At 41.9% G+C, this 107962-nt stretch overlaps 4 protein-coding genes across 5 annotated transcripts; all 4 read right to left on the bottom strand.

Annotated features, from left to right (window-relative positions):
- Positions 1-2010: 2010 nt before the first annotated feature.
- On the bottom strand, positions 2011-8505 carry MALSU1 (mitochondrial assembly of ribosomal large subunit 1). Its single transcript, XM_063123737.1, has 4 exons — positions 8127-8505; positions 7098-7276; positions 5054-5135; positions 2011-2619 (listed from the first exon to the last, which is right to left on the bottom strand). Exons 1-4 carry the CDS (start codon positions 8407-8409, stop codon positions 2462-2464), a joined length of 702 nt encoding a protein of 233 aa, XP_062979807.1. The 5' UTR covers positions 8410-8505; the 3' UTR covers positions 2011-2461.
- A 3792-nt stretch (positions 8506-12297) lies between these two features.
- Positions 12298-34153, bottom strand: GPNMB (glycoprotein nmb). 2 transcript variants are annotated; one of them, XM_063123817.1, is made up of 11 exons: positions 33917-34153; positions 29402-29554; positions 27857-28000; positions 25800-25982; positions 23777-23935; positions 22062-22361; positions 20719-20856; positions 17194-17296; positions 15447-15655; positions 13706-13799; positions 12298-12697 (listed from the first exon to the last, which is right to left on the bottom strand). In XM_063123817.1, the coding sequence occupies exons 1-11, from the start codon at positions 33993-33995 to the stop codon at positions 12544-12546; spliced, it is 1716 nt and encodes a 571-aa protein (XP_062979887.1). In that variant the 5' UTR covers positions 33996-34153; the 3' UTR covers positions 12298-12543. The 2 variants fall into 2 exon arrangements, with proteins under 2 accessions (XP_062979887.1, XP_062979896.1); XM_063123826.1 differs by having other exon boundaries at positions 20719-20853.
- A 13991-nt stretch (positions 34154-48144) lies between these two features.
- Positions 48145-55728, bottom strand: NUP42 (nucleoporin 42). Its single transcript, XM_063119323.1, has 7 exons — positions 55541-55728; positions 52638-52839; positions 51448-51542; positions 50151-50227; positions 49867-49953; positions 49085-49169; positions 48145-48953 (listed from the first exon to the last, which is right to left on the bottom strand). The coding sequence occupies exons 1-7, from the start codon at positions 55662-55664 to the stop codon at positions 48394-48396; spliced, it is 1230 nt and encodes a 409-aa protein (XP_062975393.1). The 5' UTR covers positions 55665-55728; the 3' UTR covers positions 48145-48393.
- Positions 55729-59152: 3424 nt separating this feature from the next.
- Positions 59153-82076, bottom strand: KLHL7 (kelch like family member 7). Its single transcript, XM_063123724.1, has 11 exons — positions 81798-82076; positions 79148-79250; positions 77136-77229; positions 76594-76718; positions 75729-75904; positions 74321-74495; positions 71808-71950; positions 67869-68109; positions 66099-66300; positions 65598-65695; positions 59153-61355 (listed from the first exon to the last, which is right to left on the bottom strand). The coding sequence occupies exons 1-11, from the start codon at positions 81915-81917 to the stop codon at positions 61072-61074; spliced, it is 1761 nt and encodes a 586-aa protein (XP_062979794.1). The 5' UTR covers positions 81918-82076; the 3' UTR covers positions 59153-61071.
- Positions 82077-107962: the final 25886 nt, after the last annotated feature.

Genomic DNA, 107962 nt, shown 5'->3' with positions numbered 1-107962 from the left:
AGCAGATGAGTGCATTCAAAAACAATGCACATGGGCAACTTGGAATCCTCCAGACGTTTTGGTCTTCAACACTCCTATCATCCAATTGGTATGCTGGCTAGGGTGATGGGACATTGAAGGCCAAAACATCTGGATGGCTACAAGTTACCCATCCCTGTTATAGCAAGTAACATAGATAGTTTTCACTCAGTAAATTTGTTTCATACCTTGTGCTACTTCATATACCAGGTATTTTGTGGGGGGCAGGGGTCAACTGCTTGCTTAACTCTCTAATGCGTGTTTTATTAAGAATTTATCTGAACCATATAATGAAATATGTAGCCAAGTGGTGGACTGCCAACATCTCTATGGAACAGGACCCCACCCTGTGACCCAAGTTGAACTTATACTGAAACATAATCCCAAACTATGTGTTTAAGATGGCATTTTTGATGATGTAGGTAGGCTTAATCTTAAATGAATACTTACTTCCACTCCTAAATTGCTGCCTTGCAAATAATGCAAATTAAGCAGGAAAATGTAAACCAGCAACAAGACCTGCTTTATATAGAGGCGGCTTTCAAATGTGAAGGTTAAGACCTCTTTTTACTTGACTTAACATATACAACTATTTGACTTGTAATGCAGCGTACAAGAACAAATAAAATGAAAGTAAACCGCCCAGAGAGCTTCAGCTATTGGGCGGTATAGAAATGCAATAAATAAATAAGTCCCATTGGAATATGGTGCACCTGTGCTGAAACGAACTACATTTCCAGGCACTATAGTGCTGCCCTGTTCAGCAGGCTGCACCATAGCAGCCATCCAGATAGTTTTATGATTCCTGCTTTAACAGACATCTGTAATAGGCCCATCTTGCAGGGCACAATAACTGATTGCAGTGAAGTAGGGGAACAGAGAACAAAATGAGTAACTAATACTAAAATTAAGCAAAAAAATTGTTCCCCAAGGCAAATTCTATTGAAAACACAAGTGTGTTCCTTTAAGCCTAGTAACAGCCTGTTTTTTGGAGAAGTCAGTATAAAGGACAAAGTATCCAACTGCTACATGCCTGTGGTCATGAGTAATTGCACTACCACTTGGTTAGGCATAATATTGCTATTATTTCCTTATTTAAAAATACAGATACATTATAGGAAGACTAGTGTTTGCTGTGGAGAATTAATAGATGCAGTATTGTAGATATGGCTGTACAAACAGCACAGAATATCAGAACAGAATTTGGTATTGGACACAAATAAACAACAGTAGCAGAAGACTCCCCTTAAGAATTTTACAGTGGGATCCTTTATGTATCTACTCAGAAGTAAGCCCCATTGGATTCACTGGGCTTACTCTGTTGTGTATATAGCATCGCAGCCTTGTCTTGTTCAAGTGGTCTTACAGGAACCACTCTAGTCTTAATAGACTAGTGTCTTGTAAGCAAATAAACTTTCATGGCCTGTGTTGACAACTGTGGATCTTGTCCCAGTCATTTAGGTGGACGCGTCACACATCTGGTTGTTTTGATTTACATATTGGATGGGATGGTAATATGGGGCCTGGACAGATCATTACACGATGGGGCATAGATGTAGCCTGGAGAGCATTCACAAACTCAATGTGGCTGAGGAGGGTAGTGACTTCCACCCTCCTGCACTGCAGCAAAACTTTGAAAAGAGTTCCACTGAAGCCTTTTTCCAAGCCTAATTGCAAAGGTGTGTGACATGTGCAAACAAAAGAGATGGGTATTGTGAATAGTGTGCATGTAGAATAAAATACACTTTGCCTACTTTACAGCAGTAATGACAGCAAAGTTATTTTTCCACCACTGCATCCTCAGCCAAGTTGGCCAGCTGAGTTATTACAGTTATGAAATAGGTAGGAAGCTCATTATCCCACTGTGATGAGTTTGTAGAACACTTTGTAGATAAGCTGCTCATACTCACTGCAACTTGCTTGATATGCATTGAAGCGGATGTTTTCAGGGACAACTATAGCTATAGATCCAAGACTAATGAATGAAATTGATTCAGTGACCATAGTTTTATTTCTTCTGCTTTTAGCCATCCTATTGATCATACCTTTCAGACTGAGTTTCATCTGAAAAAATCATTAACGACATAGTAGCACAGCAAAAAACATTTGTGCCACCAAAAGCCACTGTCTGCAGGGGGAAAGACCCACATTTTGACGGAAACAACCATTGGGTTCCACCAACTGATCTCTGCATGATGCAAGTCCCCCTTTCTTCCCAGAATATGCGTTTTGCAATATGACAATTTTCCTTTTCTGTATGTCATATATTCCATAATAAGCTGTATTCTGTATACATCTATTCCATAAGGCTGCCACTGAGTTCTTGGCCATTCTTGGTGAAGGGTTATCTGATCTCCATTTCTCTTGCACCAAAGCCCAGCAGGACAGCACAGTTTATGCAAATTACATTTTTGGAGTTTTTTTGCCCTGTTTAGAGAACTAATTATTGTTGTTCAGAACTTAGTCCAAAAATGAAGTCATCTGGTAAGGATTCCGGGAGCATCTGTGCCAACTGATCATCGTAAGATCGGAGTGTCCACAACTTTTCCAATTCGTAGATTTCACGAGTCTCTGGCAACATGAAATGGACCACAATATTGCCTGTGAGTGAGAGAACAGCACAGTAAGCCAATCATGAATTTGGTATATACCCCATTGCCCCAAGTAAAACTTCTACTCACCCCCAGAGAGTTCAGCACCCAGAGAGCATTGGTTATTGGGTGTGTGGGTGTGTGTATACATATTAAAAATGAAAATAAGAAAGGCTCACTGGACATCTTGTACGGCTGAGTAAAGTGACTGGAGCAAGTCACCATGTGGCTCAGCCTCATCCACTCCCCCTTCCCATTCTTCCTCCTTTGCATACAAGAAGAGAGAAAAAAACCCTGCTTTTCACTAAACTGCAGTCCGCAGTTAAACATTAAAGGAACAGAAACATTTAAATTAGCTTAAACCACTGTTTCTGTGATCTGATACCTAACAAGAAACTGGTTTAGTCAAAGGGATGGATCCAGGAACTGCGCTCTGAGATGGGACCTTCTGATGGAGGAAGAGCTCTATTTGTGGAAGATCCAATTTTGGAGATTCCCGTTTGCCCCTTGTGCGTGTGTGTGTGTGCGCGCACACACGCACCAGCTCTCCTGACTAGCATTTTCAAGGGATTGCTGTGGAAAGGTGGGAGGTGGGAAAGACCTCTGCCAGTACAGTTGATCCAGCATCAGTTTGGATCCAACCCAATAGTGATAGCTTCCAGTCTCCTCAAATTCACCGATACATAAGTGACGCAATGCGCATGATACAGCACTCCAAACAAACAAATGACCACTAGCAGCACATCCAGTCTATAAAATTTTATAGATCTATAAAGAACTATAAACTGGATGAGCCACTCGTGGTCATTTGTTTTATTTAGTCTCCTCAAATTGCACAAGAGGAGAGGGAAGTGGGGGAAAACTACATCCTTTTCCCACATGCAAAGAGACACGTTTATTGATTTATTTAGGAGGAGTATGATCCCACTGCATATCTCCCACCCAGATGAGCTGTGCTTTCTACAGCACCAATCTGCGTGATTTAAGTGGGGAGGACGGCACACAGCGAACAGAAGAGATGGAACTACTGGGAAAGATGTATGGGACTGGCCAGAGTTTCACCTTCACAATGGTATTAATGGTGAAATCCTATGCCCTCTTAGCTGAGAGTAAGCCAAACTGAACTCAGTGGAACTTCTGAATAGACATGTAAATGTTGCACTGCAAGTTATTTACAAAGCCCAGCCAGCAGCTTCAATGGCAGACAAACTGCTGGAGCCAAAGAACGGACGAATTGATATTTGTGGGAGATTTGCACTTCCTGGTCTGTTATGTTTGGTTTTTTTCTGGGTTTTTTTAAAACTATTTCCCAAAATTGCAAGCATTGGTAAGAATATTATTTATGCCAGTTCTAGGGCTGGTGGAAACCCCATGTTATGGGCACATTTCGGAACTCAGATCCTGTGGATCATTGCGCCACCTCCTTTTTACCTCTTCCCCATGTCAGAGCTCCCAACGACAGGGAGGTAAGGGGTTGCAGGTGTTCCCGCAGGGACTGAAACCATTGGACTGCAGCCTTAACGTGATAGCTCTGGTGTTGAACGGCAGACAATGACTCCTCCATTTGCACATTCACGGCCTGTTGCAGGACCATTTGAAGGTTGTTTCCCCCTTAAACAAGTCATGCCACCCAAGTTCGAATGATACAAGCTGCACCCAGGTGGGTACTTGGAGAAATGGTGCCTGACATGCACCAGGGATTAAAATAAGCCACAATGGCTTGTTTGATGGTGCAAACTAGCCCAATGTATCCTTTGTGTTTTAAGTAGCCAGTTAACTCAAGGGGTAACAACTAGAATTATGAAACTGCAACTCTCTAGCCAGGCAAACCAAAAGCACACTTGAGATCACCATTTAAAATAGAAGTGATATAAGTGTCTGCTTGCATTACATCAGATCCTTATATTTAGCTAATTTGATCCATATTTATCTAATTACATAAGTCAAAGGCATACTGTATAAGAATTGAAGTACTTTGGATGGTGCATACCAAAGCTGGGCCAGCATAACATGTCAAAAAGTAGGATATTAATACCATGGGGTTGGATCCAGATTTACAATGGATCAACTGAACTGATAGAAGTGGAGTTCCCCACCCGCTCCTTCCCACCACAGTCCTTCCAGTCCCCTGAAAATGCTACAGAGTCAGGGATCCTGCTGAATGGGGGTGAGTTGTGGGGGAGGGGGCTCCCCAAAAACCAGGCAGAGGAAACTTCCTCAAGCAGAGCCTTTCTTATGGCAGAAGGCAGATACTGGATCCAACGCTTGATAAATAAATTATGCCTGTGCTCCAAGAACACATGACAGTGTATGCTTCGGTGTAAGTTTCCTATTCAAACCTGTTATCCTGACAGTTCGTTAAACCAGCTTCTGCAACTCAATCATACTCAGCCCTCCCTCTAATTCTGGTTTGTCTCTATATTAGCAGTGAAAAGATAGTTTACCAAAATCTATGCACAGCCAGTCGTCAGTGTCTTTTCCTTCTATCACAACATGAGAAGCAGACTCTGTCTTCAAATGCTTGTACTGGAAGAGAAATAAGTCGCGGTAAAGAGACACGCTCCTGAGTGTTAATATCCAAGTGCAAGAGACTAAAAATTACTAGAATCCTATTAAGTGTTCCAACGAGGTCAATTTAAAGGCCAACTTCTTCGTTGACTTGTGTAACCTATCTTGAAAGTATTTGAGACAGTACGTACTGTTCTAAAGTCATTTAGCTCCATCCACACTTAAGTTATTTCTGTTCCCTGGGACTAGACAAGTAGCACCACGTACCTTTGGTGCCCAGCCAATAAGAGTAAGATTTGCGGCAGAGACAGATTAGTAAACCCAGCAGACACATCTCTTTCCAAGCCCTACCTACAGAGGCCAGCAATTGAACCTGGAAGCTCAAGTCCTTCCCCCCTGGTAACAGCCTGTTCCGCATGATAAAAATGTAGGAGGAAATCAAGACGCCCTAGCTTTTCCGCACATCACATCCAGGAACCTGGTAGATGTTGTTAAACAATGGCTGTCGGACACATTGAGTTGGATCCGGATTTAGTCATACTCAGAGAAGAGTCATTAATTTCAATAGGTCTACTCCACATATGACTAAATCTGGATCCAATTCGTTATGCTTATAAAATACTCAAGTTTGTGACTCTCAAAAATAATTTAGAAAGTTTGCCAAAAGCAGATTTGTGAGTGTCCTAAGCATTCAGTGGCTACCTCCCTCACATATATGAAGCATGCTATACAACTGACCACCTACAATATTGGCACTAAGCCACACTGGCTGAGCTGGCACAATCACTGTTACTGGGTTTCCTCCAGTTCTGCCCACACTACTAATCATGAGACAGTATGTGGGAAGTCAATAAGTGGTGCCAATAATGGTAAGGATCTCTCAAAATTCCGAGAGGGGTCCCTACGATGTTGGGGGGAGAAAATGAATCCTCTTGCTGCTTCTTTTCCAAGTTTCTAGGCATCCTCCCACAACTTTCATGCCACTCATTCTAATCTTGTTAAGCCATGTTGTTCTCCAATCTTCCCCATACTTGACTATTTTGTAAGATACTTTTCTTTCTGAAATCCAACTCCCCACAATAAGCAAACTGCTTTATCGCTAACTAACTTCAAAAACTCCTTATTTGCTCCCATGATTTTTGTCACTTATTGATGTTGCTTTTCCCACCATTTCAGTTTTCCTGGTGTCTCACATTTACATTCAATGGTAAGCTGGCAGGGAAAATGTTGGCTTGTACCATGAACAATGCCTTGATAAATTGCTATCATTTACAGAAACTTTTCTGTCTCATCTCCTAGAAGCAAAAAAAATGAATAAATAAAATTCCTCCCTTCTGCAGATGAGTGAATACAGTCTAAAAAAGCATACTTGTCTGCAGTCCCAAGCAGTTGAAGCCAGAGAGCTTCAGCAATGGGGCGGTATATAAATGTAATAAATAATAATAATAATTTCATGTTTAATTTAATTGTAGTTCAAAAAACCTGTCAGTTTTGTGTTACACAAGCCTCATATATTACTGCCCACTCCTTATTTCCCTAATGAAGCTATCCTATGGCCCATAGACATTAAACTAATTCATGGATTCTCCCCACCAAGGTTGGAGACAGCGCTTTGACTTTGGAAGGGGGAGTTTGATATGCATCCCCTTGGAAAGGTTGGAAAACCCATCTCGGAGAGGAGGAAAGAGGGGAGGAGACCAGAATATGAGAAGCCAAAATATGAGTTATCCTGAGCCTCTGCCAGCCTCCTTCCCTCCCCATTTGAAGTACAATCACTAAATGGGTGAAAAAGCCCAGTTAGAGAAATCTACCGGGCAGGAGGACAAGGAGGTGAAGACCACCTCTACTGCTCCTCCTGCCTTGCAATGAATGTTCGGGGGCTTCTATAGCATTGCACCCTAATAGACATGATAAACCATCCATTGCTTTCTTAATGAAATACTTTCAAGTCTAAGAAAAATCTGGAAGTATGAGCCGTACCATTTTTATCAGATAGTGAGCCATGGCGTGGAGATGCCTTGGAGAAGATCCACTGACAATGATAAAATAATTGCTATACTTCATTTCCGGAGGCAACTGGATAACACAAATGTCTTTAGCGTTCTCTTGTCTCAGAAGTGATACCATCTGATCAATGCTGAATGTTGAAGGAACCAGTTCTGAAACAGGCAATATTCAAGTGATCAAAGTTGAACTATGTGGCAAAAGGTGAAAGACAATAACAGTTAAAGACAACCTAGGGATTGGATGGCGCAACTACTACTTTCTCCACATCAGAGAAGGAAAAGCTGGGAAGGTTGCTGCTCTTTTTTCTGCCTCAGGTACTGGGTCTTTATCATGGGAAAGCCACCTTCTCAGACTATTGGCTCCGTTTAGCTCAGAGCTTTGTACACTGATGGACAGTTTCGACTCTCGAGGGTTTGTTTACTGGCCCTACCTGGGAATGCTAGGGACAGCACCTTGATTTTGTTCTGACTTTATACTGTTAGTTTTACCCTACCCAGTGCCTGTTTACCCTACCCTGTGCCTGTTTGCATTCTCTTCCCCTCCTTATTGTTTTATGATTTTATTAGAATGTAAGCCTATGCGGCAGGGTATTGCTATTTACTGTTTTACTCTGTACAGCACCATGTACACTGATGGTGCTATATAAATAAATAATAATAAAGCACCTGGGAACTTCTGCAGTGGAGACTGGTGGCTCCGATGCCAGTGGGGCTGTGGCTTTGCTCTGGGTTTCAGTCAGAACACCGTAGGAGCTATCCAAGATAGTGAATCCTATTCCCCAAAGTGGGTTCAACACCTTGGATAGCTCCTTTAGAGTTCTGACGGGTTCTGACTGAAACCCAGAGCCCCACTGACATCGGAGCCACCAGCTTCCACTGACCTTCTGCATGCAAAGCAGAGCTACACGGCCCTTGCCGCAGAGCTGCACCGGTTGGGCCAGGCGACTGCTAAAAGCAGGTGGTGTCCACACACACACACCGACCTGGCTCCGGAGTTTCTTACCCGACGGAGGCTCCGGCCCAGCGCCATCCTCTTCGTGCCAGTCTTGCTGTTCCTCTCCGGCGGCGTCCTCTGCGTCCCGCAGCTCAGAACTCCCCACGCCGCTGGAGCTCCGCAACCCCGACGAGGCCGCCCACGAGGGGACGCGGAGCGGCGCCACCCCCGCTCGATTCACAGCCTCGAACAACCTCCGCGCTCCTCTGGCGCTGCCGACGGCTGCAGCAGCAGCAGCTTCCCGAGGCGTCAAGGCCAGCAGCGCTCGCAGGCAGCGGCTCCCTCGCCACATGGCGCCCGGCCCGGCCCGTCTTTCTGCAAGGAGAACCCGCGACGTTCTATGGAACTCGCAAACATGCGACGTTCCAAAGCGGACTCGCTCCAAGAAACGCCTTCTCTCCGCTGGTTGGCTGGTGTAAACACAGACGCCGAGGGTGGTTGGCTGAGTGCCTCACGTGGAAGGTAAGACGGAAGGCGCACGCGCAGTTTGGAAAGCGGCGCTAAAAGGGGCGGGGTGAGGGACGTTTTTCTTTCTCCGCTGGGTGGCGCGCTTCTTTCTGGAAACGCGCTTTGGTTTGGACTAAACACGTTTGACGCTTTGTAGCAGCTTACCTCATTCTTTTCAAATGGGCTACTCTGCGTAGGACTAGCATTGGATACTTCCGTGGACTTCGTCCATTATTACAGTATTTGGGTCTTTTTAGCTCTTCTTAAGCTCTTCTGTTCTGCAGATGTAAGCGGTCTTGTGCAGTGCTCCCATATACGTACATGTATAAACAATGATTGATTTCGTATTCAACGCAATATGTGATGTATAACATTGTGGCAAGCAAACTGATGAAGACCACTTTGAATCTGTCCTTGACGGAGATATGGAGAAAATTACTTTTACGAACTAATAATGAAACTTTGTACTTAAACTTTGCTGTTTTTGTGGATTTGTGAATGCAGGTTTGGTATCAACATACCAGCCGAATACAAAGCATTGTCAAATTCTCTTTCACCTCTCTCATTGTTATCATCTCAAATACATTGCATTTCTCGACTGGTTTTATCACCTTGTGCTCACATTTGAGTATGATGTATTCTCAACTCCTTATTTTTTTTACACAACAAAGGTGTTTTTTCTGTAAAAGCTACAAATTACCAATGGGCATTAAGGGTAATACTTTTACTAGGATCATAGACTATTTTCAAAAATAGTACCTAGTTGAATCCCTCAAAGGGATACAGACCACCCCATTTAAAGATCCATGTATATGGGGGAAAATATGCTGAGAGGTGAAGGAAAGGCGGAGGATTGCTGTACACCAGGAATTTTACCTCAGTATATATATGATCAGTGTCAGATAACAAGCTAAGTGAGGAAATGTTTGATATATAATACGCAGAAGGCAGATCACCACATATTGGCTTCTATGAACAATTTTATCCATAAGCGAACGCTAAAATGCAAGGTTTTTTTCCATGCATGATTTACAGGTTTTGCACTGCCCATTCTTCATCTTTTCAGTGATGCTCCCCCAAAATCATTTCAATACATTGTGGAACTTTTCCACTCAGTTTGCTTGGCAAACCTTTGCTTGGCAAACCTTTAACTCTGAAAGGTACCTATAGCCCTAAACAACTCTTATATATTTTCTACCATTGTTTTTAACATAGGGTGCAATCTTATGCATGTTTGGACAGAAAAATCCCTACAACGCCCAGCATTCCCCAGCCAGCCATATGGCAGGTAATGGCAGCAGCAGCAAACAGGCCTGGTGTTTGCACCTAGACCAGCAGGGTCATGCCAGGGTAGAGTGACCAACTGTCAGGATTTCCCCGGATTTGTCCTGGTTTTTGTTCTTTCCATGGTGTCAGGGAGGATTTTCTATAATTTTCAATAATGTCCTGGAATGACACACCTTCCCCTTTAAGGCTGCCATTAGCATGGCAGGAGGGAATGACATGCTTTCTTGAGGCACATCATTCCCCCACCCCGAGCTCCAATTGAGGTCTTAAAGGGGAAAGTGGGTCATTCGTGGACATTATAGAAAAGGCCCCAATTGGAGTGGATGGTGGTGGTGCAGAATGAAATCCTTTCCCCTCCTCCACTCCAATCGGGTTCTTTAAGGTGGCAGGGGAATAACGTACTTTCTGCAGGACTCAGAAAGCTGCTTCCCCACACACACACTAGGTGTCCTCTTTTTTGGTTTCCCAAATATGGTCACCCTATGCCAGGGCCTGTTGGGACTGATGCTGTTTGCACAGCATTCTTTCTTGCTATTTTTGAAAACATGTTATACTCAGGTGGCAGCCAGCCAGGAATGTACATACATACATATTATTTTTACTTTAAAAAAAAGTTTCCTACAACAAAATGGTGTTTATTCTCAGGTAAATGTGTTTAACATCAGGTCAGCACAAGTGATGTATTCCTATAGTTATGATGGTACTATGATTTACATGCATTTAAAATGCAAAACTGCACATGCTCAGGGTATTTCTTTTTATCAGGGCTGGCAAACCATTCCCCCCGTCTTTCTGACATACCAGGAATGTAGAAGCACTCGTAAAGCATGGAAGGACAAGGAGAAATGTTGTTTGTGTGCTTCACCACTGAAGTCACACACTTGGCCATCTGAAGAGCCCCCTGTTTCATAGGACCATTTTGGCCAGGGTCCCAAATTAACAAGCTGCCCCACTGCACCCAGCTCTGCTCCTTCCCTCCTGCAATTTCTAAATCCCTCCTCCCAGCAACCTATTCCCATGCCATTTGTCCCCAAAGTTGCCATTGAGGGGAGGGATTGGGGAATTTTTCAGCTTCCCTTTGCCCCCAAACAAAGGGAGGGATTTGGGCCCAAAGGTAAAATGTAAAGCTTCACGCTTCTAGTTCAGCATTTTGTCATGAAACCAGGAATGTGAGCAGGAAGGCAAGATTCTCCAGGAAACAAAGTAGTCCAGGATAATTCCATTCCAAGCTCACACTTTGTACACTTCTGAGCAGAGGAGTGGGGAACTTGTGTCGCCTGAAGACCCATGGGCATGTAGACTATACTGGGGTGGACAGAAAGTAGATCTAGATATACTGGTAGATCTCGGGGTGATTTGCAATAGATTGTCAAGGATTTCTGACCCTACCACTAAATTATACTTCTGAAATAAAGGTTGGGGTAACTAGAAGCTCATCCACACAAAGCAGGATATTCCTCTGTAAAAATGGTATGAAAGCGGTATATAAAATGCAGGATCTACATTACTGCTTTATAGTGGTACTGAAGTGCTCTGACAATTGTTGGGGCCCATGACACATCTACACCAACCAGGATATAACACTATGAAAGTAGTACATGGTATGTGTCAATGGGCCCAACAGTTCTCAGTGCACTTCAATACTGCTATAAAGCAGCAGTGTAGATCTTGCCTTTTATATACCACTTTCATAGTGGAATATCCTGCTCATTGTCGATGAGCCCTAGGAGTTGATTTTTGTCTGAAAGCGTTGTGAACTGTGCTCAGTTCTGATACTCAAAAGAAATTTCTGGATTCAGAATTCTTTAATTCTAAAGCTTATGTCTTTTGCATGAGGATCTCAGGGTTCTAGTAAAAAAGCAAAGATCCTGGAAGCCTGCCCAGCCCTGGGCTACAGGTATTGATGTGCTATTTGAACACATCTGATCCCCACAGTCCTGTACAAACACATCCCTTGGAAGTGAAGCCGTAGATACTTTGCTGTGCATTGCCTTCTGCTCCTCTTGGCCCAGAAAGGAGATTCCCTTCCTGTACTTCATGTGTAGTGAATTAAATAAACAGAGGAAGCAGAACAAGCAGTAATGTTGAATTGCAAGTTTTCCAACTAGCTGAGGGTATATTGTATACGTTTATCCATTTGAAGCTATTGGAGTAAGTGATATCCGAAGTGTCTGAATGCCAGACATTTTTACAGGTGCCTATCCTAATTTTCGAACTAGCCACACTGCAAGTGAGTGGCATGCACAAACCATACTTGAACTAGGGAACTTCCAAATTAACAGTAAAAGCCTTGGCACATTTTTTCACAGAAGTAATTCCCTCCAAGTTCAATGAGACCTAACTCATTTGTATTTCATCCTAAGCCTAAATACCTTGGACGAAAATTCTCCATCACCAAATGCACACTTGCTGATACACAGGAGTAATTGATCAAAGAAACTGCATATAATACCCAGTTTAAATGATTTATTGTTAGCTAATATACTATAGCATATCCATGAACATAAGCGAATAAAATGTTCCAATTTCTCCACAAGATGCCATTTTATACTTCCAAATGAACTGAACAGCAGCCGTTTCCTTGTGTGTACTGCAAGCTGACCATCTAACACCTCATTTTAACACTTAAAACTATTCTTCCATTGTTGTAAAGCCCCAAATTTATGTAAATGTAAGAGGTTATACTGAACAGTTAGACGATTCCTGGCTTGCTTTTCAACAGAGGATCTTTCTCATTGTTTGCTGGGAAGAGAACAGCCTTGACATTATTGAAGTAAACACTCAGTCCTTCGCTAGTTGCCTCTTGTCCTGTTTTCCTTTCAATAGGCTTGTATTCTTTATATCTCCTGGAAGGAATTTTCAGAATTAATGTATTGAAAGGTTTTTCCTGTGAGGGTGCATTGTTAGGCCAAGAACGTAACTGTGGTGAGAACAAACAAACCAATTCCTGGGCCACTTTATGCTCCTCTACATATATTAGTGCCCAGAAGGTCAATATTGGGGGGGGGGGAATCACATGGGAACTCTAAGGTTATTAGCAAAGAAAATAAATACAGCTCCAGGTAGAAACTGGTTATATTACACACACACACACACACACACACATACACAAGCGCCTATTTTATGGTTAGAAAGGCTTATTGAATGCATCTCATCAATACAACAAACTACTCTGAAATTCCTTTTCAAGGGCTAAACCATGAAGGGAGGAAAAAAAATAAAATTGCTATTTTTGCAGAAATCTCTTTCCAAGGCCATTTCTACACCTGCCCTTTTTTCCAGAGATCGTCCTGGGATTATCCCTGTGTGTGCAAATGACACACAGGGGATTCCAGGAGCAGGCAGGGATGATCCCTCTATTTTCCTGGGATAATCCTTAAGTGTAAAAAGGGCCCAAAATAACTGGGAATCTGTACTGCCAACTGGGAGGCCCATGTGTCCTATTTTACAGAGGAAAGCCCTCTCTTTGAAAGCCTGTCCAGGCCAAGGCTGGTTGAAGGATAAAGAATCAGCAGAAGGGAGAGCTGGGCCCTGAAGTTGCCCATCAAGAGCTAGACGGCAGACCGGGCAAGGCACACGGGTCACCCAGTCACCGTCTCCCCCACTATGGCGAGTTGTATTGCATTTCTATTTACATTATATTGTTCGTACTTATTTCCAAATTGGCATCTAGACATATAAATTAGCTTATGCCATTTCAAGTAAATCTGTGTCCTGTTTTTGGGTGATGCAGAAGTGATCACTCCACTGTCAACACTTGCATTTGTATTATGAGTATTTCAATTGTGAGAGTTCTGCAAATCATAAAAGCAACTGTCTGGCATTAGTTTTAATGACCAGAGCCAGCAACTTACTTGTAAAGGAAGAAAGTCAAGGCAACAGCAAAGACCACCACGAAACCACAGGCAATCAGAACACCTTCTGCTGTTCTTGAAAATGGCCCTGGATCTTGAATAACAAGTTAAAGAGAGTGGCATTATTAGGGCAGGCCCACACTGCTTATCTCAGCAATCAGATGCACTCTTACAGTGCACAGGGTCTTCACACTGTACATGTGCTTGATGCTTCCACTCACACTGAGCCCTTGTAGATCAATATAACTGATGGGGACAGCTGTGGGCACAGCCAACATACTTTCTTGGCATGGGATCATCTGGAGAAATTGAGCCCATCTTTTGAAGGATAATCCCTGAAATTACAGCTCTGCAGAGCATCCAATGGTTTCATTGCACTAGCAGGAATGACTGCTAGCAAAACGGGAAGCTAGCACTTGGCACAGCAATTGGAAACTAGCCCACACTAGCATTTCTGCAATGGAAGAAGTCAGCGGAGGTCACAGAAGGGAACTCCACTAATCTGTCCCGTTCTGGAAACACTCGTCTAGGCTAGTTTCCAGGGATGCTGTAGCAAGCACCAGCTTTCCAATGCACTAGTGGTCATCCCCGCACCCTGATGAGACTGCCCAACAGAGCATGAAGCTGATTTATGGGCAAGCACTTATTTTAGACATACAGAGGACAATTGTGAAAGTGGGCAGGAATAGACGGGTGTAGAGTACTGGGGAAAACAACAGCAGTTCATCCCCATTCATCACTGAACTTAGGGTTGCATGATTTATTTCATTTCATTTATATTGTGCCTTTCTATTCTTGGTGCAGCTGGAAGCCACCCAAAAAGCTCTTCCTCACAGCACTTAAACCTCATATGATGGGCCTGCTATCTAAAAGGCTCTTGTCCCATGCATCATCCCAAACGCAGGCAGCATTTCCACACCAATGTGCAGCACTGGTGTCACTGTTCTTATTTGGTCAAGAGGCGTTCAAATATTATGCCCTCTATTATGGGCCGGCGTCAAGGGTAGGCATGGTTGGGCACCTGCTGAGGACCCACACCCTAGCAGGGGCCCACTGACAAATGTGGCTCCTGGAGTTGCTTGTCCTCTTCACCATTACAACCTGCTTACTCACCTCCTCTCACTTCATCTGCGCACATGTGCACCAGTGAGAAACTAAAGAGGGGGGGATTCCCCTCCATATATGCAAATAGAGCTTCCCATTTGTGGACATGGAAAAAAATACCAGATTGTTCCATGCCCTATGTCCCTGGTCAGCAACTAGCTACAAAGAGCCACTTTGACAAAGGAATGGGTGACAGTGGGCCACAGCCCCATGCTCCATCCCCAAAGTAGACTGCTGCCAAGTCTATTGCAACAGGATCTGTTTGTCTTTTGTCTCCGGGGTTAGTAATAAGAGGGGCCAGATAAAGCCAAAAGGCCACTACTTGCTGACCATGAGCATAAAATGGAAACAGACCCCTAGAACTCCAGAATGTGGTGCTCTGAATGAAGAGGCTTCCCTGGCTGATGCACATCGTACCTCTGGCATGAATGGTATCCTGCTGCTTCCTTTCTTATATCACGCTTCATCAGTCTTGCCTATCACAGTAATACTGCTTGAACTTTTGGGAGACAGATTTTCTGGGATTCTTTCTAGCACACAGGGGCTGCTAGACTTACAAATCTAACACTTCCTTGTGAAATAATAACAATTGCAAATGCTGATTGCAAATTGTTGCAGCCGTTCAGTCGGGACTCACCTCCATTGATGGAGATCAGAGTGCTTGTGAGAGCCAGGCTGGTCGCATCGCCCAGTGTGATGTTGACACAATAAGTTCCAGATTCGTTGAAGGCTCTTCTTATCGTCAGCAGGCACTCATCATCAGTGATGTCGACAGGGTCGCATGCCTCACTCTGTAAGAGCTGGCACGTGGGGTCAGCAATCATTGTGCAGGCATCTGTAGGGAGACTAGGGTGGGAGAGGAGCAAAAGACAGAAAGGGATCGGATTTTTAAGCAGTTCCCATTTTGTACCAGCCAATTCATTTCTTTGCAACGTTTCTATTCTGTTTTTTCTATAACACAAAAAGATTTATGACCTTTAAAAATCATTTTAAAAGCGTAAAGATAACTTTAAAAACAACACACAGCAATGTACAAAGATTGGCAACCAAAAGGCTATTAAGACCAACAGTAAACCTTGTGGTAGAAGGGTAAAAACACAATTATTCGCCAAAGGCCCATCCAAAAAGAGCAGCTCTTGAAAGCCTTTCTCTTTATAAATCATAGAATCATAGAATAGTAGAGTTGGAAGGGGCCTATAAGGCCATCGAGTCCAACCCCCTGCTCAATCCTGGTACACTTTCCACCAGATAATGATTATACCAAAACCAGTGATGTTCAACCAGAGTGAAACTGTTGCAAAGTGCGGCAGGATCAGACCTCCTGTTCCTAAATTAATTTCTGTTACACTGAGACTTAATTGAGACATTTTCAAATATTCAAAAGAGAAGGAGGTGTGGAGAGAAGGAAGGAGGATCTCGAAAAGAAAGGGGGGAGCCAAATGTAAGGGAGGTGGCGGAGGCAGGGTGCTGAGGAAGTAGGAAGATGGTGGAGGGCCAAGAGAGCAGCACATGCGGAGTAGACGCGCACACCAAGCATTGGCTGAGTAGCCATCATGACACACAATAAACGTTGCATAGGTCCTAGATTTTTGAATGGAAGGTGCGCAGAACAGGGGAAAGGGCTGGATTTTATATATGCCCTCTGCTTTCTTGGTTTGCCTTTCATGGTGACCTGTTTTGCTCAGTAAAAGCTAAAGCATGTTCTGTTTGAAAAAGTGCCGCCTTCAACACATGCACATGTGTGTATTGTCGATGGGATGGAATGAAGAGCCATTTAAAATGAGCCAATTCTGTTTGCCTTATTGCACATTGTTGATGGCTTCCCCTGGAGCATTCATCAAATGGATGGGATTGGGAATGTGCTTATGAAATTTACTGGACACATGTGCATGATTCAGCCTTCTCCAACCTGGTGTCCTCTGGGTGTACTGGCCTACAACTCCCATCATTCCAAGCCAGCATGGCCAATGGTCAGGAGTGCTGGGAGTCATAATCTAAAACATTTGAAGGGCACCAGTTTGGGGAAAGCTGAGTTATACCAGTTGTATAGTTCATTCCTCTTGCCTGGTGTTAGTAGGCCAATGGAAACGTTCAACCTGTTTAGATTAAGCATACTAGCGATATTCAATTACACTGGTGTTCTTTGGTCTTCTATGTGGTGCCCCTTCAGTGAGCTGAGAAGAGTACTATAGTTACTGAACAACATAAGGCCCAATCCTATGTACATCTAGATAGAAAAAGGGCCTACAACTTTCGTTGGGTCAGCAAAAAGGCCTTTTTTCTGTCTAATCATGCATAGGATTGTACCCTTAAGCATCTATAGCACTCAAGTATTTGTAAGTTTCATGAGAAGCAAAATGGTCAAAACTTATGCTAAGACTTACCTTCCTTGACATGTGACTGTAAAATCAACTACGGAGTTCTCCGTCTCAGTAGCTGCCACCTGGACACTTGTCATTTGGATAATACTCACCCCCAGGATTCCCTCTAGCAAAAGAAATCAATTGACACACTGTCAGAATTTCAGAAACATGAACTTTGACGGCCAAAAGTGCCTCATTCGGAATCCCGGGGAACGCATTGTGGAGAATGATCTTAACTCGGTCCGAAAGCTGCTTGCAAGGGAACTCGCTTGCAGTTTCTCATGATGACCACGCATCCTGATTCTTCTCCCAGAAGAACATGCGAGCGTGTTACCTCTTATTATATCTGGGCTTAGTAAACTCCTATTACAACTATTAGACATTGGTTCTTGTTGTATTTTAAGTTGCGTTTGGTTTTGTGGTTTAACCTTTTATTTTGTATCTAAATTGATTATTTACTGTAATCCAGCAAGAGAATGTTAGGTTATAGGGCAGCATACAGATGTCAGAAAATAAATAAATAAATATTACTACTACTAAATAAGCACCTCCCTTCTATTGTAATTTAATAATAACTGAATGGAATTCATGGGCTTAAGATGTTTAAGGGTGCAATCGTATGCATATTTAGATGGGGTGGGGGCGGAATCTAAACTCCAATGCTGGGAAGTGTAGGACTTTTTTCTGTCTAAACACACATAAGGTTGTGCCTTAAGCCACTTAAGACTTTATGTGCTTATGAACCCACTTCTAATTAACTGGTTGATCTATATTCTATAGAATTTATATGTCAATATGTTTAGAATAGTAGCTTAAGCACTCTTAAATTAGATGTAAGTTCTCTGGAGGCCAATCTCATTTTCAGGAGAGCTTCCTGGCCTCTGCTCACTACCCCAACAAAGGAGCGGTTAGGTGCAGTTGTATCATTTGATGTGCCTGTACAAGGACAAAACATATGACAAGACAACAGCCCTGCAGAGGTGTTGGAACAGAAGCAGTGTATACAGGTGACACCCAGGCAAGGTAACTAGATGAACAGATATTTCCAAGCATAAATGTTTATTGGTGAGTCTGCCTAGTAAAATGTCTGACATAAATCATAGGGTTGGACCCAAAGGTTCTTTTCTGGGAATGCCAGGAATTCCACCATCCAAAATGGGGGTTCCACTGATGGAAGAGTCCGCCTGTTGAAAGAAACCTCCTTCTGTTCATTGGCTCCAACACCTAATATTTGCCTGGCTTGCAAAAAAAGGATGTGATGTTGTTAGGGAGCTGCCCCTTTATTGATACTACAAAGTCTATATTCTTCTGAAACTTCTCTTGCATGTTAAGAGCGTCATCAGACGAGTGTTTTATTCCACGCTCGCGACTGGTCACTTACGGATCTTTGCGGGTCATTTTGACAATGCAGTGATCTTGCCATGTATCTCCCTCTCTGTTTCTCTGTTTTCGCATCTTAAAATAAGCATCAGAAAAACCTACTTTTTAAAAGTAAGTCAGGATTTGTCGGGATTTCCTACCATGTGCAGGAAAGTTCCCCTCTAAAGAGCGCTGTTCCCATTGTTCTGTAGGGGCCGCGTAGTCCATGCAATTGAGCTCGAGGATCATCAGAGAGGGGGAAATCCCGTTTCCCTACCATCACATACCATTGCTCTGCTCCCCGCTTCAGTTCCGCATTGGGGACGAGCTCAAATCACAATTAATTCCTAGTATTCCAAAACACTATTCTTCTTCAGGACCAGCCCTACCATTAGGCAGAGTGAGGTAGCTGCCTCAGGCAGCTGATTTTGAGCAGGGCTGGAGCCAGACTATGCTGTACTGAAGCCGCCCCCTGGCCCCGCTCCTGGCTTGGAAGCCAGGACGCTGGGGTTGGGGGGCGGGGTGGTGGCTTCAGAATGGCACACCCGGGCGCGCTGTTCTGAAGCTGCCACCCCGCCCCCCAACCCCAGCGTCCTGGCTTCAAAGCCAGGAGTGGGCACTGGCTTCGAAGCCAGGATGCTGGGGTTGGGGGACGGGGCGGAGGCTTTGAAGCAGCGTGCCCGGAAGTGGCTTCCGGGTGTGCTGTTCTGAAGCTGCCGCCCCGCCCCCCAACCCCAGCGTCCTGGCTTCGAAGCCAGGAGCGGCTTCCGGCCGGGCACTGGCTTTGAAGCCAGGACGCTGGGGTTGGGGGGTGGCCGGGGCGGCGGCTTTGGAACAGCGCGCCCGGAAACCATTCTAGGAGATCAGCTTCCTGGTGTGCCGTTCGGCGCCCTCCTTTGCTTGGTGCTCTAGGCTGCCGCCTGAACTGCCTCTATGGCAGCGCTGGCCCTGATTTTGAGTATCATGAAAAGCAAATGGTTAGTTATTTAGGCTGCAATCCTTTAGCCCCTAGGCAGCATCCCACAGGATGCAGTAGATTGCCCTCTCCAAGGTCAGAATTCTGACCTTAAGAAGGGGGGGGGAATGGATGGAGGGCATGCCAGTTGGCAGGGAGGGAGAGGCTATGGATCCACTGGAGCCTCCATCCCTGGGGAACATTTAGTCCATGGCCAGAAGAAAAACATTTGAAGCCCTGCCTCCCTCTGAGTTCTGCCTTGTTGGCAAGAGTAGACAGGGACTTATCAGAGGTTCTGCTTAGAGAGCTTAGGATTGTTTCCTTAATGTATCGTTACTGTATTTCTATTCCTAGAGAGGTGCTTGTGGGATTTTCTGCCTTGGGTGCCATAACTTGGCCAGTTATGGTTAATATACTTGACAGTATAGGGCTGGAGGTGAAGAATTTGCTGTTCCACCTCAGGCAGCAAAATGTCTCGGGCCAGGTCTGTTCTGTTTTTAGGGTTTGATCACAAGGTAGCCTTCCTGCAGGCTCGTTGTGCCCTGTTTTTTCTTTAAATGTGAAATTTCACAGTATCTACCTCACTGCCAGAGTTTTCCTCCTACCCGTCCCTGGTATGTAATGCAAACTCCCATCTGCACATCTACCTTTCGCCCCTCTTCCCTACCAGCTCTTCCCCAACCCTGCACCAGCATTTCCCTACTACTACTTATGTCTCCCTGTATGAGTCAGTTCCCCTGTGGGTTCTTTTAAATGGGGAGAAGTTGTGCACGAGTGTTATGGTGGAAGTTTGGAAATGCACGTTTTCAAAAGAACTCCAGAAGGGTGCATGTACTACCCCATCAAAATAAAAAAATAAGGGGAAAGCAGTCATGTTTCTACTATGCCAACCAGAAATGAAAGGACACGAAGGGGAGCAAAATTGTACTCCACAGACATGCCCATTGAGAAACATCACAGTAAATGTCACAACCAATACTCCTGGAGAAATGCCACAAGGTCCCCAAAAGAGGGATCGCGCTAGTGGTTCTTTGCAGTACTACAGCACACGAGGAGAAATTTGATCAGATTTTCCCCGTTGTGAAAAAATACAGGCAAAGCAGGGTTGGGTGGGAATCACGCGGCGGCTGCAGGACCGTGACAACAACGTGTGGATAGCTTGTAACACTGCGGAAGCGACGCAAGGCGACAGCACATTAAAAGCATCATCTGATCAAGCCCTAGATATGTACCTGCAATGAAGAGTGATGACGAGTAAGGTCCATACCGAGTAATATGGCATCCATCAGCAGGAGCCTGTCCTGTTGGCAGCCCTGTGAAACTGTTAGTAGTGGGAGTTGTCATATTAGAAGGCAGTTGTGTGGTTACTGCTGAATCAACGGATGGAGGGAAAGAAAAGAGTTAAGATAGTTAACTTTATTTTATTTATTTATTTATTTATTACATTTATATTCCACCTTTTTTCCTCCAAGGAACCTGAGGCAGTATACATAATCCTCCTCCCCCTCTCCATTTTATCTTCACAACAACAACAACCCTGTGAGGTAGGCTGGGCTGAGAGTCTGTGACTGGCCCAAAGTCACCCAGTGAGCTTCCGTGGCTGAGTGGGGACTAGAAACCGGATCACCTGACTCCCAGTCCGACACTCTCGCCACTACACTACACTGGTTCTTCTGTTCAACATGCTCAAAAAGTTTTGCTGTAAAGGTAGTTACATTTAGAACAAAACATTTTGAGCATGGTGAACAGGATCTACCTGGAACACCTCTAGCTCTTGCAGCGGTTGCTCATCTCTCACGAATTCCAGTAGTATTTGCATAGAAAAAAAACACCTGGTGTATTATGCTGATTATGTGTTATAACTGATGTTTCATTTTGTACTATTAAGCAAAGGAAGCACAAATGGTTATATCTGCTTTCTGTGGTTCTGGAGAGGGATGGCAGAGAGGGTCTGCTCTACAGTTCACAGTTCATTGCCCAGATAGAATGTAATGTATATCTAAGGATCATCTATAACACAAAACTTCTATGACTAGACTTTTGTTCTTATATTGTTGTTCAGTCACCCTGTGGTTCCTGAAAGATGGAAAAGTTGAATAGAAATATTTTAACTAAGTAAAATAAAATCTATGACGATCATTTCAAAATTTGTTTCCATACATATTGATCTGGTTCACATGACATGATAGCCTATGTGGTTTAATTTACCCACAGGGGCTGTTGTGTCATACCAGGTGCCTGTGGGTGCCATTTTTGCATGGTGTTCTTGGGTGCCCAGGTTGTCATGATTTATCATGTCATGAGAACCCAGGCAGCAGGGGTTGTTTGAGAGTTAGACAACCCTCAAATAACCCTAAAACAAACCATAGTTTGTTAGTGCGGCCATGTTTACCCATCACAATGAGCCACAATTCAAAATTCCATACCATGTTTAGCGTTATGTGCAAACCAGGCTTTGAGCCTGCTAATCCATCTGTCAATTACTGCCATGGGCTATTGGGCTGTTAATTCGTTTCATGTTAACAAGCCACATGCTTAAATAAACCATTCATTGACTTGAGCTTCAGACTCTTACCTGGTCGTGGTGGTGGTGACGTCACTGGCCCACAAGGTACAGGTATAAAAGCTTCAACAGACAGATCAAAACTGAAATTTCCCAGGAGAGCATACGTGTGCATTGAAGTGGAACTGTTGGAAACGAATGAACCACTGCCATCTCCATAGTTCCAGTGGTAGGAAATAAAAGAGTGGTTCAGGTAGTTGGAGGGATCGTGAAGCTGGACATCAAACGTGATAGGGATATCTTTGATGAAGATATGGTCTGAGGCATTGCGATCATTTTTCTGGGATATGTTCACATAGAAGGGGATTTTATCTATATATAAAATAAAGCCAAAACAAAAGAATGACACTGTGACAGATAATGTCATACCCTTAGGACAAATACAAAACAAAACATGGATGTAACAAAATCATTGTCATATGGATCTTTCACATTTAGGACAAGCCTGGCAGAAACCCCCAGAATTCCCTCTCCTTGGTAGTAAAAATGAACGATATAAATTAAAGAACTGACAATTAGCTGCCTTTGAATGATACCGCAGTAGCTGCTTCATTCTATGTAATGGTAGGGCTAACCTTAATGGAACTTCACAACCTGTGCTTACTGGTGAAAACTTAATGCAGTATGGGAGCAGGGCTAGGGGGGGGGCATTTGCAGTGTAGCATTGCTATGCAGGGGGCTTTCTCATTTGCCTTCCAACTCTCCGTCACAAAGCTTTCATCCATGTCATCCCCACTCTACACACATACACCAGGATTGTTGATGTGTGTATGGAAATTGGTGAAAAATGTCCTAGGGGAGGAGTTGCTGAGAAGAACTTGTGGGTAAGGCGAGTTTAAGCATAACTACCAGGTGGAGTTTTCATCTCCAGGCTACTGTTTCCTGTAGGGCTGGATTAACAAGTGAAGAACTCTAGTCACCCCACCCCTGCATAAAAGCTGGTGCGTAGGCAAAAGAGGTTTGTCAGTACAACGTTGCTGATTCTGGATGCTCCTTTGCTTGGACCACCCTTGAACCCTGAACTATTGCATGGCTTGAATCCCATGCCTTGAGACCGTGTCTTGGATATATTGCTGGATTTTGTGCTCCATCAGATGAGCGTTTTATTGCACGCTCATTGCTGAGCACTCATGGATTTTCGCGGGTCTCTCTCATGACGTCTCATGCCTCCCACCCTTTCTAGCCTTTCTCGTGCCACAAAAAAAAACCCAGTAAGTCCGACTTATATTTAAAGATGGAAGTTTTTGTGAACCACCCAGAGAGCTTCAGCTATTGGGCAGTATAAAAAATGTAATAAATAAATAAGTTACCGCTATCTCTGGCTGTGTGCAGGAGAAGCAGCGGGATCAAAACGGTCCACTGAATGGGCCACATGCAAATTGTTTACTTCCTCTTTTGAAAGAGGAAGTAATGAGGGACAAACATGTGGGCAGAGAAGTGACAGTAAGCAAAAGCGATTTTCCTCCGTGTGATGACGCTCTTCAAGACCTGTTTCTGCTTGGATTATTTGGGTTTACTTGAACTTGGGCTCACAAAGGACTCTGATCCATGGACTCTGGTAAGATGGCTGTGTTTATGTCCTGCAGCATTAAAGGAATTCACTGTTTCTTTAACACTTGTTTGGCTACTACTTTTGTGAGGATCTGACAGATTGAGTGATTCTGCCAACTTCCCTAATGTAAACAGACCAAATTTGCTAAAATATTTATTTAGCCTAGGACACTCACCTGTTACAACATAAACCACACTTGCTGAAGTTACTGGTACATATGATCGATAACCCCTTCTGTAGACTGACACTTCCATAATTTGTTTGCCAAGCGTGATATTTATTGTGTTAATGGACACACTTGCTGAAGAACCTCCTGTCCTTTGATAATACTGGCCTGCGAAGAGAGAAAGAAATGAAAAAGATGGCACTGCTGTGGGATTCTCTTTTTTGAAAATGGATGCCCAATCTCAAGCAGCTTAACAACTCACCCATTACCAAAAGTACAAAATAAATAAATACCATGTCAAAAGCAATTATAAAATATATTACATATTTATCTAGTCCTTCTTATAAAAAGATCAGTGCTGTCATTTGACTTCCACAACAACTCTGTGGGGTACTTTAGGCTGAGAGATAGAAACCAGCCCAAGCAACTGGGTCACTTACCCAGTTAAGTTCACGGTGAACAAGAATTTGAACCCAGGTTCTATTTTTCCTGGTCAAAGTCCAATGCTCTATTCACTTGCATTTAGAAGAGCCCTTGGATGGTATATAATTCAGTTAAGCAATGACGAATTCTAACAGGTACCTCCTGATACCTTATAGTAAAACCCAGAACATTGGTTTACCAGTGGATAGTGGTAAACCAATGTTTACCACTATCCACACTATCTGTGTGGATAGTGTTATTATATGGTTTAGCCACTAGATGGGACTGCACTGACTTGCATCTGGGTGGAGTTGGGAGTTTCCTGTCTGTTCAGTTCTTCTCGGCGAGAGACAATAGAATCTTCCTCTAGCTTCCTGACTGGTTTGAGGCTTCTGTGACACCAGCAATGGTTGTGCAATAGAAAACTAAGGGAAGGGGCCATATCTCTGTGGTAGAGCACATGCTATGCATGCAGAAAGTCCCATGGTCAGTCTAGGTAAAAGGACTGCAAATAATAATAATAACTACAAGTAAATAATAATAAATAATAACTACAAGTTCAATCGCAGCTTTTAAAGCTCAGCTAAAAACTTTTCTTTTTCCTAAAGCTTTTAAAACTTGATTTTGTTCTGACTTTTATACTGTTAGTTTTACTCTACCCTGTGCCTGTTTGGTGCATTCTCTTCCCCTTCTTATTGTTTTATTATGATTTTATTAGAATGTAAGCCTATGCGGCAGGGTCTTGCTATTTTATTGTTTTACTCTGTACAGCAACATGTACATTGATGGCGCTAAATAAATAAATAAATAAATAATAATAATAATAATAATAATAATAATAGGTCTAGGAAAAACTGCTGCCTGAGAGCCAAACATTTAGGTGTGGAGCTAGCTCAGTGGCAGAGAACCTGCTTTGCATGCAGGAGGCCACAGGTTCAGTCCTAGCATCTCCAGGTGGGGCTCGGAAGGAATCCTGCCCCAAACCCTGAAGAGTGGAGAACAATCCTATGCTAGATGGACTAATGGTCTGACCTGGTATAAGGCAGCTCCCTCTACATCATCCCTGCCCAACTGGGTGCCCTCCAAATGGGTGCCCTCCTACAACTCCCACCACCCAAGCCAACATGACTTATGGGATCTGTAGTACAGTGCATCTGGAAGGAACCAAATCGGGGGAGATTGCACTGGCATAATGGTTAAAATAGGCATATTAGTAGACTAGAAATATTTCATAATAGAATGTACCACGTGAGCTTTGGTGTAAAGTTGTATGTTTAACTTTTTATGTGATAAATATATATCCTACTCCTCCAAAGTTGTTCAAAGTGGTTGTCATTTTGAGCTGTTCTTCTATAAGCATACTTTATTAAATTGGGAGTGCCATGCATTTGCGAGGGGAGGGTTATATGTTTGATGTCCAAACCCAAGAGAAGTCAATAAAATAGCTTCTGTATTCTCAGAGCAGTTCTCTTATATAATGGCTGCTAAGTTTATCTCATAGAATCCTTAGTAGTAGGCAGTATGGACTCCTGCAAAGCACTTTATGCTTCTTCTTTTTTAAGTTCTTAACAAATGAATTATAAAAGAACAATATGAAGCCGGAACCAACCGAGAGTGTGAAACACATAGATAAAGTTTCTTCTCCTCCAGTCATGACCACGGGGAAAAGGTCTCCCATCTGGGAACACATTGTGGCTGTTGTTATGTGTGCAATTTGGCCAGCCACAATCATCAATCCATGCAGTCCAGTTGTAAACATACTGGTCAGGAAGGTTTGAATAATCTGAAGAACCTAGAGAGAGAGAGAGAGGGAGGGAGGGAGGGAGGGAGGGAGGGACATATCAGGCCTTTCAAGATAAATCAAGTCCATTAAGACTTCAATTCTAAACATAGTTACTAGGAGTAAGTATTGGGGCTTATAGGACTGGCTAAGACTCTATGTTGCCAGAGGCAGAGCAGCAAATGGCTCAAACAAATGAACGGAGCCCAAGTCAAGACACTGAGGCCATAGCTAGACTGAAGGTTTATCCCTGGATCTTCCAGGGGTGAAACCTGTTCATCTAGGTGACACACAGGGGATCCAGTGCTCAGGCAGGGGCGAACTCTGGATGTTCGCAGGATAAACCTTAGGTCTAGCTGTGGCCATAGTACCTAAGGCAGGCTAGGTTTCTTTGGCACCTGAGGCAGAAAATCCCACAACCCCCCTCGCCTTCTGTGGCAATAAAGCATAGCAATAACTAAAAATGGGCTGCTGTTACATGACCCTCAAAACCAGCTGCTTGAGACAGCCACCTTGCTCTGCTCCCTGAGGATTTACTTCTGTATATTCACAGAATTACGCTGCACATATGTATGGGCCAAAACAGCTACTTGACATCGGATGTCACAAAACTCCCATGGAGCTTTGCAAAGTAAAAACTTCAAGATGACCAGAATTACAATTAAGCAAATCTTCTCATTGGTTACTAATGGAAATATCCCATGAGCCACTGCCAGCAAACACATCATCATAGGTATCCTATAAATCATGTAAGAAACTGTAAATGAAATACATGCCTCTACTACATCAGGAATATAAAGTCTGAAATAAATATATGGATATTATCCAAGTTCCAGTTTACAGGAAATCTACAGGGAAGACACCTCAATTACAGAAGCTCAATTGTAAATAATGCAATTTGCAGAGCACTGATGTGCTGTTTTGTGCCACTTACGTTATTTTTGAAGAGGCCTGGGAAGAGGAGGCCTCTTATGAATGGTAGCCTCAGTCATTTCAAATATCCCTGCTAACTTCAGTCACGGAAGAACAGTCCCTGATTGCACATCCCACTAAAACAATATGTCTAATAAATTTAAATCATCAGGTTGCTTTTTAGAAATTGCTGGAGTAATTTAAATCCATTTACTACTCACATTTCCCCACACTCCAGAATGCAAGGCAATGGTAATTTTATGGTAGCAAGACTTCAAGATAAAATCTGCCTATGAACCGGGCAATGTAACCTGACCAGCCCCGTTTCTTCTAAGAAGAAATAGACACAATTCCTATACAGGCTATTTGATGATATGTATGTATCACAGAATCACTCCTGTTTGTTGTGAGGTGTTGGTTAACCTGGTAAGGCACCATAGACAGGCGCGCTGTGGGACCACCCACCCTTGCCTGGAGCCTCCATTCTATGCAACAATGGCAGCTTGGGAAATTGTGCATTTCCCAAGTTGCATAAGTGGCAGCCGTGAAGGCCCCATTAACACAAGCTTAAAGGCATAAACGGGAATTTGGGAAATACACAATTTCCGGAGCTGCCCTTGTTGCGCACAATGGAGGCTCTGAAAAAGGATGGGTGGCTGCCAGGAAGTCGCCGAACCACAGTGCGCTTGAAGAGTGGGTTGGTGAACACACTGTGGCTCATCAAACTGGGTCCAAGGGGGTGGGCGTGGACTCCCGGATGCAGTTGGGGGCCCACGACATACCTAGGTGTAGCTATGAGGACTGTCACGATGAGCGCCTGCACTTCAAAATTTACTTCTACATCACTGTTCATGAGTGAGGCAGGGCGGTGGCACACTAAATGCCTCATCTGGAAGCACGTCAAGTCTCATGTTGGGTGAACATGGAGGTAGGAAGTGCACTTAGGCAAAAGTGCAGCCAGAGCTGTTACTTACCATTTATGCAGTTCCTATCATATACTATATTGCAGTCATTGTCTTCTCTCTGACATCTGGGAAACATCAGGCTCACACGAAAGGTCACATTGGCTCCTATCAGAGTTGGGCTGTCACTGGTCAAATTGGCCATTACTCTTCCCCCTGAAAAAGTTCAGATCATGTTTGTTTGTTTGCTCCAAGGAGCTCAAGATGTTGTACAAGGTCCCACACAAACACGCACACCTCATTTTATCCACACAATCACCCGATGCATTATACAGCAGGGGTGGGCACAAGGTAGATCTGGATCTACTGGTATGTTTATGTTTTGTTGTTGTTGTTGTTGTTTTCCTCCCCCCCCCCCAAATGTATGTTTAAAACTTTGTAAGGTCGCCTCGAGGCCCAGCATTGGGCAAAAGGCATGATACAAATAAATATCATCATCATCATCATAGATCTCTGGCTCATTTGCAAAAGATCAGCAAGGATTTCTGGCTCACAAGAGCAATTCTCCACCCTCCACCCCAGGGGAAACTGGCGGCTCCAATGTCTGAATGTTAGTCAGAGCTGTAAAGGAGCTATCCAAGGTGCAAAGAGTGGGAGAATGAGCTCATGCTAAACCATCCAGCAAGGGATTATTACTGCAGGGATTTTATGTGTACCAAAACAGGCCATGTTGTCCTCTTAGAGCCATGGGGATGTGTCTCTTCAGATTCTTGGTCCATGCCTGAAAAGTGATCCAGCAGCTGGGGTCCGGGTGGGGCTTTATGCACAGCAATGTTGAGGAGGAGACATAGTGCTGAATGTGCCTTTTTAGGCCAACAAAGGGCCAGTGTGTGAGGGGCCATGTAAGCCCATGGCATCTGCCCCACTGCCACTTTGATCTCTGCACTGGAGGCTGGTGGCTCCGATGCCAGCGGGGCAGCGAATCCGCTCTGGGTTTCAGTCAGAATCAGTCAGAGCTCGAAAGGAGCTATCTAAGGTGCAAAGAGTTCTGACTAGTTCTGACTGAAACCCAGAGTGAATTCACTGCCCCACTGACATTGGACCTCCAGCTTCTACTGCCCTACCCCATCCCTAAATTATGCTCTGTGGACTGAAATAAAGAAATACTCAGGAGGAAAGGTAACCAGGAGTGGATTTGTGCGTGGAAGGACCATCAGCTTCATTCAGTTCTGACACTTGAAACAAATTCCTGGATTCAGAATTCTTCCATTCTAAGTGTATTGCTGGCTTTGCTGATAGATCCTGGGATTTTAATAAAAACAAAGCAGATCCTGCAACCCTGAAGTCTGTCCACTCCTGTTTTACAGCAGTTTCTCAAAACTCGTTAGTGATCTTTAAAACAAACCTGTAACATGGAACAGGTCATTTCCTTTTTTTTTTAAAGTACATTTCATTTTAATTATTTATATTGAAATTCAGTACAATAAGAAAAAAACAGATATAACAAATACATTTCATAACCAAAGTTGCTTAATGCATGATTATAAGGCCAACTTGGGTTTTATGTGGTTGAGCTTAATTGATCTTTCTTGTTTCACACTCCGCATAAAACCGTACCTTTCCAGCAGTCTTTCCATCTGGGGTCTCCTTCTTCCCAGTAAGGGTAAAGTTTGTCATTCCAGTTATTGTGGTCAGAAGACCAGCTATTTAGCCTGCCATGGAACTTGTTGTGAGAAGAAACTCTTCCTCGTCTCATCACATCTCGAAATTCTAGAAAGAAAAATTAACAATGTGCCAGGAGTAACCATGAACCTTTTGTCTGCTTTGCATACCCTAAACGGCGAATGTAACGTTTTGCAATATTACTGCAGAGAAATTACATGTCTGCGCTATGATTCTTTGATGTTTTCCCTTTGCTTGTGGCATGTTCAGAAGCTACAAAAGGATTTTTGTAAATTAGAGGCACATGAATGAACATTCTCCAATCCTTCATTTCCTCATCATAGCATTCTCAGGGACAGTTTAAAATCCTTTTCGATTGTAAATGAACCACAGTTCCGTGTAAATCAACTACAGCTAGCTAATTGAAAGCACATTGTGGGAATTCTATTAAGAGGTTTAACTAATGAATGTTTGGTGAGTGTAGCCCACACCACAACAAACGTTGCATAGTTTGGATGAGTGAAATCATAGGATATATTGTGACAACTCGGATTAATACCGAGAGGCACAAGCTTTTACTGTAACCTTGGCTTGACATGTACAGAGAACTGGAGGGTCTGCAGTCTTTTGTACATCTGACCCAAGACACACTTGACTAATTTTAGGATTTGGGGCTTGTTTCCGAAGGCACACTGGCTGGAGGTTTGGGTGCTGTGTGTTTTTCATATCTAGTATGGCAGCACTTTTAAGGAGGTCATAAACACTCAAAGTATGGTTCTCATTTATGGATGTTGGATTTTCTCTTGCTATTTGTTTCTCTAACTGAAGTTTCTAGGACCTTCCTAGTTTGTTGCTTCTGATATCGCAAGTCAAGCCAAACAGCGACCAGACGTTCTGCAAGACTTCCTTGTGGCCATCCTGCCATTTCCAGTGTGAGTAGTAAAAGCTCTTAACAGCGATTGTTTGGGTGATAGTTGATAGTTAACTGATATCAGAATCCACACGTACAAGATTCAGCACAATATTTGGTTATAGATACACCCAACCACCACCGAGGGTTTTGGAACTTTGGCCAGTGGAGGTTGGTGGCTCTGATGTCAGTGGGGCAGTGAATCCAGTCTGGGTTTCAGTCCGAACCCTAAAGGATAGTTCCTTGGATAGCTCAGACAGGATTCACCACCCTACTGACATCAGACCCGCCGGCGTCCACTGGAGGAAGCGCTACCAAAACAACAGTGTTCCAGACTGACCAATTTTTCTGTCCCCTCCTGCCCCAGGAAAGAAACAGGATCTGTTTGGCTGTTCCTGCTTCATGTACTTGGTGCAAGGCAAAGCACTGAGAAACCCTTTCACACTTCATATGCGTGTCACATTAAGAGTTACTCTTCTGTCATGTTCCATGAGATGGCAAAATAATTCAAGAGCCTGCGTTAATTGTACATTGTGATGCAGGAAGAACATACTTGTAAAGTGTGAATGGAGCCAATTGTCACTGAATTTCTAAAGCTGTACTCCACCCTTCCCCAATCTGGTGCCCTCCAGATAGGTTGGATTGCAACTCCCATTATCCCCAACCAGAATGCTGACTGAGAATGATGGGAGCTGCAGTCCAACCTATCTGGAGGGCACCAGGTACAAGAAGTCTGGTGTACGGTACATAAAATACAGTGGCCATCAATGCATCATACGATGGCTATGTCTGTCTGTCTCCTGCTCATGCTGCCTCACCATTCTATGAACCTTTAGATTTTTTTTAATTGTATATAATTTTAAAGGTGTTTTGAAGTCTGTGTGTTCTCCCTCCTTTTTGCATATTTCTCCAGGATTCAAAAAGTATGCATGTAGGGTGGCATTTCCCATGCTTTGCTGAATGGGGGGGGGGGAGTGCACATTTTAAGAAATGTGCATTTTTCCTAATCTAAAATGTGAATTTTTCCCATTCTAAAATGTGAATTTTTCCTGGTGGGGAGGAAGGATGCTCAGGTTCAGGAATGCAAATGAGGAGAACTGAGCTTTGAGGAATTCAGAGAACTCCACCCCTCCCCGTGACTGCATTTAGTAAACAAAAACCAAGCACACAAGGGCCATTAAACCAACTGCTTAATGCTGTGTGGGGTTTGGCCCTCAGTTGTGCAGAATGAGTGCACTCAAGACCTCAGAAATATTTCCCTGAGCTAAAGCCACGTCTAACAAACACAAAGAGCTCTTTAGCTAGCAATTTCCTTTCCAGAGGCAGCACATATAGTTGGTGCAAACATGTGAGACCAGAAAGAAAAGAAAACACTCTCAGCATTCTAAGTATTTTATATAGTAAGTGTCAATCAATTAAACTTATAGTAAGTGTGCTTTGGGTTGCAGCCTACAGGTGTGAATGACAAGCTCACTAGTCACAATAGGTTGTTCTCAAAGCCAGGTGAATTCAAGGGAAGTGAAAACACGATGTATTCATTTTTTAAAAACCAGCCTTTAAATGCAAGCTCATAGTTTGTAACCCGCATTAGTGCCGCTGAGTACAGGGCGAGGGAATGATGATTATTCTATGTAAACATTATCAGAATAAAAGAATATGATCTTCTGTACATTGCATAGAGTCAAAACTGGCAATTTCCGCTAACTATCCATTCTTGTATTGGATGTTTTGATGAACAAAGTTCATCTGGTAGCAATTTATGCTTGCTTCGTTGCATGTTTTTATTTTAATGCTGCCTTTCATAATCGGGGGTGGGGTGGGGTGGGGGAGAGAGAGAGAGAGAGAACACTTTCTTAGGCACTCTTCTCTTGTTGTTGAGATTGACACAAATGTGGTCGCTTTATGAAGTGCCTTGCATTTCAATTAAAACCACAAGTCTTTAAAGGGTTTTTTCTTAGGCATTCTTCCAGTGGGTCAGATGAGAGGATTAACAGTTTCATTGTAAGAAGTGATCTTTGGTGCCAGTAAATACAAGAACTCCGAAATCCCATTATTTGACTCTATGAATGTATTTTGCAATAACGCTTTTAAAACTATCATGGGGGGGAGGAAATAACGAAGTCTTCTCTCCGTGTGTAAAATAAAGGAAAAATGGAATGAAGTGGAGACTTGAGGGTCTTTCTGAGCCTTGAGAAGATTAACAAACAAAACTCATTTAAACATAGAGTGGAGAGGCGGGGCAGTGCCTTGCTCCTTTCCCAACTCAAAAATTCCCACTTCCTAAAGTGGCCTGACTTTGAACGAAAATATATAAAGGCTGTTGGTGCATTTTTACCAGCATAAGAATGTAATGCTCAATTTGCTCCTAAGGATGAGGGAGGGGGCACCAGAGCCCTGCCAAGAAACAAAGATGGTACCACCACTTTATGGTTGGCTTGCAAGAGGTTCCAGGTTCAATCCCTGGCATCTCGAAGTAGGGCGGGAGGAATTCCAGCCTGAAACCCTGGAGAGCCTCTGCCAGTCAGTGCCGACAATACTGGGCTAGATAGACCAAGGGTCTAACTCAGTATGAGGCAGCACCCTGTGTTCCTATGAGATGAGAGTCATCCCTGCAGGAGGCAATAAGGGTACTAAACAAAGCATGGTTTCCATCTATCTCAGGCCGTGTAGAGGAGACGGGAGCAGCGTATAGGTGAGATGTCTCCCTCCAGCTATTCCTAGGTGCCATTACAGATCCAGTCTTGTGCCATCTTTTGGAAATCTAGTGTGTGCAGCTTCAGAAATAAAGACATTTTCACATCTCATACACACGGACCATGCACTTAATTCAGAAGGATTAAATTCTCACCCCTCCCTTGTTCTATAACTCAAAATCACTAATACACAATAGAATCATCTATAAATAAGCACTGCAAGGGATGGAAAATTCCACCTGGCACCTGGAATAATAGGATGGTCAAGGGGTATTCAAAGGTAACTGATCTTGACCCAATGAGTTTCACCCGAAGAATTTATTTATTTATTACATTTATATTTCGCTTTTCCTCCCTCTAAGGAACCCAATCCTTCTCTCCATTTTATCCTCACAACAACCCTGTGAGGTGAGTTGGGCTGAGAGTCTGTGACTGGCCCAAAGTCACCCAGTGGGTTTCCATTGCCAAGTGGGGACTAGAACCCAAATCTCCCAATTCCCAGTCCAACACTTTAGCCACTACACCACACTGGCTCTTCTATACATGTCTATCCATAAGTGTGTCCCATCAACCTTAATGAGACTTACTCCCATGTAAGTGTTTATGGGCTTGCAGCCCAAGTCTAGAACAAACACATTACAATTGCTCTCATTACTCCTTCTCTAAAGATCAGAATAGCTAACTTCCTGTGCCATTAGCAACACCTTGAGCTGCATACTTCAACTGACTTCCATGCTTCACTTGCTGGTTTCTATAGATGTTTAAAGGCACCTGTGAAGGCCACATTTTGCCCCCCTGACTAGAGTTGTCAATCCCATGGCAAATTCTTTCAGTGAGGGGATAAAGAGGGGGGAGCCAGGCACTCACGTTTGGTGGCCACAGCAGATAGAACTCCTTCAGCCATGAGCAGGTACCCGAGGAGGAGGCAGAGGCAAGCCCACTTCATGATTGCACAGATACAGCTGGACACCCGGATCACAGAACTTGTACAGGTTCACTTGCTGTTTCTCCGAACCTCTTCAGACTAGAACTGGGAAAAATGCTTCCCTGCTGCTCTCCTCCTCTCTGATTAAATTAAGGACCTGGGGCTCATCATGTGATGGCATTAAGAAGAGATGCATGATATTGTGTCTTTGCTTTTCTCTCGCTCTCTTTTTCCACCAGCTCATGTGCTTATGACTCATTCCTCTCACTTTTAACATCCACTGGGATTTTTAACAGCTCTGCTTAGCCACACAGGCCTTTTGCCTCTCAGGCATTTGTGGAGCAATTTTGCACCTTTCACAGAGGGTGTGTAGACATTTGTTTTACGCCAAGATGTGAATTCCTACAGCAGTTCAAGGATGGCCAACATCTACATTCTTGAGGAACATTCCTGGGCCAGATCTACACTAAGCAGGATATAATACCTTGAAAACAGTATATGCAATGTGTCCTGGGCCCAAACAGTTGTCAAAACCATTATAAACCATTATAATGCATATATGCTAGAGAATCCCTGGTGGCCCCCCAATTGTCCCAGTCAATCCCATGGACAGGTGGGAGAATGACCTCATGCTATGATTACTGCAGGGATTTTGTGTGTACTGAAACAGGCCATGTTGTCTTCTTAGAGCCGTGGGCCTCTTCAAATTCTTGGTCCATTCCTGAAAAGTGACCATGGTGGCAGCAGCTGGGTGACAGCAGTGATCATGGTGACAGCAGCATTGAGAAGGAGACATAGTGCTGAATAGGGCCAGTGTGTGAGGGGCCACGTAGGCCCATTGCACCTCCAACACTGCCTCTTGGAGATCTGTAGTGGAGGCTGGTGGCTCTGATGCTAGTGGGGCAGTGAATCCACTCTGGGTTTCAGTCAGATTAAGCTATCCAAGGTGCTCCTTTAGGGTTCCACAGAAACAAAGAGCAGCTTCACCCATCCCCTGCCATCGGAACTACCAGCCTCCACTGGAGATCTGGCTTTGAGCCTGCTCATTCTCACTAGCCGTGCAGTGTTGGCTGTTGTTCACTGCTGTTTTGAAGGCCTCTCCCTTCGATCTGTTTTGACTTTGAAGAAAAGGCTCTGTGTGTGTGTGTGTGTGTGTGTGTGTGTGTGTGTGTTTTCCTATTTTACACTGCATCAGGGTGTTAATTTGCAGAAGTGTATTACAAAGGTTTGTTGTTCAAGTTTAAATAAGGTCACAGCTGGCAATGTTAGTCCAATTGCCAAAGCCTCAACAAAGAGATCTGGATAAAAATGGGAAATATGCCTGATAGCCAATAAAAGTGACCACACATGGATCGAAGGAAAAGCCATCTTTCATATTATCTTTTCTATTCCCTATGAAAGTAACACATCAGACCAAAATGCTTCAGCCAATAAACAATTGTGCTCTCAACGCTCAGCTAAAGCAATTAAAATGTCCCCATACTCATTAAGGTGGGTGCTCACTGGTTAATAACTATTAAATATCTAATTCATTCTTCTACTATTGTTTAAAATGGTTAGAGATTGTTTAAAATGGTTAGAGATTAGAATGGTTATTTGAAGCGTATAAGTCTTGACATTTTTATTCAATCTGAAAAACTACCAATATGGTTGAAAATATGTCATTATGAACTGGTGGAGTGAAGCAGGGGAGCTATTGTGACACCATGTTAGAACTTCACAGTCGTGATGCTTTGTGGAGAGTGAATGCATGATGGTCTTCATATCAATAAGAAAAACCAGATTCTATATAAGCAAGCTAGTTACACCTAATTTTAGGCACTTTCTCTTCTGCTTTTGCGTGATATTCAGTGCCTTTCTCTCATTCTGGTCTGTGGCTTATTTTGAGACCTCCAGATGTTTTAGCCTGCAACGTCCATGATCCCTTATCAATGCTGGCTGGGACTGATGACAGTTGTAGGACAAAACTTCTGGAGGATCACAAATTGCAAAAGCCCTTCCATTCCCCAGGGCTGGCCCAAGACAATTGTCTACCTGAGGCGAAGAACAAGATGGAGCTTCTCCCCATCCCATGTACAAAAGCCAACCAGACTGATAGTTAAAATGTCCTTCAACACTGCTGATGAGACAGTGTATACCATAGAGCAGCTGGGTAGCTTAGGAGGCCGGCCACATGGAGCAAACAGGTCTATCATCTAAAGTCTTGCTGCTGCTCCTCATCCTGTCCCAGCATCTGCTTCCGGAGTCAGCTGCCTCACTCACTCAGCCCTGCTGCCCCCCTTATCTTCCCCACCCCCACTTTTAGGTTGTCCATGAAGAAAGCTTCAGCCAGAACAGAATGAGGCTATCCATCTCCATACAGGTATAGGATAGGGTGGGGAACACCCTCTAGATGTTGTTGGACTCCAACTCCCATTATCCCTGACCATTAGTCATGCTAGCTGGAGCTGAAGGGAGTTGGAGCCCAACAACTTCTGGAGGGCTACAGATTCCCCACTCATAGAAAAGGACGATGGGAACAATCAATCCAATTCCAGTTGCACTGGTACAACCTCTGGTCAATACTTAGTTTAATTCTAACTGTACTGCCTGTAGGAAAGCTTTTTATTATTTAAGTCGACTTGTCTAAGTGTTGCTGGGTTAATACTCTCAGTGCCCTTTCCCCAATAGACTGATGTGATTTCCAATCATACTCATGTTTTTGTGGCAGGATCAAATGCCTAGCAGTCATGTGGAGGTCATTTGAAATCCTAAAGAAAGGCTGCTTCATGCAGGGAGACAATTGTGTGTAGTGTCTGTTCATGTGGAGCTGCCAACACTTCGCATCTCTCCACATTTACCAATGGTTGGAGGTACTATGCCTGTGCATCGCACTTGCTGGGGAACATGGGCAGGAGGGTGCTATTGCACTCGTGTCCTACTTTGATCTTTCCGTAGGGAGCCGGTTGGCCACTATATGAACAGACTGCTTGAATAAGAAGGTATTTTGTCTGATTCAGCATGGTTGTTGTTTACGTTCTTATTTCCTTATGATACTTCCAACCATACATACAAGTGCAAACATCTAGGGTGCTTCCTGACAGAGGGCTCCCAGCACTACCAATTAAGACATTGTGCATGTATCCCCATCTCTTTTCCTCCTTAATAGGTTTTCTGTGTGGGGGAAAAAGATGGAAGAAGCTGTGCGGGAAACACAGGAAGGTTACAAAAGGAAGGCAACATGTTCTGGGCATCTCTCTCCCCCCTCCACATCCCCTGTAAAATTCTGTGAATGAAGCAGGATGATTTCACAACAAAAACCTTGTCTGGAAGCATCCCTAGTGCCTCTCACCAAGAAAATTCCAAAGTGGTGCTTAGCTGTTATTCCTTTAGAAGCTGTGTAGAAAAAGTTTCTTTCCCTGCAGGAACGTGGTGAAAGACATGCAGAGGATTCCCGTTTGGAGGGTGGTCATGTGTTTTACTGTACAGAGGGCAATCCTCTATTTGAAGGGCTGCCCAGTCAAAGTCTGGTTTAAAGATAAAGAACCATCAGAAGGAAGTGCAGGCCGAGGCCTTGAAGCTGCCCATCAACAGCACCCGGACAGCAGACTGGGCAAGGCACACAGCTCACCTGGTCAGTCTTCTGCCCTGTGGTGAGATGTTTTGCATTTCTATTTAAATTATAGTGGTGGCTTACAAACAGGATCTGGTCCACCAAGTTATTTTAAGTGACTACAGTGGCCCAGGATTCAGTGTAGGATCTGGTTGGCCACCGTGGTAAACAGGAAACTGGACTCGATAAACCTTTTGGTCTGATAGACCCTAGTTGGACTGATCTTGCAGGGCTCCTCTGACGTTCTTGTGTAAATGTTTGCCCATGGCTTCATGTGGAAGGAAAAGAAATGTGTTTCCAGAAATGCTTGGAGAGTGGGAGCTTCCAGATGGAGGACTTCCAGCTCTACCGATCAAAAGGCCCTGTGCACCAAATTCCCTCTAAACGGAAGGAGTGATGAGAAAACATGGGAGGATTAGAGTGGAAGACATCCAATATCTGGACCCCCTGAAAAAATCTGTGAAGAAGGCAGGGCGATAGCGTGATTAGAAGCCTCACCCAGAGGGGCCATGGTAGACCACGTGCTTTGCATGCAGAAAGTCTCAGGTTCAATCCCTGGTATCTCCAGGTTAAAAAAAAAAGTCTGCCTGTAATCCTGAGGAGCCATTGCCAGTCATTGTTGACAATACTGGGCTAGATGGACCAATGGTCTGACTCAGTATAAGGCGCTTATGTTCATTGAGCAGGGGGTTGGACTCGATGGCCTCATAGGCTCCTCCTAACTCTTCTATTCTATAATTCTACGAGTCAGACTTTAAAGGCACATGTTTCTTTGGTTTTGTATATAATGCCCTGGCTATGCTGAAGTACAGTGGCTCCAAGAGTGTGATGCCCATAGTGCTAGGTGGTGTTGACTCCAATATAGAGCCCCTGGAAATATATTACTGGCCACTGTTGGGAGAACTGGGAAGGATCTACACTACTGCTTTATTAGAGTGACCATATGAAAAGGAGGATAATAACTGTTATTATCTTTAACAGTTGTATAGACAAGGGAATTTCAGCAGGTGTCATTTGTATGCATGCAGCACCTGGTGAAATTCCCTCTTCATCATAACAGTTAAAGCTGCAGGAGCTATACTAGAGTGACCAGATTTAAACGAGGGCAGGGCACCTGCAGCTTTAATGGTTGTGACGAAGAGGAAATTTCACCAGATTCTGCATATATACAAATTATACTATTATAAAGCTAGGATGTCTAGAAACAAAATGCTTGTAAGTCTCTTTGGATAACTAGCAAAAGAAAGGAAAAAGAACAGAGAGATAAAGTGAGTGCATATATCCGACATTCACACACACTTCAGGAGGTGTGTTTAGCTGTTGTTGTATACTGTTGTTTAATATACTCAATGAACCTTTCCTCCATTGATTCACGCTATACAACATTGATCACTGTAATGATTGCTTTAGTACTGCAAAGACAAAAAGGGAGAATTGAGAGAGAGAGAGAAGGTAAATTAAATGTACGGGGCTGAAGGCTTAAGAAAAACAAGACAAAAGAGTTTTGCTTTTAGTATTAGAAGATCATTGGGATTTGTTCCCTATCTGAAGCTTATCAGGGAGAAAGCATCATGACCCCAGAGAGTCCAGTAATGAGCTGAGCATGGACTCGGCTACTGAGGAACCAGTGGTGCCAATGGAGGAAATACTGGGCCCAAGCACTGCTGCAGAACCCAAAACCCTCGAACCAGACACTCCCAAGTCCAAACCCTTGAGGTTTGACCAACCGTTAAAGATCCTTAGCCCAGCTCCAGTACTGGGCCAGCACACCCACCTCCGAGAGCTTCACACGCTATGGAGCCAATGCAGACCACACCTTGATGGTCTTCAAACGCGATTTGGCCATTTCAGGCTTCCATTGTGGTTCATCACTACACTGGAGGCCTAAAACAGCCAAATCTCACTTGAATAGAAGTGAGTTTTGGTATTATTAATTATTATTATTATTATTTATTGCATTTATATCCCGTCTTTTTTCCTCCAAGGAACCGAAGGTGGCGTACATAATCCTCCTCCTCTCCATTTTATCCTCACAACAACAACCCTGTGGGGTAGATTGGGCTGAGAGTCTGTGACTGGCTCAAAGTCACCCAGTGGGTTTCCATGGCCGAGGAGGGACTAGAACCCAGATCTCCCGACTCCCAGTCCGACACCTTAGCCACTACACCATACTGGCTCTAGCACACTGCCACACTCGCTTTAGGCTTCTTTCATGATTTTTGGCAGCGGACCTGTGACTTTTTCTCCTGGCACCTGACATAGAGGTGAATGTCTCGGGGTGGGGGAGAGTGAACACACCCACCCTGGATGCTTTCAAATAGAGGACTGTCCACTGTGAAGTAGGATACATGGCCACCCTAATGTGCAAAACAGAGACACACATAACTTTGAATTAAGCAACACATTGTAAAGATAGAACTACAGAGCACATGTTAACATGCAAAACTCACATAGTTCTAAAACAGAGCGCTTTGGCTATTGGGCGGTATAAAATGTAATAAATAATAAATAAATAAAACGTTGAAATGGGAAGTGTTCAGAGCATTATTGTTGAGCCCCTTTCTCTCTTTTAATTTGTTTGTGGGGTTTTTGTTTGTTTTGAAAAGGCATGACTTGTCACTTCCTAAAAGACGAAGAAATTGCTTGTTTCTATATGTACTCAGGATAACTTTGAGAAGAAAGTTGTGAGAGTTGCTATCTTTGCAAAATTAGAGGAAATGCTGTCAGCAGACACGCCGCAAGAACAAGTGCCCTCATGCGATTTCAACACATGGTTAAGCTCAACACATGCTACAGCACGCGTTGACAATGTGTATTTACTATATGACTGTGGAAAATCATAGGGGGTGGGGAGTTCCATCTTGCTTGTCCAGAGGACATTCCGCTTTTGAGGACTACAAGATACACCCCCTGACCTCAAGCGAATGTCCCACCTTTTATTGATTTTGCGCTGGTGGAGGCTTCAACAACGTCAATGCCCCCATCTCAATTTGTTATGAATCCATTCAAAATAGATTCAAAAGCTGAAAGGAATCCCCAGACGTTTTGAGACAAATTCTTTGAATTATGGGAGGTTTACAATCTCTTTCTAGGTGGCGATGAGGGGAAAGTCTGTAAGTGAAGAGAATATTGCTAGCTATTTTTGACTATAACATAATCTGAGCTAACATGATTAGAAAACAAGCAACAAAGAACAAGTAGCCACACATATACTCAGGCACTGGGTTTTTCTACATGAGGCATTTATTGTGTGGCTGTCATTCCCTACTCATGGTTGTTTGCGGGTTCTTTAGATGACACTATGACCCTCCAGTTTTGGTTATATGTCTAACCAGGACTTTCAGCAAGTGTTTTTTAGACCAGGTAGGAAATGTGGCATTAAGTGTGAAAGCAAAAGAAAGCATGATTTCCTCTTGAATATTTCTGCTATCACACAGTGCCATCTAGAGGTTACGTAGTGGCAAAGCAGCAAAGGAAACAGTCCTCATAAAGTGCTTGGATCTCAACTCTATGACAAACCCGAAAGTAGATATAGTGAATTAAGAGTCTCATGTAGAAAAGCTGTCCATGTAACTGACCTTAAAGTGCCCATTCTTGAACAAAGGACTTTCAAAGGGAATCTGCCCTCTACCACACACCAACCAGGTGTATATATATCTGGAACTCAGGATAAATTTCATGCTCTTAATGAAGCGGAATGCACTGCAGTCCACAAAAGTGTATGCCTTCCAAATATGTTGGACTACAACCAAGGAAAACTGGTGGCTCCGATGTCAGTGAAGCATTGAATCTGCTCTGGTTTCAGTCAGAACTCTAAAGGAACTATCCAAGGTACAACTGTCCTTTAGAGTTCAAACTGGTTCTGACTGAAACTCGGAGCAGATTCACTGCTTCACTGACATCGGAGTCTCCAGCCTCCGCTGACTATAATTCATGCCATCACCTAGTCAGCATAGACATCCTGTCAAGGAGATGGTGGGAGTTGTAGTCCAACACATCTGGAGGACAACAGGGTGGGGAAGGACAGCTTACACCAGAGTAAATGTGCTTGTGTTTAAGGAGCCCCAAGTCCCAGCTACCCCTCTGAAAACCAGTTTCTACACATACTTTGCTACTATGCCACTGGCTGATGTATATGGGTTATAAGTAGCTTATTTGGAACTAATAATTTATTCTAGGTCTTTGGATGGGAATGACCAAGTGTCATTGTTCATTATAGAGCACGTGTTTCAGGAAACGACTTAAACTGAAAGTGTCTTATCCAGGATTTGTAGTGCAATTGATGTAAGGAAGAATACTTCTTCCACATTCTTGTACTGTTATTGAAATACCACTTTTAAAGTTCCATTGGGAAATCTGGAGTAAATATAAAAGGGAGTTGCTCTCGAGCATCTCCCCCTTATCACCGGTAATAATGTTAAAGAATTTCCCTAGGAATTTAAAGAGTAGATTAAGCAAAGTTTTAATAGAGAAAAATAAAATGAAATTAAGGGAATGGTTAAGAGGGATGAATACAAGAGAGGAGTTGGAAGAGGTTTTAAAAGATAAAAAATTAACCTGGTTAAACTATTGGCAATTGGAACAATGGACTAAAAATTGGGTAAGGGAAAATGGAGATTGTAGAGAGTTGTCGAAGTTTGAGGAACTAATGGTCAAAAAAGAAATTGATAAGGGAGAAAGTAAAGTGATAAAAGGGTTAATGAGTGAAATATATAGAATGTTACTTGAGAAAGGGTTGATGGACAACTCAGGAAAATTGGTTTGGGAGACAGATTTGAAGGTACAAATAGGACAGCAGAGTTGGGAAGGATTATGGAGACAAAGAGTGTTAAGAAATATGTCAGTGAGAATAAAAGAGAATTATTATAAAATTATATGGAGGTGGTACCTAACCCCGGTTAGATTAAACAAGATAAACAAGCAGCACTCAGCAAATTGTTGGAGAGGTTGTGGGGGAAAAGGAACGTATTTACATATGTGGTGGGAATGCAAATATGTGCAAAAATTGTGGAAGATGGTGTTTTCGGAGATGGAAGAAATTGTTGAAATGAAGATAGAAGGAACACCAAGAGTTGCATTACTTTCACTATATGAAGACTTAAAATGTAAAAAAGAAATTAAGGAATTGATAACAAATTTGCTGACTGCAGCAAGGTTAATTGTAACTAGGAACTGGAAGATTCAAGGTGATTATTGTATTGAAGAATGGTATAAAGAAGTATGGGATATTGCTATTAATGATAAATTGACATGTAACATTAAAGTGAGAAGAGGTATAGCAAAAACGAACGATTTTGAGGAAATTTGGAAACAGTTCCTAATATTTGTGTTTTCTAAGGGAAGTGGGAAACCACCAGCAGAAGAGCTGTTAAGATTTTGGAAACAGGAATGATCCCGAAGGGAAGGGGCAGCACTTGTTGGATTATGTTGAATTATGTTGGATTATGTTATGGATAAAGTATTATATGTTAACAATTATATATTCAAGTAATCTGTTATGTATTGGAATCTTTTTGTGTGTGAATGGTATGTTAAATTGTTATGTTTGTTTGTATTTTATGTAGTAGTTCAATAAAATTAAAAAAAGAAAAGAAATCTACTTCTCATTTTAAAGAGAAGGCCAACTTAAATGATAATTTCTTTAGCATTCCTGTTGCATTTAAGCACTCACCTATGCATAGCCACCCATTAGTTTTGTGAAGGCAAGGAAATTCAAGATGCTTTTCAATTGCCTGAATTGTGCTTACAATGCAAGAAGTGTGCCTTATTTGACCCCTTTTACAACCATTTCCTGTAGGGTATTGGCAGCTATGTTTTATCTATGCACCCAAGGCTCAGCAAGAATGAGAATGGACATATGTCTGGAGCACTGGGATCATTCTGTATAATCAAAAGCAATCTAATTACCTTGAACACATGACAGACCATAGGCTGAAACCACATTTCATGTGATCTGGAAGAATAAAAGCAAAAGAGGCTCTATAGGGATGTGGCTAGCATGCTGACAGGAAAGCCTTGAGTATAGTAAGCAATAAAAGCACACACGCTATTCATTATGACATCTCTCCCGTAATACTTTTAAAGAAGTTCTTAGCAGTACAAACTGGTCAATAAATAATCTCATACTTTTGCTGCTTCCTGATGAATCCCTATGAGGATCCATCAGCTTGAGTAAGTGGAATGCTGGCTTGCATACGTAGAATAGGACATGTTGTTTATTTCTACTGCAGGGGCAACATGGAAAAGTGAGTCCTGGAGATTGGCAGGCAATTTTGTAAGGTTTCTTTGTGGGGAGAAGAGTGTGGACGGGCCCCAGCATCTGAGGTTGCATCACTGGGCATCTGGAGAACAAATTGCATTTGTAGGGTGTTTTCAGTAATTTGATTCCTTGCACTGAACATCTGTAAGCTTAGCAGAGCAATTATGGTGATCCGTCTGCTGGTCCCACTGGCCCAAACAGCACAACAAAGAATAAGCAAGGTCAGCTTAGTGGAACATCACTAAGAAAAGGGCGCAGAGACATTGTAGAACAAATCTCCAGGTAACTCCTTATTCCTTTTGAAGGGCTGGCATGTTGTTTCATTCATGCCCCCCGCCCACCTTCCTTCAGATCCCTCTAAATCCTCCTTTTCGATGAGAACTTTGAATGAGTCCCTTTCTCCCTATTTCTCAAACGTAACCAAGTTTATCTATGACAGAGGTGTCAAACCTCTTTCAGACTATGGGCTAAATTCACTTTCGGAGAAGCTATGGGGGCAGCATTCCACTAGTGGGCAGGACCCAAGGCAAAATGGCCCGGGGCCAAAATACTAGCATTTTTTTTCCTCTTAAAGCCAGTAACTAGCCTAAAGAGAGGCATTTCAATCATTTAGAATGGGGAAGAAACTGTGCAAACACTGAGATACCACCCAGCAGCAGTCGATTTGAGAGAGATAAATTGGGAACCACCTGGTGACATAGGAAATGGGCGTGGCCATCTGGGGAATCCTGGAGAACCCGACTGGGACCCTGGAGTTGGGCAGATATGGCCCCTGGGCCCAAAGTTCAACACCCTCGCTCTAAGGGTATTCCACTAAGAGGGGAGAAGGGGAATCACTTCATCAGAACCAAGCTCCATTTTTTTTCATAAGCAGTTACATTTCTCCATAAATGCTGTCCTTTGGTATCCTTTTGTGTGTGTTAATTGGCTTTTAATTAGTCTGAGATTAGGCACTTCCCCTTTGCAATGCAGGAACTCAGAAGATGCTTTTGAAAAAAGAGAGGGACAGCAATCAGGAAATAACCTGGCAACATGGCTGTTTCTCCACTCAGCACTTGGAAACACAGACTTGCGCTACTAAAATATTCCGATCTTGCTCGTCATTAGACACGGCACACCCCTGTAGAGCACATTTATAGCTTCTTAAGATAAAATAATGTGCTGTTGTTTGCCAACTCCACATAATTTTAAACACAATGTACTTTTTGTCTGAATGCATGTTTACTGAAAAGCTTTGGAAATCCCCAAGGACCAATATTGTAATTAATTAATCTCCTCTTTATCCTTTACAGATATACTTAGCTGTTGTTCTCCCTTCAACTGAAAGCACAGGGCAATTTATAAACTATGGCCATTAATTTAGATATCAATACCCTCTCTCAATGCTGATATCCAAAACGTTACAATGAATGCTTTACTATGAGCAGATGAATCTAATTGCCCCATTCTTTTCAGTCATAAGTAATTGTCAATAAAAGCAATTAGGTTCGCCTTACAGAGTGCATTCTCCCTTGTATTCCCAGGGTATGCCATCTCTCTCTAGTGCGCTATAACTTTTCAAAATACCTTTGGAACAGTAAGCGTATCATCCAAGTCTTTTTACTGCCCAGCAGAAGGATCTATAAGTCTTCCATTTCCCAGCTTAGGTACCCTGGCTAACAATCTGCCAGGTTGGAGTGTCTGTAACAGGACAGGCATGAACAATATTTGATCATTCAAGCTCAATGCATCCCGCAGAATATTGGTAAACCAGCTGTTCTCGATGTAACACAGATGGAGGTGGTCAAGCATCTGACAGGCCACAATTAGAGATCTCATTCTATTAGGAAGATCTAAGTTGTTGATAGGACTTTTAACTGATTAAATCTGCATTTATTTGCACGTGAATCAAAATAGTTCTGGGAGAGGGCAGCCACTCTTTATAGCTAGCTGGATACATGTACCACCGCGGGCACCGTCACAGAGGACGTCTTCCCTCCTGTGAAAGAGGGATGCTTCTTCTAAGAAGGCATCTTCCCCCCCTCCCAGATTTGTAAGTACATACATTAAAATGGATCGATTTAAAAGTTCCCCTGATTCATCAACTAAACATTGCCAGCCTGGCCATGATACATGCCTGCACGATTGCATTTTGTCTTTATGGGTCACAAGTTATGCACATACATCTCTTTTGCTACTTACACCTTTCAACTCTAATTTTTCCCAGTAAAAAGGCATTTTGAATCTTTCTTTCTTTCTATTCTAACCAAGCCCTCGCAAACGTCGCATTAAGTGCTCACACTCTAGTCCCAAGCTGTCTCTCTGCTTGCAATTGGATAGGTCTGGGAAGAATTTCATTCACTCTAATGTACAATCGTCTGCGGCTGCAGACACAAGTCTCCCTCAAGGTACTATCAGCTCTTAGATGTTCAGGATAGTGTCGTGCCTGATAGATTTCAAACTATTCTAACATTTGACCTACACTGGGGGAACACATCAATGACACTTATTCTATAATTTCAAAGGAAGCGAAGTTGTAATTACATGAAACCAGACTAAGACATAAGGACACGTAACCTCTTTTCAACTCTTCTTTTATCAAGCAGTTGAAAGTGTTGTATTTGCCTTTGTACAGGCGTGTGTAGAAAAAGATGCCTTTCAAATTAACTAGTTGGGTGATTATTTGCTTTTCATCTTCCACATAATATTAATGTATAGGACAGCATAAAAAAGACTTTCTTCCCCCCCCCCCCCATTATAAGGATTTGTTCATCCAATGACCCAGTTCACACAACAAAAGAACCCATGGTTAACCAACTATTGGTTGTTTGTGAGAGCGTGGGAGTGAGAAAGCTAGATCCCGTCCCCTCACCCACTTTCACTTTGCTAAACAAACCAGGAATGCCCCCATGCAAACCTGGCACTCTGGGTTACTTAAGAGTTAAACACCCCAAAATGTGAACCCAAGGTTGTTGGGTTAAAACCCTGGATTAGTTAACTCTAAACAAACCAGAGTGCTGGATTTGCACATCACAACTACAATCCAAGAATGGGGCAGTCCTGGATTGTTTACCAAAGAGAAGTGGGTAAGCGGTAGCGTATTTGCTCTGGTGCTGCAGTTATGTATGAACCAAGTTGTTGTCTCCCCCACCCGCTATATTTGGGCATTATGAACCCCTCTACAAGTAGATGGTATAAGCACTCATGTGGACACAAGAAACAGGATAGATGTGGCTGGCAACTTCCGTGGTCTTGGCAGTTCTTTCACACAAGGAACAGTCAGTGGCTGTATCTGGATGGTTTAGGATTACAAGGATGAGCCTAGCTTCCTCCTGGGCTTGTGCACTTCTCCCTCCACCACAAGGTGTTTGGGAACTTTCACTTCTGTGAGTTTAACTGCAGGTTAGTTCATTGTCTGAATCCTAAACCATGGTTAATCTTAACTATGGTTAGTGAAAACAAACCAGCTTCATAAACTGTTACTTAAAGTTGGCTTGTTTTCTCTAATCATAGTTAAGTTTAAATTTGTCTAGGTTTGGCAAGCTGGAGTTAATCAAACACAGAAGTAAGAGCTTTCAAACTGCTCCACACAGCGATACCTGAGAGAGTGGAGAGACTCATTCTTATAACACTAAATTATGATTTAATGTTACATCTGAACTAGTCATATTTGTTGTAACCGTTAGTGTTCAGACAAATGGTACATTTAACACAGGACCTTGTCTCTTATCAACAGCCAGACAGGGGCCTGAGATTCATAAGCAGGGTATAATGGTGATATTCATTTCCTGTTAGTCTTAGTAGAAGCGCACAGTCAGAAGCACATTGTCTCAAATGACCAAAGCTATATTTTGACTATAAGGAACTGATCGACCTGTTTATCTAAACCAGCCTTTCCCCAATTTGTTGGTTTCCAGATTTATTGGGCTGTAGCTCCGATCATTCCCAGGAAAAATTGATGCCACAATCCAACAAATCTGGAGGCCAACAACTTGGTGAAAGCTGATCTAAAAGCCGAGTTATTATTGCAGCACTCCAAAACCTTAGCAGATAGGGAGATGTGCTCATTAAAACCAACCTACTACACCTAGAAATAGCAGTGGACAACTTCAGTGATCCTGGAGCTGTTGAGCCCCACCCCCAGGACCAGAGACTCTAGAGGAGGGTGGTTTTGTGTGTTTCATAAATTCTGGTCTAGTTGGGCGACAGCAGGTAGAAAGGCATGACCTTGGGACAGTTAGTATACATCTTAGATTATTACCAAAAAACTACATTACCATAAGGTATGGAAGCCAAAGAACATTACATTACCATAAGATATAGAAGCCCATAGAACCAGGTTTTGCTATATTTTAAGTTTATTGCAAAGCCATCTTTTGCTATGCAATATTCACAACTTAAATGTGGATTCTGGAGCCAACAAGTCAAATAGATCAGTCATTATAAGAAATGAAGGAAACTTTTCTAAAGCAATGCTGGTGAGCCATAGGACAAACAGCCATTTCTGAAGGATTAAATTTGAAGCATATGGGATGTAATCTGGTGTTATACTGATGGGAGGAGGATTAATAAAACATTCTCAAAATACATTACATACTTAAAAGTTCCAAAGGCGGTGGTTTTAAAGGAATTTTTCCTAATGTGAATTTTTTTGCTTCGAATTGCTTCAGTTCTTCTGCAGACAACTCCGTCTTTGGTGTAAATACCTTTTCTGAAGTATTGCTTGTTGGGGTTACTGGCGATACCAAAGCAACATTACCCCCAAAGGCATTTGCTGGCTGTACAAACTGTGCATTCCCTGAATTCAAAGGAGGGGTATCAACTGCTGCTCCAAACACTGAAGCAGTTGTGGTGTTTGAAGAACTCGCAGGAATAGATTTTCCAAACCCTGAAAATCCAGAAGCTCCAAATCCGCCAGAAGCTGCAGCAGTTTTAAACGAAAAGGAACTTGCCAGTGAAGCTGGTTGGTTCCCAAAACCGACGGACTGGGAAGTCGTAGAGGAAGATGTGGCACCTTGAACACCCACAAGGCTCCCAAACGCAGGTGCGCTTCCAAACGAAGGTGCGCTTCCAGATGAGACGCTGGCAAGTTCTGACGGTGATTTAAAAGAGAAGGTTTGAGCACTGCCCTGTTTAGCCACAGGAAAAGCTGCAATTGAAGCACATGGAAAAGGAATATGTACGTTTGCAGTATTAAGATCAAAGTAACATCAGTAAACACAGGGGCAGGGTGTAAGAATTAAGCACATACACAACCTCCCGACCAAAACAAATCCTTACTTGATGCTCCAAAAGCTGGTGCCTGCTGCCCTCCAAACCCAAATGCAGGTGGTGGTTGTGTAGCGACATTCTTAAATTCAGATATCTTTAAAAAAAAAAGGAAAACAGGTTCTACATTACACAGAAAACAACAGATTCTATTGCTTTAGATCCAACCGTCTGCCAAGACAAAAACATAACCAGATGCGAACAAATATTTGATCTAAAATAATCCTATGAAATACTCCTACACAATTATTATTTAATTTTGAGGGAAGCACCAACCAGGCAAAGACAGCATTGCAAGGTGCTGCTTCAGATCGTGTAAAGTGGAAGTCCAGCCTAGGGACCTCTTGCTCCTCAAGCATCTGATTTCCAACCTGGCCAAACTCCAGACCCAACATCATGGGAAGACCCGCGGTAGGCCATCACTGCTCCGACTTCTCTTTCTTCCAGAGAGAACATGCCAGATCTCTACATTAAAAACCGTACACGCCTATGATCTGGGGTTGACACCATTTGTTCAGATCAGTGGCAGCAAAACACTTGGTGGACTGGGGAGAGAACTCTGAAGAACATCAGCCCAACAGTACTCCCTTCGCTGTCATCACCACCACCTTTCAGGGGAGCAGAACCAGGAGCCATAGGACACCATCAATAGCAGCTGCTCTTCCAAATCTCATATCATCAACATACAAATTTGATTTTATTATTGCTAACACCTATGAAAAAGTATTATGCCTGAAATTTTCAAATATGGTATATACAATAAAGAACTATTAAAGTGTCCCAATTATTCTCACCAGCGCAGTTTTGGTAGATGCATTTATGTTCTTCAACTCAAGTAATCTACTTCTCCACTGGGTTACTAGTTGCTGGATTGAACTGATCTGAAAAGAGGAGGCAGGGAAAGGATTAGGTCCTGCCAATCCAACAAAGGATGAATACAATTCCTGAGGAACTATGATGCAAATGTATTGGCACATTCAGAAACTGAAGAACTTCACTACCGCTCCATGATTCAAATATATCCTTTGGAAAAATCCAAACCTTAGCCGTTTACAATAAGCAATATAAGGAGACTTACATAATTTTGTGCATCATTGTTTGCTCTGCAGTTATAATATTCCAGACGTAGCTCTTCTGGCAAAAAGTCCGGAAAACCTGCAGCAAGAGGAACAATCAAAATACTGAAAGAGAAAGAATATTTCTCCTATCCCAAACTATGGAAACATAGTAAATGCACCCCCCTACAGGTCACAGGTATTTTGCTGAGAGTCAGTCAGTCAATCACTGGCCAATTGAATTCATTCTGCAAAGCAGGAAAGCATTTGCTTGGCGTTCTTTCAAAAGAAGGATGTGTTATTTCAAAACATGGTATGCAATTTGTTTTCAGATCAGTGCTATTTTCCTTTCAGAGCTCCAAGCCAACTTGTCAATTCATCATTTGTGCATTCAGGGCCAAACTAGATGTTATCTCAATAAATGCACCATCTCAATTCCACATCTGCCAAGGTTACAGGGAATGCACAGCGGGGGAACTTATGACAAGTGATTCTTAGCTAAGGCCATATGGCCTTTCAGGAGGTGATCTACACACCTTGGAAAACATTCAGAACTTTAAGTGGCATTCAAAATCCCTCCTTCCCTCTTGCCACCCTTAGAGAGTTGTTGTATACTGTTCACTCCACCCTGAGGATAAAATCAAGATTCCGCCCCCAGGTCCTTAAAAGAAGTGACACATAACAAAGAGGAGTCAAAGAGCAGTGCCCCTCCAATGCCTCTCAATCATGTCTCCCTCCCCAGACCCCCAACTGGGCTCTTTTTCAGAGCCTGGCTGGCGGATGGAGGAGAGAGAGAGAGATTAAATACTCTCCAGAAGTAGGGGCAGTTGCAGAGGAGAGTCAGGAGGTGGAAAAACGGTTAAGCACCCTTCTGGCAGATTTTAATCCTTCTTCACTTCAATCAAGCATGGAAACCCTTTGTTTCTCACATGTCAACTATAATTGGTAGCCCTCATAGTTGTAATGACAGCATACAGCACATAACAAAGGGCTAAGTCACCAGAAGTAGGCCAAATCACTGAGAAGTGCTTATCAAGCTGTGCAAAGCATGTAACTGAAAAAGAAGTGAGATCCTGGTCTCATAAGTACATGCATCTAGATTTAGTTGCCCGCAGAGATATATGGGAATAAATGGGAATTTTAGAAGCAGAGTCCACACCAAAGCCTTAGTTAAAAAGAGAAAGAAAGTCAGAGTGCCTTGCATATGTTTGTATAAGAACATTTCTCATCCACTGAGGTCCAATGCCAGTATTCAAGTGAGAGATCAACCTAAGCAATTAGGGACAAGAAAGACAATTCCAACACTAGGGATGACTCTACCTGAAATATTAGGCTTTTCTTTCATTGGTGAATAGGTGGAGAACATCCATTGTCCTGAAGATTCCCAAATCTCCATGTCTTTCTTTATTATTTCACTGGACAAATGATATCAGAAAGTCATATGCCGAATTGAACTGGATACATCAAGCAAAAGCCTATCTAAAACTAAATTCAAATTTTATTTATAATACAGAGGCAAATTAAAGTCTACAGAAAGCAATAAGGAGCAACAGTAAGTTTTATAAGAGGCTTACAACAGTACTTTGTTTCTAAAATACAACAACAACAACAACAACAACAACAACAACAACAATAATAATTTATTTCTTACCCGCCTCTCCCTTTGGATCGAGGCGGGGAACAACATTAGTACAGGAATCAACACATCTTAAAAATTCTTGATTTTACATTGATCTGGGTAGGCTTGCCGGACAAGGCTACTCTTTAAAGCTGCCTTAAAATCACAGAGAGAGTTAATTTTATGAATCTCTTCCGGCAGGCCATTCCATAATCCAGGGGCGACAGAAGAAAAAGTCCTCTGGGAAACTGATGTCAGCCTAGTCTTGGCTGACTGAAGTAAGTTCTCCCCAGAGGACCTGAGTGTGCGGGGCAGACTATATGGGAGAAGGCGATCCCGCAGGTAACCTGGACCCAAACCATTTAGGGCTTTAAAGGTAATGACCAACACTTTGTACTTTGTCTGGAAACTAATTGGCAGCCAGTGGAGTGATTTTAATGTTGAGGTAATATGTTCACCCCCAGATGTACTGGTGACCAACCTGGCTGCCATATTTTGAACTAGTTTAAGTTTTTGAACTAGGTACAACGGTAGCCCTATGTACAGCGCATTGCAGAAGTCAAGCCTTGAGGTTACCAGCGTCTGCACTACTATCTTTAGGTCTTCCAAGTCTAGGAAGGGGCACAGCTGGAACCAAACTAACAGAGCAATCCTAAAGCTAACCAAAAGCTGGCAGAGCAGCTGTTGGATATAGTATAACTGCTGCTCCACTGGAGCTCCACAAATGGAACAGCACTTCTGCCCAAGAGGCTCCCCCAGTATCACTGACTTCAAATGCATATAAGCAAATTGGGTACAAGATTGCAGCAACAGGGTTAGGAATGATTATTTAAGAATTGGGCAATCAAATTAATTCATTTAAAGTGTATAAAGATTAAAGACTACAACTTACAGAAGCTTCTCTTCCTCGTCTTTAATGCCATTATTACCAACATTTTCATTGGAGTCTAATGCACCAAACCTGTTCTGAGTAAAACCCAAGGATCCGGGATCTCTGTTGTCATGCCAATGAGAAGATTTAGAAAAACTGGATGTATGGACAACATTACTGTATCTTTGATTATGTCCACTCCATGTTCCTCTTCTACTGGAGCCTTCAATTGAACGACAACATAATGTGTTAATTATGTGTACATTTACCATCTATGAAGTAAAATAAATGGAGATCCGAGAGATGCTCTTCCTCTTCAGTATTTTTTTTAATGGAAATTACTGTCAGAGACAGACTTGTGAAAGGCCAAATGACATGACTTTGATCCGGAACTAAATAAAATACAAGGAATGACTCTCTGAATATAATCCTAAGCATCCTTAGTTGTGACAACGTCCCACTGAAATTACTAGGGCTTACTTCCAATACACATGCATAGGATCATGCTGCAACTTCATTTTAAATAATACTAGAAAATATTCTGAAGGAATGAGTAACATAGCATATTGCTCTGAAAACTGCTTCATTTTTCACTTGGAAAGAGGGTTGGGGTGTCTAATGCTCAGTGGTAGAGCATCTCTCGGATCTTCAATGAAGGATCAGGTAATAGGTGATGTGATCAGGTAGAAGGAGATGCCAAAGAGAGAGTGGACGAAGGACCACAGTAAAGCACATACTACACATGCCTAGAGCCTTATGTAGAGATCCCTGTCAACTCCAGTTAAATTGATCATGTAGCAGGTGACGGGGAAGACCTCTGTCTGAGACCTGGAGTTGCCAGGCAGAATAGACAACACTGGGCCAGATGGACAAATACGCTGACCTAGTTCAAGGTAGCATCCCATGTTCCTCAGCTTTACTGTTTACCAGCACAATCCTCCTGCCCCTGTGATCTGTAAGTCTGCAATCCTTACACTAGGAGTAAGCCCCAATGAACTCAATGGGGCCTACTTCTAGGATTGTGCTATAAATGGGAAAACATACATCTATAGAATCCAAGGACAATAATTAAGTTTTTTATGTCAAAAGTGCATTTCTGCAAAACTCATTTTCCATTAACACCCTCTTCCCCACGAATCTTATACCCCAAAACACTAGTGATTCTTTCACCACTGTATGAAGCCATCACCAATTTTTGTTCAGCATTTGTAATCTTCTGCATCAGGTTTTAGCATAAGCAGAGCATTATATATCATAATGCCGATTATTTCAACTTGCTCTTGTTTTATCTTGTAAGCTGCCCAGAGAACGTCTGTCATAGGGAAGCCTATAAAGAGTATGTATAAATACCTACATATTCATTTACTTCTTACAAAATGGGTTGGATTCAAACTTAGCCATGCTTAGAATAGATCCACTAAAATCAATGGACTTAAGTTAATTATGAAGAGTTAAGACTGCTTCATTGGTTCCAACGGGTCTACTCCAAGTATGACTAAATCATGGTTCCAACTTACTGTTGGATCCTGACTAAAGGAGGGTGCTGGTGAAATATAAGCAAGCATTGGTGCATAAAGGCTGCCGCAGCATCCTTTCTTATTATTTTTTAAGTCCACTTTATAGGCAGGGGAAGGGAGAAAAAAAAGTCCTACAACTCCCAGCATGCTGCAGTAAGGATTTCCCTCCCTGTCTAACTATGTACAAGATTGCAACCCAAATTAGCAACAATTACCATCACCCCTTCCGACCCTTGGGATTATAGAAGCAGTTGCTAACATACATAAGGTCAACTAGAAAGTGGAGAAGAGAAATGTTTGTTGTGCAATTCACAACTGTAATAATGCACATGGCTGTGTAAAGGTGCCCCCCTCCCACCGCCCCAGTAAAGGCCATTAAGACCTCTTAAGATGCGTCTTTAGAGACCAGCTCATGGGGGCAGCATAACTGGGAAGGAAACCATGTCCATTTCCTTCCTTCTCTTATTCGTAAATGCAGAGGAAGGACTGGGAAGGAGAGGCCAATGGAAACAGGAGGTGCATCTAAGGCTGGACCTTGGGGCCAAAGTAGGGTGACCATATGAAAAGAAGGACTGGGCTCCTGTATCTTTAACAGTTGCATTGAAAAGGAAATTTCAGCAGGTGTCATTTGTATATATGGGGAACCTGGTGAAATTTCCTCTTCATCACAATAGTTAAAGCTGCAGGTGCTCTGCCCTCTTTTGAATTTGGTCACTCTAGGGTAGCTCCTGCACTTTAACTGTTTATTTATTTATTGTTTATTTATTACATTTTTATACCGCCCAATAGCCAAAGCTCTCTGGGCAGTTCACAAAAATTAAAACCACAATAAAACAACCAACAGGTTAAAAGCACAAATACAAAACACAGTATAAAAAGCACAACCAGGATAACTGTTGTGATGAAGAGGGAATTTCACCAGGTTCTCCATATATACAAACGACACCTGCTGAAATTCCCTTTTCAATACAACTGTTAAAGATACAGGAGCCCTGTCCTCCTTTTCATATGGTCACCCTAGGCCAAAGTTCAGAGCCCCACCGTCCAGCTCCCCGCCCCAATCCACATCCAGAAAGCAGCAAGTGACGAGGGCAGCAAAAGCAAAGTCACTTTTACTCCCGTGGTCACGTTGGTGCTATGACTGAAGAGGGTTTAAAAGGCAAAACTACCCCTGCCCTGCGGGTTTTAAATCAGGCTTGGCAAATCGTGCTGCTGATGCTGTTGTCCTGACATTTCAGGAAGAAGAGAAACGTGAGTGGGGTTCTTCACAACTGAAGTAATACAGAGAGATACCCCCCACCCTCACCACCACCCATAAGACCATTAGGGCAGGGACGAAGATGACCTAGTTGCACCGTGGAGAACGACAAAAGAGGAAACCCCTCCCCTTCCCCAAATCCTCCTCACCTGAGTTCTGAGGAAAGGTCTGGTTGGGTCTCCCAGAGCGCGGATGCTCGTTCCAGCATCTCTCACCGAAGCGGCAGTTGCCTTGTAAGAAGTAGGAGCAGATGCCGCCAGCATGACGAGCCATAGCAGCGGCCACCCCGTCCCCAAGAGCTTCCTAGCTCAGCTCGCACTGACGCGTCTCCGTCACCATGGTTTGAATGCAACCGAAAAACTACGGCCCACACACAACGCGGCTTTTGCGCGCCAGTTTTAAGGCACATGTTGATGACGCGTGGACAGCCCTAGCTGGCGGAAGTTAAGCCGGAAAGGTGTTGGCCGGAAAAGGCAAAGGCCAACCTCCGCTCTTAAGCTGTCTTGTTTCTCTTAGGAGACTTCCGGTTCCTGATTGCAGTTAGCACAACTCCTTTATGTGCGGGGCAAGAGCGTTAGAAATACACGGTAAACGATGTTGCTATAAAAACACACCACCATTAAAATGAAACAGGCGGGCTTAGCAGCACATTTTTGTTACAGTGCTTTGAAAGCATCGTGACATATCCACTCCCAAAATAGAGGGAAAGCTCCTATATAGTATTAAGAAATTGCGTCGAAGGGCTCCTGTGCTTTTAAAGGGTGTGTGATAGGCAGGAATTCAGCATCCTCCTATTGCGCTGAAAACCCCAACAGCGAACCCTTTAGCGCTATCGAAAAACGGGGCGACTAAGGCCAGATCTATACCAAGGAGGATATTGCACTATGAAAGCAGTAGATAGATGACGGAGCCACACAACTGCTTGATAGCAGTATTGAAGTGCACTGACAACTGTTGGGGCCCATTGACACAGACCATCTACCGCTTTCATACTGCTATATCCTGCTTGGTGTAGAGCTGGCCTTTGTGGGCAGGAAAGTAAAAAGGCCCAATCTCCTCCGGAACCTATATGCTACTTCCAGCTACGGGAAACAGCAGGTCTCTTGACCACAAGTTGTTGGGAAAACATAACGGGATAGGGATATTGCCACACTTTATACTTGTGGGCTTCCCAGGAGCATTTAATTCGCCACAGTAGTCCAGCACTCTTTGGTTAAGACACAGCTTGTATCCACCGAGTTTTCCTCGCTCAGAGGGTCCAAACGATATTTTGGTGTCTTAGGGTGGAATCCTATACATATTTAGACAGAAATAAGTCCCTATTGTAAGACTTTTCCCTGCCCAAATATGCATAGGATAGCTCAATAAATGTGTAAACAACACACCTGTAATTGGAGCCTTCATTTACCTGTCTGCACCTCTGCTCCTAATTCTGAACTCACCAGATTAATTTAGATGGCTGTTTCTCAAACCATGCTTTCAGACATCGATAAAGGTATGAAATAGCATGGATCAGCATTCATGGAAGAGGCTTTATAGTCCTGAACCTGCCATAGAGCCTCATAAACAATATCTTGAAGTTTGAATGTGTTTAACTTGGGTAGGCATGCCCATTCTGGTGCATGAATTGAATTCTATAGCTGCCATTTTCTAAGATATCCATTAACATGAATTAATGCATGTAGAAGGCTCATTTTGGTGACAAGATAGGATGGCTGATGCATACAGAAAATTGAACACATTTTGCTGAACTGCCACCAACCTTCATCACAGCACATTTCCAAACAACATTCATTGCTATCAAAACATGGGTACGCTGTGGGTACATTTGGCAATTTGAAACATTTTCCTGGGCAGCACCACAAAATGGGTGCACTGCAGATGAAAGCATTGACCTGCCATCTTAATTTCCTAAGAATGTCTGAGCCCCACATGTGTCCCAGATACATTTATAGGTAATGAAGATGGGTACAGCTAGGGTTCCTCACTTTCCTTTGAAGCAATTCCAGCTGCTAGAAAGAAGTTTGGTTATTTAAAAACAATATAAATAAAAGGTATTGTGTGTGTATGGGGGAGGTATAGGTCACCTTAATAGGCACCAAGAAAGGTGTCAGAGGGCATACTTGGTTCCCCTGGGTGTTACGCTGCCTACCCCTGTATCGAAGAGTCACTCCCTCTGAGATCCTGATTAAACAATACTGAGTCCACTGGATTACAACTGGGAAGAAATGCATATACTTTGCAACCACCAAAGTGCCTTATACCTTTACCAGAAAAATGTATCACCATGTCCAGGTGTAAAACATCTCAAACAAGAATTTGCAAATTCAAGTGTGAAAAGCTGATAGCACAACCATCATCAATGTTATTAAGCATTTATTTACTTCACGTTATTCCATCCTTTTCCCAAGGAACTCAGGGTGATGTACATGGGGCCCCCTCCACTTATCCTCACAATAATCCTGTTGAGGTGAGTTAGTCTAAGTGACTGGCTGAAGTGCCCCTTGGCAAGCTTCAAAGGAGAGTAGGAATATGAAACCACACCTTCCTGCTCTTAGTCTGCTATTCTATCTACTAGGCCATATGGGTGGTAAATATGACTAGTAATAGTTCTTCTACCCATCTTGACTAAAAAAACCAACCTAAATTTTGCTACCAAAATGAACATTCTACATCCATTCTTTCATGGGCTATTGCATATTCCCATTTGTGTGTCATCCATCTTGGAAAATGGCAGCTATAGAATTCACCCATCAGAATGAGAATGTCTACTCATGTTAACTGTGTTCTTACATGGGTCTGAAACACATACAAACCTCCAAGATTCTCTGCACATTTATATTTGGGTGGGGGTGGGTGGGCCTAAGGCAAGTCCTGGACTATTTATGCAATGTACATTGAAAACAAATTTATTCAGTTGTAGGAGGGAGGGCTTCTGGCTCTTTAATAGTTGTAAAGAAAAGGAAATTTCACCAGGTGCAGCTGCTGAAATTTCCTCTTCTACACACCTATTAAAGATGCACCTAACCTGTTCTCTTTTATCTCTGGCCACCCTAAGTTGTAGGGGGCAAATGTGTTAGTGAGCGGGTTATTATTTGTTAACATACACTTCAAGTGACCCATCCCTATCCTGGACTAGAATTTCTTATTGCAACTGTGTTGGAAGCATAGCTAAAACAGGAATCTTTGGGCAGGTGGAGGGTATGTATGTGAATACTAACATAGTGATAATGCATTTGTCCCTTATGTGCTTTCACCTAAGGCCCACTGTCCTCATTATTGGAAGACTAACGGCATAAGAGTATGTAAGTTTTACTATAGGAAAAATGCAATTACTGGAACCAGGGCCAGCCAGTCCACATTTTGCTACCTGCAGCAGAGCTACATCCTGCAAGAGTCATAAAGGAGAGGTGCTGAGATATGATTTTCATACACATTGCTTTGTTGCCACCCCTACAAATATTGCAGCAACTTCCTACACAACAACTAATTGTGTATTCATGAAGCTCTGCTTTGCTCCCTTTGGCACTACTTAACATGGACTAGAAGTAACCTTTCTTGTAGGGAATGCAGATGGGAAAAAGACTGGAATTTTGTACCACTCCACAGCCCAATCAAATGTGACAGACCTTTAGCTAGCGGGGATAATGCTACTGGTCTTGCTTAAAAGATGGTTTGGATTATAGTCAGAGATAATATATGTGAACATCCTTGAATATCAAGTAGTATTAGGGAGTATTAATTCACACTTCACAACCACATCTAGAAAAACAAATATTTAATTAACAAAGTTTACTGATCCACAAGCCTCACTGAGGTGTTTGTTTCACTTCCAAAAATTCTGCTGATACTTAACAAAAGTATTCAGAAGATGAAGTTTATCAATACATATCTCTCAATACACAAAATAGTCCAAGAAAACTTGTTGCACCTACTGTCCATATATTAAGAACTGACAGTGAAACAGACTTGTCACACACTGCCTAAATACATAACATGGAGAAGTCTAGAACTATAGAAAATGTCAGACTACTTTCATAGAGGATTGTCCATATTTGGATTACTTGAAGATTAGTAAGCAATACAGGGAAACCCCATTTGCTAATGGAGCTTAATTTTAATTTTTCTTAAAAGGAAGTTTACTTTTCAAACTCCTTATAGTATCTGCATTTTTATACATAAGTGAGATTTAAGTTTCTTCTTGTTGATGTTGAAGCTATTCTATTCTTGGCAAATCTGTTAGCTTAATAATAAAAAAAAACCCTTCCTAAACAGAGTTATAAAAAAGTGCTTCAGAATTCCTTTAAAAACCAAAAAAAGTTCTTAAAATGCAAGCATACACACCAATGTTTAATATAGCTTTAAAAACACTTAATCCAATGATTTCATGGCAAAAAGGCAAGTACACAAAAGTGTACCTTAAAGCAAACATAGGATGTTTCAACCTAAGAGATGAGCCTCAGCAGGTTGTCAAACAGATGGGGAATCTGGAAAGAAACATTGGGTCAAGCAACCAGAATATCTTTTATGCACAAATTGTAAATCATTCACTTTCTTACATGCAAGCTTATGAGTCAGTCCTTTACAGTACACACATTATAGGTTTTGCAACTTCAGATGCAGTATTACAACAGGCACTGTAAAAATGGGTATGAATTTTAATCCACTCCCAGGACAAACAAGGAATTAGAAGGAAGGAATATTCTAGACATCATTTTCTGGGTTTCAACTTGGCCACACTAGAGCTTATCAAAGAAATGACACCAGAGCAAGGCTATGCAGATAAAGGTGGGCTAGATTCCCATTCATTTATAAGACGAAATAAAATGGGCTGCAAATGGGACAAAACTTTCCCAAAGAATGGGCAAGTTTCGCTTCCACCCCAACAGTATCCCTGACTACACAGTTACTTTCTCACAAAAATGAACAGGTGTCTTTTAGTGTGCATCTAGAGGTGAGAGACCATTTTATTCTTAAACTCCAGGTGTAATGGGTGCTCTCATTTGTACAGTGAATGTTTTAGGAAGTAGATGCAATCATGAAAAAGCATCAGATCTGATGCACGTAGTTGAAAGGACACTGTGAGAACATACCACAAGATATATGGTTTTGCACAGATGGAATTAAGAATGTCAGGAAAGAAGAGTATCTGCCTACTGCTAGGCATCATTCTAGTGGTATAATAAAGCACTAAACCAAGTGAGAAGGGTGCTCATGTACAGATATACCTTCAGTAATCTGAGCCAGCTCAGTTCAAGCAGAAGGTGCATAAGTAGTTAGTTTTTTTCCACTCACCTTTGCTACCTGAAGTATTTCAGTATGTTAACTGAAAAGTGCAGACTACTAAAAAAAAAACCTCTTCATGAATTATTTCATATTATACTTTAAGCAGTTTTGTTTTTGTTTGCAAAATGCACAAATGCATCTTAAGGAGTCTATTTTCATGTCTCTTCAATTTAGGTTCACCGATTCTTGAAAATACGTCCAATTCTTAGGAAGAACATTGAAAAATAAAATCTGAACAACCTAATCCATGTAATATACATAATGGAAATTAAAATGCAGGATTGCATTCCAATTTTTTCATAGTATTGAGTCTGACAAGATGAAACTAAAACGCAAAAGTAGAAGCATCGGCAACATATTTTTTCAAGAGCACCATAGGATTTTTCTGAGGTCTTCATGTTTCTAGGGTCTCCTCATTTGCTCCACAAGTATCAACCACACATATTAAACAGCTGGTTACTGGGAAAGCACGTACTTTGGAGTTGGCTATCCACTTATCTGTTTCAGTATTATATTCAAGGATGTGTCCCAAGCGACCAACACCCTGAAAACCTGCTAACACATAAACTGTGGAACCCACCGCAGCACATTTTACTGTTACACCTTTCCATGGCATAGGAGAGACCATCTTCCACTCATTCACTTTGATGTCATAATATTCCACATTGTCTAAGCCACCTTTAAAAAGAGGAAAACACAGAAATAAGCAACAAGCACAGATTCTCCAACTTTAACATAATAATTCACCCTAGGTTAAAAAGACCATTCAAGCCTTTCTAAGTGAAACTAAGTGATAAAACATTCTCTACTGAGATAAATGAAAATTAAAAGCTGCAAGGGTGATTTGAAAAAAAATTAGCAATGATAGAATACTAAAGGAACACTAGCTAAAAATATACTGGGAATTAATGATTGAGGGGGGGAAGGGAAAAGCAAACTCCAAGGTTTAAAAGCTAGATGCAAAAATGATGACGGGCTAGGGATTTTTCTAAATTATGTATACGATTGCACAATAAGTTATATATTCAGTAGTTACCTCCAATGAGTTCAATGGGGTTTACTCCTATACAAGTGGAGTATAGGAAGTCTGCAATTCTTTACTCACTTACCTGGGAGTAAAGTCCATTGAACTCACTGGAACTTACCTTTGAGTGGTTATGTATCGGATTGTGCAGTTAAATTCTCAATTCCTATCAGTTTAAGGAGATATCATGCCAAATTTTTATACATCTGGTATTTAATCCCCTTAAAATTAAGGTAAATGGCAGTTCTATGTTGGAGATATCCTTTATCCAGAGCAATTACTTTCATATGTGGCAGCAATCCTTCTTGTAAGGAAATGTTAAGATTATTAGAAATATTACTACCTACATCTTACCATTAATACCACAATGCTATGCCTATTTACTCATAAGTAAATCCCACTGTATTTAAAGGGCCTTATTCTCAGGCAAGTGTGCACAGGACTGCAGCCTGAATAACCTCTATTAGGATATATTGAGGATGTAATGGCATCTGAAAAATAAGAACTAGTGGATAATAAGTATTACAGCTCGAATTGAGGGGCAAAGAAGTTGAAAAATGCACAAGGTCTTCAGATAAATGAATGTTGGAACAGAGAATAGAACACACTATATGGCAAAGAGTATGCACTGGTTTAGAAGAGGCATGGAAGGAATTACTAGTATAATAAGATATACATTAAACTTGAATTTGTCAGTTAATTTTTGTAGTGAATGTGTTCAACATAATACAGCTGTGGATACTTATAATGCTTATACTGTGGCAGCTGCAGTGCTTACTGGTGTGATTCCGAGTCCTTAAATGGTTTGGGACCAAATTACCTGTATTAGCCTGCCTGGACTTTAAGACTAGCAAAAGAGGCCCTTCTCAGCTGCCCACCTGTGGGAGCAGTTAGGTGAGTGAATATATGAGGCCCTTTTCTGCAGCAGCCCCACATTTATGGAATAAAAGGCCAATGGGGGTCTGCCAGGACCCATCATTGTATGCCTTTAAGAAGGTCCTGAAAACATACTATATTACTTTGGCCTTCCCCGGATATATTTTCTGTTGTTCTTATTGCTGTTTATATCACTGAATCATTTTAAATACCTCATCAGTTCTCGTTATGCTTTTTACTGCTGTGTGCTGTCTTGGGAGGGGTCCTGCACTGAAAAGTTGCTGAGAAATATTTTAAATAATAAATATTACTATAAGAAACAAAACAAAACAAAACAAAAAGCTGGAGAACAGATTTTCATTTTAAACAAAAGATGAAATCTAGTGTGCAATGTAATTTGTGTCCTTTTTGACAAGTCTCAAAGGGACTTTAGTGCACAGCTGATCTAGAAATCTAAGGAAAACTTGAAAAGGCTCCCCACTGTGGCGTTTCTTTTCTGGGTGGTGGTGGATATTCCTTTACATTTCTTCAAACCCTCTTAAATTGATTCAAGTAATGCAGCTTTTGGTCCTACAGGCTGTTTTCTCAGTTTGCCATAGATTTGTGTTAACCATGGTTAATGCTTGTCAGATTTAACATCTAACCATGATTAAGGAAAGAGAGATATTGCCCAGGAATGGGAGAAAGCAAGTGACTCTGCAGTATACTCCCAATCTCTTAATTCTAGCTATTATCTACTTGTTACATCTATACTAATCCTCTGAGATCTATGGCATATCTTTCTGTAGTAGTAGTAGTAGTAGTAGTAGTAATAATAATAATAATAATAATGCCAGATGGAATGTTAACCAAAACAAAGTTGGCTAGCATTTATTCTGATTAATTTATTATTTAAATATCTCGTCTTTGCAGGGAGGGGTCCAGGAAATCTATAACTGTTGCAATAGTGAAATAGTTCTTATTAGGCCCATTTCAAAAGCTAACATTTTGGAAGATATTGCATTCCAATGTACATTTTGTACAGACTCTAAAAGTTAGTACTAGATTTCAAAAGATTTCTGTAGCCAATGTTTAGTTCAAGGTCACTAAAAATGGCTTATTGTCAGGACCTGCTTTTGGAACACCTTAACCTTCTCATGCCCAAAACACCTCCCCCCTGCCCAATGCTGCTATTGTACAAGGTAGTAGTTTTAAACCTTTGTTCTGGGGGTGCCTGGTGTTCCTTCGAAATGAATTAGAGGCTCCATTGTGAACAAATCAGTAATATCAGCTAAGCTTTCCTAAAAGACAACCACCACTACTGTTCTTTCCTTCTAATCCACATCTGCAAGAGTGTGTGATATTTGGTTGACATAGGTCAACACGGAGGCAAATGGCACTTTCTGTGCATCCCAGAACATACCCTAGGATCCTCTGAGACTCGCAGGGTTTCTGTGGTGGACCTGGAAATGCTTCCTTGGGGCTCAGAACCCTTCAGTAGAAGGAGCTACACTGAAGAAGGAGCTCACCTTGTTCTAATTTGCGATATGCTTTGAAATTTAGTATTGGTCATCTTTTTTGGAAGTGGAGTCCTGCAACAAAATGTTGTAGTCTGGAGTGTGTCAGTTCAGGGTCCCAGCTACTCAATTTCCTCCCCCTCCCTAGTGTTGATTGATTTATCACATTTGATTGATTGATTAAATTTATATACCGCCCCATAGCCAAAGCTCTCTGGGTGGTTTACAAAAGTTAAAAACAGTAAACATTAAAAAGTATACAAAATTTAAAACCATCAAAAACATAGACAGTATAAAAACGGTATCCATTTTGGGTTTTTTCCTCTGCACTGGGTTTTTAGTGGGGGCTTATGCCCAATCCCAGCTACATAACAAGTTTGGATTTCTCCACTGATTGCTATGGGCAGATCACTGTTCTATCTCTGGTGCATTTTAAAATAGCTTCTCGGTGTTAAACAGCAACAGATCTATCAAGAAAATGAGCTGGTTCTTTCTATTTTCTTGTATATTTGTGTCTCTTCCTCCCTTTCTAGACACTCCATTCTATTCCCTCTTCCACCTGATTGTCTTTTTTACCATCTGAGTTTCTTTTCCCCTACATTTTTCTGGGGTTATCTGCAAACATTAGGGCTACCATGAGTCTGCAAATGCCTCTCTTGTGCATGGGTGACGTAGTTTTAGGCCCAGGTCCAGTTCCACAAGCACAGGAAGACTTGAACTGATATTAGAAGAAAATATGATAGTGTGTTATAATTGGAATTGTTATTTTATGGTGCTTTTTTGCTGTGTAAGCCTCTGTGAGAGAACTTTCTCCTGAAAGGTGGCATAAATAAATTAATAAAATAAATAAGGCTCATGTTCTGAGATTATGAAATGATGTTAAATCCAATTATATTTCACTCCAGTGCTTCTAGTCACACATTTAGAAAGGGGAAGAGCCATGACTCAGTGGTAGAGCACATATTTTGCATGCAGAAGGTCCCAAATTTAATCCCAAGTATCTCCATGTAGAGTGGAAAAATTCTTGCCTGAAACCCTGGAAAGCCCCTGGCCCAGTCAGTGTTGATGATACTGGGTTAGATGGACCAATGCTCTGACTCAGTATAAGGCATCTTCCTATCTTCCTAATGTGTTAATAGGTTTAAGTTAAGATTTTAAGGAATTCCACATGAACCATAATTGGTTAAATACAAAATTAAAAGTAAAATGTTTCTTCATATTTGTTCTATCAGTTGTGTTTGCTATAAATTTAGTCAAGCAACACACAATATTTCTTCCCTCTTCCATTGCCACAGAACTCTTAAACCTGCAAGGATCCCTCCCCATATCTACTTATCTCTCCATCCACAGTTCATTTTGTCACTAAGCTAGTAGTACAACCATTTGCACTAACCAGTCTGCTTGAAATATTACCAAATTCTTACAAAGCTTGCACATTTTGAGATGCTGCACTTGGCATTCACTGTGTCTTATATTTGGTATAGCAGTTCTTAGGATCAGGCAATAGAAATTATTAATACATACCTAAGCCATTTTGTCCCCCCACAGCAAATATTTTGTCTTTCACAAACACAAGCCCATGATTCTTTCGGGCTTCAAGCATTGGACACAACTCTGTCCACCTGAAAATATTAAAAAAAATGTAATTCTCAGTTTCATAACAGATACTAAAGTCACAGAGAAGGAAAATGATAGTTAGCATCAGTTATGGTTTAGTTCCAACTATCACAAAAGCATGTCAGATGAGCTGCTACTTCACTTAAAATGGAGCACAATTCTAAGCTAATTGTGGCTTTTATAAGAAACAAATGCTTCTAAGCACAAGAAATGGTGGGCCCTAGATAGTCACTATAATTTTTTCTAGTGCTGAGCAAGGACGAAACAGTTTCAAGTTTCAACGACTTCCTTTCTGCACGGTTTAGAAATCAAACTTCTCGTAATTAAACTGCAGAAAGAAAAGAATCGAAATAAAACAAAGAACTCCGATAAAAGCTACTGACAGGAAATATTAAAGTTAGTACATACGTTTCTGTTGCTGGATCATAAACTTCACAGGAGTTCAAGACTCTTCCAGAAACATTGTTTCCTAAACTTCCACCACATACATAAATCAGACCATTTGCCTCTACCATCCCATGACTGCACCGCTGAGTCAGCATGCTGGGCTTTGTGTGCCAACTTTCCGTTCTTGTATCATAACATTCAAACAAATATAAAGCAGAGTTTCCTTTAAATAAAGAGACAAGCAAATTGATTTCAATAACATTTTAAAATCAGATGCTTTACTTGCAACCATGCAATAAGGTCCCTGATGCAATGTGGACTTCCAGTGCACCAGTTGAATACTCTGAAGCTGTATAGTTTCAGAGTTATTCCTTCATCATGCATGATGAAGGAATAACTGAGTGACCTTTCCACCACATTGAAAATGTTGTGGGTTTTTTTAAAAAACACAAACCAGTCCTTTCTGTGCCATCTGTAGGTGTTTTTTAATCCAACTGTTCAGAGAACAAAGATATCACAATATATAGCTACTGAAGTATCAGCTTACTCCATATAGCACTGCTCATTTGCTAAGATCATCCATAGTGGTTCTGCTCCAATTGCGACTACCATCAGAGATTAGGTAGGTAAATGTCAGTTATTTCACACTGAAATCAAAGGGATGTAAGTACAACTTAGTTGGATCAAACCATATCTTGAACCTTTCATTAGACTTTTATATCTAAAATTTGTGGGCACTGACACTACCCAAAATTTCTGTTGTGCATGAATGCCAAAACTACTTTACTAAGAAAAAATCTCACAGACTACAGTGGGGTTAACTTCCAAGTGTGTATAGGATTGTGGCCTTGATGCTGAAAGCCTTTTTTAAAAAAAGTATCTGAGCTAGACTGGGGTTATGCTTACATAATGGCCGCTGTGCTGATCCATTCCATGACTGAGCTGGAAAAACAAGTGCCAAGGTCATTCAGCTTTGTTCTTAATAGCTGGCTTAGGACTATGGCCTCAGGATTACCATGCATCTATTTAACAGGATAACTGCTTCCACAAGTTTGGCATGACACTTTGTGCATAGTGAAACTTAGGTGCTCTAACGTTATCATGGTTATCATGATAACCGTTGTCATTATCATGATAACCATTATCATGGTTCAATTATCATATTCTGAGTGCATAGACTTCAAAAACCCACGCATTTTTATTAGAATCCAGACCTACCTTGGAAATTGGCTTTAACAGCAATTCTACTGAGAAGGACAGTTAAATCAGTAGTGGTCGGTGTTTCTTGCAAGTATGCCACATGTCAACTCCAGAGTTGAAGACAGTGCTACTCTAGTATGTGCTACAGTACATATGCAGTCTTCTATACCCCAAGGTGGATTTGTCTCAGGAACAGACAGCAGTGTAGCACTAGAGAGGCATGCCAGAATATGGGTCCAATCCTCCAATGTAGTTAGGCCTGTGAGACCTACTGCTCTTGAATGTGTGAATTAGACTCCTGATTTCTGTGCAAATGTGGTACTTGCGCCACAAGTTAGCTACTCAGGAGTTAGATATATGTCAGTGAGATATGTATATTCATTGCCAGATAGAATTCATAGGCCATATGAAATGGACATGATAAGTACCCTTTCTGAAATTATATTGATATCAGTTTTAACCATGAGTTTTGAATATTCATACCGATAAAAGTTAGAAGCATTTTTATTCAATACGTGCCATTTTTTTAAAGGAACATTCAATGACAATATTAGGATGCCAAATGCAATTTCTATCATAAAAGTGTCTTACCTACTTCTGAACCACCAGATGTATAAATTTTACCCTCTGCTGCACAGGCAGCAAGGCTATCACGAGGTGTTGGGGGCCCCAATTTGGAATACCAGCTATCTTTCACAACATTGTAGCAATCCATTCGCTTTATAGGGAAAAGCTGGGAACCACCCAAAATATAAACTACATTGTCCCAGAAGACACAAGCTGCATCCCTCCGCTTTTCAAAAGGACATCGGATGTCTGTCCAGCTGTAATCCTGTATGTGAAAAAAATAAGGAATTGATACAGTTTACATAGAGAACAAAAAAGTCTTGAAAAAATTCCTTTGTTATGCTGTTAGCAGTGATTAATTTTATTAATGAGTTTTAAGTCCTTCAATTCACGGCATAAACATCAATTTAGTAGGGAGAATGAGGACAAAACGAATGTACTGAGAGTCTGTTTGAAAGCCTCCTGGCCCTTATTATATGCACTAGTCATGATGCCTTCTTCCAGAAGTTGGATTGATTTTAAAATGGAATAGATAAAAATAGTCAAGAAAGAATGCATCATAGAACAGAAAAGTGGGGTGGGTGGGGAGGGGGAGGGAATAAAGAAGGAAAGCTACAGACCTTAAGAATTATAATTAGGTAAAATAGAACTTGCAAAAACTTGTTGTCATGACAACCAACCAAGAATTCTTTTCCTATGCTATAAATTATAATGTACCTTTGATAGTTACCTCTAATAAATTACAAATAGTGCTGCCAAAAATACCTGTAGCCATATTAGCAGACACTTTAAAACACATACACATACATCTCTGAACTCCAGCAGTCAAAAGAACTGCCCGAGCAAAGTCCACATGAAATTAATGAAAACTGAGTACAATCCACCAAGCAAAAGAGCATCACATTCTAGAACCAGGTAATTGAAAAAAAGCAACCAAAAGTAATAGCAAACTATCCAAACCACACTAAATGTCCTGAACCGCCTAGGGAGATCAGCAGGTATATTTTAATGACAACAACAACACAGAATTGGCCATGTCTCTGTACATAATAAATTATTACTGTCAAGATCTTGAATTGCAGTGAATAGGAGATAATTTAAAAAAACAACATCCATAAGCATTACACATATATAACAACTGTTTCTGTTGTCTCCCCTGCTTCCTCCACCTAGCTCTCTACTCCTGTTCTTTCCCTCTCTCTGATCTGTCCATTTGCTTCTTTCCCTTCCCACATCTCCTGTTTGCCATCTTTCATTCAACCCTCAAATAGCCCTAAAACAAGCCATGGGTTATTTGGGGGGTGTCTAACCCTCAAACAACCCCTGCGGCCTGGGTTCGTACAACAGGACAAGCCATGGCAAGCTGGGTGCCCTGCAAAAATGTGCACAACATGTGAACTAGTTCATTGGCTCAGTTCAGATAACACATTTCTCAATGGTGGTTTTAGAACTCCACGGTGGAGTTTTTACACTACCGTTAAGAAATGTGTTGTCTGGAGGGAAACTCCACCCTACAGTGGAGGGTTTTTTGTTTTTGTTTTTAAGACAACACTCCATGCTGAATGTCCACACTGTGCAGGGGAGAGTTCCTGCACAACCAGTGTGCTGTGTGTTGGGTTCTGTGGAGTTTCCCGTTGAGTTGACTTTTCCCACTGGCTACGGAGTTCCCTGGCAAGAGCAGTGAAAGGAGGGAGTGCTGCTCTAGGAGAGCCGCTGGGACTGGGTTTTTTGCAGCAATGGCTGATGGGATACCATCAGGACGACTTGGGGAGGAGAGAGGGCAGAGGAACTGTCAATCCTCGTGTTGACTTTTACTCAACTCCACGGGAGCCCACCCTCACACTGGAGTTAGAACATGTTGTGTGGAGAATACCCCCTACAAACTCAACCGTTGAGTGGAGATTTCCCACTGCGTAGAGAAACATGTTGTCTGAACTGAGCCATTGTCTATCCTGTTCAACTGGGCTATTAACAGTATTTAGGATCCTTTTATTTTAATTCTTTGATCTGGTCTTTGCTGTTTTAGTATTATGCTACTTTTATTATACTTTTGCCCAGTATTTCATTTAATTTTACAATTGTTCCTGATGTTTTTATTATTTAAAATATATTTCATTTTATGCCTTCTTGAGGGCCTTTTAAAGATGCCAAAAGGCAGGGTATAGATCTTCCTATTTAACAAATTATAGAAAGTTTATTAAAAGCAGGGAGATTAGGAAGCAAAAACAGAGGTGCAGAAGATTTTCATGAACGTAAACACATCTCTGTATAGCACAAAAATATTAAGCGTCGTATCAACTTTAGACCAAATATGCAGAAGAATGAACATGAAATGTATCATATGTTAAAGCTGCCCCATAAGTTGCTGGATTTTCCTCCTATATGACCTTTCAAATTTTAACAACACAAATATAACATTATGTCCACTTTTTGAGATCCCATGGGCCTAAATGTGGGTGGGAGGTGGGTGGGAAGGAGGGAAGACAACAACTCAACCAATTGTAGAGCCCTAATTTTGAAAAAAGGACTAAGACAACATACACATCCTGCAAGTCCAATCACTTCCTCCTCTAAATTCTTTGTCAGTGAAGACTCTGTATTGGATCCAGACTTAGAGTAGACACACTGGAATTTGAGTTAGTTATATGGAGCAGATACATTGAAATAAATGAGATTTCAGTTGTAACTAAGTCTGGATCAAATCCTATCTCTTTGCCATTTGGAAGGAGGATGGGGTTTGGGCTTGGATCTTTTCAATCAACTGCATCCTTGTTGCTGAAATGATTATTGGAAAGGAAAGGAATTATTGGAAAGGAATCAATTGAGGTTGGAGGACATGCTCCCTTAGCCTAATTTCCCCTTCCTTTTTCCTCATGTCCCAATTTGTTCTTTTACAGGTAATTGCTTAAGGTGTCTTTAATATATAATGTACCAAAGCTGTCCAGTATACTTCAAGAACATCTGCCTGAATAGTAACATACTGAAGTATCACAAGTAGTGCTAGACCTGTTGCATAAAATAGCTCTTTGTCAGTCCTAAAGCACCTTATCAGGTGGGACAGGAGGGCATACATAAAAGCCACTAGCTTGAGAAACAACCTGAATCCAGTAGGCTTTTTATAGCCTTTTTAAAAAAGCAACAGAATAGTGGCCAAAACGATCCAAAAACAATTTTCTGTACTTCATATGCATGTTAATTTTAGTATACACTGAGGAAGACCATATTGGGTCGAAACGCGTTTGCTTTGGTTTTATTGTTTGTTTTTAATTGATGGTTTTATGTAATACTATATAGTTCAGATGTTCTTGAAGTATACTGGACAACTTTGGTACATAATATATTAAAGACACCTTAAGCAATTACCTGTATATGACCATTGATAGTGGAACTATCAGCAGCCTTTCCACCCCTTTTCCCCAGTTCACCAATTTGTTCTTTTAACACTGATCACCTACTTTGGATTTTAATTTGTAAATGAATAGATATCTATTCTTAGCAATAATGAAAACCCATATGTAAGAAGTGTTAAAGTTGCTATAGAAACCTCAAAATAGCACTGAACTCCAGAAAGCTCCCTGTACAATCCTGATATCTCACTTTACATGCTTACAACTTGCCCCCCATTTAACAAATAATCTTTATTTGTTTTGTGAAAGATCACAAGAGTAATAACTATGAATATGTGTACAAAAGAGGTTTTATAACAACTAGCCTGCCTCTTAAATACATGCTCCAACTATTTTACTTATTTAAATTTATAGCCTGTATTGTCCCAAGGGTGGAAGGTAAGTACAGTAATTTCTGTAAAACAAAAAGGATCAAGGAGTAAAATAATCATGACACCCATAATCATGAATGGTGCCACAGACCAGAGCAGGACAAGTAAATGAATTTAAATAATAGAAGATGATGATTTTTGTAGACTATATACCATCTACTCAAGTTTTGAAAGGCTAGAATTACCTTTGGGTTAAAATATCGACATGACTGTGGCTGTGATCCTCCAAATAAGGCAATGCGGTAGTCATGCTTTTTTCTTCGTGGGCGAGTGCCATCCACTAATTCTTCTCTATCCTCTGGGGAAAGCAGATGGTACCTCATTCCACCTAAACAACAACAGCAAAAAAAAACACCCATTGATTCCATGTAGTTCAAAGTGGAATATCTGTTTGCATTGTAAGGATACATGATAACTCAAGCAGGAAAAAAAATAAAGCCTTTTTACCTATTTTTAAAAATAAATAAATCCTATGTTTCTGTTTGTCATTCATATATATTAATTACACATAGAGTAATACAGACTGGTTGTCATGGAGTAAGCCTCTCAGATGATCATGATACCAAATGCATGTCATGAAGCATGTTGGGAAAAGATGTCAACATCCAACATGTTTTTAAAAGAACAATACTTTCAGAGTACTGCAGAGGATGGAACCTAAGTTCTCAGTAGGAGTTGATTTCAATACCAGTAGCTTTAATTTTATTATTTATTTATTACGTTTTTATATTGCCCATCAGCCAAAGCTCTCTGGGCAGTGCACAATTAAAAACCACAAAATACAAGTATAAATTTAAAACATTAAAAATTTAAAAGGCAATATAAACCAACTACATTAAAGACCAGGGAAAGCCTGTGTAAAAGGTATGTCTTCAGGAGACGTTTAAAAGATATGTCTTCCGCCTCCCAAACCGCACAAGGGAAGGTCCTCTAGAGGGTGGGTGCCACCACAGAGAAGGCCTGCCACTGAGGTTCTTCCTGGTGGCATTCTGTTTGTCTCGGAATGGCCAGTAGAGCCTCCTCTGAGGATTATAGTTGTCACCTGGGTGTATACAAGGGAAGGCGGTCTGCTAGGTATCCTGGTCACAAGTTGTTTAGGGCTTTGTAGGATAACAACATAACCTTGTATTTCCAAGTGTTGTTCAACAAATCCAAATTATTCATGAAATGTACTTAGTATTTCATCACTTTAATTTGTAACTATCTGTTGAGATGAGGAAATATATAGCAGCAGCCCACCCCCTTCCAACATGGCATCTTCAAGAAGTTTTGGATATTTTATCCTGGTTGCGCTTTTTATACTGTATTTCGTAATTGTGTTTTTAACCTGTTGGATGTTTTTTGTGGTTTTAATTTTTGTGAACCGCCCAGAGAGCTTCGGCTATTGGGCGGTATAAAAATGTAATAAATAAATAAATAAATAAAATCCTTGACTATTGCCTACTTTGTCTGGAGCTGATGAGTATTATAGGCCAAAACATCTCAAGGACAACTGGTTGGGAAAAACTGATGTAGAACATCTTCCATGCATTTCCCCCCTTTACTAAACAGGCTGAAAGCCTAAAGTTTTATCCAGTTTTTTTAAAAAAAATGTAGCCTAGATCTGCATTGAAGTTACAGATGGTGGTGCGTAGGTTTACTGTTTTTAAACAGCTAAGACAAATGTCATTACTGAGGATATTTTGGCATAGATATTAACAAGGTATTCTAAACCTAACACATAAAAGCTACTTTAAAAGGTATCCTAATCCTCCCAATTGTACTTAATTCCTTTAAAAATGATTACATAAAGACGATAGTCTCTAAGTAAAGAATTCCTAATATCTTACATAATAGGGCTATTATCCTGTTTGATGAATTGGCAAATTGGAAGGGGTGGCAAATCTGCCCCTCTAGAAAGAGATACGGGAGGACATGGTTGTTTGGGTGGGGAAAGGAAGGCTTGTGAATTGCACTTATCTTTAGTTATGTAGCATGGTAAACATGCACATTTCTATTTTTTCTGCTGCGAATAGAGTAGCAAGTTGGAGGAATCATTTTGCAACAGCTCCATCTTATACTGCAATACCTTTGAAGTCATGGCCAGCCAACACCGCACCCAACACCTCCTCAGGCTAGTGATAAGAAAGTACCCTGTAAAGGAAGTGTAATCTTTTCCTTTGAATAAGAGTACCCAAGGTAAGACACTATTCTGTTTCCTCTCCTCTTGTGAGAGGATCAGGATCGCTTCCTTCCCTTCCCCTGCATGCCATGGGGAGCGTGAGGAAGTAGAAAAAAGATAACAATACTTTTCTTTGTAGAAGGTTGTGATGAAGCAAGGAAGTAGCAGTTATGATTGCAATTTTTGGCTGCAGGAAACAATATTCCAAAAAGAGCTTCTAGTCAGCTGCTGTTCAGTTCAGTTTCCCAGTACAGAAAAAACAGTGTCAATGATAAAATGCTTTGAAGTGGAATAAGTAGTTCCAACAGGAAAGTGATACAGAATGTTGAAAACACATCTAGAAGATAAAACAACTAAATCTTAAGGCACTTCAAAGACAAGCAAATCTATTTTGCATGATGAAGCATCTGATGAAGCAGACAGTGTTCACAAAACCTTTTTACAGAATAAATTTGTTAAGACTTTAAGGTGCTACGTAACATTTGTGCTGCAACAGACTAGCATGGCTGCCCCTCTGGATCTAAAAGGTAAACTTACTGATAACCATTTTGAGGCACTCTGGGTTGTCCTGGATAAGTGGCTCAGCCTGCACTGTTTTACTGAGGAAATTCTTTGAAATTAAAGGAAACCTGACTTTAGCAAGAATGTCAACCATATATGGTTGACGGTTTGGTTCATCATACTTTAGCCATCTGACAGCAGCATCATAAACCTGGAGAGAAGGAAAATAAAACTGAGTACACACATGGAGCAGTCACTATTAGAAATAGGAAAGCAATTATTTTACAGTTAAAATAAAGAAGCCTAATTTAGAATCTTCAAAGCAGCATTTAGAATTACTTGAGAGATCTTCCTTCTCCCACTACTTGTTAATCTAGACAGAAGGGTCAAATCCTTCATTAGGACTTGGCTAACAGGGAATCTGAATTGGCATGTTTCCATATTAAGAGCAACTCATGAACCTTTAAAGCTGTGAAACAATGGCCTGGTTCACACGACATGGTAAACCATGCTGCTTAACCTCAAAGTGGTTAAAGGAATCCTTAGCCATGGTTTAGCGTGTCGTCTGACACACGTTTTGGCTAAGATTTTGGTCCATTAACCACATTGTGGTTAGGCTCACTAACCACGTTCTGCAATGTGGCTTCTAACCATGGCTAAAAGTGTCATCTGACACTTGTATGTGGTTAACGGGCAGAAATAATAGAGCCCGAAGTATAGAGTGACTGAAATTGCTGTCGCTGCTCTATACTTCGGGCTCCGTGCCCATCAGGGTGGTTGGGCTGGGGGGACGGCAAGGGGTTTATTTTTTAAAAAAAATACTCACTTCTGCGGAGGAGTGCTCCTGCGCTGTGTTCTGTCCCAAAAATACATTCAAAGTGGTGGCCGCGACGTGCTCCATCCTCCAGGTACATCGTGCGCTGCGTGCATGTAGAATGAGGGGGTGGGCACTGGATCTCTACTCCTTTTGTTATTTATGTCTCATCTGAGAGCAGTAATGTGTTGAAGTTTTTTGTGAGAGGAATTGTTTGTGGCCAGCTTCTGTACTTACTCCTTCCTGATGCTAGCTTCCTGGTCTTTTTCCTAACTCCTTCCTGATGACAACTTCCCAGATCTTCCCCTAAATCCTTGCTTTCCTTTTCCATTACATTCAGTTAACCTGATCTTCCTCTTAAAGGTAAGTTTCCTTTATTTTTGTTGTTTTTAGTCTCTGTCAGAAATAATTATATAGCCAATGTCACTTTCCTTCTCCCCCATCCCCTACTCCCACATTTTGGCCTTACAGGTTTTATTTTTGGTCTGAGTCTAATTGGGCTGTTTTCCAATCATAGAATCAGGATCCAAACAAAATCTTCTGGTCAGCGCACCCCACTAGCAATGTACCTTTTTAAAAAAAACTTACCTCAACTGTAAGAATAAAACTGTAAAGTAACAGGATCCTCACCTGATCTTCTGCTCGTACAGTCAATGTATCTTGGTTCAGGAGATGTGTCACACGTTTAACATCTAGCTGCAGAAACTCATCTGTTTTGTAAACCTCTGTGAAGTGCTGATGGATGAAGTCATCTGCAGTGGCCTTCAGTTCTGGGCAATCAAGACATTCTGCTAACACACTTATACCTAAGACAAGATGGGGAAAATGTATGCAAGGAATCCTTAAAATCTGTGAAACATGTTATAAAATATTTTATTTTTCTCCCTTCATTATGTACATCAGTCTCCCACAAGCTGGTGTCTTTCAGATGTTTTAGAAAACCCCAGTAGCCACAGCCAGCACAGTCAATGGTGAGGGATGGCGGCACTTCTGGTCCAAATCATCTGGAGAACACCAGTGTAGGGAAGGCGGATGTAAATAGTGGCAAAATTGGGACCAAAATACTGCTTCCTTGTGAAGTACCATAACACGTGGAATCTTTGTAACGAGCTAGCTACTAGAGAAAAGATACCATCAAATTCAAAATCTGCTACCCATTTATTCCTAGTGACTTAGAAGAAATTATTAAATACAAAGTTCTGCTGCAGAAAATAGTTCAACTTTGTCTATCTGAAAGCCAATTACAGCTTATTAAACAGACAAGCCAGATATATCCCTGCATCAGTGCTTTGAAATATGTATAAATATGCAATATGTATGTTTCCAAATCTTAACTTTCCCCCCTAACAGAATTAGTCCTGAAATATGTCATTAAGAAGATTGTCCTAAAAAGTAACAACCAACAGCCAAACGCGTTCATTATAAGCTGTGGTGTGCTCTTGGAAAATGCCAAGAGTTCCTTGAAACAATACATTAGAAGAATGAAACATCTTACCAAGACAATTTGAAGCATCAACTTGCTCCTTTAAAAAGTCCACACACATTTTTTTCACAGGTTCAATTTGATATTGATTTGCTGCATCTAGCAATGACTGGACATTGTTGCTGTTCACAGAAATTCTGGAGAAAAAAATAAGAGAAAGTTACCACAACTGAAGCATTTTGACAAGAACTGGAATAAAAGAAATACACATACTTATATTACATTCTATACACCACATTCCAAACAAGTCTCTATTTTGTTAACGCATCATCAGCTCAGAAAGGTACAAAACTAGGATATGGTATATTTCACAACTATTTACACTACAATTTCCCATTGTCCACCCACTCAATTTGAAGATTTCCTGCATCACTAGCAGACCAACATAATGAGTTTCAGGCAGATAACATCTGGTAGTGGGATGCCAGGTTTTAAACCAGTGAACTAAAATAACATCAACTCACATCAACTTTTCTGGATTGCTACTTTTCTGGGCTTCACATGCAACTATCTGACTGGCAGTGGCAGATATAAAGGGTTATAAAAAAACCTACCTTGCAGTATAAGCAAACTCCACTAGCTGCTCAATAATATCTGGCTCTGCATCTTTTAATTCCACTTCAAATGACTTTGATTCAATCATATTTGCTGCAATAAAATATGTAGCATTGTCATCTAACACCAACAAATACTTTGCTAAGTCTCAAAAAGAATGATTGTCCTAATTTAACATAAAAGAAGAAAAAACAGTTGGAATGGAAAGTGTTCAAGGCAATTTCCAAGACAATCCCAGAAGTCATTTGTAACAGAATCCAGAAGATGATGTCAAGAGATAGGTTTTACTTATTTACATATCTCAAAATTTTAAAAATGCTCGTATAAAAGTTCCTTACAGCCTGATCTTATCTAGCCATGTGTTATCTAGTGGACTGCACATCATCAGCTACCATGGTATCCTCCGCCTCGCAAAAGAAGACAAAGGTCTTCTCTCTGCTGGGGAAAAAATCCCAAAAAATGTCATTACAAAAGATAAACCCAGTGCAGAGTTGTATGAATATTAACCTTAAACATCTTTGCACCTAAAGGCGAGATAAAAAAGAGGGCACAGTCCCTTACTATGGAGCCCATTTTTAATGACATTTGAAGATAAAGATTGGAGGTAGTAAAAAGTCACTCTCTGAAGCAGGTGAATTTCAAGCAAGGCTTGTTCTGCACTAACTTCATCTGAGAAATGCTCTTAGGAAGCAATATAAATGGAAATTCAGTGGTTACTTCTCAGGCACTGGCCTGGTTCTGACAGAACACTAAGGCCCAATCTACACCAAGCAGGATATTGCACTTTGAAAGTGGTACATAGAAGGCAGGAGCCACACTACTGCTTTATAGTGGTATTGAAGTGCACTGACAACTGTTGGGCCTATTGACACATACCATATACTGCTTTCATAGTGCTTTCATAACACTATATCCTGCTTGGTGTGGCTCCTGCCTTTTATATACCGCTTTCATAGTGCAATATCCTGCTTGGTGTAGATTCGGCCCCAGTCATGGTTTATTTGTTTAAAATATGACTTGTCATTGGCTGATTTGTATGCTCACTGTCACTTAAACAAGTCGTGGTGGCTTATTTAAGCTGTGGTCCTGCTCATCATGTTGACTGACAAAAACAACCCTCAAATAAGCCATGGGCTCTTGGTGTCAGTGACATGTTTCGCACAACATGACAGCCCAGTGTGGCTTAATTCACCCATGGGGGCTGTCAAACAATGCCTGAGGGCCCCATTTCTTCAAGGTGCCTGTGGGTGCCCAGTTTGTCATGTTGTGAAAACCCAGGCATCATGGTGTGCTTAAGGGTTAGGCAACCATCAAATAAGCTATGGCTTGTTTTACGGTTGAGGGTTGTCTAACTCTCAAACAAACTCTGCCACTTTGGTTTGCATGATACCACAAGCTCCCATAGGGACCATGCAAAAATGGTGCCTGGCACAATGTGACAGCTGCTGTGGGTAACCTTCGATGGTCTGTCGTGACATGAGAACAAGCCCAACATGTCCAAACCCATCCATCCAAACAAATATGGTTTCTTAACCAGCTACAAACCAGAAATAGAAGCCATTGTTTATCATTGGCTTATGAAGCCTGGCTTGCTTAAACCATGACTTGTAAAGATATCTGAAACCAGAACTATGGCTATCCCTGGCTTGTTTGTGCTGCTCTCCACCCTGAAACAGAGGCACCCAGCAAGAGCACCCTAGAAATATACCGCTCTGAAGTCTGACCAAATGTGCAGGAGAGAAACAAACCAGAAATAGGGAAAACAAGTCACAGTTCATTTGTTCGTTTGCAAGATAATTCATGGCTAAAGCAGCAAACCATGGTTAACATAAATATGGCTGGGCGTTATGTGTGAACATAGTCCTTCACTGACAAGGTGCTAATGAACTACATTTACGCCAACAGCACAGATGAGAAACAAGGAAGAAAAATTAGTAAGTAGACTGATGAACAACATTCAACAGTTTTCATTTATTCAATCAATTCTTCCTAATAAAAGGATAAGACTTACTGGTAAACATTAAGTTAAAGAAGTGACTGGCTGAAGCAAGTACAACACGATGAGCTGGGATCTTCCTTTCTTGAACCATGAGAATGACATCACAGAGCGTTTTCTAAAATAAAAAAGGCAAAGTTATGGTAGACACATAAGAACATTTCATATGCTCAGATAAATTTTCTTTATAATGTGCATCACATTAGTGGAATGCGTTGTAAGCACTACAAACAAGCTGTTCTGGACAAAAATCTATCCAAGCTATGAAGAGAGCATTATATTATAAAATGATATATCATAGACTAAAACATTTCAAGAAGCACCTGATACTGAACAGAAATGGGCTGATTCCCATTCAATCTTTTCGGATAGCATGACAGAATATTGTCTATGAAAACCCTACATCAAATTACTACTGAAATGTTCTGAGATATCTATTTACATTGGATTGGATCCAAACCTACAGTACATCCCTACGCACATCTATTCAGAAGTAAAGGCCACTGAGATAAATGGTACTTACTTACAGGAAAGTGTGTATAAGATTGTAGCTTTAGTCATACTTAAAGTAGACTGACTGAAATCAATGGTACTTTAGTCCTGACTAACTTAAGTCCATTGTTTTCAATGAATTTACTCCAAGTATTAGAAAATCGGGGTCTAACCCACCATTTTAGTGTTTGACAGCAATATGCATAAAGTAAAATCCAAATCTCATGTACTTCCAAATTCCCTATTCACATTAATGGGGCTTATGCAAAAAAGAATGTCTGGGATTGTAGCTTCAATTTTAACGTTTCTCCCCACTTGTGGGCTTCCAACACCACAAAATGGGAAAAAAGAATTTCATGAATGATTTGTGTCATTAAGTGCTAGAGTTCCTAATGAACTAAAGACACCAACATATTTAGCTCAATGATAACTTCGCTGCCTGCTTTTTCCCTGGGCTGTCGTTATATGCAAACTGGCCCATTATCTCAAATGCTTCTTGAAGGTCTATATGGATAGAACTGAAAGATTGTGTGGTTTTTCTTAGCATAATAGAGCAAAATAATACAGTGAACAATATGTTTGTTCTGTAGTTTTAAGTGAGTCCAAGATCATGATCCTTTGTGTTCCTACACTGATGCCTGTTCCAAGGATCCTGGCTTCATTTAAAAACTACTGAACTAAATTGTAAAGGTAATTAAAATAATACATTATTCACTGTATTATTCTGCTATATTGTGCAAATGACAATAAAGGAAACAACACCATTTTTAATTTGCCTTCATTTAGACCTCCTACAAGCATTTGTGAAAAGGATTGCTCTTTTAAGATTTTAAAGTTGCTAGGATATTAGGTTTGCCAATGTGTGTAGTATTTTGATTTCAAAATATAGTCAGAAATCTCAGATACTTGTATCACATCAAAAAAAATATTATTGAGCTAGAAGTTGTTCACATTTTAAGTTAGTTCAATAGGAAGTTACTCTATCAAGTAATGATGACACAAGTAACTACTACATAAGAATTTGAAGACAATGACAATTGGTGGGATACTGTACAGTAGGATCACTGTACAGTTCAATTAGCACTTTTCATTCCCTTTACATAGTCTTCCATTAATCAAATTACACTATTATTTATTTAATTTCTAACCTGACCTATATACAAAGTACTTTAGGTGGCAGACAGAGTTAAAAACAGTTTAAAAAACAAACAATCCCTACAGTAAAAAATATAAATCCTAGAAGCAGTACATAACAATCAGCAAACAGAAATAATTCTAAAAAGGAAAGTTCTGCTGGAATAACAGAGTCTTTAATTCCCACTTTAAAACATTCAAAGAGGTCAGCAGGCACATTTCCATCAGCAGGTCATTCCACAGCTAAGAGGGGGCAAAGGAAAAGGTTCTCTTGCATGTGGCCACCAATCTCACATTAGGCAGTGGCAGCAGATAACCCAAAACATCCCTATGACATTGAGATGGCTATCTATATCTTCGGACTGACTATCCACTGGAAGGGTATATATACTAGAGATAACTGAAAGATTCGTTTTCCTTTAGCACCAGGGCCTTAGAAATGAGGGGTTTTTCTCACTTTTTCAAATACATCTTTGTAAGTGAGATGAGTTAGTAACTACTCCTGATACACAAACACCAGGTACAATGGGGCAGTCTCCAGTAGGCAGCCATGCACTTCCAAATATTTTGGTGTGTCAGGAAACTGTAGCCACAACATCTGAGAAATATCCAAATATAACATAAGAGGTCAAACTACAAATCAGGATGCTGCCAGTGCCACAGTGCAAGTGTCACGGACTCACCAGGTAGCTTCAGGAAAGCCACCCTGAGCACCCCACCCCCCATCGGCAATATGGAGAATAATACTGACCTGCATGACAGGGGTGTCGTACGTGTCACCACAACAAAAGAATGCACGTGAAGCACTCCGAGGAGGCTAATTAGCGGTGAAACTGCTAAGACTTACTCCTCCTCCACTTCAGGCTCCGGGTGTGAGCACTCCTCAAGACCAAAGCCGAGGGTGGGGTGGGGTGGCTGGGGTGTTCCCACCGGACACCAGAGGTCAAAAGGCCTCGCCGGAGCTTCCTCCCTCTCGCCCCAGAGGCCGCCCGCTCCCCGCCCGCTTTCGGCGCCTTCTCCCCCATCTCCCCCGCCTTACTTGCTTCCTCATGGTGTTCATGACACCCATGAAGCTGGCCAGTAATTTGGCTTCTTCACGAGCGGCGAGTTTCTTCTCCGTTTTCTTCTTGTTGCTTTTCTCCGACGCCGAGGCCGCCATGCTCCCTCCTGCCTTCTCGCCACACAGCCAAGAAACGACGGCTTCCCCAGCCAGCGCGGGGTCATACACGACGCGCTACCACGGCGGGGAGAGCCACGGCAGCCACCGCCTCAGGCGCTCCGGCTGAAAGGAACCCCGGCCGCCGCTACGGAGTGGTCGCGAGAGCAGCCCCGGCCGCCGCCGCCGCCGCCAACTCCACCCCCGTTGGCGCCCCTGGCCAATCAGGAGGCAGCTCGCGACATCGTCGTTGGCCGCCAACACAACACCTCCCACCCCCTTCCGCCGGCAACAATGCTGGGCGATCGGCGGCGCGGGCGGCGAAGGTAAATAAAGAACGAGTCGGCGCGCGGTGATGTCACGTAACAGCGCAACGACCTGCCTGAGACAAGAAAAGAAGCGCGGGGTGGGCGAAGGTGGGCGCGTGGGGCACGGATGTGCGGCTGCTGCTGAACAGCCGGGCGGTAGAAACCAACTCGCTTCCAAAGGCTTTCTTGGAAGGAAGGATGCTTGCAGACAGCTTTGCCCCCAAGTAAGTATGTTTAGCATTGCATGCGTATATGCATCATGTTTACTAAGAAATTAGTTCAGTGGAACACGAGAATCAGGCTGCTTTGCATTGAGTCAGATCACTGGGTAAAATCCAAGACGAATCCTACTTAGAGTAGACCCATTGAGGCCTTTCCTTTAGAAGAGAGAGAGAGAGAGAGAAATGTCAGACGCAAAGCATTGCACCACTGTGCCTATTCATCATTTTACCCATTCGCCCGATCATTAATCTCATTTTAGCAGAAGCTAAAATTCGGTACCATGCTCCCATCTCAGGCTCTACCTCCCTGAATGAAACGGTATGAAATTTAGGAGGTAGGTATGTGCATATAGAATGTAAGTATAATTGTGCAAATTTTATGGTTAATTAAAAATCCAGGAGGGGAAATATATAACTAGTATAGGAAAAGATAGTTCTGAAACAGTTCAGGAGAAAACTGAGATGAAACGAAAGTGCTTAAAGGTGTAACCACATTAAGCTCTAGTAAAAATCAGTAGGAGTTCCTTAATAGGATCAGGACACATACATACTCTTTCTTCCAGATTGCTGTGGGTTGTTTCCTTTTCAGAAGCTTGGGCCATGGCCATCTTATGGAAATAGCTGTGACAAATCCATGCCCATATTTGGAAAGTGCCTTTTAGAAACAGCTAAAAAAAAACAGTCCAATATATATATTTTTATCAGCCATTCAATGAGTGAAGTAAAATTAGGGCGGAAGTTGCCTTATGCCAAGTTGAACTATTCGTCCATCTGGCTCAGTATTGTTTGTTGTACACTGAACAGCAGCAGCTTTCCTGGGACTTTTCACATGTAATGTGTATGCTCTACCAGTGGGCTAAAGCTCTTCCTCAGAAGAGAACTATACATGTAGAAACCCAAATTGTGGATTGGCTTCCTTTAGGAGTGATTATGAAATGGGGACGAGCAAGGCCAAAGGATTATGCTGATAAGGTACTTTTATATTTGCCTGCCTAACTTCTCAGTGTCTGTCAGAGATTTAGGAGGCTCTTTTGCTAGCAATGGCTTGCAAGGCATCTTCTGGGTCTCTGGCAGGACTGGAGCATAAGTTCTGCTCTCCCACATCCTCTGCCCCACACCTCTTAAAAGAAGACACTTAGAAGAACAGTCAGAATATGGCCCCCCTCTTCTTTCTCTGAGTGTTGCTTTCGGTTTTTTCTGCTAAAAGTTACCATTGAAAAGGTGTGCATTGTTCTTCCCCCTAAAGTTAGTGCTCTGACTCTTTACTCAGCCCCCCCTTCCCCATTCTTAGAGAAACTTTTTGTATGTGTATGTGCAGACCCTAATCTTTTGAAAATCACTCAATCGCCCCTTTCCAGTGTTGTGAAGGGACTAACCTCACGTCCACATGAGTTGTGGGGTGGGATCTTATTTAGATATAGATGACGAGAAAGGCAGAAGGTAGGTCAACCAAGAAGAAGAGAAGAGTAGTCGTTGTGGGAGACTCCCTGCTGCGTGGGATTGAAACCCAAGTATGTCGTGAAGACCCATGGACTTGCCAGGTGTGCTGTCTCCCTGGAGCACAGATTAGAGATGTGACTGAACGGTTACCGAAGCTCATAAAGCCCACGGACACATACCCCTTTCTTCTCATCCATGTGGGAACAAATGATGTCGCCAAGCAGAGTTACGAAGAAATCATTTCAGACTTTGAAGCTCTGGGAAGGAAACTGAAGAACTTTGGGGCCCAGGTAGTTTTCTCATCCATCCTCCCGGTTCTTGGAAGAGGATTAGAAAGGGAAAGAAAAATACTCCGGATGAACGACTGGCTTCGAAGGTGGTGCCGTCGTGAGAGTTTTGGATTCTGGGAGCACGGGCTACGCTACTTGGAACATGGACTGCTGGCAAGGGATGGGTTGCACCTCACAAGGGCTAGAAAGAATGAGTTCGGCCACAGCATGAAGAACTTGATCAGGAGGGCTTTAAACTTAATCTTACGGGGGCGGGAGACGTAAATTTCGAGGCAACAATGGATGAAGGCCAATGCACCACAGTACAGAGAACAGCTCCAACAGTGTCCCAAAATAGTGTCTGCAACAATGTAGGAACAAAGCCAGACTATAAAACACATGGTCTTCGATGTCTATATACTAATGCCCAGAGCATGGGAAACAAACAGAATGAACTTGAACTCTTATTACATGAAGGTAAATACGACTTGATAGGTATAACTGAAACTTGGTGGGATGACTCCCATGACTGGAATATAGCAATTGAAGGATATAACTTGTTCAAAAAGAACAGAAGAAATAGAAAGGGAGGTGGAGTTGCACTATATGTTAAAAATGTAGTATCCCTCAGGCATAGGGACCATACGGGTGAGCTTACCTGCTCAGCCTGCCACTTGCCTTTAGACTACAAGGCAATAACATCAGAGTCTTTTCATTGCTGGATTCTTTTATTACTAAAACTTCTTAGAACAGTGACACCAAACTCCCTCAGCAAGGCCCACAACACCAACTGACAGAAACAGAGGCTCCGCCCAGGCCTTCGATGAGGACCTGGAGACTAGCAGCTACAGGCCTCTTAAAGGTATATACATCCACATATCACAAAAAATACCTATCCCTGCACAGAAATACAGGCGGATGAGACTGGGAGCCCCGTCGAGAGCGTCTGGATTAAAATAAATGGGGCAAGGAATAAAAAGAATATGATAATCGGAGTCTACTACCGACCACCCAATCAAGGAGAAGACGAGGACGAAACTTTTGAGAAACAAATTGCCAGTGTTTCAAGGAAGTGTGATGTAGTAGTGATGGGGGACTTCAATTACCCTGATATCTGTTGGGAGACCATTACTGCCAAAAGTGGCCCTTCCAAGAAATTCCTGACATGTGTGGGTGATAACTTTCTCCTACAGAAAGTGGAGGAAGGAACAAGAGGATCGGCAATCCTTGATTTGTTATTGACCAATAGGGATGACTTAGTGGATAAAGTGGCAGTTACGGGAACTCTGGGGGAAAGTGACCACGTCATACTTGAATTCTTGATTATGAAGGAGACAAAAGTCGAGCGTAGCCATACACGTACTCTGGATTTTAGGAAAGCTGATTTTAATAAACTCAGAACTATAATAAGTAAGGTCCCGTGGCAAGGGAGCCTAATGAGAAAAGGAGTGCAGGATGGGTGGGAGTATTTAAAAAAGGAAATTTTAAAGGCACAGTTACAAACAATTCCAACCAGGAGAAAAGATAGAAGACAACAGAGGAAACCAATGTGGCTCCACAAAAAGCTTAGAGATGACCTGAAAATAAAAAAGGATACATATAGGAAGTGGAAGGAAGGCCAGGCTACAAAAGAAGAGTACAGACATGTGGCTCAGAAGTGCCGAAATGGCGTCAGGAAGGCTAAAGCTGTGAATGAGCTGAGATTAGCAAGGGATGCTAAAAGCAATAAAAAGGCTTTCTTCAGATATGTGAGTAGTAAAAGACAGAGGAAAGAAATGGTGGTTCAACTGCTTAATGAGGATGGCAAATTGATAACAGATGACAAAGAAAAGGCTGAAGTGCTCAATTCCTACTTTGCCTCGGTCTGGAGCAGATTATAAAGAAGTCAATCTGTAAACACCTTGAAATCAATGCGGTGATCACTAGAAGCCAACATGGATTTGTCAAGAAAAAGTCCTGTCAGACAAATTTGATCTCATTTTTTGATAAGGTAACCTCCCTTGTGGACCGTGGGAATGCTGTGGACGTCATATATCTTGACTTCAGCAAAGCTTTTGACAAAGTACCACATGACATTCTGATTAGCAAACTAGCTAAAAGTGGGCTAGATGGAACAACTATTAGGTGGATTCACAGTTGGCTACAGAATCGGACTCAAAGAGTACTTATCAATGGAACCTTCTCAAACTGGGGAGAGGCAATGAGTGGGGTGCCGCAGGGCTCAGTCCTGGGCCCATTGCTCTTCAACATTTTTATTAATGATTTGGACAAGGAGGTGCAGGGAACGCTGATCAAATTTGCAGATGACACAAAATTGGGTGGGATAGCTAATACCCTGGAAGACAGAAACAAACTTCAAAGTGATCTTGATAGGCTGGAGTGCTGGGCTGAAAACAACAGAATGAAATTTAATAGGGATAAATGCCAAGTTCTACATTTAGGGAATATAAACCAAATGCATAGTTACAAGATGGGGGACACTTGGCTCAGCAATACTACAAACGAGAAAGATCTTGGAATTGTTGTAGATTGCAAGCTGAATATGAGCCAACAGTGCGATATGGCTGCAAGAAAGGCAAATGCTATTTTGGGCTGCATTAATAGAAGTATAGCTTCCAAATCACGTGAGGTACTGGTTCCTCTCTATTCGGCCCTGGTTAGGCCTCATCTAGAGTATTGTGTCCAGTTCTGGGCTCCACAATTCAAGAAGGACGCAGACAAGCTGGAGCGTGTTCAGAGGAGGGCAACCAGGATGATCAGGGGTCTAGAAACAAAGCCCTATGAAGAGAGACTGAAAGAACTGGGCATGTTTAGCCTGGAGAAGAGAAGATTGAGGGGAGACATCATAGCACTCTTCAAATACTTAAAAGGTTGTCACACAGAGGAGGGCCAGGATCTCTTCTCGATCCTCCCAGAGTGCAGGACACGGAATAACGGGCTCAAATTAAAGGAATCCAGATTCCGGCTGGGCATCAGGAAAAACTTCCTGACTGTTAGAGCAGTGCGACAGTGGAATCAGTTACTTAGGGAGGTTGTGGGCTCTCCCACACTAGAGGCCTTCAAGAGGCAGCTGGACAACCATCTGTCAAGGATGCTTTAGGGTGGATTCCTGCATTGAGCAGGGGGTTGGACTCGATGGCCTTGTAGGCCCCTTCCAACTCTGCTATTCTATGATTCTATGAAACTGAAAGCTAGAGAGCCCTGCTTGTGTGAGTGCTTTCAGATGAGGCTTTTATGGCACCATCATCCTGCCTCATTCATGGAATTTTACAGGGGATCCAGATGACACTTTCAGCTTATAACCCTCCTGTCCTTTCTTACTGTTTCTTTTGGCTTCTTCTGTCTCTTCTCTTACAGTAGAAAATCCATTAAGAAAAGACTGAATGGCTGCACAATGCCTTCTGATTGAGAACCCTCCATCTTGAAGCACACTTAAAGTTTCCTGCTCCTGTTCTTATTTTTATGGTGTGGGAGCCATTGCAACACGGTTCTTCGTTTCTGTGCCATGAAGATAACACCAGAAGCCCAGATGACATGGGATAAGCTATCACTACAGAGCCTCCCCACACCAATGTTATTTGGGAGGTGTGGTGCTAGTGTAAAAAGCAGCTGCAGCATGGACTCCTCCCATATTGCTTCAGGTATCTCATGTTAAATTTGCAGCCCAGAAGAACCTGAGTTGCAGCAGCTCCCAATCCATAAGATAACAGCTAAAATGTCTCTAAGCCATATTGACCTTTCATTTTTCTCACGGAACCTGAAATAGTAGTTATGAAGAACATAAGATCATCCATGCTGATTCAGACCAAATGCCTATCCAGTCCAGCATTCTGTTGACAAAGTGGCCAACCAGATGTCCATGGGAAGCCCACATACAAGACATGAGTGCAACAGCAATTTTCTGCTCATGTGCTCTAGACACGGGCATGTAGAATTGTAAAGCCTGTGATACTGGATATAATATATAAACATTATCACTAGTAGCCATTGATAGCCTTATTCTGTATGAACTTATCTAATCCCCTTTTAAAATCATCCAAGTTGGTAGCCATCACTGAAGGTTCACTCTTAGAAGTTAGAATTTTCATAACAGTCCATGATGACATCAGAGGGCTGGCTCAAAACATTTTGGTGCCTGAAACAGAAGACAAGTTGGTGCTGACATCCCCATTCAATGTACAGAAGTTTAATGGCCTGATATTTTAATCCACTGGTCTTCCCGTGCCTGCAGCTGACAGGATTTGAGTTGTCCTGATCACCTCCCTTCTTCCCTAGGAGCATTGGTTGCGAGTGCCAGGTCATCCATAATAAAACTTGTTTTCATCTATGTGAATATGACCAAACACAAATGAGAACACATTATTGTGTTGCAGAGGTTTGGCGTGCCTTGAAGGTGTTAGGTTTAGAACCCCCTCAGAATCATTTTTAAGAGCTTTCTTAGGCTTACCTAAAGATGTATTATCTGCCATGATTAGGGGCTTGTCTAGACGATGGATTTGCCCTGGGGTGGATTCACAGTAGCAGCAGGTCATTATTATTATTTATTTACTTGGTACTTGGTGCTGTACAAAATATACAAATAAAACAGCGATACCCTGCCTAGAGGCTTACAATCTAAAATCACATTAAAACATATGAAGGTCCTCTGGCTGCCTGGTTCCTCCCTTATCCCTCCTGGAGCTCAGTGTAGCGGCAGCTGCAGCGGAAAGTCCGCACTTGCGTTCTTTGCCATGCAGATGCCGGGAAGGAACGCAAATGTGGGAGACGGACGCTTCGCGGCACCAAAGCACCGCCATCAAGAATAATATTCTATTGGTTTAAGGTACAACGGATGGATAATACTAGGTTACCCAAAAAACGTTTGATCGAACTGTCCAATGAATTACCTATTAAAAATTGGGTATACCAAGCTGCTCAACTTATCATTAAATACAGTTTCTCACTGACTAAGCTTAAAGGCTTTCTATCAGATATACAGCAAATATCAACAGAACTATAAGGGAGGTTTTTACTAAAAATATGCACCATTCTATTTTAAACTCAAAGGAGCCTGTGAATGTGTAGATTATTTTACTGACTTGACATTTGTACAACTTCCGAAAGCCTTTTACAAAGTTACGACTAAATATGATGGGCATTGCCTATCGAGATGGGAGGCATAGGGGCATCCCAGTAAATGGCCGTATTTGTAGTTGTCCTGAGCCAGAGGATCTTATTCACTATATTTATACAATGACCCAAGGGAACGGTTTGTGGCACCTTTAATTGTAAACTGTTCCTGCCAAAGCCCATTGGATATGATTTTTTATCTCCTACTGGACATGGATAAATACATGACTTGGTGTATAGCTCTGTTTGCCACAGCTGCCAAGAAGATTAGAAAGAAATACATAGCAGAGGTAGCTATTGATTGTAAAGGAGATGATTACATTTGATTATATCTGACTTATATCACTTCTGGATCAATGACATATTATTTTCATATTTTTAAATTTTGTATTTCATATATGCATTATGTTTAACATCTGTATTTCTTGTTTTTCTCTTTTTCTCTTGGTGTTTGTATGGTTTTTTTTAATGAAAAGGCCATTGCCCAAAAGCAATAAAATTTGACTGACTGACATTATCGTGTCTACTTTCTAGGTAGTGAAGTGGTCGTATGTCACCACCACCATTGCATGCTCAGGTTCAACAGAGCTTTTCCAGGTGGCGAATAGAGGGGATGTGGTGGAACTCTTGGAATTCTGCCATGACAAGTTTGAAAAGCACTTTGAGGATAAAGTTGTTCATAAATTTGACACCATTTTTAAGACACTTCTAGTGGAGATATCTAGAGTTCTGTTGAATCTGGTTCCAAGGGATCAGTTTCAGTTAATGTAGCCTAGAAATGTGGACGAAGTGCTGAGGAGTTTCTTCCCAGCTGTCTTCTGCCTTCTCATCTCTGACTGACTTTCCAAGTGCTGCACCTAGCTTTATATAATACACTGCAGACAGGACTTTCCAGTCAACCAGTTCTTTAGTGGGTAGAATTCCACCCTCCACTAGTATCTAACCAAGGACCAAAATGGAATGACTCCACTTTCTCCCTTTACAGGTTACCCTTAACTTTTCTTTCCTTGTTTCCTAAACAATAGCAATATTTAATGCATATACCTTTTCTATTGAGTAATAATTGATTCTTCACAGAGCCTTCTTGATTGTGGCACCCCACCATTCCCCAATGTGTTACAGTCCAGATATGTAGGACTACAACTCCCATAATTTGAAGCCAGCATGGCCATGCCACAGGAATTATGGGAATTGCAGTCCAGCACATCTCCAAAACACTCCAACTAGTTAGCTCAAAACCATTTTGTTTAAAAGGCGTTTTAATTGGCTGTTTGTCTGTTTTGTTGTGTTTGCTGCTTTTTATATGTTTTGTTGTTTTTTTAAAATTATAGTTGTATACCAACCTGGTATCTGTAAGGAAGAAGGGTATTTTAAAAATGTTTTAATAAATAATTTACTTCATTACTGGTGACAGGAGAGCATCCTCTCTACCACACCTGAAGGCAACAGGATAGCTTAGGGAAGTGTAGCGCAGTCTGTGTGACACAGCTCTGTCCTCCAAAATCTTGCCCCTTTTCCAAGTCCCCCAGTATCTGCCACCTGACTCACCTAATGGTAAGGCTGGCCCTGTGACATCTGAACAGCTCCACCACAGCTGTGAAGGGGAGGAGCATCATGGCAGCTCCTGTCAGGTAGTTTTCAGCCACATCTAAGATGCCACAATCTCTTGGGTATGTTTTCTTTTCTTTTTTTTACAACTCATAATGTAGCAGACAACCAGCAAATGGTACAAGGCCGAATCAGTGCTTAAAACATAACCGAGTCAGACTGAAGGATTCTGAAAGCATGACACCCGGCTTTCTAAAGACGTGATATTTCTTTGGATGCATCCTATTACTGAAATAACTTGATACGGAATGAGGAAAACATAAAATATTCTATTTTGATAGTACAAATGGTTGTAATATAGTGTTTTCTCTCCCCACCCCACCCCACCCTTTCCACATCAAGTTCTTTCAGTAATGGGATGCATCCAAAGAAAGGATGCATGACTCATTTCCATGAGACAACCAGCAGAGGCAACTCCCTTGGAACAAAACCATGTATATTCAGACACAACGTCAAAGCACTATAAACAGTGTTATTTTACTGACAGTCCCTTGGTGAACTTAGAAGCAAGTACATTTTTTCATGCTGCTGTGCACAATTTTTTAAAGTTACGATATACTGATATTCTTAAATTAAAGTAAAAAGCTCCAAAATGGGGTCAGAATCCAGTGCCTAATTTCAAAACTGAGGTACCGGAGCTCAAACTGTCCTCCAAATGTGAAGAGGTTGTTTGCAGTTACTCATTGGTGAGAAAAAACCACTCTGCCACCGTAAAAACAACAACCCAGAACACTCCTCCACTTGTTATTCCGCTAATTCTGGCGTTGATCTTTGATTACAGAGCTTGCTCCAGAATAAGCCCTGGTGAGCCGAGGCTCAAATGCCTCTACTGTTCAGATGAACATAAGGTATTTTAAATGCATTGGATCCAGAGTTGACCTTCAATCCCAGTGAAATAAATAGGACAAATTAGTTATGACTTAATTCCCATTGTTTTCCATGGGAATGACGGCTGCAATCCTGTGCACACTTTCCTGGGAGCAAGCCACATTGAACACAATGGGCATTACTTTTGAGTAAACATATATAGGATGATACTGTTGGTTCAACTCATCTTAGACTGGATCCAACTCATTATTTTTCCTGAAATGTTTCACAAGCGGACACCTATTAATGTATACATAGATTTCTGTTTATTACTGATTTTGTCTAGTTTAACTAAGTTTTGTTTTGATGAAATGTACATTTTAAATCACTATTTTATTAGACATACAATTATTCAATTGTACTGGACAATTAGCATCAGAGGCACCACCAGGTTTGAGGGGTGCCTGGGCAAGATATCTTCCAGCTCCCCACCCTGGCATACCCCATTCCCCTGGCCATTCCCACTGCCACAATGCTGTCATGCTTTTGTTTTGCTTTTTACCTGGACGCCAACAACACTCATCATCCCCCTCTCCCTGAGGCTGAGTTGCTGTCTACCAGTGTGTGCAGTGAAGGCAAGTATACTGTCCTTGTTGATCAAGACTTCCAATGCACAGCATTTTCAATTAAAGTATTTCCCTAAGTGTGGGGATTGCAGCGAGTGAATCAATTAGACACTGCCTTTGAGAGCATGCAGCCAATAAGGGCACCCTTCTCCAAGGAAGCTTCTGATTGATTCACCCTGCTACCACTCTCACACTTGGGAAATACTTAAATGGCTTGCAACTGTAGCCTCAACCAGCTGGTGCAGCCCTTTACTTTACAGCGTTATTATGGGTTGCCACCACTGGACTACACACACTTGAAGAGAAAAAAGAAAAATGGGTATAAAAAGCACTACATGGGAAGCATTCCAACGTAATACAGAAACCACAAATAAACATATGAATGGCTTATTAAGGGCGATCTATTACCTGAAACAGAAGGATTCCTAATAGCCATACAGGACCAAATTATAGCAACCAAGAACTACCAAAAATACATCATAAAAAATAATAGTGTAACAACAGATTTGTGTAGGAAACGTCATCAATCCCAAGAAACAATAGACCATGTAAACCTATGTAGCAGGGTGTTGCTGTTTTATTATTTTACTATGTACAGCACCATGTACATTGATGGTGCTATATAAATAAATAATAATGTAACAGGAGGATGTTCAATTCTGGCAGCAATGGATTATACAGGCAGGCACAATACAGTAGCAAAAATATTTCACCAACTAACCATCAAATTCAACTTCATCAAACAACCCACACCACACTATACATACTCACCCAAAACAATCTTGGAAAATGCAGATCATAAAATATACTGGGACAGAACAATTCATATGGATAAGATAATGCCTTGCAATTGACCAGACATAACAGTTATAGACAAAAAGAAAAACATACCTACCTCATTGACATAGCAATACCTAATGACAAAATTTTTGAAGAAATGGAAGAGGAAAAAAGAGAAAAATATACAGCATTAGCTATGGAAGTTAAAGAACTATGGCAACAAGAAAAAGTTATCCACATCAACATTTTTTACAGAAAACCTTCAGAAACTGGGCCTACCGAAATACATTCACACCAACATCTAGAAAATGCTCATATTTAAACCATGATCAATAGTCAGGAAATTTCTGAATCAGTAAAAGACAGCATGACTTGGCAAAGTCTATCATGTTCATCTAGAAATTTCACCATGAGCAAGAAAAGTGAGATAATATAAGCAATTGAAGAAACATGAGAAAGTGTAAAAGCATATATATGGGGCCAGCAGTAAGGTCAATAAAAAGCTTGGAGGAATGAAATAGTATTTAGGGTCAACTAAAGGCCACAAGAGAAAGGGTGGATTGGAAGCATCCAGGCAAAGTTGCATCAACTATTAGCATATGTACTCTATTAGCAGTAAAAAGCAGTAAAAAGCCTTTTTGCTATCTGCATTCAAATCTGTTTTCACCAGTAGATGTCATTGTAGCAATAGAGATATAATACAGATACAATACAGGCATACAATTAGCTCAGTAAAATCATAGACAAAACAAGGATTTTTACGTGTGCATTGCCTTTATTTAAAAAAGAAAATGAGCAATACTTAACCTTTCATAGAATGCTGCATCTAAGGCAACACCTGTCATCCATAATTCTGTAGATACATATTTTGGGTTGAATCAAGGATCTGCCTGCCATTAATGGAAGGGCTTCACTCACGGTAGGTGCCTCTGCCTGATTTGGGGGCTGCCCGCCCTGCTCCACAACTCATGCCATTCAGGAGGATCCTATGACCCTTCATGTAGCATTTTCAGGGGGCTAGAGGGACTGGTGTGGGGAGAAAGGGATGGGAAAGTCCACTTCTGACAGCCAATTTGCACATGCCTAAATCTGGATCCAAGCAATTAATCAGAATTATTTAAATATTTTAAAAATGTGTTGTTTGACTGAGATTACTTGAATTGAGCAAAATATTTTTATTCAACTGATTATTCAACTAAGTGTTGTAGCACTAGCACGTGTATGAGGATTGCATATGCAACATGTTTGTATTCAAGGCTTCCCCCCAACCCATTGCACTGATATGTAGCGGGCAAGGAATGGCGGAGGGCCTGGGGGTACAATGCTGCCCGCTGGAGTTCTTTCCCCCCTTAAAAGATCCACATAAGGCCTTTGGAGTAAAGGCATTAGTGATACTACAGCAGTACAATAACAATTATGTAATATGTTTGTTTTCAGTCTACAAGCCCTTATGTCTGACTTTTCCAACATCCCACGTCAGGAATCCGAAATACTTTCCTCCTCCATGCATTGTGCAAAGCTGACACAGAGAAACTAACAGTCAAATCCTATGCATGTCAACTGAAAAGTAAGCCCCATTGAGATTACAGAGTCTTCCTTAGGATTGCAGCCTAACTTGGACAATCAGATCCTATGGGTCCAGTTGCACGTAATGGCAGCAAACTAGATTAATTAACCTATGATTTGCTGTGGTGAATACTGCTGCCATTTTGCATATTTTTGCATTTTGCAGCCTCCAGTCAGATAAATTGGAGGATGCTCTGTGTCATCCAAACCAAGGTACTATAAAGTAATCATGGGTTAAATAACCCATAGTTAATCTAACAACTAATTGTAGGTTCTGTGGGTTATTTAACCCATGATAAACCTATAGCATCCAGTTTGGACAATATGGAGAAAACTCTGATTGGCCTGATCAGAGGTTGCATATGTGACTGGCTCTAAGGATTTGCTCTTCTCTTAATGCATTAAAGTTATTGCCAAACACTTTTATTATAGGGCCAAAGAGGTATGCAACATTTAATCATCGTAGTACAATTCCATCCTGATTCTGATCAACAAAACTCATGACCAAAATGCAGGTTATAAGAGGGTGTGGGAGGCTGTTTGTGAAGAGACAGCAATGGGAAGGAGTCAAAGGTGTTTTCAAAGAGGCTTACATGATTGAAAGAAGGAAGCCACAGGCCCGGTGCCAAACTATTTTGCGCCCTAGGCAAGGCGAGCTACTTTCACCCCACCCCACTCCCCCACCCACCCCAAAATTGCCAACTTCGATTTTTAAGAGCAGATGTTTTGTAGAAAAAATAAGAAGCAAAAATTTGAAATTCTAAATTTATTTTAAATTGCATGAATAAGTAATAATCAAATTTTGATTATCTTTCACAAATACAAAAGAAAGGGTGGATTGGAAGCTCCCGGGATCCCCTGTGTGTCATTTGGGCCTTAGCTAGACCTAAGGATTATCCCAGGCAAATGGAGGTGTCGTCCTTGCCTGCTCCCAGAATCCCCTGTGTGTCATTTGGATGCACAGGGATGATCCCGGGATATAGGCCTGGTCTAACCATGGCCATTGTGTCATTTCTCAGGACGGCTTCCCAGGGCCGGCGCTACCAGTAGGCGAATGAGGCAGTCGCCTAGAGTGCTGACCCAGAGGGGCACAGGCAGCGTGCAGCACGTGTGGTGCTGGTGCGCAGGCTCGACTCTGGCGCTGCTGCCGACCACCATGTGTTTCAGCTGCATTGCTTCACTTCCTGGTTGCTTCCCTTCCTGGCTGTATATCTCACCAAGCCAGCGCCCACGCTGCTCTCGTCATCGCCTTCCCGCCCGTCCACCCATCCTGGCTGCAAGAGGCCAGGTGAGAAAGCAAAACTCCGGGGGCTGGAAGCCAGCACTTCCAAGGGGCCCAGGTACCTGCACTTCGCCTCCAATGTGCTCTTCTGAGTGGATGAGTGAGCGCGACGCAACTGCCTGGGCTGGGAAGGGGGCAGCGGGGAAGAATGGAGTGCCCCACCTATGTCAGGGCAAGGTGGGGAAAGGACAGGAGCTGGTTTGGGGCGCAGGGAGGGGGGGACGCAGCAGTAACCCATTATATAGAGAAGGCAAATCGAGGCTTGTCGTTTCAAGATCATCCTTGCAGAACGAGAGAGCTTCGGCTATTGGGCAATATAAAAATGTAATAAATAAATTAAATAAATAAAATGAGGTGGGGGTTGCAGGGAAGAGATCCACACAGCAGCACAGTAAAGTACTCCTTTTTGAATCCACGCTTTCAGCTCTGCGGGGGGGACGGGACCCCATTTAAAAGAAAAACACAAACTGAGGTGAGTAACTTTGAGACCATGAGTGGGAAAGTAGACTGAAAAATAGAGTGGGTGGTATGGAAACAGATTGGGGGGGGGGGGGGAGAGGGAAGTATCAAGTTGTTGGGGATGCTTATGACACATTCACCACCCACACAATTCTTCCCATGTATGCCCCACGCTATTTTTTTAAAAATATTTATTATTATTTATTATATTTCTATACTGCTCAATTGCCAAAGCTCTCTGGGTGGTTCACAAAAATTAAAACCACAAGTACAGCATAATAGATTTTAAAGAAAAATGTAAAAAAAATAGGGCAGAAATATCAAGGGTTTGGTAACTCCAAGGACACCCACACACCCCATGATCAGTAACATGCCCCCAAGCCTCCTTTTTTTTTAAAGGAATGTTGAACAAATTACATTTAAATATAGCTAGGGGCTTCCAGGGCCCCTTCTGACCTATATACACCCCCCACACACACACTTTAAACTCACAAAGGAAGCAGCCCATTTTCTGGCTGCTGGTGCTTTCCACTAGTTTCTCTTAAAAAAAACAAGCAGGAACAGGAATATTTTTTTTTAAAAAAAACCACCTCATTAGCTGTGAACATCTTGAGGAGAAACAAATGCCCGGGTCCTGGTTTAGGTCTAGGATAATGGATCAGAACCATATCTGGAAGTCTGGCAGAGCAGTCCTCACAGATGCTGTGACTTACATCCTTAAGGATGTCGAGAGAAAGAGAGCCCCTGAGCCACAGAAGGAAGGAGACAGAGAATTTGCGGCTCTCAAGCATCAGGCAGCCACCTGCCATCACGAATGGAGGTTGGGAAGGGAGGAAAGGAGACAGACCAATGCTACACAGTCAGGGTCAGTGACTTGCCATCCTCTGGTGAAAGGAGGAGAGAGTGGATTTGACTGGCAGATCACTCCCACCACCCTTAATGAGAAATCAACCCAGCTTCTAGCATTCCCTTGTTCGATATATGAAATGTGAGGCTGCCATTTTTAGTTAGACCATTGGTCCATATAGTCCAGTCTTATCTATTTGGCGTCATCTCCCTGTGGTTGCAAGGCCATCACCTCTGCGCTCCCCAGGATTGTGGTAACATAACGGATTGGTTACATTAAGTAACCTTAAATAGTATATATATTTAAAGGTGTGTGAAGTAAAAGGTTTTAATATTGTGTTGCCAATGGTGGAGGTATACATTATACCAAGTGCCCTTTAGTTCAAAATGATTTGTTTTCTTTTGTATTTGCAAAAGATAATCAAAATTTGATTGTTACTTACCTTGCAATTTAAAATAAATTTAGAATTTCAAGTTTTTGCTTCTTATTTTTTCTACAAAACATCTGCTCTTAAAAATCGAAGTTGGCAATTTTGGGATGGGTGGGTGGGTGGAGTGAAAGTAGCTCGCCTTGCCTAGGGTGCAAAATAGTCTGGCACCGGCCCTGCGGCTTCCTTCTTTCAATCATGTAAGCCTCTTTGAAAACACTTTGGACTCCTTCCCATTGCTGTCTCTTCACAAACAGCCTCCCACACCCTCTTATAACCTGCATTTTGGTCATGAGTTTTGTTGATCAGAATCAGGATGGAATTGTACTACGATGATTAAATGTTGCATACCTCTTTGGCCCTATAATAAAAGTGTTTGGCAATAACTTTAATGCATTAAGAGAAGAGCAAATCCTTAGAGCCAGTCAGAAGAGTAGCACATTACACACAACAACAAGTATAGGCACTTGGATCTCTAGAGAGTTTTTTGTACCACAAAAGCATTTTAAAATAAGCCATTGATATCAACCTATTGTAAAAGAGAATGGACGGTAACCTGGCTGCCCTAGGTGCAACTTGAAACCTGCATAACACCTATTAGTGTTCAACCAAAAGGTCACAAAAATGTGCAAGCATTTAAGACTGTGACCAAATGCTGCAGACTCCATGGCTGTAACATTCAGCCAACCTGCTCCCTACCCAACTTTGTTTAACATCAACCCCATGAAGAATTCTCAGAACATGAAAGCTTGTTCACTATTTTATGATATCTTGATTGTTTTTCACAAAAATATTGTCAGATTTTGAATTTTGTCAGATACAATTTATGCTCATTTCCCCCCAAAAAGCTACATCTAACATTTGTCAATATTAGGATCACTTTAATAGTGCAATCCTATGCATATTTCTCAGAAGTAAATCCCACTGTGCTCTAAAGGATTTACTCCTAGGTAAGTGTGCAGGTGGTTGCAATTTCAGCTATAGACTACAACTGTTCTTTACAGAAAGCAGATTCTGAATTAAAGGCATTTTAAAAGAATACTCTAAAAATAGGTCCTCATACATAGTTTTATAGATAATAAAATGCACATGCGCACACAACGGATAATTAGAATAATCTCTAATTTTCTTTAGAGGAAACCAGGTTGCCCTGTTAGTTGGCAGCTCCTTACTTCCCTTCCATGCTTCTCTTGGTTCAGCTCAGTCCAAAGCTGCTCACACAGGCCTTCACACAAGTGCAAAGTCTTAGAGACAAATATTTTTAAAGCTAAAAATAGGAAGGGAGAAAAAAGGTTGGGTGAGGTCCTGCCCTTGAGTAAATGTACATCAGTATTTAATTAAAAATGGCCAATCTGGTAACCAGATATCTCAGAAATTATCACTAGTATTTATAATCATTGATTGATCGTATCGCAGTGAGGTATGCATATTTTACATATCACCACATGAGCAAACACAGCATGATCCTAGGCATGGCTGTCAACTCAGAAGTAAGTCACACTGAGTTCGATGACACTTATTCCCAGGTTAGTGCATATAGGATTGGAGCCTAGAGATATAGGAATAGATACAGGATATATATTTAGATTAACTCTGAAGGTTCTGTTCAAGTAGTAGATCGCATAGTAAAACTTTTCCTGGACAGTTAGAGGACGGGTATGTACATGTGCGTGCTGTTGCTTGTTTAAATGCTTTCCCATGGAGAGGGTGGGGACTCTGGGTCTAACTCAAGGAGCTGGGTTATACCTCTACAATCCTAAATAGTCTGGAACGATGAAGGATATTTTAAGGAACGCCTCCTCTCCCGTATGAATCTGTCTGTTCTCTTCTGCTCTCATGGTCTTCAGTAGAATCTTTGCTTTCTGTTTCCTTACCGCTTGGAATGAAGTGGGAGGGTTTGAAGGACAGGATCTTTTCAGACATTGCATACAGGCTTTGGAACTCTCCTCCCCAGGAAACACTCCTGACCCCTTGGTCCTTGTCTTTCATCAGGCTCTGAAATAGACCCTGATCTGGAGAGCATTTGTGGTGGGATTTCAGAATTAACTTGAACTCCCAATGCTACCATGATTTCTCTTTGCATTTTTAGCAGCTGAAATTCTGCTGCTATCCAAACTATTGCTTAGTTGAATTTGTCTTTATTGAGGGATTTTAGGTATGTGTACATTACTTATATCTTTGTTAGCCATCTTGAATTTTGGCAAAACATAAAGGTGGGACACAACTGAGTTTAGAGAAATAACATTAGGATTCTTTCTGGCCATTTATTTAATTAATTAACTCTTTCAAGTTGGGCTGTTTCTCGCATTACAGGCTTTCCACATTTCAAAAACATTGGAGGATTCCAAAAGCAATTCAGAAATGCAAAGGTCTGACTGGGATACAAATGAAATGTGTATCAGGTCTCTTCAGTTAAGAGATGTATGAATGTGTTTTGCAGACCAGGAACTGAAGGGAATAATCCTGTGACTTTAAATCATGAGTTGCTTTTCTTAGACTTCAACTGTACATATGACATTAAATGTGCAACTCCTAGCCAAAATGGGTGCATTTAATTCCCCCTCCATAATATCTAGGACAGCTTATCCATAAACTGACACCACAGCATTGCGTGTTTTTCCACCCCTGCCTCATTGACTGCCCTCTGGCACTGAGTAGAGAAATACAAACAGACATGTCCACGACTTGGGTATATTATTGGACAGAGAGGAAACTTATAAAGTAAAATCAGGAGACTCTGGGAACTCTATAATGTGTGTGTGTACACACATATACACAACAAAGGGTAACAAAATTGGTGCAGTAAAACACAGGTCTGAATTAATACAGGTTAGTCCATTGTAGGTCATAGGATCCAGCTCTGGATGTCCCTATATTTGGAAAGAAGTAGAATTGCCTGACATCCACTAACCTGCCTCTAGTACTATCATGCATATGCAACATCATATGCATAATGGTGACACTTTATTGTTTTTGCTGCAACAGACTAATGCAGCTATCCCTCTGGAAATTGATACAACCTTTTTAATCTAAAGTGGGGGTGAGGGTGGGGAGTGGTGGCCTGCAGACTGGATCTGGGCCCACTTTGGCCCCCTCTACCCATTCCTTGCACCAAGTACAAGTGTTGGCATAGCCAATGGTGAGGGATCATGGGAATTGTAGACCAAAACATCTGGAGGGCCACAAGTTGCCCACCTTTGAGGTAGAATATGCAATGTGTTACTTCTTACCTTGCAGGACGTCCTGAAAAGGAAATGGGAGGTAAGGATGCCTCTCAGGTGTGAAATGGCATTTGTGTGCAGCTTTTGGATAACCCATCACTGCAGTATTCCTTGGCCAAAAGGAGCATGTAAAAGTCACCCTCCTCTTGTCACTTCACCCATCTGCAGGTATAATTATAGCTTTTGAAGCCAGGTATATTCTACCTTCCATATTTCCTTTACATAACGATTTCTCCCTTTAGTCCCAGCTTTATTTTTATTTATTATATGTTTAATCCACCCTATAGCAAATGTTGTTTTGGCAGATTACAAACATTTAAATGAATTAAAAAAATACAAAACAACAAACAATGCAGGAATAGATAAATATAAAGGCATATAAGAATAGTTATGAAATCTAAAAGAGAAAGAAAGAGAGCCATCCTATGAGCCCTAGATGGCATCAGAGGGGTCATAGTTGTTGGTAGGGATTTGCCCCTCAAACTCAAAGGGGAAAATCCAACTGGAGACACCCACCCACCCACACGCCCACCCACACACATAGTCTCTCCCAACCACAGCAGAAAGCTCTGCAGCATCTCCCTTTACTGTGGTCAAAGTTCTAAGCTTAGGAAGGAGAAAAGAGAGGGATTGGGGCATGCCAGTCAGCGGGGAAGGATCCAATGGATTCTCTGTCCCTGTTCCTGGCAGGGAGGCTCAGCTAGATTTTATTTATTTTATGATTGCATTTATATCCTGCCTTTTTCCCCCTCCAAGGAACCCAAGGCAGAGTACATAATCCTCCTTCTCCCCATTTTATCCTCACAACAACAACCCTGTGAAGTGGGTTGGGCTGAGTCTGTGACTAGCCCAAAGTCACCCAGTAGGTTTCCATGGCCGAGTGGGGACTAAAATACTGCAAATGAGGATGGAGAAGCTAAACACCTCTGTTGTTGCTCCACCCTTCCAGCAAGAGCACAAGGCATAGGAGGATTGGAAGCCTCGAAACTCAGAGGCTTCTGTCGTTCAGGTGTAAATCCCAGGATTGCACTCTAAGGCCTTAGCTAGACCTAAGGATTATCCCAGGCAAATGGAGGGGTCGTCCCTGCCTGCTCCCAGGATGCCCTGTGTATCATTTGGATGCACAGGGATGATCCCAGGACAATCCCGGGATATAGGCCTGGTCTAGCCATGGCCTAACTCTCCCAAATGCCTGGGAGAAAAGAAAGATCTTTGCCTGGCACCAAAAAGTCAGCAATGTAGGTGTCAGACTGGGCATTCCATAAAGGGGGGACCGGTATTGAGAAGGTCCTCTCTCTCTTGTAGCTACCCACTTAACTTACTTTGATGAGAGAACTCAGAGTAGGGCCTCTGAAAATGAGCTATGAGTCTAAGCAGATACACATGGGAGGAGACATGAGTTTAGATACTCTGATTCAATGTCATTTAGGGCTTTAAACATCAACACCAAGACTTTGACTTGGGCTCAGAAATTGACTGGAAGCCAGTGCAGCTGCTGAAGCACTAGTGCTATATAAATAAATAAACAAATAAATAAATAAATAAATAAATAAATAAATAAATAAATAATAATAATAATATATCAACTTGTCCCAGTAACCTGGTAGGTCTGTTTTGAACTAATTAAAGTTTCTGAACAGTCTTCCAAAGTAGCTCCACATACAGCACATTGCAGCAATCCAACTGGGAGCATGGATAACTGTTGCCAGGCTATCTCTGCACAGATAGGATCATAGTTGGTATATCAACCTAAGGAGATAAAAGGTGCTCCTGGCCACCAAAGCCGTCTATGCTTCTAGTCACAATGATGGATCCAGAAGCACCCCCCAAGCTGTGGACCTGATCTTTCAGGGGGAGTGCAACTCCCTCCAGAACAGGTTAAACATCACTGAGCTGTGCAGACAAACCACCCGCTAACAGCACTTTCATCTTACTTGGATTGGACCTCATCTTTTTCATCCCTCCCGTCTGTTTTTAGATTCACTTCTTCCTATAACAGCGTGCCTCCCTTATTCTCTTCCTCTCTATTTCAAATTATTATGATTAAAACTGTTTAGCCTTTATCTCTCTAATTTCCTTCAAAGCCCCCTTTGCCCCCCCCCAGCATCTCCATCCAGTGTTTTATAGAGCTCTTCTGCAAGACACCCTCAATGGTTGGGTGCTATTGCTTTTCATCCCTTTCCTCAGCATTGCTGCCACTTGCTTGCCTAACAGGACATCTACTGCTTTTCCATCTCATCACCACTGTTGTCTGGGCCAGAGCAAGAGACAGGTGAAGAAGGAGGAGCAACTTCAGGGGCCTCTTGCCAGTGGGCCCCTTGATGAGGTGTGGCCCTTAGTAGGTGCCCGACCTTGACGCTGGCACTGTTTCCATCTCCCAGGTACCTTTATGCAGTTGCATCTTTTCCCTACCACTGCCTTCTCACTTGTGCAGGCACATCCACCCACTGGGTCTCCAGTTCCTGGTGCTACTGACCAAAGCTAGGTTGTTCTTCTGAGATGGCCATCACCAAGGCCAGATCATGCAGCCCCCCACCCCTGGGTTTCTCCTTTATCTCCCACTCAGCCCATCTGTCCTTTTCACTTCCATATTCTTTCTCCTCCTTCCCTCACACTTGGCCAGCCACTCTGTTTGTCTTTCCTCTCTTTCCTTGTCCCTCCCTTCCATGTCCCTTCCTTCCATGCTACAGCCTTGCTTTCTAGGCAAGTTATGCTTCCATGCATGCCTATGCACTGTGCATGCAAGGAGCTGCTCTTCTTGCTCTTGGTCCAGCCATAAATTTTGTAGGGCAGGCAAGCAACAAGCAGGCAAGCTGCAGAGCTGAGGCCCACTGGTGGTCCCTGGCCCACTGCTTGAGAAATGCTGTCCTAGGCTACACCAGCTCTCATTGTTAGCTTTGATTTTTAAATGGGCAAAACTCTATTTTCGCAGCCAGAAAAACAGCTAAAGGGTTATGTGGGTCCCCCCCCTTGACTGCCATGCCACAACAAAAAAGCTATCTTTCCTCCCAGCCTCTTCCATTTATTGCCCGATCAACCTTAAAATACCTGTGCAGTAAGTGCTTTGGAGGGAACTAGTCAGACTGCTTTTTCTTTCCTGGAATACCAACTCAATTGATATGTTAATCAGCTTTGTTGTCCATTGGACCGGTGTCTTGTAAACGTCTTCCTTTTCCTGGCAGTTTGAATCAGCCTCTATTAACATGTAGGAATGAAAGCCCCATGCTGGCATAAACATCCCTGACTGGCTTTTCCCTTTGGCAGGCTCTGTCTCTGACTTTTAGGATAATGATTGCTTCATTGGTGTAGATGGATATTCTCAAATCCTCATATGATTATTGAAAAGAAGCAGGCCAGGAAGTCTTCTCACCCCCCCCTTTTTTTCTTTTTTAAAGAACTTACCTCAAGAGAGCAATCCTATGGTCCCTGGGCAAGGGACCATAGGATGGCTTGGGAAATCCCTCTGAGGTTGGAGACATCAGTCTGACCCTGGAAGGGAGAGTCAGAGATCATAGAATCATAGAATAGGAGAGTTGGAAGGGGCCTACGAGGCCATCGAGTCCAACCCCCTGCTCAATGCAGGTATCCACCCTAAAGCATCCCTGACAGATCGTTGTCCAGCTGCCTCTTGAATGCCTCTAGTGTGGGAGAGCCCACGGCCTCCCTAGGTAACTGATTCCATTGTTGTACTGCTCTAACAGTCAGGAAGTTTTTCCTGATGTCCAGCTAGAATTTGGTTTCCTTTAACTTAAGCCCGTTATTTTGGCCCCAGACCTCTCCTCTTCGCAGCTAGTGTGGAGACAACCAAGGTGGTTCTGAGTTTGGGAAAGCGACCTTGGAGGAGAAGGAAAGGGGGTGTTCCAGTGGGCAGGGAGGGCAAGAGACTGCAGATGTAAATTATTCCTGGCAGAAGGAGTATTTCTTCTTCTTTTTTAACAGAGAAGCATTGAAATGTTTTGTATTATGAGTTAAAATGCTCAATCTGTTATGGCTGGAAGCTTAAATAAACAAAACTTTATTACATAATTATCCAAAGACATAACTTTGACACTGACCTGTTGCATTAAAACTTTTACTGCCACATTGCAGCCTCAGTTACACATTTATAATCTACAGTTGGGCAATACTATTATTGGGACCAACCAAACTGTCACAAAATAGTGAGCAAGCTTTTGAAATGTATGTATTAAAAATATCCATGGGAGTTTTTATAAGATGATAACCTGGTGGACAGATAAGGGGTGAGAATGAGAAAAGATGACAGTAGGTTTTAAAAAGCAAGGTACAGATTTAACTGGCAACCAATTTATTCAGCCAATAAGTGCAATTTTTTTTTTTGCCAAAATGCTCATTGCTTGACTTGTATTCTGTGCAAAGCATTACAAATGAATTATTTCCCTTCATTTCAGTAAGTGTGGGGGGGGGGAGGGAGAGAGGGGGGAGTTCCAACGTAAAATAATAATCCTAACAAGGAGACACCCAGGTCAGGATGAGCTTTATAAGCGTGTTGTAACTTTTCTGCTTCTGTGTCATATATTAAATTGTACAAATAATGAATCATCCAATCCTTACTAATCCTCAAAAAATGCAACTTAGGTGTATGCAGAAGATTAATGTATATAATCCTTTAAACCTTCAAGGCATTTTTGTGTAAGATAATAATATAAAACACTTCTGATTTGTGTACAATCAGGATAATATATGACAATTTTTAGAAAGATAGTAATGTATTTTTTAAAGAATACTTCTTTTTAATGTAGCTTTTTAAATTATGTAGTTCTAATGTTTTACTGTTGGTAATATTCTTGTATTTTATTGTGTGTGTTTTATTGTGTGATGGTTGTTGTGCCTTGATGGCTTTTTAGCAAATAAGGTGGCATCTAAATGTTAATAATAAATAAACAAGAAGAATATTTCTCCAGTAAAAGAGCAGCAAGCCACCTCTCAATCTTTTTCTGTCTTTTTCAATAGAGAAATGCAAACTCACTATCATTATGTGTGAAAGAAATCCATGGAATCTATGATAGAAGATGCCAGATGGTTTTTCTTGATGATTGATTTAGTAAGTCTATAATCATCTAAAACATTTTTTTCATATCCAAAGATCCTAAGAAGATATTTTATACATATAATTATCAACATGGGGGGGGGGGGGCTGGGATTGGGTGGAAATCTCTTACTGATCAAAACTAAGCATCCAAAAAGAGTAAAGGAAAGGGTATCCTGTTCAAGTTTTTCAAGGAACATTTTAAAGATCTGGCAGAATTTCCATTATTAACAATTTAATCAGATAATCCTGAGGATGTGTGGCAATAAATACTTTACTTTGCAAGAGGACCTCTCTTCTTATTCCTAGGCTTCACAGGCCCCAATGTGCCCATGGACATCTATCTTGGCATTTGCAAGGCTCTCTCCACTATTTACAAGCTATCTAGATGGTGCATGATATCCACAACCTTCACACCAGACAGGAAATTTACCATACAGTCTACATGCCTACCACAAACCTAGATCTTTAATGACAATCACTCATTACCCCAAGCCCCTGCCCCCCAGAAACATATCCTCAGTGATTTGGGATATCTGTTCATCCTCCAAGGAATGGGTCCTTTCCAAAGGATGATTTCAGTTGTTCTTGGAATGACACCTTCCTTTGCTGACATCCACGTTCTCCGTGACCTCTGAAGAGCTGTCACCTAGTGATTGGAATGCTGCTATCAGCTCCCCAAGCTCCTCCAGGTCAGCAATTTTGGCTTCTAAGGAAAGAGCTTGTTTATTGAGGACCAGGAGCTCTTTACATGGGGTACACATCCATGACGTCTGTCCAGTAGGCAGTTTGTCATACAGTTGACACTAATTGCAATAAACTGGATAGTCACACATCCCTGGATTTCTTCTTGCATATCTGCTTATTAATTGTTGTTATTGAGGCTGTTTACCTGGAAAACCAAGTTCTTTATTAGCAGAAGGCATGGAAGGGTTGACTGCCCTGGCTTAAAAGGCTACCATATTTCTTCGATTCTAAGATGCCATCGATCATAAGACACACACTAATTTCAGTACCACCAACAGAAAAAAAGCTTTGATTCTAAGAAATAATAAACGCACCTGCGATTCTAAGACGCACCCCATTTTTAGAGATGTTTATATGGGGGAAAAAGTGTGTCTTAGAATAGAAAAAATATGGTACTTAACTCATGTGTGTGTTTCACATCTTTATATCTTGCTGCATTGCCACTGAGGCCAAGATGTTTCATCACCAGGGGTCCTCTTAGTGTTCAGTTATATAAGATCTTATAACTCTTTCTTTCCATGCTAATTGCATTTATTCAACAAGTAATATGTTGTTATTGTAGGGAAATACCCTTATCCCTGGCTACTATCATTGCTGTTGATGTGCTGCCTGGAATGTACTTATGCAATTGTCCACAGGCACCTGATTAGATAGTGCCTAGTACTGAGCAGGGTACCAAGACAAAATTGAAGATGCCCTTGGTCAGCCTCTCTTTCTCCCCCATTATTTATTTATTTATTTATTTAAGCATTTTTATGCCGCCATTCAGCCAAAAAAGGCTCTCACAGCAGCTTACAAAAGTATTTCTTGACAGTCCCTGCCCACAGGCTTACAATCTAAAAGGCATGACACAAAAGGAAAGGGGGAAAAGGAAAGCAAATTCAGGCACTACAATCTTAGTTGCAAAGTTTAGCAGTGAAAGTTGACAGTTGGCAGCACGAGGGAGGGGGCTCTCAGCTGGAGCTGGACCCAGGCATGATGGAGAGGTGCCTGGCTGCTGCTTCCTCCCTCATTGGAGGCCTCTGCAGAGACAGTTGGTGTCCTGAGGAAGCGGCTTTGCAACCAGCCACTTTTTAACTTATCTACATGGGCTGTGTGCCCAGACTGGGACGACCGCCAGGTACCAGCAAACACACCAAATGAAGAGATAACACTTAATTTGTATTTCTCACACAGTTCAAAACATAAAGAAACAGAACAGTCTTTCTGTGCTTACGTCGAAGTCGAAGCCAGTCCATAAATCCATCCAGTTGTCATAAAGGGTCCGGGAGAGAGGGTCACGAA

This window comes from Elgaria multicarinata, chromosome 1 (genome assembly GCF_023053635.1).
Source record: "Elgaria multicarinata webbii isolate HBS135686 ecotype San Diego chromosome 1, rElgMul1.1.pri, whole genome shotgun sequence".
Lineage (NCBI taxonomy): Eukaryota > Metazoa > Chordata > Lepidosauria > Squamata > Anguidae > Elgaria > Elgaria multicarinata.
Note: the sequence above shows the minus strand (reverse complement) of the source record. Positions and strands in the feature narration are given on the sequence as shown.

Coding starts and splice junctions, on each gene's coding strand:
- NUP42 (XM_063119323.1), bottom strand. CDS start 55,664: ATGGCTCGTCATGCTGGCGGCATCTGCTCCTACTTCTTACAAGGCAAC. Junction 52,840..55,540: donor GACCTTTCCTCAGAACTCAG/GTGAGGAGGATT, acceptor GTTCAATTGAAG/GCTCCAGTAGAAGAGGAACA. Junction 49,170..49,866: donor CATCTACCAAAACTGCGCTG/GTGAGAATAATT, acceptor TTTTTTTTAAAG/ATATCTGAATTTAAGAATGT.
- KLHL7 (XM_063123724.1), bottom strand. CDS start 81,917: ATGGCGGCCTCGGCGTCGGAGAAAAGCAACAAGAAGAAAACGGAGAAG. Junction 71,951..74,320: donor GTGCCTCAAAATGGTTATCA/GTAAGTTTACCT, acceptor GTTGTTGTTTAG/GTGGAATGAGGTACCATCTG. Junction 61,356..65,597: donor GGGGGGACAAAATGGCTTAG/GTATGTATTAAT, acceptor CTCTTTTTAAAG/GTGGCTTAGACAATGTGGAA.
- GPNMB (XM_063123817.1), bottom strand. CDS start 33,995: ATGAAGTGGGCTTGCCTCTGCCTCCTCCTCGGGTACCTGCTCATGGCT. Junction 25,983..27,856: donor TGATAGGAACTGCATAAATG/GTAAGTAACAGC, acceptor CTCTCTCTCTAG/GTTCTTCAGATTATTCAAAC. Junction 17,297..20,718: donor GTCATCACTCTTCATTGCAG/GTACATATCTAG, acceptor TTCTTTTGCTAG/AGGGAATCCTGGGGGTGAGT.
- MALSU1 (XM_063123737.1), bottom strand. CDS start 8,409: ATGTGGCGAGGGAGCCGCTGCCTGCGAGCGCTGCTGGCCTTGACGCCT. Junction 7,277..8,126: donor TGGGCCGGAGCCTCCGTCGG/GTAAGAAACTCC, acceptor TGCCTGTTTCAG/AACTGGTTCCTTCAACATTC. Junction 5,136..7,097: donor CTCACTATCTGATAAAAATG/GTACGGCTCATA, acceptor TTTCTCTTCCAG/TACAAGCATTTGAAGACAGA.